This window comes from Somniosus microcephalus, chromosome 27 (genome assembly GCF_052327205.1).
Source record: "Somniosus microcephalus isolate GS21.2 chromosome 27, FLI_Smic_1.0, whole genome shotgun sequence".
NCBI lineage: Eukaryota > Metazoa > Chordata > Chondrichthyes > Squaliformes > Somniosidae > Somniosus > Somniosus microcephalus.
This window is the reverse complement of record NC_141013.1, coordinates 20,979,440-21,123,618: the sequence shown is the minus strand read 5'-3', so window position 1 is coordinate 21,123,618 and position 144,179 is coordinate 20,979,440. Positions and strand designations below refer to the sequence as shown.

Genomic DNA, 144,179 nt, shown 5'->3' with positions numbered 1-144,179 from the left:
TAGCTGAAGTGTAACTGCAAACTTCTTTAAATTTTCACTTCATAATTTTCAGTAACCACAGCAACTTTTTGTAACTTATGTTCTTATGTTATAGCTAAGGAAAGAATTGCAGGGCTATGGGGAAAGAGCAGGGACGTGGAACTAATTAGAGAGTACTTTCAAAGAGCACGATGAGCCGGATGGCCTTCTGTGCTGTATGATTCCACGCGATCTGTCACTTTATCAAAATCGCTCATTTTATATTGAGTCGTGTTGGTTTATATATTTGTTTCATGCTGATAGTTGCCTATATTTATGCCTCCATAAGCTTGAGGTCATCCAAAACTCCGCTGCCCATGTCCTAACTCGCACCAAGACCCGCTCCCCCATCTCCTCTGTGCTTGCTGACCTTCATTGGCTGCCAGTTAAGCAATGCCTCAATTTTAAGAACCTAAGAAATAGGAGCAGGAGTCGGCCATTTGGCCCCTCGAGCCTGCTCTGCCATTCAATAAGATCATGGCTGATCTTCTACCTCATCGCCACTTTCCTGCACTATCCCCATATACCTTGATTCCCTTAATATTCAAAAATCTATCGATCTCTGTCTTGAATATACTCACCTACTGAGCCTCCACAGCCCTCTGGGGTAGAGAATTCCAAAGATTCACCACCCTCTGAGTGAAGAAATTTCTCCTCATCTCAGTCCTAAATGGTTGGCCCCTTATTCTGAGACTGTGACCCCTGGTTCTAGACTCCCCAGCCAGGGGAAACATCCTCCCTGCATCTACCCTGTGATGTCCTGTAAGAATTTTGTATGTTTCAATGAGATCACCTCTCATTCTTCTAAACTCTAGAGAATATAGGCCTAGTCTACTCAATCTCTCCTCATAGGACAATCCCCCCATCCCAGGAATCAGTCTGGTGAACCTTCGTTGCACTCCCTCTTTGGCAAGTATATCCTCCCTTAGGTAAGGAGACCAAAACTGTACACAATATTCCAGGTGTGGTCTCACCAGGGCCCTATATAATTGCAGTAAGACATCTTTACTCTTATACTCAAATCCTCTTGTAATTTTTACATTTTAAAATTCTTATCCTTGTTTTCAAATCCCCCCTCCCCCATGGCCTCGCCCCTCCTATCTCTGTAATCTCCTCCAGCCCTATAATCCCCCTAGACATCTGCGCTCCGCCTATTCAGTCCTTTTTGACACCCCCGATTTTAATTTTTTCACCATTGGCGGCCGTGCCTTCAGCTGCCAAGGTCCTAAGCTCTGGAATTCCCTCCCTAAACCTCTCCGCCTCTCTCTCCTCTTAAAACATTCCGCAAAACGTTCCGCAAAACCTACTTCTTTGACCAAGCTTTTGGTCATCTGCCCTAACGTCTCCTAACATGGCTCAATGTCAAATTCTGTTTTATTTGTATAACACTCCTGTGAAGCGCCTTGGAACGTTTTATTACGTTAAAGGCACTATATAAATTTTTGTTGTTGTTATAAGCTGTGGGGGGGTCAGCAAAGTCATTGTATTTCTGTCCACTGTTATAAACCTATTGAAAATGCATTTCTTATACAGTACCAGCCAGAGATACCATTTGCTGTGAGCACAGCATCTCAACAATTCTCTCTTCTATATTTCTTTTTCTGTACTACTTGATCTGCCATGGCATTGCCCACAAGTAGTGAAGACCAAGTGTAGTATTCGGGTGAGTGGGGTTCGCAGGGTGGGGTATAATGGCACCCGGGTGCGCAAATGTAATTCAAGGCCCATTTTAAAGTCTTCCATTCTGCCCTTATTTTTATAGAACCGTTTCACAAAACCTACAGAAATTTGGGAAGCGGACAAAGAGTTGGATCCAACGATGGAATTTTTTTGTAGCACAGGTTGTGGAGCTGGGAGAAGTAAAACTGAACCCTGACAGTTTTTACATAGGATATACAGCCCAGAAACAGGCCATTTGGTCCAACCAGCCCATGCAGGCGTTTATGCTCCACTCGAGCCTCCTCCCCGTCTTTCCTCATCTAAATCTATCAGCATAACCCTCTATTCCCTTCTCCCTCATATGTTTGTCCAGCCTCCCCTTAAATGCATCGATACTATTTGCTTCAACCACTCCTTGTGGTAGCGAGTTCCACATTCTCACCACTCTCTGGGTAAAGAAGTTTCTTCTGAATTCCCTATTGGATTTCTTGGTGACGATCTTATATTGATGGCCTCTAGTTATGCTCTTCCCCACAAGTGGAAACATTCTCTCTGTATCCACTCTATCAAAACCTTTCATAATTTTAAAGACCTCTATTAGATCACCCCTCAGCATAGGAAGTGTTCATGGACGTAAGATTTTTAGTATAATGTATCTTTGTTGACCATATTAGCCTGTTGTTTCTGTTGCTGTATACTAACGTTTTCATCATTACAGTACTGTTTTGCTTTAATAATCGCTGACAGTCTTTTGTAAGTTAGGGCAACAGTCCCAACTTATATGTCAATATTTGAAGAGGGTCCCCAAGGGTGTGTTAATATCTGCAGGGCGTTCTCAACACACAAAAGTTTGAAAACCACTGCTATAAACCTATTGAAAATGCATTTCTTATACAGTACCAGCCACTGATTGCCTTTAATTGTAATATTAGCTGTAACCACAAGATGGCAGCCACGACTTGAAAAAATAAATTCTTAAATGGAGAAACAAAATCCCTTAATTGTTCAAAATTCATCAACGTCAATATAAAATCTTAAGTGAACTGAATATTTGCTCTTTAACATGGTAAATAGGTTTCAACATCTTCATTTTTTTTTAATAAGTTCACTTCTGAAGTGACTTATTATGGTAAAAGTGTTGAGTGAAACCTGGGGACTTGACTCAGGCTCACTCGTGAAGGACTATTTCCAGTGGTGGGTGAATGGGGAACAAGGAAAACATCCCAAGGCGCTTCACAGGAGTATTATAAGACCAAAAAAAAATCAGAGGCTTATAGAATTACTACTGGGTACAGGATATCTGGATGTCACACCTATTACTGCTACCAGACTATCAATGAGTTATTGTATTACTCTTAGTTCAGAGAAGGTTCACTAGGTTGGTTCCTGAGTTGAAAGGGTTGTCTTATGAGCAAAGGTTGAACAGGTTGGGCCTATATTCACTGGAGTTTAGAAGAATGAGAAGTGATCTTATTGATTCCCACTGGAAGAGAAGGAAGGTTTTTGCACTGAGGACTATTGGACCATAGGTTGCTTCCCCACTTTTGAGCCTGAGAATAGAACATAATTTTAAAGGGAATGGTATAAGTATTTGAAAAAGAGGAATATTAAAGGATCTGCAGGGAATGGAGTTACAGGAGAGAGCACCGGCTCCTGGGGCCGAGTGGCCTCCTCCTGTGCTATCATTTCTATCATTCTGTAAAAACTCTCCTTTTATTGAGTCCGAGCCCAGGGAATGGTTTAGGTGCTGAGCTGAGTTTAGGACGATGTACCCTGTGAGACGTGCCCCAAACACCAAGCCTGCTGGTCTTTGTGCAATACCTCGTTTTGGTTCGGGTTGGTCTGTGCCGGCCTTTTTTTGACGTGTGAAGTCCAAATACTGAAGGCCTCTGATTGAGGTCTCCCAATTCAGAGTTGTCACCTTCACACAGAACCAAGGCGATAGGGAGAGAGAGGTGGCCTATTAAAAGTGGCATTAATTGGGGAGCCTTGAGCTTGTGCAGTTGAGGGGAATTCTGGCTGTCATTACAGGATGGCTACAACAACAACTACTTGTATTTATATAGTGCCTTTAACATAGTAAAACATCCCAAGGCGCTTCACAGGAGTATTATAAGAGCAAAAAAAAAATCAGAGGCTTATAGAATTACTACTGGGTACAGGATATCTGGATGTCACACCTATTACTGCTACCAGACTATCAATGAGTTATTGTATTACTCTTAGTTCAGAGAAGGTTCACTAGGTTGGCTCCTGAGTTGAAAGGGTTGTCTTATGAGCAAAGGTTGAACAGGTTGGGCCTATATTCACTGGAGTTTAGAAGAATGAGAAGTGATCTTATTGAAACATATAAGATTCTGAGGGGGCTTGACAGGGTAGATGCAGGGAGGATGTTTCCCCTCGTGGGGGAATCTAGAACAAGGGGGCATAGTTCCAGAATAAGGGGTCACCCATTTAAAACGGAGATGAGGAGGAATTTCTTCTCTCAGAGGGTTGTGAATCTTTGGAATTCTCTACCCCAGAGAACTGTGGAGGCGGAGTCATTGAATATATTCAAGGTGGAGATTGACAGATATTTGAACTACAGGGGAGTCGAGGGTTATGGGGAGCGGGCAGGAAAGTGGAGTTGAGGCCAAGATCAGATCAGCCATGATCTTATTGAATGGCGGAGCAGGCTCGAGGGGCTGACTGGCCGACTCCTGCTCCTATTTCTTATGTTCTTATGTTAGTTATGAGGGGAATCTGAGTGTTACCATTATTACTTGGTTATCAGTGCAATTTCAGTGAGTTACTAGTAGTAAGGTGGAATCAAAGTTCCTCCCAACTCTAGGTTTCCCACCCCCCCCCCCCCCCCCCGCAAATCGCTCCCTCACCCTCTCTTTCCCCACTTCCTCGGTCTCCGTTTCCCTTCTTCGTCTGTTTACGGGCGGCCTCCTGGTTCTCGAACTTCCTCACTACAGCTGCTGGCACACAAACCATGAGCAAAGATACTGAACTACAGGGGAGCCAACATTAGCAGACCCCATGTGATCAGATGGCACATGATCAAACCTCCACGAATACCTCCAGCCAGAGCTGGCATAGCTAATCTGTGAAGATGTTTCTTCTACCATTTAATTTTAAACTCGCCTTTCACTGATTTGTACCCATATCCCCTTCTCCTGTTGTTGTAGTTTAAATCAAAATAGTGTTCAAAATTAACCTTTTCGCTTCCACTTAATATCTTATTCAGCTCTAAGGTCCCCTCTCATGTATATGGATATGGCAAATGATAGGCTGCTGTAGTAGACCAAGGGGAAACAATATTAATTGTATTTCGTGTTCACACTGTATACTCGGGACAGATAAGAGTTTAAAAAGCATGACTGCAAAAATACCATTCCTCAGGGAGCTTTGCATCTGTTTGAACTTCTGTATTGCATGCAGATACATTCCATTAGATCACGGGCCAGAACCTGCTGTAGCAGGGCATCTAACACCGGCTGCGCCTGCACCCTTCAGCTCCAAACGTTTTTGCCTGCTAAGTTGCTGAAAGTGCGAGCTGATCATGGCGCAGCAAGGGAAACCGAGCATCTGGGACCTGAGTGAACAGGGCGACCAGTAGGATATCTCCTTAACCAATCAGAATTTGGGACTGGGAAATAAGCACAGGAAGGTCTGAAGGTGGGTGAATTCAATGTCAAATCAGGTATGGCAAGAGAAATGGAGAGGGAAAGCAAGATTGGCTTAAGAGCGAGGGGAGAAAAAGACAGTAAGGAAAAGTAATTAGAAAAAGTTAAAATTTAAAAATTGACATTTTTAACATCGTCCCAAAAAATTCAAGGTATGAGACTCAACACTTGTAATAGTTAATTTTTGGTGCCAGAGATGCTGATTGGCAGCCATTAACACTTAAAAGGGTACTTGCGTTAGTGATGACAAGACTTAACTTTCTGTGGCAAGTTTGATGGGCAAATATACCATCCAGGCCCAAGAACTTTGAGGCCAAATTTGTCTCATTCAGATCCTGCTGAAGTTGTTTGTATTTCCAATATTTTCTGAGTTTTTTTTAATTTCAGATTTACAGCCTTTGCAGTTTTTTTTCTTTTAATCTCAGTGTATTTGATGGTTGGTACTGTATTGTTAATTTTGGTTCTTGAGCCATCTTTCCAGTGTTTCCACAGCTCTTTCATCAAACAAACCCAGCGGGCAAACCCCACGGAAATTCACCCCCATGGTATAAATCAGCAAGATTAGCGTTTAAAAATGATCATTCTGTAATTATAAAAATATTAAATGTAATTTTTTTGGTATGAATGCCATGCACCATATAGATGAGTATGTAGGCTGTGGAAAGTATCAGTAAACCCTAATGATACATATTTTTGTCTGGTTTAAAGAGAATCCGAAACTGCTTCTACTGGGAATTAATGGGAGACAGTTAATGGGTGAATTCAACACAAGATGTCCAGTGCTAAGACAGGGCTCTGCATCCGTTGAGGCAGCTCAGAAACCAGTACAATTGATACGATCAAGATCAACGGTTTTATTTTCCTCTAATTGCAATTTTACTATCAACTGAAAGCTGAGCAAGAGGAGTGAGCGAGCGGAGAGCAGAGGCTGAGAAACAGCTGGCTGAGGCTCAGGAAGCAGGTGAGATGGTGAGCTGCCTTGCGGTCAACCACGTGTGACATCGTGATCGCGTCTGTGTCCCGCTGATTGTAATGTTGGCAGAGAGTTTTTATCAAGAATAATGGCGTGTGTATAGAATCATAAAATGATACAGTGCAGAAGGAGGCAATTCTGCCCATCGTGCCCCTGCCAGCTCTTTGAAAGAGCTATGCGATTAGTCCCACTCCCCCCTGCTCTTTCCCCATGGCTCTGTTCCCTTCAAGTATTTATCCAATTTGCTTTTGAAAGTTACTATTGAATCTGCTTCCAGCATGGCGAGAATGAGGAGTTCTTTACCTGGAATCCACTGCGGCAGAGAAACCGCTCTATCCCTGGGACGGAGCCGTGGAAGCATTCGATCCCAGAGAGAGCGCGGTTTCCCTGCCTCTACGCACCTTTCACAAAAACCCGCCGCCGCCTCGCTCCTGACCTGCGTGCCCCGTGTTTTTTAAGTTGTAAAATGGTCTTCAAGATATTGAACGAGTTTGATCGGGTAGAGGAGCAAAGGGATCTGGGAGTACAGATACACAAATCACAAAGTAGTGAGGCAGGTTAATAGGACCATTTAAAAAAACAAAAAACAAAGGACTGGGGTTCATTTCTACAGGGATAGAATTGAAAAGCAGAGAAGTTGTTAAACTTGTATAAAGAACCTTGGTTAGACCACACTTGCAGCACTGTGAACAGTTCTGGTCTCCATATTATAAAAAGGATATCGAGACACTGGAGAAAGTGCCAAAAAGATTCACAAGGGTGATTCCAGAACTGAGAGGTTGTACCCATCAGGAAAGACTGAACAAGCTGGGGTTCTTTTCTCTAGAAAAGAGAAGACTGAGGGGTGACCTGATCGAGGTCTTCAAGCTCGTGAAAGGGTTTGATAGGGCAGATGTTCCCACTTGCGGGTGAGGCCAGAACTAGGGGCCATAAATAGTCACTAATAAATCCAATAGGGAATTCAGGAGAAACACCTTTACCCAGGGAGTGGTGAGAATGTGGAACTGGCTACCACAGGGAGTGGTTGAGGGAAGCTAGATAAACACATGAGGGAGAAAGCAATAAAAGGATATGTTGACGAGGTTAGATGAAGAGGGGTGGGAGGAGGCATAAACACTGGCATGGACTTGTTGGGGCGAATGGTCTGCTTCTGTCCTGTGCCCTCCATGTAACTCGCTGTCGCAGGCTGTCCGTAGTATGCAATTTTGTGAGCATCCTGGATCTCAGCCATAGAGGGAGTGCAACGAAGGTTCACGAGATTGATTCCTGGGATGGCGGGACTGTCGTATGAGAAGAGATTGAGTAAACTAGGCCTGTATTCTCTTGAATTCAGAAGAATGAGAGGGGATCTCATTGAAGCATACAAAATTATTACAGGGCTTGATAGGATGGATGCTGGGAGAATGTTTCCCTTGGCTGTGGAGTCTAGAACCAGGGGCCACAGCCTCAGGATAAAGAGATGAGAAGAAATTTCTTCAGAGTGGTGAATCTTTGGAATCCTCTACCCCAGAGGGCTGTGGAGGCTCAGTCGTTGAGTATATTCAAGACAGAGATCGATAGATTTCTGACTAGTAAAGGCATCAAGGGATATGGCGATAAGGCCGGTGAATGGAGTTGAGGCAGAAGATCAGCCATGATCTCATTGAATGGCGGAGCAGGCTCGAAAGGCCGAATGGCCTGCTCCTGCTCCTATTTCTTATGTTCTTATACTCTTAGGACTGAGATGAGGAGAAATTTCCACTCAGAGAGGCTGGTGAGCCTATGGAATTCTCTACCACAGAAGGCTGTGGAGGCCAAGTCATTGAATATATTTAAGAAGGAGATAGATAGATTTCTAGACGCAAAAGGCATCAAGGGGTATGGGGAGAGAGCAGGAATATGGTATTGAGATAGAGGATCAGCCATAATCACATTGAATGGCGGAGCAGGCTCAAAGGGCCGAATGGCCTACTCCTCCTATTTTTCAACGTTTCTATGTTTCTCGAGTGCCTGTTGTATGTTTTACCATTTGAGTCTCTCGATAAGTGTCTTTTTTTGGGGAGGAGTCGCTGAGCCAGATTTCACTGTGTATACCTGCTGGTTTGGCTGTTACCTCAGCCAGTCTGAGGCTGCGGCCTGCGACAGTCCCGAGCTGGGGTAGTGAGTCCCTCCTCGTGGTCTGCTTTGTGTAGAGGGCTCGTTCTGGTCCGAAATGTGGGGGAAAGAAAGAAAGGGCTTGCGTTTATACAACGCCTTTCACGACCTCAGGACGTCCCAAAGCGCTTTACAGCCAATGAAGTACTTTGTGAAGTGTAGTCACTGTTGTAATGTAGGAAACACGGCAGCCAATTTGTGCACAGCAAGATCCCACAAACAGCAATGTGATGAAGACCAGATAATCTGTTTTAGTGCTTAGTTGAGGACAGACAGGACCAGAGTGAGAGAAAGAGAGAGGGAACAGCAACAACAACTTGTATTTATATAGCGCCTCTAACGTAGGAAAACGTCCCAAGGCGCTGCACAGGAGGCGTTAAAAGGAAGACTTGCATTTATACAGCGCCTTTCACGAGGTCCCAAAGCGCTTTACTGCCTTCTTTCTTTCTTAACCCACAATTCAGACTTTTGGAGTGTAGTCACTGTTGTAATGTAGGAAACACGGCAGCCACTTTGCGCACAGCAAGCTCCCACAAGCAGCAACGTAATGGTGACCACATAATCTGTCTTCAGTGATGTTGAAGGAAAAAAATTTGCAAGGCTGTGAGGAAAGGGCGGGGGAGTGGGACGAGCTGGAGTGCTCTTGCAGAGAGCCGGCACGGGCTCGACGGGCCAAATGGCCTCCTTCTGTGCTGTAACCATTCTGAGTTCCCAAACAGGAGTTTATCTGGGCAAAGGAGCTTGCATCATGTGAACATATTTGTGCCCAACTGCACTATAACACAAAATTTGGAGCTGCTAAATTAAGAGGTAGAACATTTATACAGCACCGTTCATGTCCTTGGGACATTCAAAGCACATCACAGCCAATGAATGACCTTTTTAAAATGTAGTCATTGTTGTGTCAACAAACACAGCAGCCATTTTGCGTACTGCAAAGCCCTACACATAGCAATGAGATCAATGCTCACCTCATCTGTTTTACATTTTGAACATTCATAGTTCCTACAGAATATAATAAGCAATTGGGGTACGGTACCATAGTGGTTATGTTACTGGACTAATAATCCAGAGACCTGCACGAATGATCTGGAGATTGAGTTCAAATTCCACCACGGCAGCTGGGGAATTTAAATTCAGTTAATTAAATAAATCTGGAATAAAAAGCTAGTATGCACCATAGTGTGAAAAACCATCTAGTTCACTCCATTAGTGAATCTGCCATCCTTATCCAGTCTGGCCTATATGTGACTCCAGACCCACAGCAATGTGGTTGACTCTTAACTGCCCTCTGAAATGGCCGAGCAAGTGACTCAGTTGTAACAAACTGCTACACTGACTGAAGTATCACGACTGCAGCGGTTCAAGAAGGCGGCTCATCACCACCTTCTCAAGGGCAATTAGGCCTGGGCAATAAATGCTGGCCTTGCCAGCGACGCCCACATCCTGTGAACGAATAAAAAAAAATCTCTTAATATTTTGTTCTCTGGAAAATCCCACCACGAGTAATATCGTTTATATCATTTGTTTTAGCTGACAAATTGAGTAAATCATCAACACGATGCACTGCAACAACTCGCCAAGGCTTCTTCAGCAGCACCTCCCAAATCTGCGACCTCTTCCACCTAGAAGGACAAGGGCAGCAGGCGCATGGGAACACCACCACCTCCAAGTTACACACCATCTTGACTTGGACATATATCGCCGTTCCTTCATCGTCACTGGATCAAAATCCTGGAACTCCCTCCCTAACAGCACTGTGGGAGCACCTTCACCACACGGACTGCAGCGGTTCAAGAAGGCGGCTCACCACCACCTTCTCGAGGGCAATTGGGGATGGGCAATAAATGCTGGCCTTGCCAGCGATGCCCACATCCCATGAACGAATAAACAAAAATGTACAAAGGCTGTTTTGTGACTCTGCAGAATAGACATAAACACAAGTTTAATTCCACTATACCCGTCAGCCTCAATCTGCTTCACAATTGCAGACACACCCTTGCACTCTCTGGGGAGCAGCTGCTACTATTAAACCAGGAGCAGTGTTCTGTTCCTGCAGTTCTGAGGACTCTGTGCTTCCCCACAACATATGGAAAAAGTGTTTAATTGAACAAATTGCCTGTGGAATACAAAAGCTAATTTTAAGCACTCCTGTGACTTTTTTAACCACTTTTTGCCTGCTTCAAGCTGCAGGAGGAATAGCACGGGATGGGCATCAGGAAAAGAAGGAGCCAGACGTGGCCAAGTAATTAATTCAAGTGGCCGGAACACTGAAGGAAGCCATTCGTGCAATCTGGATGAAGAGGGAAGCTGTTGCAATTGGCCTGTGTCAGGGAGAGGAAGATGCAGCAAGGGAGAGGAAATTGCTGCTAGGCGACAAACCAATTAAGGGGCCTGGATATGGAGGGCAGCTGCTGTGAGAGATCTGATTGAGGAGGGACACTGCTGCAACGGAGCGGGTTGTAAAAAGGAATCGGCACGGCCAAAGGTGAGAAGCAAACAAGAAAAAGCACTGGCTAAAAAGGGAGGCGCAAACTGTAAGGGCCTCAAGCAACGGAGAAACTCCCGAGCGGTTTCAGCAATGGAAGAAGGAAACTGAAAGGCCCCCAAAACTACAAGGGATCTGAGTCATAAAAGGCAACCGCTGGGAGGCTCTGAGGCAGAGTTACTAAGATAACCACAAGGGGAAAAAGTCACCTTGATGCTGAACGAATATCTGTATTTTTGGTACTGGAACCTGGCTTGAGCTTTTTTAAATGATAAAACGTTCAGTTTCTATTAACCAGTAGTTTTATTTACAGATGAATTGTACAGGCCGAGGCAGGACAACAAAAGCAGCTGAGGTAGAAAAGTGATGTGCTAACGGAAGCATGCAGGACTGTATAAGCATACCGAGAGCAGAAATAAACACAACAGCTTGCATTTATATAGTGCCTTTAACATAGTAAAATGTCCCAAGGCGCTTCACAGGAGCGTTGTCCCGAGCCACATAAGGACATATTAGGATAGGTGAAAGAGGCAGGTTTTAAGGAGCATCTTAAAGAAGGAGAGAGAGATAGAGAGGCGGAGAGGTTTAAGGAGGGAATTCTAGAGCTTAAGGCCAAGACAGTGGAAGGCACGGCCGCCAATGGTGCAGCATTGAAATTCGGGGATGTGCAAGAGGCCAGAATTGGAGGAGTGCAAAGATCTGAGGCTTGTAGGGCTGGAGGAGTCAACCTGCTAATGAACTAAACATCTACAGAAGGGAGCAACAGACAGATTTAAGGGGAAAAAAAACTAGGCTTACTAGAGGATATAACACAATATGGAACCTCAGTGAGCAGGTGAAGGATGCAGGAGACACTGAGAAAGAGAAAACTGGTTATCCCATGAAGCTACAACGCCAAGAAATTCAATTCAGTACTCCTATTCTTGACAGTGAGACACACAGTTCCTGTGTGCTTTTCAGCACTCTCTACTGTTCTTGCTTATCTGTTCGTAGCTCTTTAGATCGTACCCTTTTAAAGTCACTTTGTTTCTGATTCCAGATTTAAACTACAAGGCCTGAAAATACATGCGCCAATCCCAAAGAAAGCAATCCCCAATAGGAACAATACTCTCTGGCTGCCTGCCTCTCTTCCACGATCTTATCCGCGCCCGGGTGGCCCTGGAGAAGGAGCATGCGGTGGCCATCAGTACACTTGAGGCCTTCTGCAACTGGTGGCCACCACAGTGACTGGAGGGCGTGGTGGACACTGAAAATTAATATTATTAAAGTTAAGAAGCTTCCCTTTTTATGGTTAAGTTACTTATTAGTTTTGACCCTTTTAAAAGGGGGGCAGTTTTGTTTGGCTTTTGGTTGATGACACTGGGACAACCCGGTGTCTCCTTATTGGTTATTTTAGAAAAGGCATCGTCCACCCTAGCTCTACCAGTAACAAACTTTAAGACCCCCGCCCCCAGCCCACCTGTTGCCTGCACTTGCAGGTTAGCCATGCTGAACTAATTCCAGGTAGCATTGCAATGTAGACCCGGATTTTGCATTAAGAGTAACGGCGAGGCTATCGGTGCTCACCGTTATTATGGAGTAAATCGGACAGCAACTTCTAACGTCCACACATTCGCAGTTAAATGCGGAAATCAGGAAGTTGCTGTGCGATTTGCCCTGCTCCTCCACAAGCTTCACTCTTAAAAGTACCTCACCGAGAGAGTCTGCATTCACATACATGGAGGGCGTGAACTTGAGATTCTTACCCACAAGATACCCAGTAAACATGCCAGAAAAAGTTAGGGCTTGTTCATTCAAGTGTAAGTGAATTTTTAATGGTTTGATAAGTCTTAATTACTGCCAAACAACCCCTCTGGCACTGAAAATTAACTTTTACAAGAGTGGAGTCTCATTCCTTCAGATTTTAATTATTGTTGGAGATTTTTTTTAATGTAAAAATTAAAATAAAACTTTTTTTTACTTTTTCTTTCTGTCTCTTTTTATCTCTCTCTCTCTTAAGCCTATCTTTTTTTCCCTCTTTCTTTATTTTACATTCCGTACATGATTTTGCATTGAATTAAATATTCTAACTTGCACTCCCTGGTGTAGACTCAGTAAGGATTCTTCAATCTAATTGGTTGAAGAGACATGCCATTGCTTGCCTTCTCACACAGGTCCCAGATCCCCTGTAGAGGGCTCTGCGTTGCTTTGACTGTCTGAACACCGCAAATCGCTGTGTGAAAGCCCAGAGACATTCTGTGGGCAAGTGTAAGTGCAATGAATGGCCGTTCGTTCGCCACTGACTGCAAAATCCGGGCCAAAGACATTTGCTCAATACAAACCTGTGTGAAACATTGTAAATGTTCTGCATGGTGTTGAACTGTTGCCTGAGCTCTCCTTTTATTGTTTGCTGTAATCAGAACGAACACAGTGACCGTGACTCTGCTCATGCAAGTAGCTGTCCCAGGGTCATAAATCTCTATTCTGAATAACCATCACTGTTAGTTTGTGAATGTTAAATGTACTAAAACTTACTGGAGGTCATTTTTTTTTTTTAAAAAGCAAACAAAGCTAGCTATTGTTTTGTGATCAGATGTGTGATGTGGACCTTAATGCTTAATAACAGATGTAGTTCATGGGATGCCTTTACCTGTTTCCACTGTGCTAATAGGCGGTATTGAAGAGGTTTGCTTACAAAAGGTAGGCCTATTTTGAAATAAATGTGTGTTTGGGGAGTGAGGAGAAACTGGACTACAAAATTGTCCTTTCACCACTGGGACTCGAGAGCAAATCCAGCCTGGATGGTTGGATGAAAATTCCCTCTCACAGTTGCAAGATTCCTATGTAAAATCAACATGTGGGAGTTTCAAACCAATTCATAGTCGGCACAGGGCCACAACATAAAACTCCCCCGAAACTGGCAACTCAATCAATAGTCATAATTCTGCTAGTGTGTCAAATGCAAAATCTCGTACTGTTGAGTAAAGGGTGAATCTGGTATAACAGTATTTATTGCGCTTCTTACTGTAATAGAAGCGCTTTTTATCTCATTGGCAATTTAAGGACAAGAGAAGTGATTTCACTGCAATGTTGAGCATTGTCTATGCCTTGCCAACAGCCTTTTGATCCTGAGCTGGCACTGCTTAATGCTGATACTCTTTGCTAAAAGTGATAGAGTTCCAGTCCCCAAAGCTGCACCCCTCTGCTTGACGAGCACTAAACCTCAACAAAGGAATAAACTAATTTTTGAAAATATGTGGCACCTGGGTAAGTATTTTGCAATGGAAATAGACTTTCCCCCATTTAGTTGTCAGCTAAACCATAAACACAAGTAAATATCTAAACAATAAGAATCAGATTTTGTGTTGCATTTTCTGGCAATGGTACGTGGTAATGTTTGACCCAGTAAAGGAATTGGAGGAATTATTCTTGCAGCAGAGCTCCCAATTACAGAGGGAGGGAGACACACGTATATTGTAGACTTTTTGATAAATGATGAAATGCAGGATGATGTATAACGTTAAATAAAGTTTGCCCTGCTGTGCCTGGCTAGATAACACTATAGACTGATAAACAGAGAAGAAGATTTCTAACAAATCCATTATTTTATTAATAGCTATTTAAAAAATAAGCGTAAGGTACAAAGGCTGCACACTGCAGATATGCAGTTTTGTACTCAGTTGAGTTTCAGGTCTTTTGACACCAATCTATTTTCCCCATCCTCCCTTGAATCCATTGACTCATTGCAGAGGTACAGTTTCACAGGTGGCACCTAAGTAACCATTCTTCATGTGAATGTAGATAGTGGCCCAGAAATTTGGGTCTCCACGGGTGAGTACACACGGGGTACTCACCCTTAAGCCCAATGGAAGTGCCGGTTTCCTGCATGCACTGCGCATGCGCGGAAAACCGGCACTTCCGTTCCCCTGAAAGAAGGGGTTCAGAGTTCGAACGCGTGCGCAGGAGAGGCAGCGCGTGCGCATCGAACTTACGTTTTTTTTGCAGGTTTTCCCGGGAAGGTAAGTCTCCAGAAGTTACACATTTAAAAAGCAGTCGTAAGGCCTGCTTGTTACAAGGTAAGTGGTGAATTAATTAAAGTTAAAACATTTTTTCCACAGGTTTATTATTTTTAAATACTTTAAAGAAAGGTAAGTTTATTTTTAGCCCCGTTAGAAAATAAAAAAAATGTTTTCAAAAATTTAAATTGTTTAAAATAGTTATTCAATGTAATTTATAGTTTATTTTAAAAATGTGATTTAAAAAAAAAAAAATTATTTGAAGATTTAGTGATGTTTTGGGGCCCGTAGTATTTATAAGTTTTGACAGCTCTTCCTGTCAAACTTATGAATGGGCATTCCCTGGTCCGATTGGCTCCCCATGGCCCACATGATGCCAGGGGACGCATCAAACTAACTGCGCCCCTGGGATATGCAAGCACTGCGCGCCGGCAGTTGGAGCAGGCCCTGGATTGGAATTCCATGGGGGCCCACAACACAACGGCCGGCGCGCAAGGTAAGTGCAGGTCGGGGGCTTGCACCCGCGGGAAGCCCCCGACCCAAATTTCTGGGCCATTAAGTATGGGCAGGCTATTTCCTCTGTGCTGGCATCACAGACAAGCCTGATCAGGTGCAGGTTGAGTCATCTTCCCCCTTTCCCTAGTCCCTGCAGCCCTGGAATGCTAATGCTAATTGTACTGTCCCAGTTAACCTGCTGGCTAACGCCGCACAGACCAAAATTGAACCTGGGAACCTTTGGATTTGCATTGTTCAGTTGCACGGCACCATTACTGAACTTTTGGGTAAGCTCAGCACTGGTGCTTAATGCTTTGTTATTGTAGAAAGGCCAGGAACCAAGCAATGCATAGGGGATGAGCTATGAGGTAAGATCAGAGAAATTCAATCTCAACAATCTAGAAAGAAGGTGGTTAAGCAGAAACTATCTCTGAATATTACATGGTACAAGTAAGGACAGCCCAAATTAAACCAGGAAAGAAAGATTTGAAAGCATAAATATAAATTCAAAAATGATATTAGGAAGAGCTTTTTACTCTGTGATAAATGTTTCCAGCAATCTGCCAGGCGTGCAACAGAAGCAAAATATTAGGGACATTCAAAATGCAGCTATAACAGATTTTGTGTTCTAGAGGGATGGGCCGAATTGCCTTTTTTGTGGTTGACTTTTCTTGTGTTCTATGTTATGTTAATTCATTTACTTTTTCAAATGCTGCAACAGCATTCACGTGTTACAATCCTCCAGGTTCATTCTGATAGCACTGAGTAGACAGGCTTGGTAGTGACATGGCAATGGCATTGTGCTGGCATTTGGAGAAGTGGAGAAAGGTGTGTGCTTGTCTCCAAGGTAGTTATGCAATTTCTATTCAGTTTTTGAACAGGTGTGTACAGACATCATCCTTGATTTACCAGCACCATGTACAGCTGCACTCCTGATGTAAGTGGTGTGTGTGGTAAGTCAATTTAAATTAATATTCCAATATTCAAATGGTGAGCACATCACTGGGTATCCATTTTCTGCCCTGGAGCATAGAAATGTTACTAGCAATATATCTAACAGCAGTGATTACTTAATCCTTTATCTTAACAATTTTGTTAATATTTATTTTTTTCCAGTCCAAGTCAAATCGGAGTGCTAATCTTTTTTAATGTTGCCCAGACTCCTGGAAATCTCATCTATTGGCTCTTAACCCAGCCTAACCCAGTTCATAGGACTTGGATCATCACCAGACAGATTTTCTTGTCGTCTTCTTCATCTTCTTGTAATTCTTTCTATTTTTCTAAACAGTGATATTTATTGTTTTAATATGGTGACAAAATAATTTAACAGTGTACTAGATCTGTAACTGGGAACAAATAGACTAATTGAACAGGCTATCAAAGGGTTACTTTAAACTCATGCCAAGTCTAAACTAGCAAAAATACATTTAAACTTGGTGTGAGTGTGATGGATATTATTTTCTTGAATCTTTCTTTATTTGTTCCTGGGATGTGGGCATCGCTGGCAAGGCCAGCATTTATTGCCCTTCCCTAATTGCCCTTGAGAAGGTGGTGGTGAGCCTCCTTCTTGAACCGCTGCAGTCCATGTGGTGAAGGTATTCCCACAGTGCTGTTAGGGAGGGAGTTCCAGGATTTTGATCCAGCGACTATGAAGGAACGGCGATATGTTTCCAAGTCAGGATGGTGTGTGACTTGGAGGTGAACTTGGAGGTGATGGTGTTCTCATGTGCCAGCTGCCCTTGTCCTTCTAGGTGGTAGGTATGTAATGGGCCAGTAATTCCTGTCCCAACGCGTGAGTACGGTCGGGGTACTCACGCGTCTGGCCGGAGGAAATGCCGGTTTTCAGCATACACAGCGCATGCGGGGAAAACCGGCATTTCCTGCCCTCTGAACGAAGGGGGTTCAGAGGCAGAACGCGCGCGACTGCACAGGCAGCGCGTGCGCAGTAAAATTCCTTTTTTTTTCACAAAGTTGCGCGCGTGTAAAAACAAGACGTAAGTATTTAGTTTTTCAGGTAAGTGGGCTTTTAGTACAATGTAGAATTTTTTTTTCCACAGGTTTGTTATTTTTAAAGAATTTACAGGATGGTAAGTTTAGTTTTAGACCCTATTTTTAAAAAAAATTATTTTTTTCAAAAAATTGATTAATTGTTTAAAACATTTTTAAAAACTTATTTATAGTTATTATAATCAGTGGGATGTTTTTTAAAATTTTATTTAAAGTTAAAGTAGTGTTTTGGCAGCCCATACTTTTCATGAGTTTGACAGCTCTTACTGTCAAACTCATGAATGAGTTTCCCCTCCCCTGATTGGCTGGATCAGGTTAGCACAGCGCGCCGACAGCTGAACCGGGCCTGTGACAGGAAATGCAAGCAGGCCCGGGCTTCAGATGTCGGCGCGCAGGGTGAGTGCAGATCGGGGGCTTGCACGCGCGGCAAGCCCCCGATCTAATTTCAGGGCCATTACAAGGGAATGGTAGCATAGTGGTAATGTCACTTGTCTAAAAATCCTAGACTAATGATTCAGACATGAGTTCAAATCCCACCATGGCAGCTGGGGAATTTAAATTCAGTTAATTAAATAAATCTGGAATAATTACTAGTATCAGTAATGGTAACCATGAAACTATCGGATTGTCATAAAAACCCATCTGGTTCACTAATATGTGACTCCAGACCCACAGCAATGTGGTTCACTCTTAACTGCCCTCTGAAATGGCCTAGCAAGCCGCTACGAAACACAATAGTAAGAATGAAATTGGACAGACACGGCCCAGTTGACCCTGCAAAATCCTCCTTGCCAACATCTGGGGACTTGTGCCAAAATTGGAAGAGCTGTCCCACAGACTAGTCTAGTCATACTCACAGAAACATACCTTTTAGCCAATGTCCCAAACTCCTCCATCACCATCCCACTGGCAGGACAGACCCACCAGGGGTGGGTGTACAGTCAGGAAGGAATGGAAGTCCTTAACATTGACTCCGGACCCCATGAAGTCTCATGGCTCCAGGTCAAGCATGGGCAAGGAAACCTCCTGCTGATTACCACCTACCACCCTCCCTCAGCCGATGAATCAGCACTCTACTTGGAAGAAGCACTGAGAGTAGCAAAGGCACAGAATGTAGGTGGGACTCCAGACCCACAAGATCCCCAGATGTTGGACTGCAATGTCCATCACCAAGAGTAGCACCACTACTGACAGAGATGGAAAAGTCCTGTAGGACATAACTGCCAGTCTGGGCCTGCGACAGGTGGTGAGAACCAACACGAGGGGAAAAACCTACTTGAACTCGTCCTCGCCAATCTACCTGTCGCAGATGCATCTGTCCATGACAGTGTTGGTAGCAGTGACCACCGCACAGTCATTGAGTCGAAGTCCCGCCTTCACACTGAGGATGCCCTCCATCGTGTTGTGTGGCACTACCACCGTGCTAAATGAGAGAGATTCAGAACACATCTAGCAGCTCAAAGCTGGACATCCATGAGGCGCTGTTGGGCAGCAGCAGAATTGTATTCCACCACAATCTGTCACCTCATGGTCTGGCATATCCCTCACTCTACCATTACCATCAAGCCAGGGGACCAACCCTGGTTCAATAAGGAGTGTAGAAGAGCAGCACCAGGCGTACCTAAAAATGAGGTGCCAACCTGGGGATGCTGCAACACAAGACTACATGCATGCTAAAAAGCGGAAGCAGCATGCTGTAGACCGGGCTAAGCGATCCCATGATCAACAGATCAAAGTTCTGCAGTCCTGCCACATCCAGTCGTGAATGGTGGTGGACCATTAAACAACTAACGGGGGGAGGAGGAGGCTCCATGAAAATCCCCATCCTCAATGATGGTGGAGCCCAGCACGTGATTGCAAAAGACAATGCTGAAGCGTTTGCAACCATCTTCAACCAGAAGTGCCGAGTCGATGATCCATATCGGCCTCCTCCCAAGGTCCCCACCATCACAGAAGCCAGTCTTCAGCCAATTCGATTCACTCCACATGATATCAGGAAATGGCTGAGCGCAATGGATACAGCAAAGGCTATGGGCCCCGACAACATCCCGGCTATTGTGCTGAAGACTTGTGCTCCAGAACTAGCCGCGCCTCCAGCCAAGTTGTTCCATTCCAGCTACAACACTGGCATCTATCCGACAATGTGGAAAACTGCCCAGGTATGTCCTGTGCACAAAAAGCAGGACAAATCCAACCTGGCCAATTACTGCCAGAACAGTCTACTCTCAATCATCAGCAACGTGGTGGAAGGTGTCACCAACAGTGCTATCAAGCGGCACTTACCAATAACCTGCTCACTGATGCCCAGTTTGGGTTCCGCCAAGACCACTCAGCTCCTGACCTCATTACAGCCTTGGTCCAAACATGGACAAAGGAGCTGAATTCCAGAGGTGAGGTGAGAGAAACATAGAAGATAGGAGCAGGAGTAGGCCATTCGGCCCCTCGAGCCTGCTCCGCCATTCAATGAGATCATGGCTGATCATCCAAATTCAGTACCCTGTTCCTGCCTTCTCTCCATATCCCTTGATCCCTTTAGCCTTAAGAAATATATCCAACTCCTTCTTGAATATATTTAATGAATTGGCCTCTACTGCCTTCTTTGGTAGAGAATTCCACAGGTTCACCACTCTCTGGGTGAAGAAATTCCTCCTCATCTCTGTCCTAAATGGCTTACCCCTTATCCTTAGACTGTGACCCCTGGTTCTGGACTCCCCGACCATCGGGAACATCCTTCCAGCATCTAGTCTGTCTAGTCCTGTTAGAATTTTATAAGTTTCAATGAGATCCCCTCTCGTTCTTCTAAACTCCAGCGAGTACAAGCCCAATCGACCCAATCTCTCCTCGTATGTCATTCCTGCCATCCCAGGTATCAGTCTGGTGAATCTTCGCTGCACTCCTTCCATGGCAAGAACATCCTTCCTCAGATAAGGCGGCCAAAACTGCACACAATACTCAAGATGTGGCCTCACCAAGGCCCTGTACAACTGCAGCAAGACATCCTTGTTCCTGTACTCAAACCCTCTTGCTACAAAGGCCAACATACCATTTGCCTTCTTAACCGCCTGCTGCACCTGCATGCTTACTTTCAGCGACTGATGCACAAGGACACCCAGGTCTCGTTGCACTTCCCCTTTTCCCAATCTATTGCCATTCAGATAATAATCTGCCTTCCTGTTTTTGACACCAAAGTGGATAACCTCGCATTTATCCACGTTATATTGCATCTGCCGTGCTTCTGCCCAATCACCCAACCTGTCCAAATCATACTGGAGTTTCTCGGCATCCTCCTCACAGCACACACGCCCACCTAGCTTTGTGTCGTCTGCAAACTTGGAGATATTACACCTAGTTCCCTCGTCCAGATCATTAATATATATTGTGAATAGCTGGGGTCCAAGGACCGATCCCTGCGGTACCCCACTAGTCACTGCCTGCCACTCGGAAAAAGAGCCGTTTATTCCAACTCTTTGCTTTCTGTCTGCCAACCAGTTCTCTATCCAAGTCAATACCTTGCCCCCAATCCCATGTGCTTTAATTTTACACGCTAATCTCTTACGTGGGACCTTATCGAAAGCCTTTTGAAAATCCAAATACACCACATCCACTGGTTCTCCCTTATCTATTTTACAAGTTACATCCTCAAAAAATTCCAGTAGATTAGTCAAGCACGATTTACCTTTTTGTAAAGCCATGTTGACTTTGTCCGATCCGGTCACTTTTTTCCAAGTGCTCTGCTATTACACAGGAAATCACAGGAACCCCACAGTGCACTCTAGCATTTTCCCCACTACCGATGTCAGGCTCACCGGTCTGTAATTCCCTGTTTTCTCTCTACCACCCTTTTTGAACAGTGGGGTAATATTAGCTATCCGGCAATCCATGGGTACTGTTCCAGAATCTATCTAATTTTGGAAGATGCCCAGCAATGCATCTACTATTTCTAGGGCCACTTCCTTAAGTACCCTAGCATGTAGATTATCAGGCCCTGGGGATTTATCAGCCCTCAATCCCATCAATTTCCCTAACACCATTTCCCTACAAATACTGATTTCTATCAGTTCCTCCCTTTCATTAGACCCTATGTTCCCTGACATCTTTGGGAGGTTATTTGTGTCCTCCTTTGTGAAGACAAAACCAAAGTATGTATTTAATTGGTCAGCCATTTCTTTGTTCTCCATTATAAATTCCCCTGATTCTGACTGCAAGGGGCCTATGCTTGACTTCACCAATCTTTTTCTCTTCACATATCTATAAAAGCTTTTACAGTCAGTTTTTATGTTCACTGCAAGCTTACTCTCATACTCTATTTTCCCCCTCTTAATTAATCCCTTTGTCCTCCTTTGTTGGATCCTAAACTGCTCCCAATCCTCAGGTTTACTGCTTTTTCTGGCCTATTTATATGTCCTCTCCTTGGATCTTATGCTATCCCTAATTTCCCTTGTTAGCCACGGTTGAGTCGCCTTTTTTGTTTTATTTTTATGCCAAACTGGGATGAACAAATTCTGTAGTTCATCCATGCGATCTTTGAATGTTTGCCATTGCCCATCCACCGTCAACCCTTTGAGTGACATTCCCCAATCAATCCTACCCAACTCGCACCTCATACCATCGTAGTCTCCTTTATTTAAATTCAGGACCCTAGTCTCTGAGTCAACTATTTCACTCTCCATCTTAATAAAGAATTCGATCATAATATAATCGCTCCGACCCAAGGGGCCTCGCACAACAAGATTGCTAATTAATCCTTTCTCATTACATAATACCCAGTCTAAGATGGCCTGATCTCTAGTTGGTTCCTCGACATATTGGTCCAGGAAACCATCCCGTGTTCACTCCAGGAATTCCTCCTCCACAGTATTGTTACTAATTTGGTTAGCCCAATCTATATGTAGATTAAAGTCACCCATGATAACTGCTGTGCCCTTATTGCATGCTTCTCTAATTTCCCGTTTAATGCTATCCCCGACCTCCGCATTACTGTTAGAGTGACTGCCCTTGACATCAAGGCAGCATTTGACCGACTGAAGCATGAGGGAGCCCTAATAAAACTGAAGTCAATGGGAATCGGGGGGGGGAAACTCTCCACTGGCTGGAGTCATACCTAGCACAAAAGAAGATGGTTGTGGTGATTGAAGGTCAATCATCACAGCCCCAGGACATTTCTGGAGGAGTTCCTCAGGGCAGTGTCCTAGGCCCAACCATCTTCAGCTGCTTCATCAATGACCTTCCCTCCAACATAAGGTCAGAAATGGGGATGTTCGCTGATGACTGAACAGTGTTCAGTGCCATTCACAGCTCCTCAGATATGAAGCAGTCCATGCCCGCATGCAACAAGACCTCAACGATGTTCAGGCTTGGGCTGATAGGTGGCAGGTGACATTCGTGCCACAGAAGTGACAGGCAATGACTATCTCCAACAAATGAGAGTCTAAATACTGCCCCTTGACATTCAATGGCATTCCCATCGCCGAATCCCCCACCATCAACATCCTGGGGGGTCACCATTGACCAAAAACTTAACTGGACCAGCCGTATAAATACTGTGGCAACAAGAGCAGGTCAGAGGCTAGGTATTCTGCGGCGAGTGTCTCGCCTCCTGACTCCCCAAAGCCTTTCTACCATCTCCAAGGCACAAGTAAGGAGCGTGATGGAATACTCTCCACTTGCCTGGATGAGTGCAGCTCCAACAACACTCGAAGCTCAGCACCATCCAGGACAAAGCAGCCCGCTTGATTGGCACCCCATCTACCACCTTAAACATTCACTCCCTCCACCACCAGCGTACCGTGGCTGCAGTGTGTACCATTTACAAGATGCACTGCAGCAACTTGCCAAGGCTTCTTCGGCAGCACCTCCCAAACCCGCGACCTCTTCCACCTAGAAGAACAAGGGCAGCAGGCGCATGGGAACACCATCACCTCCAAGTTCCCCTCCAAGTCACACACCATCCTGACTTAGAAGTAAATTGCCGATCCTTCATCGTCGCTGGGTCAAAATCCTGGAACTCCCTTCCTAACAGCACTGTGGGAGTACCCTCACCACACGGACTGCAGCGGTTCAAGAAGGCGGCTCACCACCACCTTCTCAAGGGCAATTAGGGATGGACAATAAATGCTGGCCTTGCCAGCGATGCCCACATCCCATAAACAAATTTTTAAAAATGTTCTCTTGTATGACACTTTGTGGTTGAAAAACATGTGTGGTGTTAAACAGGAAGTAGTCTAAACTTTGGGGGAAAAATTCAGTTGGTTTGCGCCTCCCATTAGCGCCTTAAGAGGGCGCTAATGGGGCGCAAAGCAACTAGCGCCCGGGCACGGCACTGTTTGTGCCGCTCGCGAAATTAACTAGACATTTTGCGGCGGCGCTAAACACTACCGCCATGATCTCCTATGCCGGCAGATTGTGACGTCAGTCGAGTGTGCAACGCCCCGTTAGCGCCCTGGACCGGAAATTGAGTGGCGCCCCCTGCCTTACCGGCTGCCGCTAGCAACGACGGGTTGAGGGGAGCGTTTTGCTGTCAGAAAGGGACTAGGGGAGCGCTATTTAAAGGCGACCGCTTCCTGCCTTTTTTTGTCGGTGACATTTTTGCACCACGCATTCTGAGAGAGAGAGAGAGACTTCTGGAGAGATTCGACGCTGTGTGAAGGAGTTTTGGGTACTGAGCTGCACTTTGCAGGTTTATTTTGATTTGCCCTTCCTTGCTTCGCCAGCGCTCTGAGGTAGCGCCTCGCTCCTCGGTCTTTGCGCCTTAAGACAGGTGTGAAGCGCCTGATTTAGCGCTCCAATCACCTCCAGGGGCGATAAAAGCCAAGTTTGCTGTTGGACGCGATACGCACGGCCGATAATGGCGCCCCAAATGGGGCGATACCGAATTTTCCCCCCCCAGAGTCTAACTATTGAGGGAAGAAAGCTGTGTGGATATCTACTGTGTGTGCGCATGTGCATAGATATATACACTGGGGAACCTTGACCACTGGCAGCACATGCAGAAAGTTACTTGAGCACTGCGTAATCGGGAAAATTACCCTTCTAGTGCAATGCAGCACAGCTCAATGCATCTGACCCATTTCTAACCCTTTCCCTTTCAATCATTTTTTCTGTTTCTTTATAGATACAGCAGTCTCCAGCCTACTGTCCGTATGGTATTTATGTCTCCTTGGGAAAAATGAAACTGTGAAGTAACTAGTTTGTTACATTTGTATTCATTATGTGACTCTTGTACAGTATTTTCTCAAAAAAAACTTTTTTGTTTTAGAATCTTGACTTGTAATGTGACTTCATTTTGTTTGTAATGGAGACGGACATTTTATCATTGGTGTCTTTTATATGTAAAACAATTAACTTCTGTTTAAACATCAGTGTAAAGACTCTCTTGATCCTTGTACTCTGGGCATTGTGCCACTTTTATTTGTGGTGTTCTTTGTAAACAATTCCTATGGTAAAAAAATAAAGCCATTTCTTTGCGATATCTATCTATGTTTTTTCAGTGAGGTGTGGGTGCAGATAGCCATTGTCCTTTTGGGAGAATAGGAATAAGTTTAACTAGTTTTACATCAGCCTTTTCCTTTGCACTGTGGTTGTACGTAAACATGATACTTGTTGGTATTAACCCTTAACAAAATAATTGTGCATGATGGTGACATCACACACATTCCTGGCTGCCATGTTACTTTGTTCTCTTCCCTCTGCTTCTCGTCCTGGTCGTACCAAGCAAGACTGCAAAAAGCCGTAAGTGTACTTGTGTGGAAAATGGAAAAATTCACAGGTGCAACAACAGTTGGGATGAGGAACGACATTGGCAGAATAAAGGGAGCTGTAATCTGATTTTACTATTTTGGTGACAGATTATTGCCAGTTTTGTTGTCTACTTAATGGGCAGGATTTTCATTGGGCCGTGGAGGCGGGATTGGAGGTGTGTGGGGGGTTAAAATCTCGCAATCGGGGGGGCACGAACCCAACCCGCCTCCATGCCAGTTTCAAAGGAGGCAGATACCCGACCTGTGCTGGGACCCGTCTCCCCGAGGCGGGAAGGGGATTAGTGCCAATTAACTGCCTGTTAACAGGTAGTTAACAGGCAGTTTTTAGCCTAATCCCTATTTTTATCCCTGAAGTGTGGGATTCCCAACAGCTCCAAACCACGCCAAGTTAGCGAGGCGGACTGTCGGGCTGAAGGGCTTGGAGGGTTCGAGATGTCCGGTGTTCAGGTGAGTGATGTGTGCATGAGTGCAGAGGTAAGTGTGTTTGGAGTGTGTAAAGTGTTTAAATAAGTTTTACTTACCTTTACAGCCTTCCTTCCTTCAGGTCTCGGGAGTCCCTCATCTCACCGGCACAGAAAGCAGAATGGCCGCGAGCTGTCAAAAGTTGCAGCATTCAGCTTTCTGTTCTGGAGAGATCTCTAAATCAGCCTGAGAGGAAGGAATTAACTTAGAGTACAGATTGTCAGTGTTTGACAGCTTCAAAGAGCTGTCAAACGCTGATATTTCATCTGTCAAAAGCTCTTGACAGATGAAATGTCAATCTGTGACGTCACCTGTTGCCGGGTGGCCCTTAATTGGCCTGCTGAGCCTGCTGGGCGAGCTCAACAAGGTCAATCAAGTGAAAATCGCATGGGTTGGCCACAGCTCGATGGAGGCAGGACTACAACCCCAAAAGTTGTAGTCCCGCCTCCTACACGCCTCCAGTATCAAAATCCAGCCCATCGTCTCTGGGAACTTGCTCAAATAAGTTTCACTTTATAACACAACGACCATCGCATACACAGAGGAGAAGCTCACTTCAGTCCTCCACCTGTGAGTAACCTGATTTTAGAATCACTGAAAATGACTTTAAAAAAACGGAACCATTTACTAGTTTCATTGGTGTACACCAGTCAGTTTCTTAGTAAATGAAATATTTTGTGATATGAGAAAACTTTTAAAGCGTGCCTACTAGTGCCTGTAGATTATTGTAATTCAAAGAGCCTTCAGTAACCAATGGAATCTTGCAATGTGGACCTGGGGGCGTGGCCAGTTTTGTGGGCGAATTGAATCTTCAACGTAAAAGATTGCAGAAAACACAAACGTTAGTGGTTTGGGGCTTAACACACTTACGTTTACAATTCCCCGATCTTTGGCGTTGGTTTGGCAGGTTTTGCCCAGATTGCACTGATATTACTAGCGTGAACAAGTGGAAACTCTACCCCAATGTCTCTTGCATTTTGCTTGAATCTAATGGCCCCCCTTGGGGAATCCAGTAAAGTATGTCCAAGTTATCAAAACCTTTCTATTTTATGTAAATAATGTTGCTTTATATTTTACAGTCTGAATCCCGATTTAGGAACCATTCGAGCTGTGTTTTTTTTTATACTGCACAAACCAAAGGATGAAATCTTCCACCAATAAAATTAAACCAAAGCCAATCTCTGACTTAAACACTCACCCATCAAATTAGTAAAGTAAGTGAAAGGGATCAATTGTATGACATAATAAAGCAGAAAGTAGAGTCGGCCATACTCTACAACCCACTGGTCTCCATGGCTTTTGACTGTATTGAGTGCAGGAACAAGACACGTGTTTTCTCTGTCAGCTGTGGCTTAGTTGGAAGCACACTCACCTCTGAGTCAGAAGGTTGTGAGTTCATCGTCTCACTCCAGGGACTTGAGCACATAAATTTAGGCTGACAGTCCAGTGCAGTGCTGAGGAAATGCTGCACTGTCGGAGCTGCCGTCTTTCGGACGAGATGTTAAACTGAGGCTCCGTCTGCTCTCTCAGGTGCACGTAAAAGATTCCATGGCACTATTTCGAAGAAGAGCAGGGGAGTTCTCTCTGGTGTCCTGACCAATGTTTATCCCTCAATCAACATAACAAAACAGATTATCTGGTCATTATTACATTGCTGTTTGTGGGAGCTTGCTGTTTGCAAATTGGCTGCCGTGTTTCCCACATTACAACAGTGACTACACTTCAAAAGTGCTTCATTGGCTGTAAAGCGCTTTGAGACATCCAGTGGTCGTGAAAGGTGCTATATAAATGCAAGTCTTTCTCTGCAACTTTGTGGGATCAAGAAGGCTCATAGAATCGCATCTTCCTGAATGTGGTCAGTCAGTCCCTCAGGAGTAAGACAACTGACTGGAGACCAAGATGAGGCAAATTGTACATAATTCACTTTGCAGTTTCACCCTATTTGCAATATAGATTAAAATGAAATGATAGTGAATGTGGTATGAAATTAAACACTTCAGTGGGGCTGTTTACAAAGGTAAAAATGTAGAAGTAAAGGCAGAAGGCAAAATTAACAGAAATGACTAAGACTTTTTTTTTAAAAAGCTTATCAGAACCGGATAAAACGGGATTATTTTCTGGTATGATACGACTCCATAGTCCGAATGACTTGTAACAAAGTCAACATTAAATGGGATCAAATCCGAGGCTGCCCTGATTAATACTGCAGTGTCTCAAACTATGTTTTTAAATTTTCAGATTAAATCTAAAACATCTGATTACCAATTAAATTCTAATATAAGCACAATTCTTTTTGCAGACTTGAAGTTTTATTTTTTTTAAAAGATGTTAAACTAAGGAACCACATATTTTGTATAGAAATGACACTGATCTTTGCTCTTCAACAGTTACTACTAGCTCTGTGACAAGTAGAAACTAAAACAGTATGGAGTCAGTGGCATAACTTAAGCTAAAGACTCATAAGCTTTGTTTACTAATGTCAATGTCCTTTGCTCTAACACCCACTGCCTAGGCTCACATGAAGAATGGCAACTTGTGCAAGGTACAGAGGCGGACTATGGCCATGGAACAAACTCCTGCGAGGAGTTGATGTCTTTGGAGAGAAGAATTGTTGGGAAATAAAGTTAATTGAAGTATCTCGGTCTTAAAATTTAAAATAAAATAAGGTGTGGGCCCATACAACTTTAACACTTGATTAGATACGTGACAATTGTAGCCACTGTGGAACATCTACAGAATAGTTACCCGCATTTCTAGAGAGTCCAACGCTACTCAAGTCTCCGGTACTGGGAAATGAATTCTAAGAAAATGACCAGTCACTCTCTTAAATAACGGATCCTTTATTGAAAGGTTTTGAACATCTTTCATAGTTCCATAGCAAAATACTGCAGATGCTGGAAATCCGAAATAACAACAAAAAATGCTGTAAATCGATATCGAGTTCAACAATTTCAGATCATAACCTCGGCCCCTATTACATTTTTACTTATATTTTTTATCCACCCCTTTGTTTTGGTTTTTCCCTCCCCCCCCACTTTCCTTTTTTTTCTCTCTCCCACATGGCAGCTGTCTCTCATTCTGCCAGAACATTTCACACCTAATCTGAGCCGTCTTTTGTCTCCACTGTCCTATCACCATCTCGTCTCGTTTTGAATACCTCTTAATGTCTCTTCACTTCTTTTGTTCTCTCCCAGCCTGGCCTTTCGATCTATTTCATTTCCTTTCCAGTTTTGAAAAAGGGTTAGACCCGAAACGTCGACTCTAATTTCTCTCCACGGATGTTGCCTGGCCTGCTGAGTTTTTGTTATTTCATAGTTTCATGTTCATTTATTGTTGCTATAAGCAAATGTTGACTTGTGCTGTCCAATATCACTCCGCCGCCATCGCCACTGCCATGGTATAATGGCATATGGAACTTATTCTTACTTTGGCAAATATAGGGTGAATCCCATTCATTATACACTGAGACCTGGGTTGAGTGAGGATTAAACAATGCTGCTTCACATGCAACAACATGGTGACGACATTTACCTGCGTGAATATATATGCAAAACATGACATTGAACATACCTACTGAACCTCAAAACATACCTACTGAACTATGCACAGTGGCACCGATAGCTTGAGGAAACTGGAGCACCCATTGTGTGCAGCCTGCTTTACCTGATTCCATACTTAAATGTCAACCTAGCCGCACGAGGTTGGTTGGAGTTGTGCCAGTAATTGGTAGTCCAATTTGTATGCAAGTCATGAAGTTACAATACGCATCTGTTTTGGGAGTGCTACGCATGAGCTCCGATTGTTTTGCTGGAGTCGGAATAAAGTTATTGCAGCATCAGGTTGTACACTGGAACTGTAGCATTGATTCCTCTGTTTATTGTATGGTCTGGCCTTGGTAGCTGGGGTATGTGCACATTAATCTGATATAAGTGTTGCTTTATCACTAGATAAGATTTAATTTGTTTATGGAAAATGTAGGGAATTGCATGTGTTCATTTTCAAATGGATGTGAGTTTCAGAAATCTGACGGATGTGTTAAATTCTGCAAATTCCTGACTATTTAGAACATTCTAGGACTATTACTATGTTTGAATAAGTTGGTGTATTCTTTTATTTACAAATTATGAAGTAAACATTAAATTCTGTTGTAAAATATATGGTATTAAAATCGCTAAATAAAGTAGATTTCATCAAACAATTTGACAAGATAATATATCGTGAATGTAAGAGTTAATCCCATTTAAATACAGCCTTCTGAAGCAATGTTCCTCTGCTGAGCAAACAGTGGCAACTTTGCAGGAGGAATAAGATTAAGACAAACTAACCCGGGGTGAATTGTGATATGGGACAAGTTACAAGGTCTTTATTCATAATCTTTTGGCATGTAAAATTTGCTTCCCCAACAAATAGCTTAGCTCATTTAACCATATTAACACAATATATTACAGTGTAAAATGACATGATTTACACCTCTGTGATACTTTGCCTTTGTTTGCCCTAGTAGTCAGACAATGTTGGGTTAGTGTTCCATTAAGTTTCAGATATTAGTTTAAAAGTAAACATTATGGCATACTTTGGATACAAATCAAATAATATGTGCAGCTCATGTTTTGCTGTAGTTGAAAGGTCTGTTGTGAATTTAGTTAAATGTCTTTAATCACCATGGTAGATTAAACCTTGGCCCAGCCATCATAATGTCTTGGAAAACAGGAAATGCCTTATTTTAACTTGAATTTCAGAGCCTGAAAACAACAGTGATGTAGTAATGAAGCACTACTCCGTCTGTATTAAAGCAATGGCTTCAGAGGCACCTTTGCATTCCAAGTTAGCTCTGTAAAAGTGAGGTAGTCTGCATAACTCCGGAGGCTAGAAATACCCCCTTGCGAGGTGGCTTTCTTCCTGATTTCCAGAAAGAGTGTGCCACTAGTGGTAAAGGTAAATAGCTGTTGCTGTTTCTCATTGAGGATTTTACATAGAAACATAGAAGATAGGAGCAGGAGTAGGCCATTCGGCCCCTCAAGCCTGTTCTGCCATTTATTGAGATCATGGCTGATCATCCAAACTCAGTACCCTGTCCCTGCTTTCTCCCCATATCCCTTGATCCCTTTAGCCTTAAGAAATATATCTAACTCCTTCTTGAATATATTTAATGAATTGGCCTCAACTGCCGTCTGTGGTAGAGAATTCCACAGGTTCACCACTCGCTGGGTGAAGAAATTCCTCCTCATTTCAGTCCTAAATGGCTTACCCCTTATCTTTAGACTGTGACCCCTGGTTCTGGACTCCCCTGCAATCGGGAACATCCTGCATCTAGTCCTGGCTGTGGGCAGGCTGAGCTATTTTTAATACAAAAAGAAAATACTGCAGATGCACTACCAAACGCATCTTCCACTCACCTCCCCTTTCAGCATTCCGTAGGGACCGCTCCCCCCACGACACCCTAGTCCACTCCTCTACGACACCCAACACCCCTTCCCCTTCACCCGGCACCTTCCCGTGCAAGCGCAGGAGATGCAACACATGCCCCTATACCTCCCCCCTTCCCACTGTCCAGGGCCCCAAACACTCCTTCCAGGTGAAACAGCAATTTACTTGTACTTCTTGCAATTTAGTATACTGTATTCGCTGCTCACGATGTGGTCTCCTCTACATTGGGGAGGCCAAATGCAGATTGGGTGACCGCTTTGCAGAACACCTCCGTTCAGTCCGTAAGGGGGACCCTGAGCTTCCGGTCGCCTGTCATTTTAATTCACCGCTCCATTCCCACTCGGACCTCACCATCCTCGGCCTCTTGCATTGTTCCACGGAAGCTCAGCATAAGCTCGAGGAACAGCACCTCATCTTTCGATTAGGCACTTTACAGTCTTCCGGACTCAACATAGAGTTCAACAATTTCAGATCACACTTTGTCTTTTTTTCTTCTCTCCCACATGGCAGCTGTCTTTCATTCTGCCAGCCCAATTTACACTTCATCTCGAGCCATCCTTTGTTTCTTAACCTGTCCCATTACCATCTCCTTTTGCCTTGAATATCTCTTAATGTCTCTTAATCTCTCCCGCCTTCCATCCTATCCCAGACCTTCCCTTTTGTTCTTTCATCCCCTCCCCATTTCCCAGCCTCTTCACTTGCTTAAAAATCTGTTCCATTTCCTGCTTTTTTCCAGTTCTGACGAAAGATCATCGACCTGAAATGTTAACTCTGTTTCTCTCTTCACAGATGCTGCCTGGCTTGCTGAGTTTCTCCAGCATTTTCTGTTTTTATTTGAGCTATTTTTAACATTGGGGAAGGTATGGAGTTAAAATGGTAAAAAGTACCAACTCTGGTCTACAGTAAATAGAAACATAGAAAAATAGGAGCAGGAGTAGGCCATTCGGCCCTTCGAGCCTGCTCCACCATTCAATATGATCATGGCTGATCCTCTATCTCAATACCATATTCCCACTCTCTCCCCATACCCCTTGACGCTTTTTGCGTCTAGAAATCTATCTCTCTCCTTAAATATATTCAATGACTTGGCCTCCACAGCCTTCTGTGGTAGAGAATGCCACAGGTTCACCACCCTCTGAGTGAAGAAATTTCTCATCTCAGTCCTAAATGTCCTACCCCATATCCTGAGACTGTGACCCCTCGTTCTAGACCCCCCAGCCAGGGGAAACATCCTCCCTGCATCCAGTCTGTCTAGCCCTGTCAGAATTTTATATGTTTCAATATGATCCCCTCTCATTCTTCTAAACTCTAGTGAATACAGGCCTAGTCAACCCAATCTCTCCTCAACCGACAGTCCTGCCATCCCAGGATGCTCATGGGCAAGATTCTGCATGTATATTTGTTCTGGCATTAGTGACTCCACAGTATAAATGGAGAAGCAGAGGGGTGAATTTGGCAGAATGGGAGTGAACTCAAATTGCAGAAATATACATGGGGCAAGACTTTTGCCTCGCCTTCCTTTTGTATGGTCCAATGCTGAAAATGTTGCTGCTGCACTTTTGATGGATTTTGTCAGTTCTCCATGTTGCTGAGCTGAAGCAATAAACTTGTTCGCTGTAAATAAACTTCCGTTGGCTGAGGATCGAGCAGAATTTGGGTAGATTACAGAGAATTCATTGAACATCCAGTCAACTGATGAAGGTTGCATAGAGCCCACGAGTGAGAGAACAGTGGGAAGTTTGGCTGTGTTGTAGCCTGTATATGAAACTAGGACTCGGCCGTGAAATGGAATGGCGGTTTCCCTAGTTCCGAGCCAGATACTTCTGAGAAATATTGAAGCATTTAAATCAGAACTATCTCACTAGCATAGTAGACAGTGGGTTTTCTTCTTAACCCTAGTCTTGCTATGTGGTCTGCTGGTAGGAGGTAGTGAATTGCAACAAAAAGTTCATCTTTTTTTCCTGCTCATTAATAAGACACCCATGCTGTTTGGCGCTGAGCCTGACTTAAGGTCAGCAACTTGTGTATACAGAAATCCACTGGGTATAGTAGTGTAATGTTTATGGTACTGGACTAGGTAGCCCAAGGTTATGAGTTCAATCCCATCAATTCAAAAATCTGGTCGTTGTTGGTGAGCACCATTAAGATTGCTGGATTGTCATAAGAAAAACCCACCTAGTTCATTCATGTTCTTCAGGGCCTAGTCTACAGGTAATTCCAGTCTCGCACTATGATTCTTAATGCCTTCTGTAGTGGTTATTGTTGGGAGCATCATCCCACAAGGGCTGCAGCAGTTCAAGAAGGCAACTCACAACCATTTTCAAGGCAACTGGGGATGTGGCCTCCCAAGAACAAAAAAAATCCCAAAGACTAGTTCCTCCTGTTCAAGGAACTGAATGCTAGGTATTGATCCAGTACGCCACCTCTTAGATGCAATTCTGCAATACCAGCTGAGGTCTCCGCTACTACAGAAGTCACCTTGCTCATATTACAGAGCCATTTCCAGAAGGGCCAGAACATAACTGCGAGTACCGGTGAGTGCAAAACTACTTCACGGGCTGTATGTGCATGGTAAGCTATTCAGCCCGTTGGCGGTGAATAAGCATAGCTGTGTTTGGAGACATTAAAAAAAAACCTGAAAAGAACTTCTTTGGCGATGTACATAACTGCAGGAGGCTGCATTGGCACCTCATTTACTGGTTTCCAGCTGACACTTACGCCACTATTGGCAACAAACTGGTAATGCAAATGATCCATTGCATATTTTTTGTTCACTCCTGAAAGTGTAGGTGCGACTAAGCCTGTGAGTTTCACTTCAGACATGCACACTAGTAATATATAATGTTCTGTGTTTATTACAAACCTGCAATGAATATTCAGTTGACAATGGCCCCTGAGCATCTATGTTGGCATATTTGTGACCATGTATGTGTGAAAATATGACACACATTATCATGAAAAATGCATTGCCACACAATAACTTTTTCAGACAGAGGGGAGAGTACTAAGTATTTATTTCAGATTTCCAGCATCCGCAGTATTTTGCTTTTGTTTTAGTAAAAGTTTAATGGTTTAGAAAAACTTCTTGGCACTATTCATGTGAAAATATTCAATTTTTTATAGTGTATACATCAATTTCAGGAAAGTGTGATTGGTTGATCCCTGCGTGTGATTGGAAGCCAATTTCAGCAATATGTGATTAACAATGTAAAAACTTAAATATCTCCTCATAAGATTAGCAATAGGAGGACATTGTTTTTAAACCTAAAAGCTTGAGCTGAACAAAATGTTTCTAATAACATTTGGAATTTGGACTACAGGAGCAAAATTAGCAAAACAGCACTGAAGTGGCTGGCAATTTATTCATACTTAGTCAATGAAGGAGCATCATTACCTCTGAAAATGTAGCTGGCAAAATTTTCAAACTCATGAAGTAATTCATATCCCAAACCACATTTGTCAAGGGTATTTTATCCCCCCACCCCCCCAGTAAAAACCATTTGGAAAAACAAAACATTTTTCTCATTTTATAAAACGTTGGCCGCTACTTTATCAGCTTTCAATTGTCTACTTTAAATACTTGCATTCATTTGGAATCAGTCTCATTTAGTGTTATCAGAGAGGGATGAGGCACTGTTAGGACTATTGTTTCAGATGAACTCAGTTGATATCAACAATGTAGCACCGTGACACATTAAATTTAGCATCTTGTTTCAACAAAAGTATCAGACTATAGAAGAATTTTAAATAAACACAAATATTTATTGGACACAATACAGGTTTGCTCAGCAGATGCCGCTTTTATACTGACACTTTAGTTCAGATTCTGTGAGCCAGCAGCCTGAATTTCCACCTAATTTAAATCCTGACAACAGAATCTTAGACCCAATTTCTCATGAGTCTGTTAATTTTCTGCTGGGATTTAGGAGATGGATTTGGTAGTGTCAACACGGGAAACTAAACACTGATGTCGATCTCCTGATATCCGAATTAAAAGCTAACACAAAAAGAGAAAATGCTGGAAACGCGCGGCAGGTCAAGCACCATCTGTCAAGAAAACACGACAGTTGACATTTCAGGTATAAAATCTTTCCTCAGAGTTGAAAGATACTACAAATGTACGGCATTTAAGAAGAAACAGAACAAGGGGAAGGGGGCTGGAAGCAAGACAGACACACATAGGAAAAGACAGAATGACCTGTGAAGTGCTCTGGCAGGTGGCGGAGGGTGGGGAGAAGAAATCAAGAAATGGTTAAAGGGAAGAAGTGATATGCACAGGGAACAAAAGGTGTCATAATGTGGGAAATAAAAGACATATACAAAACACAGAGAGTATGAGAAGAGCTAAAAGGTAAGTAGAATGGGGAGAATTAAATTGACAAAGTGGAGGAGGCTCCAGGAGTCTGATAGTTTCATTAATAGATCTTTAAACCAAGCTCTCTCATCATTGTAAAGGCTCATTAATTGTTGAAGGCAAGACACTGCAGACCTATTAAAAGGGTGAATAGTTACCATACTGTACTGCTGAATTGGCAGGTAATGTACTGCTTAAACATAATTTCAGCACTAGTTTCTGAAGTGTTTGATAGAGGACATACTTGCAAATAATTAATACTGTGTGTGATAGGCTAACTTGAGGAGAATGGAGGCTGGCTGTGCCATTGCTGCAGACTTGATAATCAGGTGGGCACAGGAAGTTTGGCAGCACACTTGTAGTCTGAAGACCTGTGCCCCATGAATCACTCCATGGTGCAGCATGTTGGAGCTTTACTGTGGCTTTTGAACAACACACTGCTCAACATTTTTATTCTTGAGAAAATGTTAGAGAAGAACATTAGATTACAGCATTAGAAAGACATTGACTCAACTCTTCATTCACTTCTCTTATCCTATATTTTTGGTTCTAACTACAATATATTAAAAATCTTACCTCTACGTGTACTACAGTACCTGCCAACTTTTTCCATTTCTAATCTGTGTGATGAGTTAGATTTGATGAAGCTGGAGCATTGTGTTCAATTCTGGGCACAACACTTTAGGAAGGATGTCAAGGCCTTAGAGAGGGTGCAGCAGAGATTCACTGGAATAGTAACAGGGATGAGGGACTTCAGTTATGTGGAGAGACTGGAAAAACTGGGGTTGTTTTCCTTAGAGCAGAGAAAGTTAGGAGGAGATTTGATAGAGGTGTTCAACAGTTTTGATAGAGTAAATAAGGAGAAACTGTTTCCAGTGGCAGAAGGGTTGGTAGTCAGAGGACACAGATTTAAGGTGATGGGCAAAAAAAAAAGAGGCAACATGAGGATTTTTTTTTAACGCAGCGAGTTGTTATGATCTGGAGTGCATTGCCTGAAAGGGTAGTGGAAGCAGATTGAATATAACTTTCAAAAGGGAATTGGATTAATACTTGAAGGGAAAAAAAATTACAAGGCTATGGGGACAGAGCAGGGAGTGGGACTAATTGCATAGCTCTTTCAAAGAGCCAGCAGAGGCACGATGGGCCGAATGGCCTCCTTCTGTGCTGTATCATTCTATGATTTAGCAAATTAAAAGCAGATCCAGATTTATAATGGATACTGCTTATGCAAACTTGTTACACTGTAATTACATCCTTCCCCCCCCCTCCGGAGGACGGGTTGCAGTAACTGGCAAGTAACGCGGTAGGGAAATGCAGCAGCCATTTTGTACACGGCAAGGTCCCACAGACAACAATAAAAGAAATGATCAGATCCTCGGTTTCAGGTATTGGTGGAGGGACAAATGTTAGTCAGGTCAGCAGGAGAATTTCCTGCACTTTTGCGTCCACCCGAGAAGCCTCAGATTAACGTCTCATCCGAAAGACAGCACCTCCCACAGTGCAGCACTCCCTCAGTACTGCACTTTAGTGTCGGCCTAGATTTTGTGCTCAACTCTCAGAAGTGGGCTTGAACCCACCACCTTCTGGCTCAGAAGCAAGAGTGCTATCACAGAGTCAAGGCTGACACCTGCAACAACTCGCATTTATATAGTGCTTTTAACATATAAAAAAACATTCCAAGGCACTTCACAGTGGCATAATCAAACAGAAATATACAGAAAAAGGAGCTATTAAGAGGGGTGACCAAGAGTTTGGGCAAAGAGATGGGTTTTAAGGAGAGGGAGGGGGAGAGGCAGAGGGGATTCCAGAGCTTGGGACCTAGAAGGCACTGTGCCACTGATTCAATTATGCCCTGGTCTCTAACCCACTTCACCCAAAGATTATGCTTGGTCTTGACTCCCCAAGTGCAACACCACTGGAGATCAACTGGTGATGAATACTACAGGGATACTTCAATTAATTTATGCTGCAGTCATTTTAATTTTCATACACAGTATTTATTCATAGGGTTGCAAAATTGCAAGTGTACCCAACAAGAGTGAACTGGCTAACTAAAGTAATAAATTGGTTAATCTGTAGTGCTAAACTTATTAATAATTCAATATGAAGTGCATGACAAAGAGCTAAGCAGAGTTGGGCAGCAGTGGGTACCGATGCCAAGTGCAAAACTGAGGGGCGGGGGTGATTAGCCTTGAAATCAACTTCTGCGCATGAAAGAAAGAAAGACTTGCATTTATACAACGTCTTTTCAAGACATCCCAAAGCACTTTACAGCCAACAAGGTACTTTTGAATTGTAATCACTGTTGTAATGTAGGAAACACAGAGGCCAATTTGCACACAGCTTCCACAAACAGCAATGTGAGAATGACCAGATAGTCTGTTTTTGTGATGTTGATTGAGGGATAAATATTGGACAGGACACCGGGGATAACTGCCCTGCTCTTCTTCGAAATAGTGCCGTGGGATCTTTTAACCACCCAAGAGAGCAGACGGGGCCTCGGTTTAATATCTCATCTGAAAGACAGCACCTCTGACAGTGCAGCACTCCCTCAGTACTGCACTGGAGGTTTGTGCTCAAGTCTCTTGGAGTGGGACTTGAACCCGCAACCTTCTAACTCAGAGGCACGAGTACTACCCACTGAGCCACTGCTGACACTGCCAGTGCAGTACTGCGGGAGTGCTGCAGTGCCAGAGGCATGCCTGATTTATATGAAAGACCGTCTGCCCAAAAGGTGAGCCCATGTTTAACCCTCGCACGGTTTCAATAATGTAACAATAATGTTGGGGGGGGGGGTGGGGGGAAGAGGGGAGAACTCACCCTGTCAAAAGTAAACCCCACTTAGTCGAAGGGGGTTTAAATGGGTTTGTGATTCGATCAATCTCACCCGACGGGTCCCTTATCTGCACCCAGGAGTTTATGTGGAACAGAGTAGCAGGATTCCTGTCACATCATATGCAGTCTAGCTGTAATCTGCCAATTTGTGATCATGTGATAATGGCCAGGTAATCTGTTTTTTAGTGATGTTGATTGAGGGACAAATATTGGCCAGGACACCAGGGATAACTCCCCTGATCTTAAAGAAAAGAATGACTTGCATTTTATATAGCGCCTTTCATGACCACCGGACATCCCAAAGCGCTTTACAGCCAATGAAGTACTTTTAAAGTGTAGTCACTGTAATGCTTTTCTTCGAAATAATGCCAGGGGATCTTTTACGTCCACCTGAGGGGGCAGACGGCCACATTTAATGTCTTATCCAAAAGATGGTACCTTCAAAAGAACAGCACTCCCTCAGTACTGCATTGGAGTGTCAGCCTAGATTTGTGTGCTCAAAGGCTCTGGAGTGGAATTTGAACCCACAACCTACTGACTCAGAGGCAAGGGTGTTACCACTGAGCCACAGCTAACACAACCAGTGCACTGAGGGAGTGCTGCAGTGTCGGAGGCATGCCGATTTATATTTAAGACTGTCCGCCCAAAAAGTGAGCCCGTGTTTAACCCTCACACGGTTTCAATAATGTTGGGGGGAATCTCACTCTGTCAAAAATAAACCTCTTAGTCGGAGAGGGTTTGTGATTCTATCAGTCTGACAGGTCCCTGATCTGCACCCAAGAGTTCATGTGGAACAAAGTAGCAGGATGCTGCCAGCACTGTAACAATAGCAGCTTTGGGGGGGGGGGGGGAATAAACTGTTGAAGTCTCTTTTCAACAAAATTAAAAGAAACTTAACAAATTAAATCAAAATTCTATTTTCTGGGGTAATGATGCACTCCAGTCCCTCCGGTCGCAGAAAGCCTCAAGCGTGCCGGTGGATACCGCGTGCACCATCTCCAGGGCTACCCGGGCGCGATCATAGCCGCAGAAGAGAGGCAGTTAGTCATGTCGAACGACCGCCCGCTGCCTGAACCTGTTAATGGCCACCTTGGCCAGGCCCAGGAGCAGTCCCAAGAGGAAGTCTGACGAAAGATCACTGACCTGAAACGTCAACTCTGTTTTTCTCTCTCTCCACAGATGCTGCCTGACCTGCTGAGTATTTCCAGCTCTGAGGAGCGAGTTGGGTAGGATTGATTGGGGAATGTCACTCAAAGGGTTGACGGTGGATAGGCAATGGCAAACATTCAAAGACCGAATGGATGAACTACAGAATTTGTTCATCCCAGTTTGGCATAAAAATAAAACAAAAAAGGTGACTCAACCGTGGCTAACAAGGGAAATTAGGGATAGCATAAGATCCAAGGAGAGGACATATAAATTGGCCAGAAAAAGCAATAATCCTGAGGATTGGGAGCAGTTTAGGATTCAACAAAGGAGGACAAAGGGATTAATTAAGAAGGGGAAAATAGAATATGAGAGTAAGCTTGCAGCGAACATAAAAACTGACTGTAAAAGCTTTTATAGATATGTGAAGAGAAAAAGATTGGTGAAGTCAAGCGTAGGTCCCTTGCAGTCAGAATCAGAGGAATTTATAATGGGGAACAAAGAAATGGCAGACCAACTAAATACATATTTTGGTTCTGTCTTCACAAAGGAGGACACAAATAACCTCCCAGAGATGCCGGGGAACATAGGGTCTGATGAAAGGGTGGAACTTCCCTCCATCATAAGGTCAGAAGTGGGGATGTTTGCTGATGATTGCACACTGTTCAGCAACATTCGAGACTCGTCAGATACTGACGCAGTCCGTGTCCATATGCAGCAAGACCTGGACAACATTCAGACTTGGGCTGACAAGTGGCAAGTAACATTCGCACCACACAAGTGCCAGGCAATGACCATCTCCAACAAGCGAGACTCTAACCATCTCCCCTTGACATTCAATGGCATTACCATCGCTGAATCCCCCACTATCAACATCCTGGGGGTTACCATTGATCAGAAACTGAACTGGACCAGCCATATAAATACAGTGGCTACAAGAGCAGGCCAGAGGCTGGGAATTCTGCAGCGAGTGTCTCACCTCCTGACTCCCCAAAGCCTTTCCACCATCTACAAGGCACAAGTCAGGAGTGTGATGGAATACTCTCCACTTGCCTGGATGAGTGCAGCTCCAACAACACTCAAGAAGCTCGACACCATTCAGGATAAAGCAGCCCGCTTGATTGGCACTCCATCCACCTTCAACATTCACTCCCTCCACCACCGGCGCACTGTGGCTGCAGTGTGTACCATCTACAAGATGCACTGCAGCAACTCGCCAAAGCTCCTTCAACAGCACCTTCCAAACCCGCGACCTCTACCACTTAGAAGGACAAGGGCAGCAGACGCATGGGAACGTCACCACCTACAAGTTCCCCTCCAAGCCACACACTATCCTGACTTGGACCTGTATCGCCGTTCCTTCACTGTCGCTGGGCCAAAATCCTGGAACTCCCTAACAGCATTGTGGGTGTACCTACACCATATGGACTGCAGCGGTTCAAGAAGGCAGCTCACCACCATCTTCTCAAGGGCAATTAGGGATGGGCACTAAATGCAGGCCTAGCCAGCCAGCGACGCCCACATCCCATCAATGAATTTTTAAAAAATCAGTATTTGTAGGGAAATGGTGTTAGGAAAATTGATGGGACTGAAGGCCGATAAATCCCCAGGGCCTGATAATCTACATCCTAGGGTACTTAAGGAAGTGGCCCTAGAAATAGTAGCTGCATTGCTGGTCATCTTCCAGAACTCGATAGACTCTGGAACAGTACCCATGGATTGGAGGGTAACTAATGTTACCCCACTATTCAAAAAAGGTGGTAGAGAAAAAGCGGGGAATTATAGACCGGTAAGTCTGACATCGGTAGTGGGGAAAATGCTAGAGTCCATTATAAAAGATGTAATAGCAGAGCACTTGTAAAGCAGTGACGGGATCGGACAAAGTCAACATGGATTTGCAAAAGGTAAATCGTGCTTGACTAACCTACTGGAATTTTTTGAGGATGTAACTGGTAAAATAGATAAGGGAGAACCAGTGGATGTGGTATATTTGGACTTTCAGAAGGCTTTCGATAAGGTCCCGCATAAGAGATTAGCGTGCAAAATTAAGGCACATGGGATTGGGGGCAAGGTATTGACTTGGATAGAGAACTGGTTGGCGGATAGAAAGCAAAGAGTTGGAATAAACGGGTCGTTTTCCGAGTGGCAGGCAGTGACTATTGGGGTACTGCAAGGATCGGTCCTAGGACCCCAGCTGTTCACAATATATATTAATGATCTGGACGAGGGAATTGGATGTAATATCTCCAAATTTGCAGACGACACAAAGCTGGGTGGTAGGGTATGCTGTGAGGAGGATGTCGTGAAACTCCAGAACGATTTGGACAGGTTGGGTGATTGGGCAGAAACATGGCAAATGCACTATAATGTGGATAAATGTGGCAAAAACAGGAAGGCAGATTATTATTTGAATGGCAATAGATTGGGAGAAGGGGAAGTGCAAAGAGACCTGGGTGTTCTTGTGCACCAGTCGCTGAAGGTAAGCATGCAGGTGCAGCAGGCGGTTAAGAAGGCAAATGGTATGTTGGCCTTCGTAGCAAGAGGGTTCGAGTACAGGAACAAAGATGTCTTGCTGCAGTTGTACAGGGCCTTGGTGAGACCGCACCTTGAGTATTGTATGCAGTTTTGGTCGCCTTATCTGAGGAAGGACGTTCTTGCCATGGAGGGAGTGCAGCGAAGATTCACCAGGCTGATACCTGGGATGGCAGGAATGATGTATGAGGAGAGATTGTGTCGATTGGGCTTATACTCACTGGAGTTTAGAAGATTGAGAGGGGATCTCATCGAAACCTATAAAATTCTGTCAGGCCTGGACAGACTAGATGCAGGAAGGATGTTTCTGATGGCTGGGGAGTCCAGAACCAGGGGTCATAGTCTAAGGATAAGGGGTAAGCCATTTAGGACTGAAATGAGGAGGAATTTCTTCACCCAGAGAGTGGCGAAACTGTGGAATTCTCTGCCACAGAGGGCAGTGGAGGCCAGTTCATTAAATATATTCAAGAAGGAGTTGGATATATTTCTTAAGGCTAAAGGGATGAAGGGATATGGGGAGAAAGCAGGGACAGGGTACTGAATTTGGATGATCAGCCATGACCTCATTGAATGGTGGAGCAGGCTCGAGGGGCCGAATGGCCTACTCCTGCTCCTATCTTCTATGTTTCTATGTTTACTGTTTTTATTGCCAAAGAGGTCTTCCGACTTGCCCACTGCCCACCCACCACCACTGGGTGACCAAAGATCAGGAGCGTGGGACAACCAAAAATTTGAGGTGCAGCTCCCTTCAGTATAGGCTGAGTCAGAAGGTTGTGAGTTCAAGTCCCACTCCCGAGACTTGAGCACAAAAATCTAGGCTGACACTCGAGCGCAGCACTGTCGGAGGTGCCGTCTTTCGGATGAGACATTGAAACGAGGCCCCGTCTGCTCACTCAGGTGCACGTAAAAGATCCCATGGGCACTATTTCGAAGAAGAGCAGGGGTAGTTATCCCCGGGGTCCTGGCTAATATATATATCCCTCAATCAACATAACAAAAACAGATTATCTGGTGATTATAGCATTGCTGTTTGTGGGAGCTTGCTGTGCGCAAATTGGCTGCCACGTTTCCCACAGTGTCTACACTCCAAAAAAAAGTAATTCATGGGCTGGAAAGCACTTTGAGACGTCCGGTGATCGATGAAAGGCGCTATAGAAATGCAAGTCTTTTTCCGAATAGTGGTGGAAGCCCGGGTGAGTGAGGGCGGCTGGTCCTCTCTCAGCCGGCACTAGGCCCGTTGCTATGGTGACGCGGCGAGAATCACTGCGAGGGGAAAGGTGAGGCGTGCTGACGTCAGAAGGGGGCTCGTTACGTGACCGCGCCGAGGGGGTGTGGCCGGGGTTTCGCTGTGAGGGAGGGGGCGGGCAGAGAAAGAGAGAGAGAGTTTGGTGTTTTGACAACATGGAGGCGGCAGAGTGACAGAGACAGTCAGTCAGACAGACAGTCGCGGGGGGGGGACGGGGCTGCCGCTGGAGGCACCCGCGCTGTCACACCGCGAAGAAAAAAAAAACCTTTTTTCTTCACACACTGCTCTTCGCTTCCAACCACCCGGGGGCCTCCCCTCCAGACCCATGACATCTCGGCGGTGAAGCGAGGCGGCGGCGGCGGGCTTGTTTGCCTTGTTGGAGTCGGTTAGGGGGAGGGGGGTGCTTGTCGGTTTACTCCCTCGGCCCCCCTCCGAATCCTTCCTTCCCCGTTAGAGGCGCTGCGGGGAAGATTCCGGGCTCGACAGACAACTCGGGAGGAACGGGGACGACGGCTGAGGGACTGGCTGCCACCGCCGACCATGAAGTCAGACCGAGGTAAATGGGCATTTTCCACAACTCTTGTCGAAATGGTGATCCCCCCACTCCCTCTGATCCGACTGAGAGTTGAGGTGTGAGGTGGGTTTTTATATGTTACGTATATGTTTATAAAAAGGGAATCAAATCCAACTCTGCAACTTTCCCATCTGATGTGCTAAAGTTCTGGGAGGAATTGGATTGAACTGAAAGGAAACTTCTCTGGACATTTGGTAAGCTGTTGGGTCCAGTTTCTTAACACTTTCGAGTTCTTCAGAGGTGGAGGGGGAGACATTTAAAATACTGCGATGTATGGTGGGTACGTGTCAGGCAGTCCAGCGGACTGTCATCAGAAATAGTCGCCTTAACAAGCCGGTGCACAATGCAAATGTAACCAACACTCCTATCGGTGTCTGGACTGTACATGGAAGTAAGTCATATTTTCACCGCTCTTGCATCATGACTGCCATTTAAAGGGAAACTGTTACTGCAGGAAGTATTGCCACTGCAAAGATTTGATCACACTCGTGGCCCACCCAGTTTTTCTTTTTGACCAACTAGATTTGAAGAATCCTTGTTAATTGAAGACTTTGGTTTGAGTGTTCCCTGCAGATGTCAGTAGTTTTAAAATGCAGTGCCAGCTGAGTACACCTCACTGGTGCCATTTGTTGGCAGACCTGCAGCTAACATTAACTGAGTGAATCTGAAACTTGAATGGAACTGCAGGTGAAGGGCTATGATTTTTTAAAATCTAGTAAGTAGGAGAAAAATATAACATTTGCCTTGTCTCTTAACTACATGGAATAATGTTTTGCATTGACAACGCGTGCTCTTCTCTTCCCACCCCCGCAACAATTTATTTAAAAATGATCCCCACTGAACCCAAACCGAGGTACCGGGCACTCTACACAACAATTTTTGCAAAATAATGATTGCCAAAGTGGCGATTGTATATTATGATTTTGATCTGAGTCAGAGTTGAGATGTTTGAGCGTGAGGTGGTTTTATATTTTTTTTTAAAAGTGAATAAAATCCAACCCTACGATTTTACCATCTGATGTACTAAAGTTCTGGGGGGAATTGGATCGAACTGAAAGGCATTTCTCTGTGAATGGGTAAGCTGATGAAAGCTAAGAAGATTGCAGCATTTGGAAGGACTGCTTTAAGCAGAAGAAAATATCTCCTGTTTGATTTGTGAACAGACTGTGTGGTCATCAGTGGTGACTACAAAACTTGCATTGTGAGGATCCACTACCTGATGTCAGTGGACTGCATTCAACTGAAATGCTGGTCTGTGTCTACTGGAAATATGGAGGAGCCTTTCAACTGATGATTATTGACAAATATAGGAGTATGTTTATAAGAAAGATATGATAGAATGGACAAGGAGGCAGAGCAATTACTCCCTCCTACCCCCCCCCCCCCCAATGCATACACTTCTTGCCCTTTAACAGTCATTTTTACCATGTAGTCCACACCACCTGCTGTTGCTTCCCAGGCATTTGAAACAACTAACAGCTGTCTTTATGCAAGACTATTTACATGTATAGAGACAACTGTGTTGTTTGAGGTGTTGGTAGACCGTGAGCCAATGTAGGTCAGCGAGCACAGGGGTGATGGGTGAGTGGGCCTTGGTGCAAGTTAGGATACAGGCAGCAGAGTTTTGGATGAGTTCAAGTTTATGGAGGTTTAATATTCAGAAATATTAGATTAAATTGTGCTTAGGTGGACTAATAAATTAGAGATAGTGTAGAGGGGTTTATTACTCTACTGCAAGTCAGAAAGTAAAGTGACTTTCAGTAGAATAATATGTTCTAATTGTATACTGCTAGCCAGGAAGACAGTCAAAGATGTCTGATAATTCAACAGGCTTTATGAACTTTTGTCCTCAAAGTGCTAATCCAGTGTGCCTAAGGCGTTTTAAGTATGTTTGTGCAAAAATTTGGGCATGGAAGCATAAAACTGAGCTTAAAGAATATGACACGGTAGCTGTAGAATATGATTTCATTGTTTCCTTTAGAAACCATTCATAAATCTTGCTATTAGAAGTGACAAATTGATCATTTTACATATGTGTGTATGTAATATTAATCCTTTGTCCTTAAATCCTCTCTCTTGTGAAAATGAGTATGATTCTAGGTGATCCCTTAGCTTTATTCAGTGATTGCTACCATTGTTTTGCTGGTCATCTCATTACCAATTCTCTACCGCATGTATGAGTGAGAAAGATATTATAACTATGTTCCAATGAACTAACACTGATCCATTCTCAGCTCATAAAATTGAGCATGTGATCATTTGTGTTTGGCAAGTTTTGTGGAACAATCTTACCCAGCTAAATCCATCATTTGGAACCTGTTCTGAGGGCAGCACATTGGCACCTTTCCTGGCCAATGAGCTCAAGCTGTTGGCTGTCCTATCAGTGGAGGTGCTAAGTGAAGGTTAAACATTTCCTCAGGAAGTGATGGCAGGAAGCTTCGCTTTCAGGTTGTTTACCCTTCGAGGAACTGATGGGTGGTTAGAGCGGCGCATGTCTACTTTTTTAGCTATGGAATAGTGCAATTCTATTAGTACTATTAATACGAAGTGTTAATACTATAAATACTATTAGTACTATTAATACTAAAAGTGTGGATACTTTTTAAGTAAGGAGGAAAAATTAAATGAAATATAGGGAAGAATTAAAACTACTCCCCATCTACTTCCAGAGCTCCTATTCCTGGAATAAAATCTAAACACAATCATGTTACAGCATGAATTGTACAAAGTTCCACAAGTTGAATTCAACTAATTTGGTGAACAACAATTTATTGGATAGCATAATAGGTTATATCACTTTTTTAACCTCCAGGTTAATGGAATAATAGTCTCCATTTTGCTAATAGTAAGTGTCCTGTGTGAAATGAGTTTGGCAGTCTCAACCCAGTCCAAGTGGATGTGTGTAATGTTACAAAAACAAATTGGCCCAGATTTTACGGTCAATGGCGAATGAACAGCGCTTGCCATTCATTACACTTACAGCTGCCCACAGACTTTCCATGGGCTTTTGCGCTGCAACTTACGGTAATTAGGGAGCCATTCAGCACGGCGCCCTCTACAGGGGATCTGGGAACCTGTGTGAACAGGGCATACAAAAGCACGTCGCTTCAACCAATCGGATCGAAGAATCCTCACTGAGACACGCAGAGTCTAAACCAGGAAGTATAAATTAGAATATTTTAATTCAATGTAAAATTATGTACAGAAAGTGAAATAGAGAGGGAAAGAAAGATGGGATTAAGAGAGACAAAGAAAAAGTTAAATTTTTAATCATTAAAAAAAAATCTCCAACAATAATTAAAATCTGAAGGAATGAGACTCCACACTTGTAAAAATACATTTTCAATGCCAGAGAGGTTGTTTGGCAGTAATTAAGAGTTACCACACCGTTAAAAATTCACTTGTACTTGAATGCACAAGCCCTAACTTTTTCTGGCGTGTTTAGTGAGTATCTAGTGGGTAAGTACTGCAACTTCACGCCCTCCATGTGTTTTAATGCTGAATCTCTTGGCGAGGTACCGGTGTAGCAAAGCTTGTGGGGGAGCAGGGCAAATCGGACAGCAACTTCCTGATTTCTGTGTTTAACTGCGCATGTGCGGATGCCGGAAGTTGCTGTCTGATTGACTCCATAGCCTCACCATTATTCCTACTGTAAAACCTGGGCCTTTATGTACTTACAGATACTAAACTAACAGTGTCATTCAGAGGCCTCAAAGAAGATTTAATGTGACATTGAAGTCGAGATTCCGTCCTAAGATTGGATACATTGTAAAGGAGATTTTAGTCTGCATCTAGCCCTTTGTATACTTGGGAACATTTGCTGCTGATACTCAGTGCAAAAAGTGGGCCAATCTCCCTAACACTGATATCTTGAACGTTGAAATTGAGCCGGAGAAAAACAGCAAAACAGCCCCACAATTGTAATAGTTTCCCCTTATTTTTAATATTGAAAAAAAGCAGTGGTAGTAACTGGTTGTTTTTCTGCCAGTAGCACCCATAGTGAGAACAAAAGAAAACAACCAACACAACAAATTCTGAATCTCCAAACTGGTCTGGAAATAATGAATTGGCCTAAATTATCAAAACTTGTAGATAACTGAAGTTGGTACTCTAATTATAGAGTGCAGCTGTTTAAAGAAAGACTTGCATTTGTAGAGCGCCTTTCATGACCATCGGATGTCCCAAAGCGCTTTACAGCCAATGAAGTACTTTTGAAGTGTATGCACTGTTATGATTCTATGAAGAGGAAAAGTAAAATTGTACACTGAGAATGGGGAGAGGGAGGAAAATCGAGGCCAAGGTGGGGAGCTGAAGGCATGGAGAGGAGGGTTGTGAGTTTTTTAAATAAAGCAGGAAGGGAGATGACAAGCAGAGGGAACTAAATTGGGAGCTCCAGAGGACAGAGAGAGAAGCATTATATTTTCTTCAGTTTTTTTTAAGAAAGAAAGTTAGGGAGGGGCTTCTTAATGTTCGGTAGAAGCGCCCAAGGTTTGTAGAGTTTCTTTACACAGAATCAACCCAGTTAAGGACTAACCTTCACTCTTTATTTTTAAAGAAAAAATGAATTACCATTTTTTGAAGTAACTATTGGACCTTTGTGTTAAGTCTCACTCCAGCTGAAAAATTACTACTTAAACATGAGTCTGATTGAGATGTTTTTTCAGCTGCTACACTTTGATTCTGTAGGTTTAGCGCTTGTTGCAGTGTGGAATGTAACTCATCAAAAGCAAATGTTTGATATATCCTTTAAATATTTTCAATGGATATATTGTTGTATCTTTATAAAAAGCATCAAGGTTTAAGTTGTATAACTATTCCCTTATTATTTGTGTACAGAGTCTCGAGGGCTGTTTTGCAGGATCCCTGCCATTTGTTTTGGGGGGGGAAAGATGTATTGAAAGGCAGGGGTGTGTAACAGAATGTTGACCCTGTGCAATTGTGCATTGGTCAATAAATCTGGCCCACAGAAGTATTGTCCATGGCAACCCTTTCAGAACAATAATTATTTATGATCAAGTATCCAGTTTACTTCTATACTCACAAGAAATTGGTGAAAATGGAGTCGTGTTGCTTTGAATTTTAAAAGGGAAGCCGCAGAGCTTTAAGTTTGAATGAATAATAAAACTTGGTGCTTGTATTCACCTAGTATTAATCATTCCAGCTGCCTTCAGACATGTATTAACCCAATGTAATAGGATATGGCTTTCACCACCTAGCAACAACTTAGTGTGTGTCTGTCTTCATAACGTCACTTCCTGCAGTTTAGGCAGCTGTGAAGATTATTGTGCTGTGAAGGTCATGTAGATAACAGTATGCTCCTATTTGGGTAGTTTGTTTACAAGTATAGCACTTCTATTAAAGGAAGGGGGGATATGCACCAGTGTGTTTACAAATGGGTGTCTGAAGTCTCGGCTAGAATGCAAAAAAAAATTAGTTACAATAGAATATAGTTCATTTCTTCCCTTCACCCCCAATATTGTTTTAACTGGGAATCAATGGGTGCATGGGAGATTATCCCTTGTAACTGGATTTTTCCCATGAACTTGTCCCAATTACAGTAACTTTAATTCATTGATTTATTAACACTGTTTCATGCTTCATTTGGTTGCCGCAAATATGGGAGCATTACACCTTTACTAATAACCAAGTCTGACAGTAACTACTCTCTAGGAAATTAAAGGGGCGGTGGTACTGAAGTTTTGGCTTGCATGTCAAATTTCCTGCTTGTAATCAAACAGTTTGTTTAGCTGTAGTCCAAGTTGGAGGCAGACCACATCCCCTGAATATTTTTTAATAACCAGCGTGCTGGAGTTGTTTTGAATGGTGTAGCTCGAGGTAACAACATATGTTTAAAGACTGTACTGTTTAAGCACTGGACAAACGCATTATTGAAGACACTGAAAATTTCAAATCTGCTACTACCACTTATAATCCTTCCATGTGAAGTTGTCGATACTGATGAGCTGTTTCCAAAATTTCACTGCTGTTTTCACCGGCAAGACTGCAGACTATTGATAGCGATGCTGCGTAGAAATAATGCATTAATCTCTGCTTAGGGCAGGTGACAGATGAGACAAATTCACTAGAAGTCACCGTATAAAACTAATAAATGTTTAGCAAATTGACATTTTAATTGTTTTATTCCTGTAACCTGATTTGCAATCGCATTGAGCCCAGCGTGTATTCATGTCAGTGTGTATGCAAGGAAAAATGTAGGCAAGTCAACCTGAGCTTCAGAGTTACGAATACAAGAAATGTTCAAAAAGTTACAAGCTTCAAGAGGCCTGTATCATAATGTGTATTCATAGCTGTTTCTTCCAAGAATTAATACTACAGTAATTTGCATAAAAGGACAATGTCACTGTAATTAATTATACTATTAAATCGCAACACGGCAGTTAGTTTTTATTTGTGTTCAGCTGACAATGGTGCTGGAACTGGATTGCTCAAGAGATGATGACACCTAAACCTAATTACAAATCAATCCAAGACCAGTTTAAGACTTAGTGGGTTCAAGCCCCATCCCAGGACTTGAGCACATAATCTACGCTGATACTTCATTTGCGGTATTAAAGTACTGTGTGGTCAGAGATGCTACTTTTTGGATAAGATGTTAAACCAGGGCCCCGTCAGTTGGACGTAAAAGATCCTATGGCATTGTTCAACGTGCAAGGGAATTCTAATTTCCTACATTACAACAGTTACTACACTTCAAAAGTACTTCATTGGCTTTAAAGCGCTTTGGGACGTCCTGAGGTTGTGAATGGCGCTATATAAATTTCTTTAATGGTTTCCTGGCCACTATCTATTCCTCAACCGTCACGACCAAGACAAATTAACTGGTTATTTATCTCATTGCTATTTGTGGGACCTTGCTATGTGCAAATTGACTGGCATATGTTTGTCTACAAAACAACAGTGACTACACTTCAAAGGTTATTCATTGACACTGAAGTGCTTTGGGATATCGTGAGGATGTGAAAGGTACTATATAAATGCAAGTTTGTTCTTCTTAATGGTTGAGTCATTTTTAATTCTTAGCTTGAAATGATAATGCAGGTTGTTCAAAGGTACACACAGGAAAAGAATCATTTGAAATTTTTCAGCCATGAAATGCCCTTCAGATGGGTTTATCCTATAGCTGAACTAAAAATAAAATTTTCATTTACAGGATGCACATAAAAAACATTTTCCTTTGCACCTGCCATGGTGATCTAGTACCCATTTTGCTTTAGATGTGCCTTTTAATTACATTTCCTTGTGCACTTTAAAAATTATAAAGCTTAGCTGCATTCCTTGCAATGTAAACAATTAGGAAGACCCTAAGTTTTTGAAAAGCACAAAATTTGAAGAAACTAAAAAGCCAAACAGTAGCATTTTTTGATTAGTCGCATATGAAATGTTAAAAATATTAGAGCTCAAAAGTATGTGGTTACAAGAACTGATGAGTTCCGTGCAAGAGCTGGCAAGTATGAGGGAGCCCTGTTCTGTTGCACCTTCGATTGGAACACGTACAGTAAGCATTTGTACTGGGAACAGTCAGCCAACACTGCTGGTGCTTTTCTGAGTTCTTTTTTAGTCATGTACAAAGTATGGCAAAGTATTTTTTGTATTAAAATCTTTGGCAGAAGTGGCTGCATTACAGCCTCCTGTCTACCAAAGGATTTGAGAAATCTCAGTGATATAACTTTTTATTCCTTTAAGATGTGGATAACATATCTAAAATACCATTTATGATTGATTTCATAATGTAAAATGTAGTAGAAGGTATGTTTTGTTTGAATTTTAAGCTTTGACTTCATAAAAAGACTGCATCTAGCAAAAGAAGCAAATATTCCCTCCAATGGAGACTTTAGTGGTGTTTTAATTGTTTTGCATGTTTCGGTAGTCAAACAGACTTGCAGTTTCAGCACTTCAGTCGTTTGCCGTCAGCTATACAGCTGTTACTATGGTGCTGCTGATGAATTACAACTTTAGTGTCTTTGCCAGACTGGTACTGCAACTTCTTTGATCTCAAAATTAAATGGCTGATTAAACTGGATTCATCCAGTTATATGTGACTACCATGATTACACTGCTCTTCCACAGTCTCGGAACGATTTTGGCCAATAATCGCAGAGACATCACAGTGGATTCCTGAAAGAGAGAATAATGGATAACCCAGATTTAGTACAAGTCTCATTAAGGGGTTCAGACGATGTCAAGCACTTGAGTAGTTCACTTAAAACAATCAGCAATGAAGACACAAAAATAGAGCACTTTTCCTCGGAGACTTCGCCTTCAAGCACTCCCAGGCCAGGTATAAGTAGTTAATTCAAATAATTTGTCTTAACTATACCCTGTACTGCAACCGTGTGAATTTACCTTTTCCCAAACAGCCACTGCCAATTTGCTAGTCGATTTGTGTTATGGGTATGATTCACTAGGACCTGGGCCCATTTTTAATTTGATCCTTTTTTTCGCTTACCAATCCCCACCCTCTTCTATTGACTCCTTGCTTCAGTATGGTTCCATAGGCACCGAGCGCCATCTGGTACTTTCCTCAAATGGCCATTATTCATATGAGTCTTGATACTTCATTTCATTGTGAAGGCCATCGTAGCCAATCTTGATTCTGACATTCACGCATGCACTTTTCCAGCAGGAAAATCCGGGTTGACTTTTTTTCTTCTTCCCTAACCCAAGGGCACTTTTACAACTGCCTCCAGATGAGGTAAATGAACTCAGCACAGACCTAGAATTGAACCCGAGATTCCTTGCCTGTATGGCTGATCTGTAAAATCAATACATTTGTAGAACCATCAGGGAGGCTCTTAATTAAGATCTTTACAACCAGCAGAAGATTTTTAATCCCTCCAGTGTGCAGTGGCTTTGAACTGAGGTTCTAGATTGAAAGGACAGTGTTGTAAAACACTCTACCATTCAAGACCCTTTCTATTGAGTGGTTTACAGTCATCATATGAACCATGATTACATTACAGCCTTAATCATTCTTGTGTGCCTTACCTCGTTGCCTCTCTTATTGGGGGGAAAAAAGCAGGATTAACTTTAAAGGCTTCAGGATGGAATTTTCTGGGGTCCGTGTGGGAGGTGGTGAGGCGGGAAATTTGAAAAATCTTGCAGCTGGTCAGGAACCTGCCGTCATCTCGCCCCCACACGCCTTTCCCTCGGACGCGTTTGCCGGCGTGGCAGAGACCCAATTGGCAGAGGCGGGCAATCTAATTTAAATCATTATTAGGTACTTGTCAGACCCTTTTTGACCCTACCTTTCAAATTTCACTGGATGACCATGGGAATCACGCAGCTCGGGAACCATGTCTGCCAACCTGAGGCAGAAGTTGAGTGGCCATTGACCCAGCTGATTAGTACACAGCAAGGAAAGTACAATAAAAACTCCCACCTCACAGCTGATCATTTTCCTCAGGCAGAAGCTGTTGCTGACTGCGTTGCCAGCACAGATTTAGCTTTCTACAGGCTGCAAGTGTTTCCAGCAAAGTCACCATCCAGTGTTACCTCATTGTTAGAACCTATCACACCATTGACAGATTGCTTCGGTCATCTCTACTTGACCTGCCATCTATTCCATCAGCCTGGGTGCCGTCTATACTGTCTCACCTTGGTCCTCAGAATTGCACCACGATGAGCCCCAACACCAGCATCACCAGGCACACCAGCACCAACAACAACACCACCAACCTTGTCCTCAACCACCTGATGCTGCACCGCACCGGAGGTGATACCCCCAGCACAGGGTTTACAGGCAGAGGATGAGCTTCCTCAACATGACTGAGCAGCAGTGCCAAAGGAGGCTCAGGCTATCGCGGCAAGTCGTCGCAGACATTTGCGCATTGCTGGAGCAAGACCTGCAGCTCAGAGTAGCGGGTGGACACTGTGGTAAACCACTGTTTGTATTCCACTGTGTACATGCCTGGACATGCCTCGGCTGACTCCTCCCACAAGTCCTAGTATAAAGGTGACTGCTCCCCAGCCCCTTTGTATTCTGGACCGGTCGACCACTCGAGGCAGACCTTCATTCTTTTGTTAATAAAAGCCTTTAGTTACTCTCTTAACTCTCAGTCTTTTATGAGTAATTGATAGCGCATCAATTTTATTAACAACATTTTTATAATGGAGAAGATCCTCACACCAGCATGCCTGGACTTAGATCATCGGGAGGCGGACTCATCCACCAAGTTTACTCACTGGCTTAAGTGTTTCGAAAAATTCCTGACCGCCTCCGCAGCAATCAAATCAGACGAGGACAAACTGGATTTCCTGACCTCCAAAGTGAACCACCGAGTGTACTCGGTCATCCAAGATGCGACCTCGTACGCGGACGCTATCAAGCTCCTCAAGGACCAGTACACGCGCCCAGTGAACGAAGTGTACGCCAGGCACCTTCTGGGGAGTCGTAAACAACAACCTGGGGAATCGACCGTGGAATACCTTCAGGCGCTGTCTGTGCTTGGCCGGGCCTGTGGTTGTAAGGATGTAAAGGCCGCCGTGTACACAGAGGAACTTATCCGGGACGCTTTTGTAGCGGGCCACAGATCCAATTACACCCGACAGCGACTGCTGGAGCAGAGTGACCTCGACCTCAACAAGGCCTCTGAACTCGCACTATCATTGGATGCAGCCTACCGGGGCATGGATGCCTACTCCTCTGCACCGTGGACGCCGCGGGGAATGACAGCCTGGGACACGGTAGGACTGCCTCATAGCGCCGTGCCACCCCAGCCACACCCCAGCAACGGCCCAACTACCGCAGCAGTGTCCCAAGGCCAGACAGCAGTGCCCCAAGGCCAGAAATGCTACTTCTGTGGCCAGGCAAAACACCCCAGAGCGCGCTGCCCGGCGAAAAACGCGATCTGCTTGGGCTGCGGGAAGAAGGGACACTACGCTAGCGTCTGCAGGGCCAAAGCCACCCCGAACCCCAGCAGCGCCGCGTGTGGGCCATGCGGGCCGCCATCTTGGGCCTCCCCGGCCATGTGCGAATCACCGGTACAGCAGCCATTTTGGACGCCTCCAGCCACATGGGGATCATGGACGCCGCCATCTTGGACGACAGCCGGAACGCAGCAGGCCCCCAACACCGCCTCATCTGATACCCGCAGCGACACACCGACCCCTACGCTGGCATCCGTTACACTGGACCAAGCAAGACCGCACCAGCTGGCCAGTTCCACAATGGACATTAAGGTAAATGGTCACGATACAATCTGCCTTTTTGACTCTGGGAGCACGGAGAGCTTCATCCACCCCGACACGGTGCGGCGCTGCTCTCTCCCAGTCCTGCCTGCGCACCAGCGGATTTCTATGGCCTCCGAGTCCCAGTCGGCGGACATCGGCGGCTACTGCGTGGTGACACTCGTAGTAGACGGGACTGTGTACGATCATTTTAAACTTCTGGTCCTGCCCGACCTCTGCGCTGCCGTCCTGCTGGGGTTAGATTTTCAGTGCCACCTTAAAAGTGTTACGATGGCGTACGGTGGACCCCTACCCCCACTCACAGTCCGCAGCCAGCAGCTTCCAAATTGCCCGCCGCGCACCAGGTGCAACCTCTCCACACTCAGAGTCACCCCCCCCCCCACTGTTTGCTAACCTCACCCCCGACTGTAAGCCCATCGCCACAAAGAGCAGACGATACAGTGCCGGGGACAGGGTTTTCATTAAAACCGAAGTGGAGCGGCTCCTGAAGGAAGGGATTATTGAGGGCAGCACCAGCCCCTGGCGAGCCCAGGTTGTGGTCGTTAAGACCGGCGAGAAGCAGCGCCTGGTCATCGACTACAGCCAGACAATAAATCGCTACACCCTGCTGGACGCCTACCCACTCCCCCGCATAGCTGATATGGTCAACCAGATCGCGCAGTACCGCGTCTTCTCGACCATTGACCTGAAATCAGCGTACCACCAGCTCCCTATCCGCCCTGAGGACCGCCAGTATACTGCCTTTGAGGCAAACGGCCGCCTCTATCACTTCCTTAGGGTTCCCTTTGGCGTCACCAACGGGGTCTCCGTCTTCCAAAGGGAGATGGACCGGATGGTAGATCAAAATGCGTTGCAGGCCACTTTCCCATATCTGGACAATGTGACCATCTGCGGCCGTGACTTGCAGGACCATGACGCAAACCTCTCAAAATTCCTCCGCACCGCCCAACTCCTGAACCTGACATATAACAAGGAGAAGTGCATATTCCGCACAAACCGCCTCGCCATCCTTGGCTGTGTTGTGGAACACGGAGTCATCGGCCCCGACCCCGACCGGATGCGTCCCCTTATGGAACTTCCACTGCCCCACTGCCTCAAGGCCCTGAAGAGGTGCCTAGGGTTTTTCTCCTATTATGCCCAGTGGGTCCCCTACTATGCGGACAAGGCCCGTCCGCTGATCAAGTCCACCTCTTTTTTCCCTTGACGGCAGAGGCCCGCTTAGCCTTCCACCGTATCAAGGAGGACATTGCCAAAGCCACCATGCACGCAGTGGACGAATCCATCCCCTTCCAGGTGGAAAGCGACGCGTCCGACTTTGCCCTGGCCGCTACCCTCAATCAGGCGGGGAGACCCGTGGCCTTCTTTTCACGAACCCTCCAAGGCCCGGAGACCAGACACTCCGCTGTTGAGAAGGAGGCCCAGGCGATTGTGGAGGCTGTGCGTCATTGGAGGCACTACCTGGCCGGAAAACGATTTACCCTGCTCACTGACCAGCGTTCAGTTGCTTTTATGTTTAACAACAAGCAGAGGGGCAAAATCAAAAATGACAAGATCTTGAGGTGGAGAATCGAACTTTCCACCTACAACTACGAGATCTTGTACCGGCCCGGGAAGCTAAATGAACCCCCGGATGCGCTATCGCGTGGCACCTGCGCCAGCGCGCAGATCGATAGACTGCGGGCCCTCCACAATGACCTCTGCCACCCGGGGGTCACCAGGTTCTTCCACCTCATCAAGGCCCGCAACCTGCCTTACTCTATTGAGGAGGTCAGGACCATGACCAGGAACTGCCAAGTCTGCGCTGAGTGCAAACCGCACTTTTATAGACCAGACAGGGCCCACCTGATAAAAGCCACTCGCCCCTTCGAGCGCCTGAGCGTCGATTTTAAAGGGCCTCTCCCCTCCTCCGACCGCAATGTGTACTTCCTCAATATTATTGATGAGTATTCCCGTTTCCCGTTCGCCATCCCCTGCCCGGACATGACCAGTGCCACGGTCATTAAATGTCTGAACGACCTCTTCACCCTGTTCGGTTTCCCCAGCTATATCCATAGCGACCGGGGCTCATCGTTTATGAGCGACGAACTCCGTCAGTACCTGCTAACTAGGGGTATTGCCACAAGCAGGACCACCAGTTACAACCCCCGGGGGAACGGACAGGTGGAAAGAGAAAATGCGACAGTTTGGAAGGCCGCCCTGCTAGCCTTAAAGTCTAGGGGCCTTCCAACCTCCCGCTGGCAGGATGTGCTCCCCGATGCGCTCCACTCTATTCGGTCACTGCTCTGCACTGCCACTAACGCCACCCCTCATGAGAAAATGTTTGTCTTCCCAAGGAAGTCCACATCGGGGACATCGCTACCGCCATGGCTGACGTCCCCAGAGCCGGTCCTACTGAGAAGGCACGTGAGGACCCATAAAACGGACCCCCTGGTCGAGAGGGTCGACCTCCTCCACGCCAACCCCCAGTATGCTTACATTGTGTGGTAAACCACGTTCACTATCGTATCACTGTTAGTAGTTAGCACTGTTCACCACTGTTCGTTATAACTGTATCACTGACCACTATTGTATCACGGTACGAGGTCGCCTCTTGCCACACTGCTATACCTGGGATGACCACTGCCGACTCCGCCTTGGCTCCACCCACCAGGCCAGGTATAAAGGTGAGCGACTGGCTGGTATTCCTCCTGCTTGGATCGGATCACCCACGAGAGTGGGCTCTGTTATTTAGTCAATAAAAACCTTTAGTCACCTTCGTAACTCTTCGCCTTTTATTGGAGGAATTGATAGGTATATCAATTTTATTGACTAAATTTAATGATGTCCGACAACGAGTCACAACCGGCGGAGGAGCCACCAGCGCAGCTCCCAGGAGCACAGCCACACCAGCCAGCTTGGCTGCGAGCCCTCAGACCGCCGTACCTGGACCTGAACCCACGAGCAGCAAACTCAGCCGCAGACTTTAAACACTGGCTGGTCTGCTTCGAATCATACCTGAGAGAATCCAGCGTCCCTCAGGCATCCAAACTCAGTGTCCTGCAGGCACAACTGAGCCCGAGAGTATACACTCTCATCGAGGACATGACTACCTACGAGACCGCCATCAACCTGCTGAAACAGAAGTACCGGACCCCGGTAAACTACATGTACGCTAGGCACCTCCTAAGATCACGGCCGCAACAGCCAGGAGAATCAGTAGCCGAATTCTCACAGGCGCTATATGCACTCGCCAGGAACTGTGAGTTTAAATCGGTGTCGGCAGCCGAAAATACTGAAGATAATATCCGCGACGCATTCCTGAAAGGCCTACGGTCCGAGTACTCACGGCAAAGACTGCTGGAAGCTAAAGACCTCAGCATGGAAAAAGCTGAAGCCCTCGCTATCTCCCTGGAAGTGGCCCACCAAGATCAGGAAGCATTCACCAGGTACTGCTCGCGACCCTGGGACTCGGGCCCGACCCCTACCACAGCACCCTTCCCAGCGCCGCCCCCGGGACCTACCTCTGCGTCGGCGTCCCGGACCCGACCGGCCCCGCCACCCCCGGCACCGGCCCCGACATCGGGCATCCGCGATCGGGCCGCCGGCTGTTTTTTTTGTGGCCAGGAGAAGCACCCGAGGTCGCGCTGCCCAGCCAAGAACTCCATATGTAAAACCTGCCTGAAGAAAGGCCACTTCTCCAAGGCCTGCAGGAGCGGATCCTCGGAGGCCAGCAGTGCCGCATGCGAACTATGGGGGCGGCCATCTTTGTTTAGGGCAACTGAGGCCAGCATCCCCACACATGAGTCATGGGGGCGGCCATCTTTGTTTAGGGCAACTGAGGCCAGCATCCCCACACATGAGTCATGGGGGCGGCCATCTTTGATTAAGGCAACCGACCCCAATAGTGCCTCATGGGGCCCTACCTCGTGGGAGACGCCATTTTACTCACCACGCCCGACCGCCTCGCCCGCAGATGACAACGACTCGCTCAGCTACACACTAGCTTCCGTCACCCTGGACCAAGCCCGCCCGCACCATCTGTCCAAGTCAATGATGGACATCAAAGTGAACGGCCACGCCACGACCTGCCTGTTCGACAGCGGAAGCACGGAGAGCTTCATCCACCCAGACACGGTGAGCCACTACTCCCTCTCTGTCCTACCAACGCGCAGCCGAATCTCGATGGCATCGAGGTCCCACGCCACGGACATCAGCGGCTACTGTGTCGTGACCCTGTCGGTTAAGGGCACGGAGTATAAAAACTTTAAACTCCTCGTCCTCCCCCATCTCTGCGCTGCCGTCCTACTAGGGCTGGACTTCCAATCCCACCTCCAAAGCGTAACCCTAGCATACGGTGGACCCCTCCCCCCACTCACAGTCAACAACCAGCAAACGTTAAACCGCCCACCGCGTAACACCTGCAGCCTCTCCACCCTCAAGGTCCCGCCACCCTCTCTGTTTGCTAACCTTACCCCTGACTGCAAACCCGTCGCTACCAAAAGCAGGCGGTATAGCGCCGGGGACAGAGCCTTCATTAGCTCTGAGGTGCGGCGCCTCCTGAAAGAGGGCATTATCGAGGGGAGCAGCAGCCCCTGGCGTGCCCAGGTCGTAGTCGTAAAGACCGGCGATAAAAACCGCCTGGTCATCGACTACAGCCAGACCATAAACAGATATACCCAGCTGGACGCATACCCCCTCCCCCGCATATCTGACATGGTCAATCAGATTGCACAGTATAAAGTATTCTCGACCATCGACCTGAAGTCGGCCTACCACCAACTCCCTATCCACCCTGAGGACCGCCAGTATACCGCCTTCGAGGCGAATGGGCGCCTATACCACTTCCTTAGGGTCCCCTTCGGTGTCACTAATGGGGTCTCGGTCTTCCAAAGGGAGATGGACCAGATGGTTGACCAGAACGAACTGCAGGCTACATTCCCCTACCTAGATAACGTCACTATCTGCGGCCGCGACCGGCAGGAACATGACGCGAATCTGGAGAAATTCCTCCGTACGGCCCAACGGCTGAACCTCACCTACAATAAGGAGAAATGCGTGTTTAACACCACGCGCCTTGCCATCCTCGGCTGCGTAGTGGAGAACGGAATCATCGGCCCCGACCCAGAAAGAATGCGCCCCCTCATGGAGCTACCCCTCCCCCACTGCCCTAAAGCACTTAGGAGAACCCTGGGGCTTTTCGCCTACTATGCCCAATGGGTACCCAATTACGCGGACAAAGCCAGACCCCTCCTGAAAGCCACTTCCTTCCCCCTCACGGAGGAGGCGTGCGCGGCCTTCTCCCTCATTAAGGGAGACATAGCCAAGGCCACGATGCACGCAGTGGACGAGTCCATCCCCTTTCAGGTGGAGAGCGACGCATCCGACTTCGCCTTAGCCGCCACCCTAAACCAGGAGGGGAGGCCAGTGGCCTTCTTCTCAAGGACCCTACAGGGCCCCGAGATCCGACATTCGTCGGTCGAGAAAGAGGCCCAGGCGATCGTGGAGGCAGTACGGCGCTGGAGGCACTACCTGGCAGGCAAACGATTTACCCTCCTCACCGACCAGCGTTCGGTGGCTTTCATGTTTAATAACAAGCTGAAGGGCAAAATCAAGAATGACAAGATTTTGAGATGGAGAATCGAGCTCTCCACCTACGATTATGAGATCTTGTACCGGCCAGGCAAGCTGAACGAATCCCCTGATGCCCTTTCACGAATGACATGCGCCAGCGCGCATATCGATAGGCTTCAGACCCTCCACGACCAGCTCTGCCACCCCGGAGTCACCAGACTCTACCATTTCATTAAGGCCCGCAACCTGACCTACTCCATCGAGGAGGTCAGGACCATGACCAGGAACTGCCAGACCTGTGCGGAGTGCAAACCGCACTTCTATAGGCCGGACCGAGCAAGCCTGATCAAGGCCACCCGCCCCTTCGAGCGCCTGAGCATCGACTTTAAGGGGCCCCTCCTGTCCTCTGACCGTAATGTGTACTTCCTCAACATCGTTGATGAGTACTCCCGTTTCCCCTTTGCCTTCCCCTGCCCCGACATGACCAGTAGCACGGTCATTAAGTGCCTGAATGCCCTCTTCGCCTTGTTCGGGTTCCCGAACTATATACACAGCGACCGGGGCTCCTCCTTCATGAGCGAGGAACTCCGGCAATTCCTCCTAGAGAGAGGTATTGCAGCAAGCAGGACCACCAGCTACAACCCCAGAGGTAACGGTCAGGTGGAAAGAGAGAACGCGACGGTATGGAAGGCCGTCCTCTTAGCCTTAAAGTCTAAGGGCCTCCCAACCTCCCGCTGGCAAGAAGTCCTCCCGACAGCGCTGCACTCCATCCGGTCATTACTTTGCACGGCCACTAACACCACCCCCCATGAACGAATGTTCGTTTTCCCCAGGAAGTCGACTACGGGAACCACTCTACCAACCTGGCTGACCGCCCCGGGGCCGGTCTGGCTGCGGAAACACGTGAGGACCCATAAAACGGACCCCCTGGTCGAGAGGGTGAACTTCCTGCACGCCAACCCCCAGTACGCCTACGTGGCGTACCCAGACGGGCGGGAGGACACTGTCTCCCTACGAGACCTCGCACCCTCAGCCGATCCGGAAACACCGCCACCACCCCCCCCAACCTCAGTCCAGGTAGACGGCATGCCGGAACCCCACGAGCCCTCGCCGACCACGCAAACACCAGCATCAACACCGGATAAGGCACCAGCACCGGATAAGGCAACACCACCGCTGCGGCGATCGGAGAGGCTTACGAAGCCTCCGGACAGACTGACCTACCAGAATTGGTAGTACACTTCACCCCGCCGGACTTAATTCTAAACAAGGGGTGAATGTGGTAAACCACGTTCACTATCGTATCACTGTTAGTAGTTAGCACTGTTCACCACTGTTCGTTATAACTGTATCACTGACCACTATTGTATCACGGTACGAGGTCGCCTCTTGCCACACTGCTATACCTGGGATGACCACTGCCGACTCCGCCTTGGCTCCACCCACCAGGCCAGGTATAAAGGTGAGCGACTGGCTGGTATTCCTCCTGCTTGGATCGGATCACCCACGAGAGTGGGCTCTGTTATTTAGTCAATAAAAACCTTTAGTCACCTTCGTAACTCTTCGCCTTTTATTGGAGGAATTGATAGGTATATCACATTGCATACCCGGACGGGCGGGAGGACACAGTCTCCATAAGAGACCTTGCACCCTCGGGGGCCGCAGTAACCCACTACTCACTACCTTCCCCCCCCCCCCCCCCCCCCCCACGATCCGATATCCAGCCCCAGCAGACGGCAGGCCTGGGCCCAGCAACCCGCTCGACATCTACGAGGACGACACGCCTGTGCCACAGCCTACGTGGGACTCGACGCCGGAAGCTCCACTACCCCTGCCGTCGCCACGCCGATCACAGCGGCAGACAAGACCTCCGGAGAGACTCCAATACACTAACTTTTAATACACTTCACCCCGCCGGACTCAATTTTAAACAAGGGGTGAATGTGGTAAACCACTGTTTGTATTCCACTGTGTACATGCCTGGACATGCCTCGGCTGACTCCTCCCACAAGTCCTAGTATAAAGGTGACTGCTCCCCAGCCCCTTTGTATTCTGGACCGGTCGACCACTCGAGGCAGACCTTCATTCTTTTGTTAATAAAAGCCTTTAGTTACTCTCTTAACTCTCAGTCTTTTATGAGTAATTGATAGCGCATCAGACACGCCTTACCAGTGGCTGTCAAAGTCACCAGCGCCTTCAACTTCTTAGCCTCAGGCTCTTTCCAGGGATCTGCAGCAGACATTTGTGGCATCTCGCAGTCGGCCGCCCACAGATGCATCACAGGTCATCGATGCCCTGTTTGACAAATCAGCCAATTGTATCAACTTTGCCACTGATGAAGCCGGTGTTACTGAGCGGGCGCTCGGCTTTGCCGCTCTGGCTGGCTTCCCACGGGTGCAGGGCGTCATCGACTGCACACGTGGCCATCGGGGCACCCCATCATCCCCCAGGAGTCTTTGAGGGAGTGGAAGCCCTTGCAGTTGACAATGTGTGGCTCGAATTCAACCATAGGACGATCATCATGCATGTGCGCGCCAAATTCCCTGGCAGCTGCCATGACTCTTTCGTCCTGCACCAGTTCACCATTCCTCAGCTCTTCACTCCTCCAAACAGACTTTCTGGCTGCTTGGAGACAAGGGGTGTCCACTGAAGATGTGAATAAGGCTGGGCAGCAACAGGGTTGGGAAGGCAGAATGATGGGGATGTGATGAGAGGCACAACAGGATGACGTTGTGTGGCTTTATACTCACCTTTCCTGATCAAATGAGATCATTGAAACGTTTCCGGCACTGCACCCAGGTCCTCCTGACCACATCCCTGCTGTTTACCTCCTCTGCTATTTGGAGCCAGGCTCTTTTGGTCTCCTTGGGAAGTCACTTCCACCCATTAGAAGGTAATAGGATCTCCCTGCGTGCTCTGACTCCCTCCACAAGCATATGGAGGGAGTCATCGGAGAACCTGGGTGCAGCCCTCTGTCTCGGTGCAGTCATATTTGGCACTCTTTCCAGGAGTGCAATTGTGCATTGTGCTCCCTGCACATTCCTAGATGAACCTTCCACTGCAATGTGACCATGGCTCCTTTAAATATCCTGGCTGAAAACACGTCATTGCTGACGTCATCGGACCCGCACCATTTAATTGGGCTGGATAATGCGCAGGACAGCCTTAATAGGCCCCATTAACGCAAAGTCAATCTGGGGAGCGGCATGGAATCGGGAACGGGGTCGCGCCCCGCCACGGTGTCCGCTCGCGCCCGACCCACCCAGGTACAGAAAAATCCGGCCTCCGTGTTTGTTACTCATTTTCTTTCTGATTTAAAGAAGGTGTTTTCTCAACTTCATCAGTTTCCTTAATTGAGCCTGGCTTTGTTAAGACTAGAGGATGAGGTTATTCTGATGATGGACATTGTCCTCTTAATTGATACTATAGGAGGTTCACGTGTGTGTGTGTGCAGGGAGAAAAATGAATCATCAGTCATTTCTTGCTCCTGACCAGAGTGCTCTGTCATGTAAGACACTCCATCCAGTTGGTAATTGCTCAGCTTTGGGGAACCGATTTAAGCAACTCTCCGCTTGCACCTGTAGGTGGCTGATTAGAGGCCCAAGGAGGGGTGCTGAAGAGAGCTTTTTCTTCATTTAAAAAAATATATATATTTAGCAGGATTTTGTCTCATTTCATGCCCGTTGGAGTTTTCTGTTGATTATTTTTATATTAGGGAAAAATAGTTTCCATGATTTTATTGTGCATTGTAAGAATTTTGTAACATAAAATTGCTTAATAACTGCATAAGTAATAAACCCTGCTGATTGTGTAGAGACTATTAAAGTTTCTGCCAGTATATGTGTCTGTCTTGTATAGTTTTAATGTATACACTGGCTCGACCCTACAATTGCCAGTGTTATAAGCAGGCTGTTGTACTCTGAACTTTCATTTGCCTGACTGCAGCCGCGAGCAGGGAAGTATTGGCTGCTGCTGAACAGACAGGAAACTGTAGTAGAGTTTGACACTGTGGGTTTCACTATCGCTGCCAGCCAATCCGCTTGCACGGCTGTTGCTATGCTTGCTGTAAGTCTGCCTCATTGTAAAAGCAGTGCGTTGCAGAGTGATAGGCTGGAGCTAATATGCACCACAGCAGAACATGTTGTTTTGACCATTGCAGACATCTGGTGCACTCAGATACTGACAGTGCAGCCCAGCATTAGCCAGAGGCAACTTCCTTTACTCAAGGAGTCAAACATTCTTTGTTCAAAAAGGAAAATTATGGCTGCATAGAAAAGGTGTGTACTGTGGAGAGTGTTTTTATGTGTTATATTTTCATTGCTTTCTCTTAGTTTTTTTTCCCTGTAACATGTTTAAGGGGATGAAACACAAGAGCGTACACAGAAATGTTGAGTTTTCCCTAACTTTGTTGTTTTATGTGATTGAGTTCTGCAGATTTATTACATATGACTCACATTATCATCAATTATCCATGGATAGGAAAGGTTCCAGTTGTTTTCATTATGTTTTATTTGTGTTTTGTAGATCAGCTTTCTTTGATTTCTGGCTGCAGGAGTATTTTATCTACAAAAGAATTACCTCCCTCTGAGACCTAGCAAAGCATTATCAATCCTTTGTCATGATTTGTCTGCTTTAGGTGGCACACAGCTTACAATCTATGCAAATGACAGACTAGAACCCTTGGAAAGGTACCTTCCAGGCAGCTCTCTGCATTTACATGGCTCCTGTTCTAAGCTGTGACTTTGATATATTCTCAACCCATCTCTTTGAGACAAATCTATATAAAGGGAACAAACTCGCCACAGCACCTGCTTTTTCCATTATTTAACTAGCAAATTAGTGCTTTACACACTGAGTAGAATTTATTAATCCTTTCCGATGTCTCTCGCAACAGGATTTTTTCTGGTGCTGTTTTTTTTTTGAGCCTACAAACACTACCAAGACAACTTAGTAACTTTTAGACATTTTCACATTTTAAGAAATTTTATAACTGACTTTCTGGCACGAGAAAGGATTTTTTTTTTAAAGGCCCAGACTGATGTGTACACATCTGTCAATGATGCAAGGTACAATTGACCGTTGATGTTTAGGAAGCCACTGTATGACATTTGACAGCAGCAGTGAGGTCAGTCCTTGTGACTGTTTGTCCCCCTTTGCTCACAGTGTGTCATGTTCACTGAAACAGGGTGGTCTTGCTCCCTGCATTCTTGTGTGCTCTCTGCTATAAGTGTAGTGCACATGCTCTCCCTAGGGCTTGGTTTCTCTCCTTTCCACTGGACCACCTCCCATCCACTCCACCCTCCCCCACAAACACACCCCTTCTTCACTTGTGCACGCCCCTCCGCCCACTCTAACTCATCTGCATTTGGCCCTCTTCTCTTCTGTCACAGCCGCCACCACCTCCTCCTCCTCCACCACATGTGCGTTAGCTCCCTGATGTTTCTTGCTTCGCTCCCCTTCCGCCACCCCCCCCCCCCCACCATTCTTATGCGACTTCTCTTCCTGGTCCACCCCCCCCCCCCCCCGTCAGAGCTCACCTCTCTGTGTCCCTTCCCCATATTACTTGTATTTTCTTCCCTCCTTCCCCCTTTGCCACATGCCATGGTAGAAAGCCCCGCCTCTACTGTGCAATACACACACACCCTCACTTCTGTGTTCCTTCCCTTTAGTTCTTCCTTCCCACTGTCACATTGAAGATTGATCTGCAAAATTGGAAGGCACAGCATAGGTGGAACGCTTCTGAAGTGGATTGACAATTGGCTTAAACAGACGAAGCAAAGAATATTTGTATCTGGTGCCGGATCAGCAAGGAAAGAGCGAACTAGTGGACTGCCTTGGAAATTATTACTGTGATCGTTGCTGCTTACATTGTACATACAGTAAATAGCTTGGAAGTCTTGACAGAAATCAAGCTGTCCAAGTTGCAGATCCTACCAAAATGGGAGGCATTGCAAACAACCAGGAACAGGCTGATCAAATACAGCAGGACCTGGATAGATTGGGAGTTGGGCTGAAGTGTTGTGGCCAGTGCCATTTAATGTGGACAAATGCATAGTCATGAAATTGGGGAACGAAAAATGAAGATAGATCGCTGAAGAGTGCGGCAGCAGTAAAGAGAGAAAATAGAACATTGGGCAGTATAGCCAGTGGAATAAGTGCACAGATCTCGGGAGTGCTGGTCCGGCCCTGCCTGAGTGCTTTGTACAGTTCTGGTTACTGTTTTGTGAGAAAGACATCCAGACTTTAAAGAGGTTACAGGGTAACTAAATTGACAGCTGAGATTGGGCACTTGAGTTGGCTGAGAGGCTGCAGAAGCTAAGAATGTTTACACTGAAGAAGAGAAGACTCAGGGATAATCCTATAGAAGTATTCAAAATCCTAAAGAGCATAGACAAGGCCTTGAATGTTGTTTTTTTTTTGGCGCACCTGGGGCATTATTGAGGAGGGTAAGAACATAAATAGGAGCAGGAGTAGGCCAATCGGCCCCTCGAGCCTGCTCCGCCATTCAATAAGATCATGGCTGATCTGATCCTAACCGCCAATCCACTATCACAGAACCATCCCCTGAATCTAACAGAATTAGACACACGAAATAGGAGCAGGATCAGGCTACACGGCCCCTGGGCCTGCTCCGCTACCCACAGGGCCATGACCGATCCGAACCTAGACTCATGTCCAAATTCCTGCCCGCTCCTCATAACCCCTAATTCCCTTTACTTCTAGGAAACTGTCTACTTCTGTTTTAAATTTATGTAATGATGTAGCTTCTACAGCTTTTTGGGGCAGCATATTCCATGGACCTACCACCCTCTGAGTGAAGTAGTTCCTCCTCATCTCAGTTTTGAAAGAGCAGCCCCTTATTCTAAGACTATGCCCCCTAGTTCTAGTTTCACCCATCATCGGGAACATCTTCCCCGCATCCACCCGATCCAACCCCTTCACAATCTTATATGTTTCAATAAGATCGCCCCTCATTCTTCTGAACTCCAATGAGTAGAGTCCCAATCTACTCAACCTCTCCTCATATGTCCATCCCCTCATCCCCGGGATTAACCGAGTGAACCTTCTTTGTACTGACTCGAGAGCAAGTATGTCCTTTCTTAAGTATGGACACCAAAACTGTACGCAGTATTCCAGGTGCGGTCTCACCAATACCTTGTACAACTGAAGCAATACCTCCCTATTTTTATATTCTATCCCCCTAGCAATGAAAGCCAACATTCCATTGGCCTTCTTAATCACTTGCTGCACCTGCATACTAACCTTTTTGAGTTTCGTGCACCAGGACCCCCAGATCCCTTTGTACTTCAGTACTTTCCAGTTTCTTGCCATTAAGATAATTGAGGCGGAAATTGGAGTGGGAATTTGTTAATGCTGGGTCACCGCTCCCTTTTTGATTGCTGGGTGGATGGGCAGTTATTTGCATCTGACATCAGAGAAGGAGGCAGGACAGATGAGATGATACAGTGCAGTGGAATTTCTGCTTCTTGTGCTGCAAGCATATTATAAGCCTGCAAGAAGCAGGCATATCGTACTGCCAGATGACAGAATTGGGGCCCACCAAATTTGCAAAGACCAGTATCCTTACCGCATCTGGTCTTAAAGCTATGGGGTGCCCTAAAGAAAGCAACCTCCTTTCCATTTGAAAGATTCGTTAGCCAGACCTGCCAGAACTCGGGCCCAGCAGCTGGACAATGCCGCCATTTTCTCTTCCTCCACCTAGAAGGTGTCCCAGTTGCATGGATACCAGTGCAGGCGTACTCCACTTTATTCAAGCAGCTTGAAGCTGGGGAATTCCAACAGCGTCAAGCGTGCCACTGGCCAGCACACGGAAGACCCACTCCACCATTATTTAGGTGGTGGAACGGGATGACAAATTTGCATAGTCAATATGTTTAACATGGTCACAGATTCTACAATCGCGCCAAATGTAGAAGAGGAAGAATGGAAAGACTGTTTAGACTTAACGACTTTATGTAGAAGATGGTGTATGTATGGAATGGACTGCAAAGGTAGGCAGCGGACAATGATTGATTCAGCAAATTTAAAAAAGAGTTGGGTAAGTACCTCGTCTAATAAAGCAGTACAACAGGTATGATGGGATGTTTTGTGGACATTGGGACAGAGCAGGTGACACGCAATGGTCTTTTTTGGTTCCACACTTTTGATTTTTTTTCCCACTTTTTTTTCTTTCTTCCCCCCCCCACCTTAATTTTTTTTCTCTCTTTGTCCCCTCTCATTTTCCTTTCTCGCAATAAGGCACTGCAGAGATGAGACAGTCACAGCATCCAGGGCATAGTTGAAAGCAATCCAGTAAAACTGGGTGTTTATGTTTTGTCCTCTCTAACTTACTCCACGTCACCGTGTTCCTTGTAGTTAATCTCCAGTGGCTCTGCGTTCGAGTACCTAGTTTATAATACTCGAATCTATTGAAACATTTAGAAGTCTTGCAACAAAATTTAGTGCCACCAATGGTAATATATATTCTGTTCCAAGATCTGAGTGTTGTGACACAGGTCCAGAAGATTGTGGTTCAATTAATAGTCCTGATGTGGAGATGCCGATGTTGGACTGGGGTGGACAAATGTGAGAAGTCACACAACGCCAGGTTATAGTCCAACAGCTTTATTTGAAATCGCAAGCTTTCGGAGCGCTGCTCCTTCGTCAGGTGAAGTCATCTGACGAAGGAGCAGTGCTCCGAAAGCTTGTGATTTCAAATAAAGCTGTTGGACTATAACCTGGTGTTGTGTGACTTCTCACATTAATAGTCCAGTATTTTTACTTTTGTTATTTTGTGTCTCTCCTCACCTCACACCCCCCCCCCACCCAATGGGGTTACTTGAAATGATGGTTATGATTCTATTATTGAGCAATATAATTTTTACCGATGGATATGGAAAAATGGGTTACAGAATTCTAAAAAAAAATACAGAAAGCTTCAAGACCAGTTGCCATACCTCTTTTCTGCCACTAGACGTCTATTGAGCTTTGGTAAGACTAAGCTGTGGAGCAGGAGTACCCAAGCTTTTTGCCTTTGTGGAGTGTGTGCTTCCCATGGAGCCTCCAAACCATATGTAAAGTTTAAATTCATATCCGCATTAATTTGCATAGCTCAAGTTGCTAATATTAACAGATCTTAGCGTGCTGATTTAGGATTTATCTTCCAATGAGGCAACAGCACAAAGAACAATCTTTTCCAAATCGCCAAGGCCACAAAATTCAAACAGCACACATCCAGTGAGTAAGAAATAAACACAGATGGGATTGAATTACCCCGAATTTGAGGGCTGGATTGCCAGGGCTTGGGGCTGCATGTGGCCTGGGGCTGCAGTTTGGATCTTCCTGTTGTAGAATATTTACAAAGGGTATCTGATGGTAGTAAAAAGGTTTTGGGTGTTTCTAAATGCGACCCATAGTAGCTTCCAATGCTTTCTCAAATTCTTCCTTCCAATTCCTGGTTTTGAATTCAATAAGCTGTAATCATGTGTTGGATTTTTAGCTACAGGTTTATGCATCTGTGGAATTGAATTCTGTAACTGTTGTAGGGCATAGTTTTCCAAAATGAGGCCCCTAGACCCTGTGGGACTGCAAGGGATTCCAGAGGGGCCAGAGGTTGTAGGATTTCTATGTTAACATGCTAAAATGTTATTTCTGTCCACTGATCTAAAAAAAATGTTTTCTGCAATGTTAGCAGTGTTTACCTATGGATAGCTGGTATTGTTTTTCAGAAGTTAAGACAGGGGGTCCCCAGGTATGTATCAACATTTGCAGGGAGTCTCCTGGGGGGCATGTCAGGATTTTCAGGGGATTCCCCAAACAAATTTAAAAACCATCATTGTATAGGATTTGTCTGCAACTACTTTTGTTATCATACCTACGCTTTTTACATGTGATGCTGAAACAGTATCTCACATTGTGACTCAAGGGAATAAATTGTTTTATCATGGAACTTCCTTGTAAAAAGACTTTTGCAACCAGCTTAGGCAGCAACTCTTGATTATAATGTGACCTTTTTGCTGTACTGATGTCATTCCACCACGAGGACATTGAAAGACTGAAGCTTTGTGTTTCTAAATGTGACCCATAGTAGCTTTCTGAAATCTTTGCTTCCAATTACTGGCTCAACTTTTTAAAACAAGTGCATATTAGCTTAGTCAATTACCATATATGCTAAATAATTTTATTGGGATGTTTCAATTTAAAACAAATAGGATATGGAAACCTTTTTGCGCTTTTTCAAAAGCATTCACTCCTGTATTTATTTTATAGAATCATAGAATGGTTACAGTACAGAAGGAGGCCATTCGGCCAGTTGAACCTGTGCCGGCTCTCTGCAAGAACACTTCAGCTAGTCCCACTCCCCCACCCTTTCCCCGTAGCCCTGCAAATTTTTTTCCTTCAGGTACTTATCCAACTCCCTTTTGAAAGCCATGATTGAGTCTGCCTCCACCGCCCTTTCAGGCAGTGCATTCCAGATCCTAACCATTCGCTGCGTAAAAAAGTTTTTCCTCATGTCGCGTTTGGTTCTTTTCCCAATCACCTTAAATCTGTGTCCTCTGGTTCTCGATCCTTCCGTCAATGGGAACAGTTTCTCTCCCGCTACTCTGTCTAGACCCCTCATGATTTTGAACTCCTCTATCAAATCTCCTCTCAACCTTCTCTACTCTAAGAAGAACAACCCCAGCTTCTTCAGTTTTTTTATTCATTCATGGGATCTGGGCGACGCTGGCAAGGCCAGCATTTATTGCCCATCCCTAATTGCCCTTGAGAAGGTGGTGGTGAGTCGCCTTCTTGAACCGCTGCAGTCCATGTGGTGAAGGTACTCCCACAGTGCTGTTAGGGATTGAGTTCCAGGATTTTGACCCAGCGACGATGAAGGATATACTTCTAAGTCAGGATGATTTGTGACTTGGAGGGGAACTTGGAGGTGGTGGTGTTCCCATGCACCTGCTGCCCTTATCCTTTTAGGTGGAAGAGGTCGCGGGTTTGGGAGGTGCTGCCGAAGAAGCCTTGGTGCGTTGCTGCAGTGCATCTTGTAGAGGGTACACACTGCAGGTGGTGGAGGGAGTGAATGTTTAAGGTAGTCTATCCACATAACTGAAGTCCCGCATCCCGGGAATCATTCTCGTAAATCTTTTCTACATCCTTCCTAAAGTGCGGTGCCCAGAATTGGATACAATACTCCAGTTGTGGCCGAACCAGTATTTAATAAAGGTTCATCATAACTTCCTTGCTTTTGTACTCTATGCCTCTATTTATGAAGCCCAGGATCCCGTATGCTTTTTTAACCGCTTTCTCAACCTGCCCTGCCACCTTCAACGATTTGTGCACATATACCCCCAGGTCTCTGTTCATGCACCCCCTTTAGGATTATACCCTTTAGTTTATATTGCCTCTCCTCATTCTTCCTACCAAAATGTATCACTTCACGCTTTTCTGCATTAAATTTCATCTGCCATGTGTCTGCCCATTTCACCAGCCTGTCTATGTCTTCTTGAAGTCTATCACTATCCTCCTCACTGTTCACTATACTTCCAAGTTTTGTGTCATCTGCAAATTTTGAAATTGTGCCCTGTACACCCACGTCCAAGCCATTAATATATATCAAGAAAAGCAGCGGTCCTAGTACCGACCCCTGGGGAACACCACTGTATACCTTCCTCCAGTCTGAAAAACAACCGTTCACCACTACTCTCGGTTTCCTGTCACTTAGCCAATTTTGTATCCATGCTGCCACTGTCCCTTTTATTCCATGGGCTTCAGCTTTGCTGGCAAACTTCTTATGTGGCACTTTATCAAATGCCTTTTGGAAGTCCATATAAACCACATCAACCGCATTGCCCTCATCAACCCTCTCTGTTACCTCATCAAAAAACGCAATCAAGTTAGCTAAACATGATTTGCCTTTAACAAATCCGTGCTGGCTTTCCTTAATTAACCCACACTTGTCCAAGTGACTTAACTTCGTCCTGGATTATTGTTTCCAAAAGCTTCCCCACTACTGAGGTTAAACGGACTGGCCTGTAGTTGCTGGGTTTACCCTTACACCCTTTTTTGAACAATGGTGTAACATTTTCAATTCTCCAGTCCTCTGGCACCACCCCCCTATCAAAGGAGGATGGGAAGATTATGGCGAGTACCTCTGCGATTTCCTCCTTAATCTACCTCCGCATCCTAGGCTGCATTCCGTCTGGTCCTGGTGACTTAGCAACTTTAAGTTCAGACAGCCCTTCTAGTACCTCTATCAATTTTTACATCAATCCAGTATCTCCACTACCTCCTCTTTCACTATGACTATGGCAGCAGCATCTTCCTTGGTGAAGACAGATGCAAAGTACTCATTTAGTATCTCAGCCATGCCCTCTGCCTCCGTGCGTAGGTCTCCTTTTTGGTCCCTAATTGGCCCCACCCCTCCTCTTACTACCCGTTTATTATTTATATGCCTATAGAAGCCTTTTGAATTCCATTTTATGTTAGCTGCCAATCTATTCTCATACTCTCTCTTTGCCCCTCTTATTTTCTTTTTCACTTCCCCACTGAACTTTCTATATTCAGCCTGATTCGCACTTGTATTCTCAACCTGTCATCTGTCATCCGCGCTCTTTTTCTGCTTCATCTTACTCTCTATCTCTTTCGTCATCCAGGGAGCTCTGGCTTTATACGCCCTACCTTTCCCCCTCGTGGGAAAATGAACCTCGACTGTACCCGAACCATCTCCTCTTTAAAGGCAGCCCGTTGTTCGATTACCTTTGATTTTTGTCACCTGCAAGCCTGTTTTTCCTTCTCTAGCTACTAGACAGCTCCTCATCTCTGATCACCAGACAGCCTCCAATCCCCCATCCATAGATTACCAACCCAAAGCTACCTTTCGACCACCATATGCCAGCCAACCTCTGATTAACTTTCCAGCTTCAGACTCTCGTGGCATCTTTCAGTTTTAATCCCCTTTGGCAGCTTCTTGGACTTGTCCCCACTTGTTATTTTCAGGATTTTCACACCACAGAATACACTCTGGTCTCCAATCCTGAAAGTTTCATCTCTTTGACTCTCCCAACAGGCTTTACTTCTTCAGATATCCTGCTAGAAAATTTTCCACAAGATTTTTTTTCTCTCCATTGAACCACTATGTTCCTACTTCCTACCCACTTGTACCCAGTTTCCCTCGCTGTTAATACTGTGCACTTTCATGATATTGCCTTCACCATCCCCACATGGTCATTGCACATGTACCCCAGGGTTGTTCTTCTCTCCTTTTCATTATTTATATGCTAACTATTTGTGACATCATCCAGAAGCACGAGATCAGGTTTCGTATGTATGCACATAGTTTTAATTTTCTGCTGTTTTGGTTCCAAAGCTGTTGCTTGAATCTGCAACTGCTTCTCTGACGAAGTCTTGGATGAGTTGAAATTTCTTCCTGTTAAATATAGGCAAAATTAAAGCCATCTTTTTTGGCTCCTGTTGGCTCATATGTGCCTGTGCCCTTAACTCCATTAGTCTTCCTGACTCCCACCTCAGGCTAAATATGGTGGTGCAGAAACTGGGAGTGCTGCTGAATTTCTTTCCCATATCTGCCCTGTGACCATGACTACGTGATGAGAATGCTACCACTGAGCCAAGGTTTGCATCTAGTACAGAAACCCGTGACTATGGAACTGTTAACAGTTCTACTACATTTGTACAGGGCCTTGGTGAGACCGCACCTTGAGTATTGTGTGCAGTTTTGGTCGCCTTACTTGAGGAAGGACGTTCTTGCCATGGAAGGAGTGCAGCGAAGATTCACCAGACTGATACCTGGGATGGCAGGAATGACTTTATGAGGAGAGATTGTGTCGATTGGGCTTATACTCACTGGAGTTTAGAAGATTGAGAGGGGATCTCATCGAAACCTATAAAATTCTGTCAGGCCTGGACAGACTAGATGCAGGAAGGATGTTTCTGATGGCCCGGGAGTCCAGAACCAGGGGTCATAGTTTAAGGATAAGGGGTAAGCCATTTAGGACTGAAATGAGGAATTTCTTCACCCAGAAAGTGGTGAACCTGTGGAATTCTCTGCCACAGAGGGCGGTGGAGGCCAGTTCATTAAATATATTCAAGAAGGAGTTGGATATATTTCTTAAGGCTAAAGGGATCAAGGGATATGGGGAGAAGGCAGGGACAGAGTACTGAGTTTGGATGATCAGCCATGATCTCATTGAATGGCGGAGCAGGCTTGAAGGGCCGAATGGCCTACTCCTGCTCCTATCTTCTATGTTTCTATTATTGAATTGGTCATGACATACAATTAGTTTGGTTGGAACAATTTAAACCGCTTTGTATTCTGTATTTTTTACTACACATTCCTTAGTTTAAAAATTAAAATAATTAGTAATCTAAATGGCTTCACATGCAACAGAACTCTGTCACCAATGGTCATGTAAACATACAGATTACAGTATTGCATGACCATACATACAAATTATTTCTGCCTATTTCAACAGGAAACTCTCTTTTAACCGGCACCTAAATATCCAGAAATCTCTCTTAACCGGCAAAATTCAGGAGTAGGTTCAGGTAAGTTTTACTATATATTAGTGGCCGTGTAACCGGGGTTCCTGCACCTGTGGCCGTGCAACAGGGACTCCTGGATCTGTGGCCGTGTAACCAGGACTCCTGCACAAGTGCCGGGTAACCGGGGCTCCTGCACCCGTGGCCGTGTACGGGGCTCTCGTACCTTGGTAAGTATACGACAGGTTGAGGGGAGCGTTTTGTAGTCGGGAAGGGACTGGGAGAGTGCTATTTAAAGGTGACCACTTCCTGCCTTTTTTTGTCGGTGACATTTTTGCACCCTGCATTCTGAGAGAGAGAGAGACTTCTGGAGAGATTCAACGCTGTGTTGGAGTTTTGGGTACTGAGCAGCACTTTGCAGGTTCATTTTGATTTGATCTTGTATCAATTTAGAAGAGACTTGGGGGCTGCACTCTGAGTTGTTTCCCTGGGTCTCTCCATTGTTCTTTCCAGCAGATTTGATGTACAGGTCTCTCCAGACCGAGATTCAAGGCTCCAATGAGCAGGATGTGGATGGAGAGCAAGATCAACCCTCCCCTTTAAGAACTGGCCGGCGCCAGTGTGTCTGTGTTCCATTGCTGACTGACATCACATGAGCTTCACCAGCGCTCTGAGGTAGCTCCTCGACGTTAGCGCCTTAAGAGAGGTGCGTAGCGCCTGATTTTGCGCTCCAATCACCTCCAGGGGCGATAGAGGCCAAGTTTGTAGTCGGAGGCGATAATTAGCGCCAGGCGCTAAACTTTGCGCCCGGCCAATAATTGCGCCCCAAATGGGGCGATACTGAATTTCTTCCCCCTTAATCTTTCATTTTGTGGTTCACGATGTTATGTACACTTAAAGATGTTGCACGGCTGTAGCCATCTTGTATTCTCTCCTAATGAAGGGCCCATAGAAGAAAGTATTGCTACAATCTTGTACAGGTATATAATTGTATAAGTATTCAATACATTTTGTATGATGTACACATAACACAATACTCCATACAGAAATTTCAAACAAGCTTGTCCTACTCAATCAAGAGTGGAAGGTTCTATGTACTGTATAGTTCGAAAAATGTTTCCTTTGTGAAACAGTAAATGACAGAGTCGAAACTGTGGAGGAGCAAAGGGATTTGGGTGTCCAGATACACTAAAAGAATGGAATGCTGGCCTTTATCTGAAGAGGGCTGGAATATAAAGGGGAGGAAGCGATGCTTGAACCGAGCCTTGATCAGACCACATCTGGAGTATTGCGTTCAGTTCTGGGCACCACGTCTCAGGAAGGAGGGCAGACGGCACAGATTTACAAAAATAAAGGGTTAAATTATGAGGCCAGGTTGCATCAATTTGGATTGTATTCCCTTAGGTTTAGAAGATTGAGGAGTGATCTAATTGAGGTGTTTAAAATAACAAAAGGATTTGATTCAGTAGATACAGTGAAGCTATTTCCTCTGGTTGGGGAATCCAGAACAAGGGGACGTAATCTTAACATTGGAGCGAGCTCACTCAGAAGTGAAATCAGGAAGCACCTTTTCACCCAAAGTGGAAATGAGGAATTCTCTTCCCCAACAGGCTCTAGATGCTGGGTCAATTGAAATTTTCAAGACTGAGATCGGCCAGTTTTTGTTAGGTAAGGGTATCGAGGGATACGGGTCAAAGGCGGGTAAATGGAGTTGAGGTATAGATCAGCCATGATCTAATTAAATGGCGGAACAATCTTGAGAGGGTGAATGGCTTACTCCTGTTCCGCTCTTCCAACCAAATCAGCAGCATTGCTCTATATTCACTGTCAAAATAACAATTTTGTAAACTTGCAGTGCTGCTTTTTCACAGATGGAATGTGACAAATTGTTTACCTAATTTGAAACTTTTTACGTTAAAATTTTTTTGCATGCAAGAATGCTACCTGTACACTAGTTCATTTTTGATTGATGTGAGTATTATGATAACAGAACTACAGCATTTGATCAGGAGTAATTTTATTTGTTCCTCCTTGTTGAACTAAAATTTTCTATTTGACTGCCCACTAGATTTCCAGACCCTCATTTAGTCTCTCTACTGCTGTTGAGTTCCATGATTATTAACTTTTGTTGCCATAAAATTATTTTTCTTTGACACATCAAGACTTGTATATTGCTTAAGTATGCTGACTGAACTCTAATCCAGCATATTTACAAACTGTATTTACATTAAAGTTGTACAGAGTTTGTTAAATGCATACAACTTGGATTTCTATAGCACTCCTTGCATACAGAGAGTTGTGAGTGTGCTTAACAGGTCGAGGATGATTGGACATGAAGCAGAAGGAAGAGAGGGCTTGGGAGGGGGTAAAAAAATGGTCAAAGAGAAGGGCCTTGAAGGCGGACAGGAGGGGCAGCCACCAATGGTGGAGCAGCGAACAAGAAGTAGCACAGGATCAGCATAGCAGATGGTATGCACAAGTACATGTGGCTGAAGGCGATCATAGAGGTAGGGAGGGGTGAAGCATGGCATGATTTTTGAAGCCTACAAATTATTAGTATAATTGATCTTGTTTAGTGGGATTAAAGTTATTAAAAGCTATATTTAACATCTTGGAACTGGGTAGAAATGTCATTTATTTGAAGATTAATTGATGTACATGTAAAATGTATATGTTCAATACAATTTTAGAACAGCATATTTAAAGAATGAAGCATTAGTTGTTAAAGTATTCCTAAACTGCTTAGTATTACTTGAGAACAATTTGGAGGCATTAATTAAAATCTAATCTTAGTTACATATGGCTTAAGAAAATAAATTGGTACTGATCTAGATAGCATTTCCAGCCTTTACTCAAGTGGAAATATTAATATCCAAATTAAATGTAGAGGAGCAAGAAAATGTAGGAGTTGAAGTAATGTCTTAAAACTAATGTCCAAATTGTAAAATATTATCTCAATCTGCAAATAAGATTGAATTAAAGTGCATGTTTTTCACTTTCCTGTGCTGTTCAATTTCCTATAACTGTTTGAAAGTATAAATTTGACATTGCTAAAGGAAGGTGTAATTTCAGAGCAGTAAATTTGGAGAATGAGCCATTTAATTATAAAACCTTCAGAATCTGCACAGTTTCACTTGAAACCAATTTGGTGGTATTGATTACAAGCCAAGTTAAGATACCCAATCAGCACACACTCACAATAATCATAATTTACCCTCTAAATAAGCAGTTAATTAGGTATTTAACCCCTATAAATCACTGGATGGTAACTACAACAGCAGACCTGATTTGAAAACTCTTGAACATGGCATAAAAAGACCCATTTTATGAATACAGAGGGTGAACTCCTCGTAGAGACAGTGGGCTACATTTTTGGCACAGGACTCCATCCTCTTTCCCCGACCCTTCACAAACCTTGCTCAAGAAAAAGGGGCTTGGAGGAGATAGCTCAGCAGTTGAATGCTGAAAGGCATGGCAAGAGATCTGTGAAAGATTCAACAAAGAGAAATTGCATTCAGCTGCTAGGTACAAAGAGCCACTGGAGAAGAACCACAACCAATCAAGGAACTGACACCATAGAAAAGAAAACATGTCCCAGCTACTTAGCTTTACTAGTGTGCATGGGATCATAGCAGTGGATGGTGACACATAGACTCCAGTAAGATGTATTGTGTTTTTCTCCTTTAAAGAATCTCATTCAATTCGACTGTTGGCATCAACTAATAGAACAACATTATTTATGAATGCTGATGTAAAATATGTAATAGTTTATCTGTCAATATATAGATATGGATATTATGCTGGAGAACAAAATGATGCCGATATATTTGTCCTTTTCACAGATGAACTTGGACCATCTGGAATTTTAACAACAAGCACCACTCACCCATGCAACACCATAGACACTTAAGCTTCTGCACCAATAAAAGGAAAGAGCTTGTTTTATACTGCACTTTTACTGACCTCAGGATATCCCAAAGCGCTTTACAGCCAATTAAGTAGTTATTGTTGTAATGTAAGGAAAACGTGGCAGCCATTTTGTGCACAGCAAGAAGATAAATGGCCAGAGACTCTGTTTTTGGTGGTGTTGGTTGAGGGATAAATATTGAATAATGCTATGGGAACTTTTACATTCACCAGACAGGCCTCAGTTTAACATCTCATCCAAAAGATAGCACCTCTGACAGTGCAGCTCTGCCTCAGTACTACACTGGCGTGTCAGCCTAGATTATGTGCTCAAGTTTTTAGAGTGGCGCTTGAGCCCACGACCTTCTAACTCTGAGGTGAGAGTGCTACCATTGAATCAAGGTTGACCCAATGGATGGTGATTCACAACTTCATTAAAAAAATAATTAGCAGGGCTGACGTAGCATTTGTAGTGAAGGTGAATTGGAGAGGTGGTGGGTTTGTAGGATTTGGGTAACAGAAAGGTAAGGTAGGTAGGTATGAAGATCAATGAGTTAGGTGAGGCGATGGAGGGCACCTAAGACTAAATCTTGAGACACCAGAGTAAGAATGTTATCTCGGGCTAGTGATTTGTCCGTGATGTAGGAGAGCTTGGTCATATACTTGTAGAAGTCTCATTGAACAGGCAAGGAGCTCTTCCTGGCAAATGTTTGATTCATTCTTTCCTAGAATTCACTGGCATCAGCAGTTGCTGATGATCCTTCCACTCAAATTCTACATTTGCAATTGAATCGAATACATTCAACCAGTGGTAATGTTATAAGGAGAACACCAAGGACATAGTCGGATGTAATTAGGTACTGATTGAGGAAGTTTGCGGGTTTTATTATCAAATGAAGTATGCGCATCAGACAGATATTTGCTACTATGCTTGACAATGTTCCTGTCTCCCATATAAGGATTTACTTTTAAGACAGAGCATGGGAAGGGTGGGAGTGGGGGGGGAAGGGAAAAACAAAAGGGAAGGTCTGTGATAGAGTGGAGGGCAGGAGTGATTAAATGACAAAAGGGATGATAGTGCAAGGCAAAAGGGGGTGGTAATGGGACAAGTAAAGAAACAAGAGATGGGTCTAGAGGAGCTGTAAATGGCAACAGCAGAACCACTAACGGCACCTGCTGTCCAAAAAGAATGGGGGTAGTAGTTATGGTCTGAAGTTGTTGAAATCAATGTTGAGTCTGGAAGGTTGTAAAGTGCCTAATCTGAAAGATGAGGCACTATTGTTTGAGCTTCATTGGAACAGTGTAGGAGGCCGAGGACAGAGAGGTCAGAGCAGGAGTGTGACAGAAGTAAAATGGCAAGCGACCGAAAGCCCAGGGTCACACTTGCGGACTGAATAGACGTATTCAGAAGAGCAATCACCCAATTTGTGTTTGTTCTCCCTAATGTAGAAGAGACTGCATCGTGAGCCGCGAATACAGTATACTAAATTGAAAGAAGTACAAGTAAATCGCTGTTTCACCTGGAAGGAGTGTTTGGAGCCCTGGACGGTGGGAAGGGGGGAGGTAAAAGGGCAGGTGTTGTATCGCCTACGCTTGCATGGGAAGGTGCTGTGGGAAGGGGAGTGAGTGTTGGGGGTGATAGAGTGGATCAGGGTGTCGCAGAGGGAACAGTCCATTCAGAATGCTGAAAGGTGAGGGGAAGATGTGTGTGGTGGTGGCATCATGCTGGAAGTGGTGGAAATAGTGTAGGATGATCCATTTAATGTGGAAGCTGGTGGGGTGGAAGGTGAGGACAAGGGGAATCCTATCGTGGTTCTGGGAGGGGAGGGGAAGCAGTGAGTGCAGAAAGTGGGATGGACATGGTCGAGGGCCCTGTCAACCACAGTGGAGGGGAAGGGGAATCATCGGTTGAGGAAAAAGGAAGACATATCAGAAGCACTGATGTGGAAGGAGGCATTGTCCGAACAAATGCGACGGAGGCAGAGAATGGAATAGTGTCCTCAAAGGAAGCGGGTGGGAGGAAGTGTAATCAAGGTAACTAAGAGTCGGCGGGCTTAAAGCAGCTATTGGTGGACAGTCTATCCCCAGAAATGGAGATAGAAAAGTCAGGGAAAGGGAAGAGTTGGAGATGGACCATGTGAAGGCGAGGAATGGGTGGGAATTGGAAGCAAAGTTGATTAAAATTTTCCAGTTCGGGGCAAGAGCAGGAAGCAGCACCAATACAGTCATCAATGTACTGAAAAAAGGGGTGAGGGAGGGGACATTATTCGGACTAGAACAAAATGTTCCATGTATCCCTTGAAAAGGCAGGTATAGTTAGGACCCATACGAGTTCCCATAGCAACACCTTTTATTTGGAAGAAGTGAGTGGAGTCAAAGGAAGCATTGTTCAATGAAAGAACAAGTTCAGCCAGGCGGATGAGGATGGTGGTAGATGGGGATTCGTTGGGCTTCTGTTCAAGGAAGAAGTGGAGGGCCCGCAGGCCGTCCTGATGGCGGATGGAGGTGTAGAGGGACTGGACGTCAATGGTGAAAAGGAGGCGATTAGGTCCAGGAAACTGGAAACTTTTAAAGAGGTGTCGGAAGAGTCGGGATGCAGGGCAGAAGAGACTTGACAAGGTGAGAAAAACAGGAAGAAATAAGTTCTGTGGGGCAAGAACGGGCTGAAACGATGTGTCTACCAGGGCAGTCCTGTTTGTGGATCTTGGGAAGGAGGTAAAAGCAGCTGTGTGGGGTTGGGGGTCTATGTGGTTGTAGGCTGTTGGGGAGAAGATCTCCAGAGGAGATGAGGTCAGTGATGGTCTGGGAAATGATGGCTTGATGTTTGATGGTGGGTCATGGTCCAGGGGGAGGTAGGAGGAGGTGTCAGAAAATTGGCGTTCAGCCTCTGCAAAGTAGAGGTCTGTTCGCCGGCCAAACAGCAGCGCCTTCCTTGTCAGCAGGTTTAATGACAATGTCAGGGTTGGACTTGAGAGAATGAATGCTGCAAGTTCAGAGGGAGATAGGCTGGAGTGAGTGAGGGGAGTAGGGAAATTGAGATTGCCATTATCATGCTGGCAGTTCCCAATGAAAAGATCAAGAGAGAGTAAGAGGACAGAGGGAGGGGTCCAAGTGGAATGCGAATTCTACTATAGGCAGGTGGAGCCTTGTCATCCCCTGTAGCCATGTCACAGGAGTATCTGTCATCGATATTTAAGTAGATGCCCCTTTGGATGTCCACAAAGAATCTGCACACATTTCTTGTGATGTACTGCAAACCCCCCTGCTCCCCCAAAATAATCAAAATTACCAAAACCAGTATTTGCTCGTTTTTTGATTCTCATAATTTTATGTAATCAGCTGTACTTGTCGTCTGCTGATAGTTCTTAATTGTGTAATGGGATCATGAGCCATAGTTTCACACAGCATGGATTCATACCGTAGTTGTGATCACCCAAATGCCTCACTTGACCGGCTACAGATAAATCAACTATGGGAACTGCACATTCGCTTGGTGAATTCTTCTCTGTTCATTTTCATTTTGAGGGAATGGAAGATCTTATGATCAATGTATTTTATCAGATTATCTATAGGCCTGATATCCTCAAGTGGGTACAGCTGCCCACATCCAACTCTCTGCATCTGAATCCCTGCATACACTACTCTTCTCATGGCCTTATGTCATTCAAGTACACTGGATCCACTTAGGAGACACCTGTGACTTCATTTCATTCAGTTCCAGATAATGACTGCTTTAGTACATTTAGCATGCCTTCCTCCTTCAACAACAACTACTTGTATTTATATAGCACCTTTAACATAGTAAAACATCCCAAGGTGCTGCACAGGAGTATTAAAAGACAAAAAATTTGACACCAAGCCACATAAGGAGAAATTAGGGCAGGTGACCAAAAACTTGGTCAAAGAGGTAGGTTTTAAGCAGCGTCTTAAAGGAGGAAAGAGAGGTAGCGAGGCGGAGAGGTTTAGGTAGGGAATTCTAGAGCTTAGGGCCTAGACAACAGAAGGCACAGCCACCAATGACTGGGCGATTATAATCAGGGATGCTCAAGAGGGCAGAATTAGAGGAGCACAGATATCTCCGGGGGGCGCGGAGTTGTGGGGCTGAAGGAGATTACAGAGGTCGGGAGGGGCGAGGCCATGGAGGGATTTGAAAACAAGGATGAGAATTTTGACATCAAGGCGTTGCTTAACCGGGAACCAATGTAGGTCAGTGAGCACAGGGGTGATGGGTGAATGGGACTTGGTGCGAGTTAGGACACGGGCAGCCGAGTTTTGGATCACCTCAAGTTTATGTGGGGTGGAATGTGGTAGGCCAGTCAGGCGTGCGTTGGAATAGTCCAGTCTAGAGGTAACAAAAGCATGGATGACGGTTTCAGCATCCACTCAGTACTTAATATTTTTACTTCACTGGGATAAAAGAATTACTGCTGTATTAAAACGACAACTTTTTTTATAAACAGCGCCCAAGTTTGGCTTAACACTTTGAATGTCATTTGCTGCTTGGAGTTGTCCGTGTTCAAATTATGCACAAGTGTAATATCATCTCCTTGCATCCTAATTGGGCAGGCACTCTTAAATTGAATGCCATTTGCCACTAAATTTTAAAAATACATGTTTTGGTAGGCAGGGAGAAGGAAGTGACCATCTGAACCCCCAATGCGATTTGGGCCAATTTCAATACAAAAGCATGAAAGATGTTAGAAATTTGGGGGGTTTTCGGAACCTCTTTTTCCCATGCATTGAATTGACTGATGTCAACACATAACGAAGTAATTAACTGTGGAACACCTTTCCTCCTGTCTCTCTCTCTTCCTGCAATATATAGGCTTTTAAAACCCATGTTTTGCTTCACCCCAATCACTCTTTCTTGATTTGCCATGTCTTCTCGACTCCTGTTTTCAGCCTGCCCTCTGGGTCTTGACAGTTCACCTAAGTTTTTCAAATCAATCTCAATAATTATTATGCGGTGGACGTCAAGTGCTCTGAACTAAGCCGAGGCATTATATTCGTATCCCAGGTACCAACCGCAAACAATTTGCAAAGTGAACCAGACTGCTGAGTAGCAAATTGCCAGCCACAAAACTACTCTCAGAGCCAGCATCTGTGAAGGTTGGGCAAAAGTCTTTGCAGCACGGAGGAAGTGTACATGAAATTCTAGTTAGCACCAGTCTTTGGTTTGTGCCACTTGACACACCTGTATGACTGATACCTGCTGCTCCTTTGATGATCTTGTTAAGCTGCAAGAGTGAGATTACTAAGGTGACGTTGCATGCAAAAATTAAGTTTGGTCTCGAGCTGGATTTTGTTCTGTTTTTCTGGAATAAAGCTAAATGTAAGTTGTTTTATACTTGATGTCCATTTTCTGAAAACATTTATAAAAACTTTCCAAGACCAATTTCAATGATTTTAACTTTTGTACAATATATTACATGCCATCTACTCTAGACAGTCATAAAGGTTGTCACTAGGCTTATAGCATATTCGTGCCATAAGCAAAATAGAAATAAAAAGGTTCACCATTATGCAGCATTTTAACTTGTATTTTGTACTGCAACTTTAGCATTGCCACAAGCTGTTTCTTCTCAAAATGCTAGAATTGTAGTATAACTCTGAATCCATGCTCTTTCTGGAGAGAGGTAGTCGGAGACTCCTGGGAGAGGTAGTTTTTCACTGCTTGTTGACCCTGCCTGGAATGTACCGTGATCTGAGGCACTACCAGGAGTTGATTTAAATGTTTAGAGTACATACACGCCTACCCACATACACAAAAATATTGAAATTGTAATCACTGGAAGGGAGCTCTGCATATATCTGTAAACACTATTGTGCAGAGCTCTCTCCTGGACAAGAGAAATGCAGTTCTAGCTAGGCAGTAAAAAGAAAAAGACTTGCATTATATAGCGCCTTTAACGACCACAGGACGTCCTAAAGCGCTTTACAGCCAATGAAATACTTTTGAAGTGTAGTCACTGTTGTAATGTAGGAAACTCGGCAGCCAATTTGCATACAGCAGGGTTCCACAAACAGCAATATAATAATGACCAGGTAATCTTTTTTAATGATGTTGGTTGAAGGATAAATATAGGCCAGGACACTGGGGAGTACTCCCCTGCTCTTATTCCAAACATTGCCATGGGATCTTTTACGTCCACCTGAGAGAGCAGACGGGGCCTCGGTTTAACATCTCATCTGAAAGATGGCACCTCCGACAGTGCAGCACTCCCTCAGTACTGCAGTGGGGTGTCAGCCTAGATTTTGTGTGCCAAATCACCTTTAGAGTTGGTTTGAACCCACAACCTTCTGACTTGGGCGAGAGTGCGACCATTGAGTCACGGCTGACACCATAGTACCAAGCACTAATTCTGGTTTTAAAAACTTATCCATGAGTGCTACACAAAAACAGAATACGTAATGAACTTCTAATTTAGAGTGCAATCAAAAAATAATATATGTCTAAAATCAATTTTGAAGTTGTGATTATGCTGAGTTTTGACATAATCTGAAAAATATTTACAATTTTTCATGTTTTCATTCGCAGCAATGAGATGAGCTGTCACTTATTTTTCAAAAATGAAATAAAATATAAGCTTATGATCAAACTTTTGCAAATGCTCAAAATTCCAGTACTTTTAATTTTGAATAAAATTATCGCTATCAGAATGAGTTCTGTTTGTAAGTTTAATTAGCTAATTGTGTCCACTCAGACAAGTTGGGGCGATCCTTAATGGCCAATTTCAGAAAGAAGCTATTGTGTTTGCAACCCTAGAATGATCAAAGTTTAGTGTAATGAGTTGATACTGTGTTCACTACTTACATTCAAAACATTTTAAGCTTTTAAATTATTTTACAGCTTATGTTTTGTGGCAATTTGATAAATTGCACGTATAACATTCACCGTGATAGTGATTTGCAGTGGAGTCCTATTGACCCCATTGTCTTTGCTACCCCCATATCTCATCATTCTATCCTATAATAATTTAAACTTAGTGGAGAATCTCACTGTTGGATTTTAAAATAAATCAGTTGTAGCAAAATTCAATGTTTTACTCTATATGAATCTGTAGATGTAATTGTGGAAACACAAAATCATCTACAACAATTTTGCCTGTGGCATGGTGACCCACAGACTTTCAGGGCTGGATTTTGCCAGTCCTGGGGAGGCAGGTTTGGAGGCGGGACTGCTGGGAAAATGGCAGAATTTGGGGGCGGGTGACCAACCCGCCTCCATGCCATCTTGCCAGGAGGCAGGTAGCCGACCCGCGCCAGGTCCCGCCTCAAGGCGGGAATGGGATTAATGCCAACTAACTGCCTGTTAACAGGTAGTTAACAGGCAGTTTTTTGGCTAATCCCTATTTTGAACCCTGAATTGTGGGGTTCCCGACGGCTCCGAACATCGCCAGGGTCAGCGAGGCGGGCCGTCGGTCTGCGGGGGTCGGAGGGGCCGAGATGTCCGGTGTGCAGGTGAGTAATGGGTGCATGTGTGCAGAGGTAAGTGTGTGAGGTGTGTGTAAAGTGTTTTAATAAGTTTTACTTACCTTTACTTCTTCCTGCAGCCTTTACTTCTTCCTGCAGGCTTCCTCCCTTCAGGTCTCGGGAGTCCCTCAGCTCACCGGCACAGAAAGCAGAATGGCCGTGAGCTGTCAAAAGCTGCAGCCTTCTGCTTAGGAAGGCTTTCTAATTGAGTCTTGAGTAAAGACACAACTTTGAAGACAGATTGTCAGTGATTGACAGCTTCACAGAGCTGTCAAACGATGACATTTCATCTGTCAAAAGCTCTTGACAGATGAAACGACACTCGCTGACGTCACCTGTAACTGGCTTTCCCTTAATTGGCCTGCTAAGCCCGCTGGGCGGGCTTAACAAGGTCAATCAAGGGAAAAGAGCGTGGGTTGGCCACAAGTCGATGGCGGCGGGACTAAAACCCAACAAGTGGGAGTCCCGCCTCCAAAAGCTCCCCATTGACAAAATCCAGCTCTCACTTGTTAAACCAGCAGGAGCTAGATGGATTGGACTTCAGTCTCCACTACTGATGCTGAGTGAGCAAATTCTTGATTAGTCTTCGAAGCCATGTATTGGCGTCTTAGCTGCTCAATTCATTTGACCTCCGTGTCTTGGATTTTGTGTTGTTTGGGATGGGAGAAAAAATCGCATTGTCATTGTAATGTATATACCTTTTAAGGGGGGAACTATCTTTTACAGCTCATGTATACTGCAGTACCGGCAGTGACCACACCTGTATATAGCCCTGAGTAGTAATCTGTACAGATCAGTTCCAGTGTGAGCCACGTTGAGTAAACACCTGTTGTACCGTTCTCCTGCAGTCTGTCTCTTATTCTACACGGACACAACATTGGCGACAAGGCAAGTTCGAACCCACCTGCAACTCTGCATCACCTCCCGGGGATTCGTTCCTGGAGATCAGTGGATTGGAGGTCAAGGCCAGAGACTCGGGCGTCGACCACGGGCAACCGCCCAGTCATCCAGCAGAGACTCGAGAATTGCGGGGGAGGCTGTCGAGAGCCAGGCTTGGCTTTCCAGTCGAAGTGGTCCAGCGAAACGGGCTGGCAACAGGTAGTGCGCAGACCCTTCCCGGACAGCGGCGGGCTAGAGCCCGACCGAGTGGCACAGCAAAGGGCCGAGCAGCGTCGACGGGGGAGAGAGAGAGAGGGCAGAGCGCACAGGGCGCAGCCGGCGTTCAGGGGCCGAGCAGCGTCGAAGAGAGGGAGAGAGAGACGCGCAGAAACCCGCGAGGCGCCGCCATTGCCACGAGGACCGCCGAGAGCGGCGTTGGCAGCAGCGCAGGAGAAGCGCGCGAAACCTACAGGCCGTCGCCATTGCCACGAGAACCGCCGGGAGCGGTGTTGGCAGCAGCGGGGGAGGAAGGAAAGCGCGGGAGACGCCATTGGGAGACGCCCTTTTAAACCACACCCAAAATGCCGAAGAGTGGCAGTATCACCGCATTTGACAATGAAGTCGAAGATTGGACTACATATGTCGAACGAATAGAGGTATACTGCAAGGCAAATGAGGTGTCAGATGACAAGAAAGCGTCGGTATTGTTAAATTTAATGGGTGCAAAGACGTATGGTTTATTACGAAATCTAGTAACCCCAACGAAGCCAATGGAAAAGAGTTTTGAAGACATAGTAACGATACTACAGGAACATTTAAAACCCCACACCGCTGCTGATAGCAGAAAGATTCAAGTTTCACAAACGGAACCAGCATAAGGATGAAAGCAATGCTGATTATTTAACAGAACTGCGCAAACTATCGAAATACTGCCAGTTTGGACTGGGACTGGCAGATACCTTAAGGGACAAGTTTGTGTGTGGGCTTCAAAGTGAAGGAACCCAGAAACAGCTTTTATCTGAAAAGGACCTTACGCTGGAAAAGGCTTTCAGCATTGCGGTATCATATGAAGCAGCAGCACGGGGCGCTGCAGAGCTACAACAGAGACCGCAAGAATATGGCACAAACGAAATGTCATGGAACAGAGAAGTGCTATCGCTGCGGCAGAACAACACACGACCAGAATGATTGCTGGTTCAAAGACAAAGTGTGCAGACAGTGTGGAAAAGTAGGACACATAGCACGAGTCTGCAGGTCGGGAAAGAAAACCAGCAATAAGAAACCTACCAAAGAAAAGTACAAGAAGGTACATAAGATGACGGAGAATAGTTCAGACGAACAAAAGAGTGATAACGACTCTGAAAGCAGGGAACTGAGTTGTCTGAAACTACATAATGTGATCACAACGGAGGATCACCGAACCATTTGGGTCACTCTCAAGATAGCAGGAGTCCAGGTAAAGATGGAATTGGACACAGGATCAGCCCTAACAGTCATAAACCGACGGGACTGCGAGCGGCTATTCTCACACATACCCTTGAGAGACACAAAAATTATTTTGAAGACGTACACTGGGCAAAAAGTCTACCCCAAAGGAAAAATAAGGGTGACCGTTGTATATAACGGTAAGGAAACACCAAAACTAGACCTGTATGTATTGCAAGATGGAGGACCACCATTACTGGGACGTGAATGGATCCGGAAAATACAACTGGATTGGCATTCCATACAGGCACTGACTGTGGCTGACAAAAAGGATGATGACGCCACACCTGGGCGACTGTCAAAGATCCTAACTGACGCGAAAGAAGCGTTCCAGCAAGGACTCGGAACACTAAAAGGCATGACAGCGACGATAAAAATTGAAGAAAACGCAAGCCCAAAATGTTTTAAGGCCAGACCGGTACCTTATGCGATCCGCCCAGCCGTCGAAGCAGAGCTGGAGAGTCTGGAACGTTCAGGTGTACTGTCCAAGGTAGACTGGAGCGAGTGGGCTACACCCATCGTCCCTGTGATGAAAAAGTCGTTGAGCAGCACGCCTGGGGAACCAAGGAAGATTCGCATCTGTGGGGACTTTTAAGGTAACAGTGAACCCGGTCCTTCACACCGTACAATATCCACTTCCGCGGATTGAAGATATTTTCGCCTCGCTATCTGGAGGGAAACGCTTCACTAAGATTGATCTGGCCCAGGCGTATCTGCAAATGGAGGTAGAAGAAGCATCAAAAAAAGACCTCCCAATCAACACCCATAAAGGTCTCCACCAATACAACCGGCTGGTATTCGGGGTAGCATCAGCTCCGGCTATTTGGCAGAGGGCAATGGAACAAGTCCTGCAAGGGATCCCAGGGACCCAGTGTTATTTGGACGACATCCTGGTCACGGGCGAAAATGACAGTGATCACCTTGCCAACCTGGAGCAGGTGCTCACTAGATTGCAGGAATATGGGCTCCGAGCTAACCGCCCCAAATGCGAGTTTTTTAGAAAACAGATCTCGTATTGTGGCCACGTTATCGATAAAGAGGGGTTACATAAGTCCCCAGAGAAGATTGAGGCAGTAGTCAAGGCTCCAGCACCGGAAAATGTGTCGCAACTAAGGTCGTTCCTCGGGCTGGTAAACTACTACCATAAGTTCTTGCCAAATTTGTCTACAATACTACACCCACTGAACACCCTACTGCAAACTGGGGTGCCATGGAAGTGGAGTGACGAACGTAGACGAGCGTTCCAGAAGAGCAAAACACTAATCACATCGAAAGAGGTATTGGCCCATTACAACCTGGCATTACCAATTCGGTTGGCATGTGATGCGCCACCCTACGGCATTGGAGCGGTGCTGTCGCACAAATTCTCGGACGGCTCAGAGAGGCCAATAGCCTTTGCGTCACGATCACTAACCTCAGCCAAGCGTAACTACGCCCAGATTGACAGGGAGGCCCTCAGCCTAGTGTGGGGAGTGAAAAAGTTCAATCACTATCTGCACGGGCAGAAATTCACCTTGCTGACTGATCACCAGCCTCTTGTCTCCATTTTTAATCTGAAGGGCGTTCCGGTGATGACTGCGCAACGACTACAAAGATGGTCACTTTTTCTAGGGGCGCACCACTGAGAGATTGAATATAAGGGCACGAAACAGCATGGAAATGCTGATGGGCTATCATGCCTGCCACTGCCTACTGCGGAGGAAGCACCAGCAGTGGATCCTGTTGAAATATTCCCTTCGACTATAGTTGAATACCTACCGGTAACTAACGCTTGTATCGAAAAGGAAACCCGAAATGACCCGACACTGTCTCAGGTATATGATTTGACGGTGAAGGGATGGCCAGCACATGGCGACTCACTGTTGCCAGCATTCTCGACAAGGAGAGAACAGCTGTCAGTGTGCCGGGGGACCTTGATGTGTGGATCCCAAGTGGTAATTCCACCCAAGTTAAGGGAGAGAGTGCTCAATGAGGGTCATCTGGGAGGGGTAAAAATGAAAAGCCTAGCCAGGGCTTGTGTGGTGGCCGGGAATCGATAAACAAATCGAGGACCTGACCAAGAGCTGCTCAGGATGTCAAAGTCCAAAATGCACCACCACAGGCCCCTCTACACCCATGGGAGTGGCCCTCATCTCCATGGCAACGGGTGCATATTGATTTTGCTGGTCCATTCATGGACTCGATGTTTTTAATAGCCGTGGATGCGCACTCGAAATGGCCTGAGGCCATCAAAATGTCCTCCACCACCACGGAGAAAACTATTGCAGTCCTACGGACCATTTTTGCCAGGAATGGCTTGCCAGAACAGATTTGCTCCGACAACGGACCACAGTTTGCGTCCGAAGAGTTCCGGAGGTTCTTGAAAAAGAATGGGGTAAGGCATTACATATCCGTCCCGTATCATCCAGCCGCAAATGGATTGGCTGAGAGGTTCGTACAAACCTTTAAGAAGGCAATAAAGGCTATGTACAATGACAACATTCCACTGCAGCACAAGGTGGACAATTTCCTGTTCGCCTACCGGAATGCGACACATGCAGTCACCAACCAGGCCCCAGCCATGATGTTCTTTAACCGAAGGTTAAGATCTCGCCTGGATTTGCTCAGACCAAACGTACGAAGAGATGTTGAGAGTAAGCAATTCCAGCACATCCATGAGAAGCCAACAAGGAGCTTCAATGTAGGGCAACCAGTCTTGGCCCGCGACTACCGAACAGAAAAATGGCAGCCAGGAACGATATGCACACGGCAGGGCCCACTAATGTACACAGTGGACGTTGGGGAGAGCATCGTGAGACGCCATGCTGACCAGATCCTAGAGTCACAGGAACAAGTCAACCCCATGCCTCGCCCATACGTACCTGGTGATGAACCCGACGTACAGGTCGCATCTACCCCAGAAACAGTAGCATCGGAAGCTGATGAACCAACCGACGACAGGGGGCCAGAATCGCCTCCGCACCAAGAGCAAGACACTCGGGAAAGGTGCTATCCAGAAAGGATCAGGAAGCCTCCCCAAAGACTGAATATATAAATAGACTATTTTCAGCTAATGTTGCATGTTAAAAGTGTTAATTGTAATTAGTTTGATATTTAATTGTTAAATGAGTGTTATGGTACTGTTAATCTAAAAGGGGAGGAATTGTAATGTATATACCTTTTTAAGGGGGGAACTATGTTTTACAGCTCATGTATACTGCAGTACCGGCAGTGACCACACCTGTATATAGCACTGAGTAGTAATCTGTACAGATCAGTTCCAGTGTGAGCCACGTTGAGTAAACACCTGTTGTACCGTTCTCCTGCAGTCTGTGTCTTATTATACACAGACACAACAGTCATACTGGGCTGAACCTTCCTGATTGTCAATAGTAGAGCATGGAAAGAAAATGCACACTCTGGCACTTCTTGCTGATTAACAGGACAGTTGTGTTAAGTGATAATTATCTATGAATATGCAGACATGGCCCGAATGAGGGAGGAAGGAATACTGTCAAAAATACATTGTTGTAGCTAAATGCAGCATATATTCCATTTAAAATTAAATCAAAAGATATATGCAAATCTTTTAGGCTCAGTAAGTTAAAGCACAGGGAATAAATTAAAAAATGTATTCTCAAAAGTGCAAGAACCCCTTAGCCCAATGAGGTATAATGTATCACTGCATGCGTGCTATAGTAGTATTAATTGTGAATGTATATATATCAGCATGACAGTACATGCACACAGTATATAGTGGACTGGCAAATGGGGTTAACCCCAGTTGTCTTCACAAATTTTCTTGTAGCCAGCAAGATGGGGTAGACAGGCGTATTGACTTTCATGAATTCCGTCACAGTGCTATTATACATTCAGTTCATAAAGGAGATCGTGCTGAAGTAGAATGGGCAGCGGACATTGTTTCTGTTCCTAACATGGTAAGCTGTGGACATGCACTTTAAAAAAAAAAAAAAAAATTATGATTCATTTAAATTAATTTCTTGACGCAATGTAGTTTTTCATCCCATCCTTTGAATTGCAGTCGCTATTTTCTTGTACTTGACTGATACTCTTCATGGTGTTCAGTTGAAATTATTTTGGTTTTAAAGTGTACACGTTAATTGCTGTGATATACATCTACATCATATTAATTGTATGCTGCATTTAATATTGATGAACAATACATGAATTTCATAGAAACACAAAGCAAGTAAAAACAAGAAACTAACAACTTGAATTAATTCCAGTCAATGAAATTCAGTCTACAGTTCACATTATTACTTTCTCCCCCAGCCCCCTCAGCAAAATCAGAACTGCGGTCCATTTTGTGGATATGATATTTACCGAAGGTAAAGCTGCATTGGAAGTTCATTGTGGAGGACCCACCACCACCACCTCCCAGAAAGGTTGTCCCTTGATTCATGATGGCTAAGACTAGTGTAGCCAATCACCAACACTAAATTTGTGGAGTGGAGATGGGGTGTTTGGACTCAAACTCACGCTGAAGTGGAGTAAGGCTGCCTCCTCTTGAGGTTCTACCTCCTCTTTGAGTGCCAGGTCATGGCTCTGGGCTCAGGTTGCATTTACATTGGAACTGCAGCGCGAGTGCCAAGTGAAGCTACTTCACAATGATGTTACCGGGATGGTGTAAAATACAGCCTTAATTTAAGAAGTTTTTCAAAATTAAGTAAAGAAATAAACCTACAGGAAATACCTTAATGCGTGTGCTACCTTACTGAAGCTTTATAGTCAGTACATTTTCCCTTTTTTAGTAATAAAGTCAAACTGTAAACAATTCTTTATAATTTATGCCGCTATTGATGCAACTTGGCTGACTTGAGAATCATATAGCAAAACATCACATTGCTGAGCAATAAAAATGATTGACAGATAATTTGCAGCACAGTATTCTAATTCAGTTCATTGGAGAGAGAATAGCCCCGCCTAAGTCTTTTACATAATGGGCAAAAAATTAGGGCCATTGGTATTTTGCTTCTAGAATTGCATAAAATAGAGCAGAGAATCAAATTTTTCAAATCTACATTTTTAATTACAGTGCCAGTAATATACAACCTGCAAAAATGATTTTTTTTAACCACCATACTCCGAATGAGTAGTTTCTATGTTTGATTTGTAATAAGTTTTATTTATAGTGAAGCGTTTGATAAATTCCCATGATGGCTCTAACTTTTAGAACTTGATTTTTCTACCTCTTGCGTGCAGAATTTGTCAACAGGAAATCTAACTCCTGGTCATTTTCTACCCTGTTCTCATGGGTCATTGTCGTGTGCCCTGAATATTGTAGTTCTGCAGAACCAGGGTTTAAAAACTCCAGCTCTCATGATGCAGCTTTCTTTTTACTGACTCGTACTTAACCACACCAGTAAGAAGTTTCCTCCATATGGGCCTGCAGTGTGATTTAGAAATTTCTCCTGGGCCTTGGACACTAGGGGGGAGAAATTGGGTGAGTAGCGCCACTTGTTAGCGCCGAAAGAGGCAGGCAGTGGCTGTAGCGCCACTGGCTGCGCCTCCCGCGATATTGAGTTGGGGCGCTAATGGTGGCGTTAGCCTTTTGCGCTGCGCTGCCACCGATGACGTCATTAGTGTGCGCAGCGCCCCGTTCACGATATTTGGTAGCGACCGCCGCAGTTGCGCCGTTCGCTACCCACGCCCGGTTCACGGGGCCTTACTGTGCCGGCAGCAGCGCAAATTAAGGTGGAAGTGCGGGGCGGCTGCTTTTTTCGGTGGCCGCTTGCCAGCACCTCCGTCCCTGGACTCCTAACCTCCCCCCCCCCCCCCCCCCCCCCAACGGCATTGCCGGCTGTTTCCCGAGAGCCCGGCACTTCTCCTTGGTGCCGGGCTCTTTTGCCGGCACTCGCGAGCGGGGATCGCGCTGTTGCAGGCCCCTCCCCCTTAACAGGGGGAGGAAGGCCTGCAGTACCGCAGCGTGCTGTACGTTGTGCTGCGACATTCAGTTTCAGCGCCCTAAGAGGGACACGGAGCGCCTCGAGCCTCGCCCCGTGTCCCTCGAGGGGCAATGAAACTGAATATCTGACGATCGCTGAAGCCTTGAACGCTGCGCTAAATCCTGCGCTCAGGCGACTTTTGCGCCACTTTGGCGCCCCAACCCAATTTCTAGGCCTAGGAATTTCCAGCTATGTGGAGAAATTTCTGCGCAGCAACTGGAAATCCCAAGGCTCAGGAGAAATTTCCAAATCAAGCCCCAGGCTCCTGTACAAGGAAATTTTGGAAGGCCCTTCTAACATTACATGGGTAAGTTAGTGATTTTGTTTTTTAGGATTTCATAATTTTTAATGCTTTTACTTTGTTAATATTTTTGGCTATGTACATGGAACTGAGTGAAGAACAAAAATAACTAAAAAGAGTCAGAAGAAATGATTTAATTTGATTGGTTTGTGGTTCTTGTTGGTTTATGAATGATAGTTTTGAAAATGTTGATTTGCCTAGTTTTTGTTACTTTCTGCTACTTTTGATTAATTTGCATTTGGATATCTCCTTGGCAATTTGACAAGTAAGTGATTGTTTGAAGCAGTCAAAATTTTCTGGGCACGTGGCACCTGAGACCACACTTTCTGGTGCGATGCTTTTGAAAGGTGTGATGCTATGGACAATGCTAGATGCAAGACTTTTACTGTAATTAAATAGAGTGAATCAGCAAAATTCTGTTTAATTTCTAAAGATGAAGCCAATAGAAATGAGAGAAATGTATAATTCAGCAGCAACTCATATTGATGATGTGCTTTTCACAAAGAAAAATATTTGAAGGTGTTTCATAGTTAGGAGTCAGACCCAAGTAGGAGGGAGATTAGAGGAGGTGGCCAGAAACACAGTTGAAGAGGCACCTTAGTTACCGTTAGTGAAAGACTTGGGTGAGATGACCAAGAGCATGTTTGAAGAGATTGATTTTGAGGAGTGTTTTAAGAGCAGAGGGGAAAAGTAGCAAGCCAGAGGGGCTTAGGGGGACAGCTCCAGAGAATTGAAGAAAGACAGCTGACGGTTCTGACACTCGTGGTTCAGCTGAGCGAGGGAAGGATGCTCGAATTGGAGGACCAAAGGACACCGGCTTAGACAGGGCTGGATACAGTTACAGAATCGTTGGGGGCAAGGCAATGGAGTGACTTGTAAACAAGGACAAGGATTTTGAAATTATTGCATTGTGGAGGCTGGCAAGGAGGTGTTTGAGAAGAAGAGTCTGGAGGTAATGAAAGTGTGGGTAAATGTTTTGGAGGCGACGGGACTAAGTTAAGGGTGGAGGCTGACAATGCGGCCAAGATGGAGGCGAGTGGTGTTGGCGATGAATGGGTTTAAGACTCGGCTCAGGACAGGGAGTTTGTGGTTCAGGTCTGAGCAAGCAGCCAGAGATGGGATTGAGTCTGGGGCACTGGCAGAAAGATTTTGATGGGAGCTGAGTTTGATGGCTTTGTCCTTCCCACTGTTGAGGCTCATCCACTGCTTGATGTCAGACAAGGAATCTTTCAGCATTGAGGTGGTCATGGGATCGAGGGTGAACATGAATCCAGTGTAAAATGAAATGGTGCACTGGCAGATTATCAAGGTATTAACTTCAAGGTGAACCAAAGACCACTGCAATACAGGCATCAAATTAAAGAATCAAACCCCTCAGTTTGGATTTGGAGTATTAAATTATTATGGGGCACCAAGATGCCAGGCATTGCATTGACCCAGATGTTACCAGCCCTGCATGGAAAATAAATTCTAATCTACTCATTTGATTATCAGCTCTGTGTGTTCACTATGTACTGAAGCAAAAAGGTTCTGCTTACCCTTCTAACTGGACAAGCCAGCTGGACAGCCAAATGGAGTAGAAAAGAAGATCAAAAGCACATGGTTGGAGATAAATATGAGTTGGCCCATGGATCATAACCCTGATGATTTAGGGCACAATGTCTATATTGCATCAAATACAGCAAATCAATGAGTATCTGAAGTGCCAGGATTGTTTGGTGCAGTTTGCACCCTGTCAGTAACTGCTGTAAAAGAGCAGACATCACGTTGTTTTGAGTTTAAATTGGGGTCACTGGGACAATCATTTGAGAAGCTTCGTGTACGTGATTTCTGTCAAACAAAAGCCTATTTTACTGTTACTGCTCACAGTATATCTCACTGGTTTTGTGTGGTGTTTAAAATATAGAGCTTAAATCATGATTATTGTCGTCACAAGTAACTTCACTATCCTATAAATATATTTTTGAAAATCTGACCAGACATTTTTTGAGGGAGCTGATGTGCCATAGGTAGTAAAAATAGAATATGATGGAAGGGCACAGTAAGGCATTCAACAACTGAAAGATTGACCCTTCAACCTCTGTAACAGTGTATTGTGGTTGCCCAGCAGTAGCATGGTTTATTTTAATAATTGTTTAGTTTAAAAGCCCTGTAGCTGTCGTGCTTCCTCTGTCCTTATGGAGAGTGGGTTGAGCTGGAGCTTTCTCTGTAGCTAATACTGATGAGTCTTTGTGATTGGTTAACAGCAAGTGTGTTTTGCATACCAGAACTGGTCCTGCGAGCTTTTCCTTCCCCCCCCCCCTCACCAGGGGGATGGAATGCACTGCCACTGTAAAGTGTTCGACAAAGTGACCTGTCTAACTGCAAATGAAACTCGCCCGCTGAGTAAAGTTGATTGACAACCAAGAACACTTGGTACCAGAATGGGACCTCAAAATCTGCAAAACCAGAAACGTATGTAGTGATCTGCTTTATTAATATTGGCTAGTGTGGGTGTTAGAATACATCGTAACTACTGTACATCAAGGAAGCTGACATTTTCCATTCAGTACTGGGAAATAGACCAAAGTTACATTTAACAACTATTTGTTAACATATAATTGTTGAATGCCTGTCACTTTAATTCACCGCTTCACTCCCGCTCTGATCTCTCTATCTTCGGCCTATTACATTGTTCCAATGAAGCTCAACGTAAGCTCGAGGAACAGCACCTCATCTTTCGATTAGGCACTTTACAGTCTGCCAGACTCAACATAGAGTTCAACAATTTCAGATAATAACCCCTGCCCCCATTTTTCATGCTGTATGATTTTTGCCACTCCCATTTGCAACATTTTATCTTTCCTGCCTCTTACCTAAGCACAGTATGTTCTTCAATTCCTTCCTCCCACCCCCCCCCCCCCTTCTCTGCACCTGCTTAATATGTTACGATAGCAAAATACTGCAGATGTTGGAAATCCGAAATAACAACAGAAAATGCTGGAAAAACTCAGCAGGTCAGGCAACATCCGTGGAGAGAAATTTGAGTTGACGTTTCGGGTCGAACCCTTCTTCAAAACTGGAAAGAAAAGAAACTAGATCGAAGGCAGGGCTGCGATTGGACAAAAGAAGTGAAAGAAACAAAAGAAGTAAAAGATTAGAAGCTAGATGAGATGGTAATAGGCTGAGATTAGGTGTAAAGTGTACTGGCTGGGCAAGAGATAGCTGCCAGGTGTGTGAGAGAAACAAAAGGAAAGGCTGGCGGGGGGGAGTGGAAAAATTACAAGAAAAAATGAAATAGGGGTCGAGGTTATGATCTGAAATTGTTGAACTCGATATTGAGTCCGGAAGGCTGCAGAGTGCCTAATCGGAAGATGAGGTGCTGTTCCTCGAGTTTACGTTGAGCTTCCGTGGAACAATACAAGAGGCCAAGGACAGTGAGGTCCGAGTGGGAATGGAGCGGTGAATTAAAATGACAGGCGACCGGAAGCTCGGGGTCACCCTTACGGACTGAACGGAGGTGTTCCGCAAAGCGGTCACCTAATCTGCGTTTGGTCTCCCCAATGTAGAGGAGACCGCATCATGAGCAGCGAATACAGTATACTAGATTGCGAGAAGTACAAGTAAATCGCTGTTTCACCTGGAAGGGGTGTTTGGGGCCCTGGACAGTGGGAAGGGGGGAGGTATAGGGGCAGGTGTTACATCTCCGCTTGCACGGGAAGGTGCCAGGCGAAGGGGAAGGGCTGTTTGGGGTGATAGAGGAGTGGACTAGGGTGTCTCGGAGGGAGCGGTCCCTGCGGAATGCTGAAAGGGGAGGGGAAGATACGTTTGGTGGTGGGATCACTTTGGAGGTAGCGGAAATGCCGGAGGATGATCCGTTGAATGTGGAGGCTGGTGGGGTGAAAGGTGAGGACAAGGGGAACCCTATCGTGGTTCCGGGAGGGAGGGGCAGGGGTGAGGGCAGAAGTGCGGGAGATAGAACTGACACGGTTGAGGGCAGTGTCAACCATGGTAGAGAGGAATCCTCGATTGCGGAAAAAGGAAGACATGTCTGAAGCACTGGTGTGGAAGGTGGCATCGTCGGAGCAGATACGGTGGAGACGGAGAAACTGGGAGAATGGAATAGAGTCCTTACAGGAAGCGGGGTGGGAGGAAGTGTAGTCCAGGTAGCTGTGGGAGTCAGTGGGCTTGTAGTGAATATTGGTCGATAACCTATCCCCAGAGATGGAGACGGAGAAGTCGAGGAAGGGAAGAGTCAGAGATGGACCATGTGAAGGTGAGGGAAGGGTGGAAATTGGAGGCAAAGTGAATGAAATTGTCAAGTTCGGGGCGAGAGCAGGAAACGGCACCGATACAGTCACCAATGTATCGGAAAAAGAGGTGAGGGAGGTGACCCGAGTAGGACTGGAACAAAGATTGTTCCACATAGCCCACGAAATATGTTACATCTCCAGCTTTTTCCAGTTCTGATGAAGGGTCCCAGACCTGAAACGTTAACTCTGTTTCTCTCTCCACGGATGCTGCCTGGCCTGCTGAGTATTTCCAGCATTTTCTGTTGTTATTTCAATGTAACATTTACTTTGCTAATCTCATAAATTCCCTTTAGCACTGATACTGTATTATTGACTTAACCACTTACAGATGTTGGAGCCTTTAATGATGTTTACTGCATTTTCTAAGTTGCTTTACCTAAAGGAAAAGTAATGGGTATGGATCAAGCTCCAGAATTTCAGCCACCTGGTAACTGAACAAATAGAAAATTTATGTTCTTGCATTTATTTTGTACGTGAAAAAGTGCAGGTTTCGAAGTCTGTAGCTTGGGAAACAGTAGAATTCTAATACTGTATCTACTGACTTTTAAAAGTACATTTTTAATTTTTCAAGCATAAAAGGGGGGAGAGTTAGATATTTGGAATAGACCAGTACTTGTAGCATTTCCTAAATATAATCAAATGGTTATAAATGTAGTGTTCTTAAGTATTGAACAGTTTGCAACTCCAGTTAGGGTCACCGTTAATAATTTATTTACAATTTTAGGCAGTACTGGACTTGCCGATGTTGACCAGTGTCATTACAAAAATAAGCTTCCTAGGAACTCTTAACTATTGTCAGTAACATTATGCTGTAAAATAAACTTGGGAGCTGGCACATGTTTAGCTGTGTGAAATGTTTTTGTTTAGATTTCTTCCATGGTTATTAACAAAGTACATACAGAGCAGTGATCTGTGGACACGGATCCTGTTTGTGCGATTGTTGTAAATGTTTCATCTGCCTAGTTTTCTTCAGGCTTTCTAGATGCTAAATTTATGCATTTTTACAGCTGTAATACAAAACTCTCAAAGTTGCTATTTGAGTTCAATGCTTCCAATGTAAGCCTATGATTTGTGTAAATGAAGGCTGCCTGCTGTACATTTAACTTGTTGACATTGAAAATTACTGTACAATATGTAAAATTGTGGGACTGCTGCCTTTAAATGCACACTTCAAACCCACACTACCCAATAATTAGAATATTTTTATATCCCAGTATTCTAGTGTGATTTGGTGATGAGGTTTTGGGTTTAAAAATAAACCACAAGAACTACAGGAAACTTTGTGATATCCGGCACCAACGGGACCGAGCTGTTGCCGTCCCATCAAAACTGCCGGACAAACCAGCGCTAACGTTGAAACATACGGAGATTTTGAGCTCCGTATCTGGCAACAAACCCTGTTGCTTAGCAACAGCTTCTAAACAGTCGGCCGTACCTTGCAAGCGTCTCTGTAGCTTAGCAACAGCTTCAGCGAGACCTTGCAGAGCCTGACTGGTGGAAAAAAAAAAGCAACGAAAAGGAAAAAAACCTAACGAAACGGCTCCTGATTTTTGCCGGTGGCTCGAGCATGCCGGACAGTTAACCTCCGGATAAACCAAAGTTTCCTGTACAACTACAGTACTGATGATCATAAAACTTGATACATTGCTCTTCCTTTCCTCCATAACGTCCTCGAGCTATACAAACCCCACCCTGACCTGCCCGTTCTGAGTCCAGGCTCTTGTGCAGCTCCTGTCCCTTTTTGCCACCATTGGCGACTATGCCTTCAGCTACCTAGGACCCCCCCCCCCCGGAATTCCTTCCCTAAACCCCCCTGCCTGTCCACTTTTTCCTTTTTTCCCCCCTTTAAGATCATCATTAAAGCCAACTTTTTTGGCTAAGTTTTTTTTTGGGCCACCCCTCTTAATCTCTCCTCTTCCTTTGGTTCGGCGTCCTCACTCTTCTAAATCACTATGCAATGTCTCCTATATTAATGGGGCTTGATAAATGCAACCAGTTGCTGATGTAGAGCGTACAAAGGATTTGTGATACCAGTGTGAACACTAAGTGGGTGAAATTCCCATCGTTGGCGCCTCCGGTGGGAGGCACTAATGGGGCGCAAATGGCTTCCCCCCCCCCCCGAGGCGCAGCGCCTCCTGCAAAATTTCACAGGAGGTTAGTGGTGGCGCTACCAGGTATCGCCCCACTCTTCTGCACCCAGAGATCATGACGTCATCTCCGGGCGCAGCGCCTCGGAAGAAAAATTCCACCTCGCGCCCCGCAGCAGCGCCGGGCGATGTTATTAACTGCTGCAGGGGTCACGAACAGGCCGGCAGCTCGCGGGGCGCCATTTAAAGGCTCGGTGGCTGGTCGACATGAAAAAAATCGCCGATCGGTCAGCCCAGCACTCGGCTTGATCGCATGGCACTCCCGCACCCCGGTGCTCCAGCAGATGCCAAAAGAAAAGGCAGAGCTCGCAGCAGGGAGCCCTTTCTTTTAATTGAGGGAAGATCCCCTACACTCTGGCAGCGCCGCATGTGGCTCTGCTGAGCACATCGCCCCGGATCGGGACATTCCCGCCTCTTGTGCTCCAAGAGGTTTAGCGCTTCACTTCCATCTAGGAGCAAAAAATGGGAGTTTCTCAAATGTTTGAAAAGGTTAGTGCCTGTTGCTAACTTTTCAAACATTTTTGACTTAGTGCCCCAAATGGCCCTTATGGGGAATTTCTCCCCTAACTATCCTATGGCCAACTCATTTCTTCGGTTTGGATGGAGTGCTTGGCTACACAATATGTTTTGGGGCCGAGCAGGAAAACGATTGTTCTTGTAATAAGTTTCACCTGAGACAATAGTAATATCTGGTACTCTACTAACACAGGTACTGTACTAACACAGGTACTGCACTAACAACATTTAGAAGAACCATGTAAATTTAACTGGGTCAATGTCGTGAGATACTGTGAGGACAAGTAATCTTTCTGAATCTAGAAGTTCTGGCATGCGTTTAGATGATGCTCAGTTAATGTTAAAATGATGCTAAAAACAGTAGTGACACACAGGGTGTGTTGTGTTTGAGACTAAGTGTTCCCAGCTGTCTGCGCTCACAATTACATAAGCATGTATCAGCTAGCTGGCTTGTGTGATTTGTTCAGTAAGAAACCCACTCAGTACTAGCCTTGTTTTTCACTGCCTGACAACACAGCTTCTTCCTCTTCTACCGCCAAGACTGACACTGAGGTAACCCTGTATACAGTATTTGGTTGTATTAACCTAGGGTAAAACAGCTGTAAAGTGATGGATTTGTTATATTTGCTTTCTCTTACTGTTCACTGTTCTGTTACATTACATTTGAGGCGATTTCAAGACATTGTGATATAATGGGGCATTTGTTCAAAGACAAAGGATTTTTTTCTGTTTTACATTTTTCCTGTAAAATGATTTCTGATCACAATGTGGATTTTTTTTTTTCCAGTTTCAAAAATGTGTTCAAAATTGTTAGCAGTTTTCAGAGTGCAAACTACTAGTCCAGCACACTTCCAAAAAGTATTATCAAAAAAAACTATTAAGTTTGTTTAAACAGAATCACTGTTGCCTTCTCCCTACTTCAAAAATAGCTTTGTACACTCTTGGTGTGTTGATGATCAATGCCTGGTTAAAAAGTGATGATTTTGTATTATGCCATGAATTGCACTTCAAAAGAAAAACCATTATTGTAGTCCCCTTTAAGAGGTTTGAGTTACCCGTGACTCATATAGGATGAGTTGATTCCTTTGCTAGCTTTCCTACTGTAGATAGTTTCTGGCCCTACAGATTTACTTAAGTAAAGCTATCTCAGGATGCTTGAGGTTAGTCTCTTTTATTTCACCTCTCCTCTACGCTGCCATTATATTTCTGTGTGTCCCTAGAATTGCTTAAAGTTAAATGACTCCTACCTTTTGTAGATGTTGATTATACAGCTATCTACAAAATACATGGTAGGATGTGATGTGTTTAGCACTATACACACTTACTAAGTAAGGTGTGGTGTGTGTATGATACTAATACCTGCCAGAACCTATAAATAGCAGAGCAGTTAATTAAGGCCCCCCCTCAAGGAAACAAAGGCGTTTAAAACACACCCATTCCTAAATTATTGTTGTTTCTTTACACTGTGCACCCTGATTATCCCCAAGACGCAATACTAATTAAATTAAAAATAGAAAATGCTGGAAATACTCAGCCGGTCAGGCAGCATCTGTGGAGAGAGAAACCGAGTCAACGTTTCATGTCAATAACCTTTCATCAGAACTAATTTCATAAGAACACCATACTAATTGGTCAGTTTTGTGCTGGTGTCAATGCTGGAGTCAGAAGATTAGTCTTCTGCATATATATTTAAATTTAAACAAAAAGTGAAGATTCCTAACTCTGGACAGATGAAATCAGCTTAACAGGTAAAGGAAAAAACAGCAAATCAATTGTTGCTCATTGAATTCTTTGTTAGCAAACCTTCCCGTTGCCTACAAGTGTAGTATAATGGGTGTAAACAGAGGAGTTCTGCTGTTACTAATGTTGAATCTGTAAAGTTTTTCATGTCCTAGGCAACAGTATTATTGTAGCAAGTACTGTATCCTGAAGTTATACAGCTTTCGACGTAGACATTTGCAGGCAGTGCAATTGTGTCTCAGTAAATGTCTGCCATCTCGTGCGAAAAAAAAGTTGGCACTGTAAGTAACAATAACGGTGCTGTTAGATTAGCAGTGGTTTGATAACAGAAAAAAAACTTCCTGCATAAATGGTGCTTGTTGCCCTTGCCATGGAAATATAATTCCTATTTGTAAAATACATGGCTAATAAGATGGTGCTCTGTGTTGCTGTTGTTTCAATAAACTTCTTCTGATTATTTTGAAAGGTGTAGTTGCCATGTAAATTTATACACAAATATTACACATTTCACGCTCTCCAAAAATGTTTCATTGTAAAGATCCGTATCAGTTTTGCTCAGTTGGTAGCACTGTTGTTTCTGAATAGGAAGGTTCTGAGTTCAAACCCCACGCCAGGATTTGAACATCTGATTTCAGCTGACATTTCAGTGACGTGTTCAGAGAGGGCTGAATGTTGGATGTGTTCTATTTTGGGTGAGCTGTTAAACCGAGGCCCATTTGCCTCTTCTAGTGATTCAGGTAGATGACGCAGGTCCAAGAAGAGCAGGGAGGCCTCCCAATGTCCTGGCATCCTTCCACCACCACCACTAAAAACTGGTCATTCATCTCATTGGCTATTTGCTGCCACTTTTGTCTATGTAAAAAAACAGTGAATGCACTTGGAAAAGTAATGAATTGGATATTTTGCCTACTTTGCCACAACGAGATTTTGAAAATATGAGTTACTTCAATGTTGGATTTTTTGAAGCAGAGATATAGGGCTGGATTTTGTCAATGGAGACGTGATGGAGGCGGGACACCCACTTTTTGGGCTGTAGTCCCGCCTCCATCGACTTGTGGCCAACCCACGCTATTTTCCCTTGATTGACCTTGTTAAGCCCGCCCAGTGGGCTCAGCAGGCCAATTAAGGGACACCTGGTTACTGGTGACGTCAGCGATTGACATTTCATCTGTGAAGAGCTTTTGACAGATGAAAAATCAGCATTTGACAGCTCTGTGAAACTGTCAAACACTGACAATCTGTCTTCTAACTTGAGTCCTTCTACTCAGACTCAGTTAGAGATCTCTTCAGACCAGAAAGCAGAATGCTGCAGATTTTGACATTTCAGCGGCCATTCTGCTTTCTGCGCCGGTGAGCTGAGGGACTCCCGAGAACTGAAGGAAGGAAGCCTGCAGGAGAAAGTAAAGGTAAGTAAAACTTATTAAAAGACTTTACACTTACCTCACACACTTACTGCTGCACACATGCACCCATCATTCACCTGCACAACGAACATCTCGACCCCTTCAGACCGGCGGTCCGCCTCGCTAACTTGGTGTGGTTCGGAGCCATCGGGAAGCCCACACTTCAGGGCTAAAAATAGGGATTGGGTAAAAAACTGCCTGTTAACGGGCAGTTAATTGGCACTAATCCCCTTCCCGTCCCAGCACAGGTCGGATACCCGATTCCTGGGACATTGGCACGGCGGCGGGTTGGGGGCAGGATGGGTTCGTCCCCCACCCCCCCGATTCTGCAATTTTCCCACCACTCCCGCCTCCAAACCCGCCTCCACGGGGCTTGGAAATTCGAGCCCGTAGTGTCTCAATTTTCAGAAAAGGCTCCCAGACAAAAGATGCTAAATCATAGTTGTTTTCCCAGAGTCTAAACAATAAGCAATTTGTTAGCTTGTCTGGGTAATCGAGAAAAGAACCTCACACTTATTGTGCTGGAAAACCCTTTGATCCCTTTCTATGAAGAGGGAGGGCTCAAAAAAAGCCACAAGACTACACGGAGAAGAGGTTCTGCCCTGGGCTATTCTGTTTAAGTTAAGTAAGGTCAAATTTTTGTCTTATAATACTCCAGTGAAGTGCCTTGGGATGTTTTACTACGTTAACGGTGCTATATAAATATAAGTTGTTGTAAGGTGACCCGTTGAGGTGAGGATGTGTAGTGTGTACGTTTTATGTTCTTACGCAAAGACAAGTTGTATTACTTGAAATAAATGAAATCCATCATACCTGTTGTCCTTTATGTTCACCTTAAAGCAAGTTAACAACTTGTATCAAGTCTTGTGTCACCAAGTGTTCACTCGGTCTGCCTTCAAAGAGATTGAAGAAATATACATGTGAAAGACCATATACCTGGTCACGATCACAAGGGCGATGCTATTGTACTGTCCCTGGGTTATATTATACAAGCAGATATAGGGCAGTATGAACCAACTCCCATCAAAATATGGCACTCAGATAACATATGGGAGTGACTGATGCTACTGAACTCAAGAAGTTATCTACCATGGCAGACCTGAATTTGTAAGAATTGACTACAGACACTTTGGAATGCCTTAAGCTTCTATATAAATGGAGAGGTTCTCTGATGGAGAAGTCAATTAGTGATCCTAAAAAGCTCATTGTGGATCAAATTGAGGAAATGCAATGTGCAAACAGACCATAGTTATACTGCCTCTGCATCCTCCCAGTGGGATGCATGTTTCTTTAATTGGTGCACACAGAGAATGACTTTGCACATATTTGTAAATGTTGTTGTTATAAAGAAATTCACTGCATTGTTACTAACATGATTTGATAAATGGATTTCACCTTTTGCTTAAAGGAAGATTGTTGTGAATACAGCAGCCATGATAAATACAACATATGATTATATTATACACAAGTGATGAAATAACTTTGTTGTGGTGCAGTGGTATTTTCAGTTTCAATGACTTATGTTTACCTTAAAACAGCTTTACCAAGTTTTGTTGATGACATTCCTGTGAAGCGCCTTGGGACGTTTTACTACGTGCGCAAGAGGCCAGAATTGGAGGAGTGCAGATATCTCGGAAGGTTGTGGAGCTGGAGAAAGTTACAGAGATGGGGAGGGGCGAGACCACGGAGGGATTTGAAAACAAGGATGAGAATTTTAAAATCAAGGCGTTGCTCAACCGGGAGCCAATGTAAGGCAGCGAGCACACTGACATTTGCCACTTTACTACACAAAGCACTCGAGGAAATCTTCTCTCCTCGTGTGTTTATTTACATATGGAATAGGTTTTTCTAATAAACTTGGAAGAGCAATAATGGCTCTTTTAAAGAAAATTTAAAATCCAGTTTGTATAATAAGGCAGCATAAGTTGATGTTAAATTTGAAGTCGTCATCTAAGCACTATTGCCATTCATTTTGAAATTGTTACTTAAGCCTTCTAAGTTCAGCGTTGAACCACGCATAACAAAATGTATATCATTTTGCTCAGTGATCTCCACAGTCATTTGTGTGTATTCACAATTTGATACGATTGACTATTCCAGTTTAAGATCAAACTATTACTGATCACACACAATCAAGCTGAACACAACATTGCCATAGACAGTGTTAACTGGCTCTTTGAAAGTTCTGTTTAAAATTAAACCAATGATATTTTTCCTGTGGAATATTTGCTTAACTCTCTACAGAATGCAGTTGAAATCTAATAGTTTAAGCAGCATTCCAATTTTTAAAAATCATTTTCCTGTTTTCATTCATTCCAGTAAGACCAATGAAACTAACTTTACAAAATTAAGACTAACAAAGAAAGAACTTGTGGTGTGGAGATGCCGGAGTTGGACTGGGGTGGACAAATGTAAGAAATCACACAACACCAGGTTATAGTCCAACAGCTTTATTTGAAATCACAAGCTTTCGGAGCGCTGCTCCTTCTTCACCTGAAGAAGGAGCAGCGCTCCGAAAGCTTGTGATTTCAAATAAAGCTGTTGGACTATAACCTGGTGTTGTGTGATTTCTTACAAAGAAAGAACTGACAGTCATATCGTGCCTTACACAATCGCAGGACATCCTGGAGCGCTTCACAGCCAATGAAGTACTTTTGAAGTATAGTCACAGTTGTAACATGGGGAAGTGTGGCCACCGATTTGTGCAGAGCAAGATCCCACAGACAGCAATGAGATAAATGACCAAATAATCTGTTTTTGGTGATGTTGATTGAGGGATAAATGTTGGCCCGGTCTTCCCTACTCTTCTTCAAATAGTGCATGGGATCTTTTACGTCCTTGAGAGGACACACTTGGCTTAACGTCTTTTGACAGAACATAAGAACATAAGAAATAGGAGCAGGAGTAGGCCATACGGCCCCTCGGGCCTGCTCCGCCATTCAATAGGATCATGGCTGATCTGAACCTAGACTCACGTCCACTTCCCTGCCCTCTCCCCGTAACCCCTAATTCCCTTATCTGCTAGGAAAATGTCTATCTCCATTTTAAATTTATTTAATGTTGCAGCTTCCACAGCTCTCTGGGGTAGCAAATTCCATAGATTTACTACCCTCTGAGTGAAGAAGTTTCTCCTCATCGCAGTTTTGAAAGGGCAGCCCCTTATTCTAAGATTATGCCCCCTAGTTCTAATCTCGCCTGCACCTACGATAGGGCAAACCTCCCTCTGTGCTGCACTGACGTGTCAGCCTAGATTATGTGATAAAATCTGTGGAGTAGGGCTTGAACCCACAATTTTCTGGCTCCTAAGCAAGAATGCCACCAGTGAGCCAAGGCTGACACCTACCCGCCAAACTATGGTACAGGAAACTTTGGTTTATCTGGAGGTTGTATGTCCGGAATACTCGATCTAACGGCAAAAATCAGGAGCCGTTTTCTGTACGTTTTTTTTAGATCTCGTTCTTTTTTTTCCCCCAGTCAGTCACTGCAAGGTCTGTAGCTATAGCAACAGCTTCAGCTAGAGACGCTTGCAGCTGCAGACGACTCTTTAGAAGCTGTTGCTAAGCAACAGTGTTTGTTGTCAGATACGGAGATGAAAACCTCCGTATGCTTCAACATTAACTTTGTATGTCTGGCAGTTTTGATAGATCGGCAACACGCCGGTCCCGTCGGTGCCGGATATCACAAAGTTTCCTGTATAACCCAATTTATTACCACAATTCCTGGATCCTGCTGATAATTAATAATGGTGGTACACAGGTTAGATATGCTCGCTTTACATCCTTCCTCCCGATCGACCAAAAGCTTTATTGGCAGTGGCTGAGAATAAACTGACCATGCTTTCTCAGTTGTGGGAGGCATATTGCTCAGGTGACCAAGTGACAAGGAAATCCCAGCTTTCAGAAGGCTGCACGCTCTCAGTTACTTTTCAACAACAATTTGTATTTATATTGCACCTTTAACGTAGTAAAACATCCCAAGGCGCTTCACAGGAGTATTATAAGACAAAAATTTGACACCGAGCCACATTAGGGCAAGTGACAGAGGTAGGTTTTAAGGAGCGTCTTAAAGGAGGAAAGAGAGGCGGAGAGGTTTAGGCAGGGAATTCCAGAGCTTAGGGCCTAGGCAACAGAAGACACGGCCAGCAATTGTTGAGCGATTATAATCAGGGATACTCGGGCAGAATGAGAGGAGCACAGATATCTCAAGGGGTTGAGGGGCTGAAGGAGATTACAGAGCTAGGGAGGGGCGAGGCCATGGAGGGATTTGTAAACAAGGAAAGGATGTGAATTTTGAAATCAAGGCATTGCTTAACCGGGAGCCAATGTAGGTCAGCGAGCACAGGGGAGATGGGCGAATGGGACTTGGTACGAGTTAGAACGCAGGCAGCCAAGTTTTGGATCGCCACAAGTTTACGTAGGGTAGAACGTGGGAGGCCAGCCAGGAGTGCGTTGGAATAGTCAAGTCTAGAGGTAACAAAGGCATGGATGAGGGTTTCAGCAGCAGATGAGCTGAGGCAAGGGTGGAGACGGGCAATGTTAGAGGTGGAAATAGGCGGTCTTAGTTATGCTGCGGATATGTGGTCGGAAGCTCATTTCAGGGTCAAATATGACACCAAGGTTGTAAACAGTGTGGTTCAGCCTCAGACAGATGTCAGGGAGAGGGGTGGAGTCAGTGGCTAGTGAATGGAGTTTGTGGTGGGGACCGAAAATAATGGCTTCAGTCTTCCCAATATTTAATTGGTGAAAATTTCTGCTCATCCAGAACTTGATGTCGGACAAGCAGTCTGACAATTTAGAGACCGGAGAGGGGTTGAGAGAAGTGGTCGTGTGGTAGAGCTGGGTGTCGTCAGCGTACACCTTTAATGTTTGAGAAAATATTTTATCTATATAGTCCTTGGTACTTCTGTTTTTGAAAAACAGTATATACAGTTTGTGAGATTTTGTCTATGGGTGAGAATTTTGCACCCAGTTAGTGATAATGAGAAATCATGTCCTATGATAATTGAATGCCACTGTGCTGTGTCAACCCTTAGGTTAGTAGAGTTTGAACTTCATGAGATGCCATGGACATTGTCTGGACAGACCAAAACACAACAGCTCAGATGTAAACTGAGCATATATACTGTGGCAACACATTTAATTAGTACCGAGAAGATATGAACAGGCAAATACCTCTGAAGAATTGCTGGACTGTATTCCCTATTGCATTATTTAATTTTTACAAACTGAACTGGAAAGCTACTTCAGGGTGATGCCTTATCCCCCCAAAAATTGTCCACATTATGTATTTTTTTTAAATAACTGTTACTATCTCCTGAAATATTTCTCTTGCTCAACATAATTGTGGCTGTAGACTGAGATATTGCTGCGGTTCTGTTGGCATCGCAGAATTTACAGTAAAAAGCAGAAAGGACTCCGCGACTTGCACGCTGACAGCTGCAGTTATAATCTTCATGAATTGCTGAATTTTAATTCCTGCTGCTAATTATTGGCTGGCTTTAATATCAGCTGGTAACAAAGGACCTACTGTATATTCATCATGAATCCTTGCCTGTGTGTGATGGGATGTAGGCATTATGACATTCAAAGAAGGAACAAGGGCTTTCACAATTAGTAAATGAATGCTTTGACTTCTTTCCATCCTGACTGAAGGTAATTAAGTTCCTAAGTGGTACCTGAAATAAAATATGCTAAAGGTATACAATAGGCAAACTTGTATTTGATTTAAAGGAGCTTCTGGAAGAAAGCATTGGCTGTTTTAGTTGTCACAAACAGCTGGAATGGACATGAATAATCCATGTCAGTTTATATATATATATATATATTTTTGCTCTGTGCCAACTGTTTATGGTTAACCCAGATTATGGGTTGGGATTTGTTATTTACTGTGCTTCAAGAATTTGCTGAACCATCTCCCACAGTGATTAGTATTGTTTAGTATTTTCAGCTTGTTCATGCAAGCATATGTGTGCACTAAAACAGTGATGGCTAATAATAGGATTTAGCAGGAATCCTGTGTCGTTAAGTAGACTCTCTTCTTTCTTGTAGATACAATAGATGAGTACTTTGAATATGATGCAGAGGAGTTTTTGCTTTCCCTGACCTTGCTGATCACCGAGGGTCGTACCCCAGAATGCTCGGCGAAAGGTCGCACAGAAGGGTTTCATTGCCCTCCAGCACAGCTTGGACAGTCCTTAAGCACAAAACACGAATGCATTGAAAAAGTGCCACAGGTATGTACATAATTAAACTTTTGGCAATATATTAAAATTTTACCAATTTTTCTAACAACGGAAAAGGATTTTACTAAAACGAAACACATTGGATACTTGTCCAAAATTGTAAGCTGTGTAATCTTGGATGTTGATTCTGAAAAGTTTAGTTTCTCAAATTTGTACATAATTTCCTTTCCCCCCACCCCTGTATTTTGACAGTGTTGTCAGGCCAGAAGAACCAGGTCTCAGGTTTTGCTTCTGTGGAGGAATAATATTTCCATCATGGTTGAAGTGATGTTGCTTCCCGACTGTTGCTATAGTGACGCTGATGGTCCATCCACAGAGGGGAGTGATATAAACGACCCTGCTATCAAACAGGATGCTTTGCTGCTGGAACGGTGGTCTTTACAGCCAGTGCCCAAACAGTAAGTCTTTGTTCTTCTTCACCATAGTGAAATACTAAAAAAAAAAATTGGTTAACCAAATTAGCAGACATCAAATTTTTTCCTCCTTTTGTCTTGTGAAAAGAATGAATAATGCCATCCAGTTGAAGCAAAGAATATAAACACAGAAACCATTGTATGACTTTAAAAATCAACTTACTGGCAATATATTTTGTTGGAATTTGTTTAGGTACAACATACTACAGCTATTGGGTTTAATCATTCTGTTTCACAGTAAGTAAAAGATTTAGCATCTTTTATAGATACAAAGTAGATATCTTGGCACAACTATCAGTGGGATAAATTGTTCTCTAGTCTGTATGTTATAAGACAATCTGTGCGAAGTATTAAAGAACCTCATTATGACTAAATTTGGTATTGTAAGTATCTCGAACAGCAGTTTCCCCTGGCAGCTTCCATTGTATTTTTCATTTGTTAGACTCTGCTCTTCTACCTGCTCTGGAGTGAAATCTGTACTGGGTTGCTGAGTAAATGGTAAAAATATTGCAGTATATGCCAATGTACAGTTACCTGTATGACTGACTGAAATAGCCTAATGTTGAAATTGTGGGTGTATTAGCATTTAAATGTGTTTTTTTTCAAGACTTTACACTAGTTTATGTATTGGAATTGTGTACTTTTGCTTATAGAGTATTTGTAAAGAAAGAAAGACTTACATTTATACAGCGCCTTTCACGACCACTGGACGTCCCAAAGCGCTTTACAGCCAGTGAAGAATTTTTTGAAGTGTAGTCACTGTTGTGATGTAGTAGGAGCAGACATTGCTGGACTGAGGTCATTGCCGAAGCTCTGTGTACACACTTGAGGATCAGGAAGTCTAGACTACGGGGGTAGTTTGGTTGGGGTGTTCAGGTGCTGCGTACCTTACGTTGGGCTGGAGTTCATCTGAGTAATGGTTCGAGGACTATCTCGCAAGGGTGCTGGAAACAAAATAAACATTGGTAGAGCAGACTATCCTGAAATTGGATTCACCTGTTTTATGCGTGTCTTTACTATTTGCCCTGAGAGCCGGAGCACACCAGTAACACACAGACTGGTGAAGTCTTGGTTTGGTGCAGTCCCAACATTATTGTTGGTACAAATGTCCTACTAGGGCTACCACTTCTGGTGCAGGAGTTGCTGCTCTCATATCGACTTTTATCCCTTCCTCTATTTGGGTTGTGTTATGCTGTTTCTGAAGGGAGTTCTTGTTATAGGCCTCCAGGAAGGGCCACAGACTTGAATTACCAACTTCAAATGGCTAATAGATGCATTGCCCACATGTTTGTGGTGGGAAGCAGAGTGGGGTTTTGCCGCAGCAGAGAAACACACCTTACTGAGAGCAGCAAAAATTGTGCTTTTCTGGGAGTTTGCGATCTCATGAGGGTAGGAACATCCTGCACACAGAGGAATGGATCTGAGGGGATCACAAAGTTAATCATAAATCTTGTGGCATCACAGACCACATTTCAGAATTGTTGGACTTGGGAGTGAGACCTGAAAGTGTTTGGAAGTGAGTCAATCTAACTGTCACTTTTTCAACACTTACCTGTCACCGAGGTAGAACATTTTTGTTTGGGGAGCAACACATTGAATTGACCCTCCCACATCACAGTCTGATTTGTGAAGGTTTATCTCCATTTCCCTCTAGACTTCCTTTGTTATCTGATGGTCTGGGATTTTGCTGAGCTTCCATTTTAGGCTTTCAGCATGCTCTGTTGAAATGAGGTGTTCAGGGTAGAGGTCTGTTTGTAGATGTTCTTTGTGTGGAGGCCATGTTCTATCCCACAATTTCTGGAAGGTGGGCTGTCCACTGCTGCGGTTTGAGATTTGGGAGACTGAGTCTAGTCTTTAATTTGGGGAGCTGCAAGAGGGGTGTCTGTGGTTGTTTGTCAATTGAAAGTTTAAACTTCCCCTGGTTGACCACTCCATCCTTCTCCAACGCATCTCCACCGTCGTCCAGCTGGGTGGGACTGCACTTGCCTGGTTCCATTCTTATCTATCTAATCGTAGCCAGAGAATCCCAAATCTGTGCCCATCTTTCCCACAATTCCATGTTTGAATCCCTCCAATCTGGTTTCCGCCCCTGCCACAGTGCCGAAACGGCTCTCAAAGTCACAGATGACATCCTTTGTGACTGTGACAAAGGTAAACTATCCCTCCTTGTCCTTCTTGACTTGTCTGCAGCGTTTGACACAGTTGACCACTCCATCCTTCTCCAATACCTCTCCACCGTCGTCCAGCTGGGTGGGACGGCACTCGCCTCGTTCCATTCTTATCTATCTAATCGTAACCAGAGAATCACTTGCAACGGCTTCTCTTCCCGCTCCCGCATCGTTACCTCTGGTGTCCCCCAAGGATCTATCCTTGGCCCCCTCCTATTTCTCATCTACATGCTGCCCCTTGGTGACATCATCTAAAAACACAGCATCAGTTTCCACATGTACACTGATGATACCCAGCTCTACCTCACTACCTCTTCTCTCGACCCCTCCACGGTGTCTAAATTGTCAGACTGCTTGTCCGACATACAGTTCTGGATGAGCAAAAATTTTCTCCAATGAAATATTGGGAAGACCGAAGCCATTGTTTTCGGTCCCCGCCACAAACTCCGTTCACTAGCCACTGACTCCATCCCTCTCCCTAACATCTGTCTGAGGCTGAACCACACTGTTCGCAACTTTGGTGTCATATTTGACCCTGAAATGAGCTTCCGACCACATATCCGCAGCATAACAAAGACCGCCTACTTCCACCTCCGTAACATCGCCCGTCTCCACCCTTGCTTCAGCTCATCCGCTGCTAAAACCCTCATCCATGCCTTTGTTACCTCGAGACTTGACTATTCCAACGCACTCCTGGCTGGCCTCCCACATTCCACCCTATGTAAACTTGAGGTGATCCAAAACTCGGCCACCCGTGTCCTAACTCGCACCAAGTCCCATTTGCCCATTACCCTTGTGCTCACTGACCTACATTGGCTCCCAGTTAAGCAGCGCCTCGATTTCAAAATTCTCATCCTTGTTTTCAAATCCCTCCATGGCCTCGCCCCTTCCTAACTCTGTAATCTCCTCCAGCTCCACAACCTCCCGAGATATCTGCGCTCCTCTAATTCTGCCCTCTTGAGCATCCCTGATTATAATCACTCAACCATTGGTTGCCGTGCCTTCTGTTGTCTAGGTCCTAAGCTCTGGAATTCCCTGCCTAAACCTGCCCACCTCGCTACCTCTCTTTCCTCCTTTAAGACACCCCTTAAAACCTATCTCTTTGACCAAGCTTTTGGTCACCTGCCCTAATTTATCCTTAAGTGGATCAGTGTCAAATTTTTTGTCTTAAAATACAGCTAAATACAAGTTGTTGTTGTTATTGTCAATTACAGGATTGTTGTGTTGAGACTCAGCCTGGTAGCATTTGGAATAAGTAAAAGAGACAGGACAGAACGCTCATCATTATTGCCCTTGTCCACCCAGGAGTAATAGGAGACTAGATCAGCATGTACATTTGCAGAGGGATGGAAGAAGACTTTCTTTTTTTAAAAACTGTGTCAAGAGAATAGCATCTCTGAAAGGAACTGAGGTGGTGGTCAAGTATAAGAATCCGTATGTAATATTTTATGTTCCCCCCCTTTCATTTTAGGCTGTTCTCAATGGATGGTCAGGTTTGTTATTACTAGCATTACCAGTGGCTTTGCGGCAAGGGGAAAGAGGCAGTCCTGCCTCTCTCTTTTGTTCAAGGAGTTGTGATGTGCATTATCGATGTGTTGTGTAAGTAGAGGGCTACATTCCAGTATTTCAATGTGTTTGTGAGCATCTTTTTCTTGAGAAAGGCAAGCAAGAATTGCCATTCCTCCCACCCCCAATCGAATGCGTTCCCAGTGCCCAATAAGAGTATCGGAGATTTGGTACTATTTCAGTGCTATCCGTGTTTAACAGACACCTGTTAAATGTGCTTTGTTATAACTATATTATTGATGTTTGCCATCTTTTAATCTTCAGAACTGGAGATCGCTTTATTGAAGAGAAAAGCCTTCTGCAGGCTGTCCGTTCCTATGTCTTTTTTTCTCAGCTGAGTGCTTGGCTGAGTGCGTCACAAGGTGCTGTTCCACGCAATATCCTGTATCGGTGAGTGTTGTATAGGTCCATCAGTGTATTCATTTCATGTTTTGGAATGGCGATTGCAATGCATTAAAAAAAAAAATAGTTATTGCTCACTCCTTGCCATCGATGTAATCTACGACAATTTAGTTTGAAAATAATGCGATCAAACTTGATGCACTGTATTTTTATTATTCACATTTAGTTTGGTCTGGGAGAACTATCCTGCTGTAGTTATGAGACTGTTAACAGAAATGAAAGCGCATGGAATTGGAGGCAACCTATTGGCTTGGCTAGGGAATTGTTTAGGAGGTAGGAGACGGAAAGTAAGGATAATGGGTGTGTACTCAAATTCGCAGGATGTGACAAGTGGTGACCTGCCAGGGATCTGTCCTGGGGCCACAGCTTTTCACTGTATTTATAAATGACTTGGATGAAGGAATAGAGAGCCGTGTGTCTAAGTATGCTGATGACACCCAAGTAAGTTGGCACAGTGAACAGTGTAGCTGGGAGCAGAAAGTTTCAACGGGACATTGATAGACGAAGTGAGTGGGCAAAACTGTGGCAGGTAGAGTTCAATGTGGGGAAGTGTGAGGTCATCCTCTTTGGACCTAAGAAAGATAGATGAGAGTACTTTCTAAATGGTGAGAAGCTAGGAACTGTGGAGGAGCAGAGAGCTTTAAGGGTCCAAGTACAGAAATCACTAAAAGCTAGTGGACAGGTACAACAAATAATTAAAAAGGCGAATGGAATGTTGGCCTTTATCGCAAGAGGGCTGGAATACCAAGGAGTGGAAGTGATGTTCCAGCTGTACAGAACTCTGGTTAGACCCCATCGGGAGCACTGCATTCAGTTCTGGGCACCGTACCTCAGGAAGGATATATTGGCCTTGGAGAAGGTGCAGCGGAGATTCACCAGAATGATACCGGGGCTAAATGGGTTAAGTTATGAGGACAGATTGCATAAACCAGGCTTGTATTCCCTTGAATATAGAAGATTAAGGAGTGATCTAATTGAAGTGTTTAGGATGATTGTAGGATTTGATAGGTAGATAAGTGAGAAACTATTTTCTCTGGTGGGAAAGTCCAGAACAGGGGACGCATAACCTTAAAATTCAAGCTAGGCTGTTCAGGTGTGATGTCAGAAAGAAGTTCTTCACACAAAGGGTAATGGAAATCTGGAACACACTCCCCCAATAAGCTGTTGATGCTAGGTCAATTGAAAATTTTAAAACTAAGATTGATAGATTTTTGTTAGGCAAGGGTGTTGAGGGTTACAGAACAAAGCAGGAAGATGGAGTTAAGATACAGATCAGCCATGATATAATTGAATGGCGGAACAGGCTCGATGGGCTGAATGGCCTACTCCTGCTCCTATGTTCCCCGCTTGCCTTTTTACCCCTCTGCTGCTGAAGACAGTGAGTTACCCTGTGGTAGCGTTCCATAGATGCCAACAGCCTTCCAGTACCACACTCAAATAACCATGCCTCATGTGAGAGGCTGGAGAGTGAATGCTGCAGATAATTTGATTATGGGAACCATAGCAGCCAAGTCTGACCCTGACAGCCATACATGCCCTTTCAGGAAGAGACCAGAAGCAGGATAGCGGGTTGATAATCCTCTACCCCAGAGCAGCGATACTAAGCCCATTTTAGTGTCCTAATTTCTGTTGCCCCAGCCAAGATCAACTAGTTCCGTGTAGACCACAGTGCTTGTATGGCTTAATGACACATTACATAATACATTTTCTCGCTGATCATATTTTTGTTTGTGACTTTTTAAACTTGTTTTGCTTAATCTTTAGAATAAGTGCGACAGATGAAGATATGTTGCTAAATTTTACCCAGCCACCAGTTGAACATGTCTTTCCAGTTCCTAATATTTCCCACAGCCTGGCATTGCGAGTGAGTGTCCTATCCCTGCCTAGGCAGCCTAGTTACCCATTGTTGACGTGCAGTATTCACACCACACTCAGTTTCTATGGGAAAAATATCCCCAGTCAAGAGAAGGATGCTTATCAACCTACCAATGCAAAAGAGCAAGACTACTGCAGCATGCCAGGGGCACAACAGAAGTACAATAAGCAAACATTGACATCTGTCAGAAATCATGCATTGCTGCCAACAAGTACAGTAAATACAAGAAAATGTCCTTCTCCAGAGATCTTGGAACCAAGCAAACCAACAACATTAAGTGATGCTGACAAAATATCTGAAATCAGAAATTCACAGACAAAGACTCAGTGCTGTAATTGGGCAAATACTGCTGAAATAACTAAAGTACAGCCTTATGAGACCCATACAATGAAGACATTAAAGTCACTTTCTGTGACAGATTCCAATGAAACCAGCAGTTCATCATCTCATATTCCTTCAAGTGAGATGAACCCTTTGATAGGAAGCTTGCTTCAGGAAAGGGAAGAAGTGATCGTGCGAATTGCCCAACAACTGAGTTATTGTGATCAAAATCCTCCACATATTGCTGGAAGCCATTTTAGTACAGTGCAAGAGCCAAGTTCAACAAGTGCAAAGCTATTTCAGAGCTCTTATGAAGAAGAAAGCCTAAAAAACAGAGGAAAAGAGGCCCCTTGCAGTTCTGCTACCTGCACTGAAAGCAATTTCTTGGAAAACAGACTTGTGGAGAAGAGCAGGACCTCTTCCCAAGACACCCCAGTCACGTTGTGTAGGAAGGCAAAAGTTGACATTGATAAAACAGCTTGCCCAAAGCCACAGACACGAAGAAAACTATTTCCAGTAGACTCTTTTACGGATACCAATGACACATCTGAAACAAAGCATCCTACTGAAAGAACTATAAATAAACATAGTAAATCAGAACTGTCACAAACCAATTACACAGGTAAAGTGAACTGTAAGTGCCCAGTATCTGGCAACACTGTAATAGACAAAAAAACTAAAGTCGAGTCATCGTGTACTGGTTCCTTCCATAAGGACATTGTGAACTGTACAGATAATTCCGAATTACATCTGCATACCCCTCCTGTACACAATGATATTTCAGAACTTGATAATGCAAGTACATTTAATCGAGAAAAATCAGACTGTTCCTATACTAATAACTTGGACTCAGGCGTTTGTACTGACAATAACGTCAACAATGCAAAAAATAAACCAGCTAGTACAGAATGCTCACGTACCGGGCATTCAGACTTTACAAACTGCAGAGAGTTTGGCTATTCTAGATCTAAAAGTGAATGGAATAAATTGGATGTTTCCAGTGATACGTATTTTGGCACAATAAAACCTGTAGCTAAAGAAGCTGTCAGTTCAAAAAAGAAAGGAGACCAGGATAAAATTGACCTGCAGATCCAGAGCTGTGATTTATCACACTGCGCACATAATTCAACTACGCCAAGAAGACTTAACGGAGACTGTAAAGAAAAGCCTGGAGAATCTCAAATGCAAAGCGTAAGAAATGTTTTACTTTCTACTACATTGGGTAGTTATTTTTATTGGACTAAAATGAAAGCAATTTAATTTGACTTGGCATGAAACAGTTTGTTAATATGAAGGAAACATACCCATCATGTTCCCGCTCCGTGTAACAACTTCATTGTAGATGACACTCCAGTCTGCATACAATGAGTTCTATCAGTTCTCCAAATACTGCTGGTACCATCCTTGGCTCTAATAAAACGAATGAAAACCTGTCATTCTGTGCTTGGGTGGGAACTCGAGCAGATTTTTATTCCAGTGCTGAATCCAATATTAGTTGATTCAAACATTCCGTTTCTGCATTAGCAGTTACTCGAGGATACCATAACTCTTGTTACTGTGATCAGTTCTTATTTGATTTGATGAAAGTTGCTAAAGTTTCTCTTAAGTTAACTTATTTTTCCAGTTTCTAGTTAAATATACCCATTTATCTATTTATAGACTGTTTTTGCCTGCATAAAAATGTATGCCTGCCTCTGCCTTGAGGAAGTCTTTTCCTCAGGGAGTAGATGGCTACAATGGCTTGGTTGACACCGCATAGACCACAGCATATAGAGCACATCTCCTTTATGAGAAGAGGTACTGATTAACCCAGACCACATTACAGACAGGCACATCTCCCACATAGTCAAAAGCATAAGTCAGCTTTTGTTGTCAGACTGTAGATGAAACTACTTGGGCTGCTCGCGAGTGGTGATTCAGAGTGGTATGGAATCAAAATAATGTAACCATTTACAAGTTAGGATGAGTGAATTGACTTGCATATTCAGTGGTATAATTTGATAGAATTTTTTTTATATACTTGCAACTCTATTTTCAATAAAAGAGTGCTACCTTCCGGTATTTTGGCACATTTAATTCATTGTGCTATATTAATTCTTGGTCATCCTTACTGTATTAAACTGTTTGCATGTGGTTTACACAGCATTACAGTGGCGGTTGCTTGGCACATTTCATTTTTATGAACACTGTAATTGTATAATGATTGGACTGCAGGTTAGGTAATGAGTTCCTCTCTCATTCAGAACTCATAACTGTTTCAAATTAGGTTGAAAATAACCTGAAACATCTGGATAGTTCAGGAAAGTGGCTCGTGGCAATTGGAGCTATGGAAGACAATTACCTTGCTACCACAGTATTTCTCGGCAGTCTCATGGGAGCTTCCTGCCCATCCATATTCTCGGGCACTTTAAGTGGTGGAGTGTGAAACACATTTTCCAGTTTTTGAAACACAGTGCCAGCATAAAGCATATCCAATTGCCAAGTAGAAACAATGGCCCTGATATAAACTTGGAGGCTGGGAGGGAGCGGGGAGGCTGTTTTGTGGTCAGGAAACCCAGAAGAGTGGGTTTCCCCTCTGGTCCTGCCAAATTTAACGGCAGGGCCTGATTAACATTTTTTGTCTCCGTTTCCTGGCTGCAGCTGCGGAGAGGAGGAGGCGGGAGACAGAGATCGTGGGTCGGAGATGCGGGTGCTGGAGGGGAGATAGGCGGCGTTTGGGTGGGCGGGAGGGCATGGTGGGGGGGAGTGGCGGGGGGGGGGTTCGACCACGGTGGGGCAGAGGTAAGCTGGATCTAGCAGGCAAGTGGAAAGGCACTTGAAAGATCCAGGAGTCCTTGCCTCCCTTTAACTGCCGGGTTTCCTGAGGCCCTAGAAATCGGCCAGGGTGAAATTTAAAATGGAGATTAAATGTGAGGTACGCAGCCTCATTATAATATTTAAATGAGCAACCCGCCTCCTGGGAGCGGGTTGGGATCAGGTTTAATATTTTTTAACATTTTCACATCCCACCTGACCCCAACCCACCATTTTTGGGGGTTAAAATTCTCCCCAATGGTTTTTGCATTCAGCCTCAGAAGAGCGCCCTCTACTGCTCCAGCATGAATTTTTCTGCTCCTGACACCAATCACTTTTGTGGACTCTTCAAGAGATTGCCGTCTTGTGGGCAGTTTTAGTGCTGTGCACTCCTGCCAATCATAGAGGCAATTGAGGCTGCCTAAACTCATTTCATGTGGGTCCCTTATAGCCAGCAGAGAGGAGATAGGAGCCATCCTATCATTTGGAGATGGATTCAAACAAAGAGCAATGACATATATTAACACTGCAACATCCCACCATAAAAACCTTTCCCTACTTAAAAGATGATTTTTTTTTAATTATTAGTCCGTTACCACCAATCAGAGTTCCCAGAAATTTCCAAAGATTGGTCCACTACTTTCTGTTTAGTTCAAGAGCAACCTAATAAAATATATTTTACTACAAAATTTGAATTTAAGCCAGTAATGATGGACATTTTTCTTGCAGAAGAATTTTTCAAAATCTCCTCTGAAACCTTCTGGTAACTTTTGGAAGAAGCAAAATCGACGTTCGTTAGATGGGATTTCAACAAAAGTTTTCCACCCATGTACTGGATTACCCTTACTTTCGAGTCCTGTAAGTTGTTAATATTGATGATTTGATTTTTTTAACCGACTAAAAATATTCTACCTCCAAATTCTAATATTTTAATGTAAGTAATATAATTTACAACTATAGGATGTTTTTAAAAGCTTTTGCATCATTAAAGTATTATAATTAAAATTATAAATGTATTTGTTTGCAAGTTATCTATGACAACATTAAAATTAGGTAGTCTGTGTCCCAGGTTTCCAATGAAGCATAGTAACTAATCCTGGCCTCTTCAGTTCCAAGTTTATAAAAGTTTATGCACATTTTTCCATATTGCTTTGTTTTGGAAAAAGAAGCTTAAAATATTTAGACCTCATGTTCCAAAATCTTGTGAAATCTGTTTATTTAAGTACAGTACTTCATTTGAGTCACTAAAGTAAGATTTGAACGACTACTATCAATTAATTTGTATTCGCCTTGATCAGATGTACATCCTAGTAAAATGGCCCTTTTTTTTCTTCAGATAACTCTGTTACCACATATTTCAGCAGTATTTTACTGTGACTGTGTGCAGCAAAAGATTCTGAATATCAGCACTAAATGTAGCGTTCTTGTAGTTTTCAAAGTTTGTTTCTCATCACTTTGCCAGTAGATACAAAAACCGTACTTTTATGAGTCATATGGGCATGGTAGTTTATTTAACATTGAAGTCTGAAAATTACTCACACTTCACATCCACTTTGTTTGGCTAGAAAACAGGACATAATGTTGCGACTTCCTTTCCTTATTTAAGGGTCTTTTTTGTTCTGTGCAAACTGGTGCTCACTAGTACTCTTATAAATGGAGGTTTTCACACTTTTAAGCAGATCTTTCCATACAGGGCTTGAGGATGCCCCCACTTCCAGGCTCCAAGAATAATTGAAAGAGCCTCTTTAGTACTTGCAGTACTGAATTACTGTCATTGCAGTTGATACTGTTAGCACTCCACTCATTGCTTGTGACATCTGGTGGTAGAAACAGCTTATTGTAAAAGGTTGATGCAATATTCAGCTTCCTCAGTCAGTCATGGTACAATTGAATCAATGGTCTTGATCTACACCCAGAAATAGTTCCAAGAGCTCCGATCTCCTGATACTAGTTAGGTAGCGTGGGATGGGGGGAAGGAAATGGATAAATATGGAGATCAGGGAAGCATGTAACAGAAACAACATAATTATGTTGGGAAAGTTTTATTTTTACATACATTGAGAGAAATAGAACAACCTAAGTAGTAAAGGCAATGAATTTCTAGAATGTATTCAGGAGAGCTTTATAGAATGCACTGTTTTAGAACTGATAAGAGTACAGACCAAACTAAATCTAATGGTGACTAACGAACAAGAATTAGTTAACAATCTGACTGTAAGGGACCATCTTACAAATAGTGATCTTACTATGATTGAATTTGATATTATGTTTGAGAGGAAGAAGGAAGAATCCCAAACCAAGGTTTTAAACTTAAGTAAGGCAATCCATTTGAAGGGATGAGAAATGAACTGACCACAGTAAACTGGATTGAACTGTTAATCAAAGAAAATAATAAGAAATGCAAAAAGGAATGTGAAAACACTTGCAAGGGATAGCAAATATAACAGCAAAGTTTTTATAAATATATTACGAGAAAGAGAGCGGTAAAGGCAAATGTGGGCCCACTAAAGACAGATGCAGGCAAGACACTAATGGACAATTAAGAAATGGCAGACTTGTTAAATGAGTACAGGAAACTTTGTGCTATCCGGAGGTGAGCTATCCGGCAATCTGGAGCCACCGGCAAAAATCAGCAGCCGTTTTTTATTCTCTTTGTTTTTTTTGCTTTGTTTGAACAGTCAAGCTGTGCAAGGTCTGTAGCTATAGCAACAGCTTCAGCTACAGCGCTTTAGGGCCACACCCGAGTGTTTAGAAGCTGTTGCTAAGCAACAGTGTTTGTTGTCAAATACGGAGATAAGAATCTCCGTATCTCTCAACATTAACTCTGGAGAGTACGGCACTTTTTAGGCAATGGCAGCAGCTCGGTCCCGTGGGTGCCGGATAGCACAAAGTTTCCTGTACTTTGTATCTGTTCTCACAGTGGAGGAAGAGGACAAAATAACAGCGGTACAAGGGAACCAAAAAATAAATCAAGGGGAGGAACTTAGTGGATTTAATATCAGTAAAAAATGGTAATGGAGAAAATAATGGGACTTAAAGTAGACAAATCTCCAGGACCTGATGGTTTCCACCCCAGAGTATTAAAAGAAATAGGTGAGGAAATTGCAGATGCATTAGTCCTAATTTTCCAAAACACTCTAGATACAGGAATTGTGCTTTTAGATTGGAAAATTGCAAATGTCACTCTATTATTTAAGGAGGAAGTGAGGGAAAACTTACTGCAATCTATCATAGAGCAAGAACTCAGTCAGGTATGAGCTGTGAAAGAAAGTCGGCATGGATTTATGATGGGTAGGTCATGTCCAATTAATCCTGTTGAATGTTTTGAGGAGGTCACTAACATGGTGGATAGGGGAGTGTCTATAGATGTTGCCTATATATGGACTTCCAGAAGGCATCTGATTAGGTTCCACACAAGAGATTATCAGCAAAAATGAAAACACACAGAATTGGAGGTAACTTTGTGACATAGGTTGATAATTGGTTGGGAAGTAAGAGATGGAGAGTAAGGATAAAGCGAATGTTCCCTGATTGGCGGGATGTAATGAGTGATGTTTCCCAGGAAACAGTACTGGGGCATCAGCTTTTCACCATGTATATATAAATGATGTGGATGAAGGACTAAAAAGTTGTATATCCAAGTTTGCAGATAACACTAAGTTAGGTATCACAGCAAGTTGTGTAAATGGGAATATGAACATGGACTAAGTGAGTGGGCAAAACTATGACAGATGAAGTTAAATGTGAGGTCATCCACTTTGAATCTGAGAAAGACAAATTGGAATATGTTAATAGTGAGAGACTAATTGCTGTGAAGGAGCAAAGGAATTTGGGTGTCCATATGTCCGGATCGCTAAAAGCTAGTGCACAGGAATAAAATGTAATCAAAAAGGCTAATGAAATGGTGGCCTTTATCTCAAGGGAGTTGGAATACAAAAGTGAGGAAGTGATGCTTCAGTTATACAGAGCCTTCGTCAGACACCATCTGGAGTACTGCATTCAGTTTTGTGCATCAAACCTCAGGAAAGATGTATTAACCTTTTGAGCTGGTACAGTGCAGATTCACCAGAATTATTGTTGGGCTTAAAGGGCTAAATTATGATGACGGATTGATTGCATAAACTTTGTATTCCCTTGAGTTTAGAAGGTTGAGGGATAGTCTAAACAAAGTCTTTAAAACTGTAAAGGGTTTCGATAAGGTAGATACAGAGAAACTATTTCCTCTGGTGGGGGAATCCAGAACAAGGGGAAAAATCTTAAAATTAGGCCATTTCGGCATGAAATCAGGAAGTGGTTTTTCATACTAAGGATAGTGGAAATCTAAAACTTTCTCTCCAAGAGGCTGTGAATGCTGGATCAGTTGAAATTTTTAAGATTGAGATTCATAGATTTGTGTTAGATTTGGATAGACTGGAGAAGCTGGGGTTGTTCGCCTTAGGGCAGAGACGGTTGAGAGGAGATTTGATAGAGGTGTTCAGAATCATAAAGGGTTTAGACAGAGTAGAGAGAGAGAAACTGTTCCCATTGGCAGAAGGGTCGAGGACCAGAGGACACAGATTTAAGACGATTGACAAAGGAACGAAAGGCGACATGAGGGAAAAAAAATTTACGCAGCGAGTGGTTAGGATCTGGAATGCACTGTCTGAAAGGGTGGTGGAGGCAGACTCAATCATGGCTTTCAAAAGGGAATTGGATAAGTAGCTCAAGGAAAAAAATTTGCAGGGCTACAGGGAAAGGGCAGGGGAGTGGGACTAGCTGAGGTGCTGTTGCAGAGAGCCGGCACGGGCTTGACTGACCGAATGGCCTCCTTCTGTGCTGTAATCAATCTATGATTCTATGCTAAGGGTATTAAGGGGTGCAGATTATTCATGATCTAATTGAATGGCAGAACAGGCTTGAGGAGCTGAGTGGCCTACTCCTGTTCATATGTTCCTATAACTGTGGCATTTTAATGCACTAAAAGCTTTATTCCCCCTTATAAGTTTCAAACACAACTAAGTATGGTCATACTCATCCTATTGTGTGTCTGGGAACAGATTTTGTTTTCAGTAGCAGGTGGGCTTCATGTTTGGTTGAAATTTTTGAGGTACCAGAATATAATCTTTGTGGATATTTCTTAAGAATTACTGTTGAAGACTGTTGTATTACAATCATGGGTGTGGTTTAGTGTCAGAGTCTGTAAATCAGCGTAACTTAATTGTTAATAGAATTTATCTTGTTGTACACCAAGGTTCCACCAAGAAAAAAACATTCGGGATACTTTGACCTGGACACTTCATTGCAAAGACTAAAAGGGGTACCTTGCAAAAGGTATTTCTGTGTCTTTTTCTACAGTTTAAAAAAAAACAAAGTGGCATTCTTCAGGATTCAAGTGAAAGTGTTTTGATACAGGATGCATACTAAATTCAATAGGCAATTCACTCATCCACTCTAATGAATTGCATTTGAGGATTGTGCATTGTATTAAAGTTAAATGCTGATTACATAAATTGGCTATGTTCTGTTTTTAAACAATTCCAATGTTTTCATTGAGATCATTTTGCTCCATTGAATTCTTCCCTTTCCCTAAATTCCCTAAAGCAAATTGTGACTTGCAATTTCTCAGTCAAGAAACGAGGCTTTAAGCAGAATGGTAATTTTAGGATGACTTATCCGGAGAGTTATATATGCTGTAGGTCTAATCATCTTAAAACTTATTACTGTAACTCTTTAACTCATTCAAATTGGAGCACCTTGATGCCACTTTTCTCATTGTGATATATTTAATCTATTTGTGCCCAAATTAAAATTTAATAATTAATATATATCAGCCCTCTTAACACTTGGATATACCAAATACTCTGGTATAACACATGTAACCTACAACTCTCTCTTTAATAAAAAAGTCCATGTCAGACCTTTCCCTGCCCTATAGCACACCCTTTGCTATGAGATATATTTTATGTAGCTTCCAAAGACAGTGTTATAGAGAAAACTTGGTGTTCTGCAATTTTAGTGTGTTATATGGTGCCTTAAAGTACTGCCAATAAAGCTGAACGCCATCTGCTGGCAGGTCAGTGGTTTATTTAATTAATATTCATTTTGTAAATTTTATGTTTATGGTGGCATTTTCTTTTTGACCCAGTAATATTGTGCAAAAAGATGCTTGTTAAAGCTGTTGTTTAAATCAGTACTGGTTACCAACCTAAGTACCTCCAGCAAAAAGTTAGAAGTACAGAAATGGAAAGAACTGCAAGCTGAAGGAGGGGAATCTGAGCAAAATTCTGAATACAGATGGCGCATTCTAAACTTGGATTGTCATTTCCATTGTAATCATGACATGGTTATGGGCAACTTCCAATGAGAAAGGAAGGTGCTGTTGAAACCTATTATTTAGAAATATTTTTACCTATTTATTTGAACTAATTAAGGGTTAATGTTTAAATTTTCATTTTTAATTGATTTTTAACAATATATTTTGCATTTACACAGCTTTTGCATAATTTATTGTATAGAGAGGACAATGTTTGGTTTCTTCTAATATTGAATCCACCTACCGAAGGGTAAAGATACTTGCTTTTATGTCATGTTCTCTTTTTCTTTATAGCCAGAGACAGTATTTAAGACCAGAGAATGATGCTGACCAAGGGAAGCAACTCCTGAGTGTCAGTGCTCCACCAGCAACTAGTCTTAGCCTGCTTGGAAACTTTGAGGTACAAATCAGAAATGCATATCTGTCGCGCAGAAAGAAATCGGCTAGACAATTGATTCAGTATTTAGCTTATTTGAAGGAGATTTTTTCGTGTGGAAGTGCGGTTATTTGTTTTTGAGATTCCTGTGAATGGGTTTTTTTTGCAGACCTTTTTAGGTTTATTCATATCTACATTTGCAGCACCATTTCTCGGATCTGCTAGCAGGACAGTTCAGAGTTTAGTCCGGTGAAATTTCCAGGTTACACATTTGGGTAGGATCACAAATATTTCAAGTTTTCTACTTGTTTGTGTAGCTGTTTCAAAAGCTACTCGGCAATGCTCAGCAGTTACTGACGGGTTGTTTGTTGTTCAATAGGGATTGTGTTTTTACTGGAGAGTGTGGTAGCTTGGGGAAGCAGCTTCAGAGCGAATAATGGAAGACACCTTCTTCACGTTAGAATTTAGGCTATACATCACATATGATATCAAGAATAATATAACTCTACGATGATTTGTGTCCCCAAATCTGTATTGCAGTTCTAAATAGCCCCAGTGCTTTTGAAATATTTGTAAATATTGCAAAGGAATTAAAATACGTTAGCAAAATTGCTATTTTGAATTTGAATAGTCAGGCCTGTTTCAGCCAGTTAGGACACCTCTATGCTCCTGATACACATAAGTCAGGATTTTCTGATTATATATTAAGATTGTTAGGAGCTCTCCATTTTAAAGTGGCCGGTCATATGGGCATAACAACAACAAAAGAAACTGGAGCTATCTTTCCTTCGCCACCTCTCAGTTTCAAAGTGATTTGCCATATGGGTCTAAGCAAAGATGTTTATTCTTCTCGAAAGGAAAAAGTGAATCTTTGAAAAATAAAGAAGGTACTTTTAAGCGCAACAAATATGGAATTTAGCTCAAGAGGCATTGTTGTATAACTTGCAGAAGCTATATATGTGTAATACGTAATGTTGATAGATAATATGAAGAATATTGACAGGTTGGAATATAATTATAAATTTTATACCTAAAAATCTCAGCTTCCAAGCAGTGGTTCACTATTTGCAATCTCAAGTCTGTATATTTTTCTGAGTATTAGGATTGGAGAACTGGAGGAATTATCTTGTGTAAAATGTGCAAGGGTATTATCTTTTGATCAATTATGATTTTTTTTTCTCGAATTGATAATCGCTTGTTGTCTTTTAACGACAGATACTGTGTGCTGTTTGGGAGACGAGCATTTTGTGCATTATAGTGCCATATATAGTATAACTGAGGCCCTTTTAATTACTGTTAAGGTGCCTGCTGCGTATTAATATGGCATCAACAATTCTCACTAACGCAATGTAAACTATGATGTATTTGTGGCTAGCACTGGGATTGAGATTTGAGAAATTATCCAAGATTAAGATTGGGATTCAAGAAAATAGAATCATTAGGTATTTACAACATAGGAGGAGGCCATTCAGCCCAATATGCTTATGTCAGCTCTCTGAAAGAACTGTTCAATTAGTTCCATTCCCCTGCCCTTTCCGGATACCCTTGTACAGGAAACTTTTTTTTATACGGGACCGACGTGGTGCCGGTTCATCAAAAATTCCGGATAACCGAGAGCTATAGTAAAAGATACGGAGAGCTGAGAGCTCCGTATAAAGCAACAAACCCTGTTGCTTAGCAACAGGTGCAGAACAATGGCCACAAGTTCCAAGCGTCTCTGTAGCTTAGCAACAGCTGCAGCCACACCCAATTGCACAGCAACAGATCGAGGAAGGCAAGTAATATGAAGTAAAACTTACCTGAACCTACTCCTGAATTTTGCCGGTTAACCGAGATTTCCGGTTATTTAGGTGCCGGTAAATCGAAAGTTTCCTGTAAATGTTTCTTTTTCAGATATTTCTCCACTTCAATTTTAAACGTTATAGGTTCTGCTTTCACCACTGTTTATGGGAGGGCGTCCACGCGTAAACGTATTCTCCTAACCTCGCCCTTTGTTCTTTTAGTGAAGGTCTTAAATTCATGCCATCTGGTTACCAACTTACCAACCAATGGAAATAGTTTTTCCTTATTTGCTTCATCAAAACTTTTAACACCTCTATTAGATCTTCTCTTGACCTTCTTTGTTCTAACGGGAAGAGCCCAGTTTCTCAAAGCCCCAGTTCCTGTAGTCTCTCTTTATAACTAAAGCCTGTCAACCTAGGTGAAGGTAAATGGACCTCTTCTGCACCCTGTCCATGGCCTTGATATCCTTAAGGCATCCAAAATTGGACACTCTGTTCTAGATTGCGGCCTGAACAAAAAAGGTGACATTGAGAACTAGGATTGAAACTGCTGAAATAATTTCTAATTCCATATTCAATGGTAGCATGAGATTTAAAGTTTGAGGAAGGAGTTGCCAATGACAACAATCTCAACAGCATTGAGAATCCAAGAAAGCATTCACATTGTATTTTAGATGTCCAATAAATCTGGAAATGATATATTGAGGAAACCTAGTTTATGGAAAATAAGCAACTAAGTCGAGCTGCATGACAAATGTGTGCCTCAAATCAAATTAGCCACAACACAAGTTGTTTATATTTTCCTTAAATCACTGATTTTCGGCATACAGTCTGTTTATACAGGAAACTTTGTTATATCCGGCACCGACGGGACCGAGCTGTTGCCGATCTATCAAAACTGCTGGACATACAAAGTTAATGTTGAAGCATACGGAGGTTTTCATCTCCGTATCTGACAACAAACACTGTTGCTTAGCAACAGCTTGTAAACAGTCGGCCCGTACCTTGGAAGCGTCTGTCGCTTAGCAACAGCTTCAGAGAGACTTTCCAGAGCCCGACTGTTGAAAACAAAGCGACGAGAAGAAAAAAAACCTAACAAAATGGCTCCTGATTTCTGCCGGTAGATCGAGGTTTCCGGACGTACAGCCTCCGGATAAACCAAAGTTTCCTGTATGTGTTGTAGTGATGTGTGTATTAATATACATTAAAACACATTATTTTTAGTTATTTTGCTAATTTTGGGCAAACCCACCAGTGATGATGCATGTGGAGGCTGCAGAGTGGTACATATATTGATGTTGACTGACATGAGCCTGCCTGGCTATTGCACTTCCGGTTGAAGTCTGGAAGTTACAAGAAGATATATTAATGGTGCATTGCCATTTGCAGCAATGGTTTGCCAAATAATTACTGTTGCCAAATAATGAACAGGAATGGAGGCATGTACATTCTTTTGTTAATTTCATACACAGTAAGTTGTTATATTGCTACAGTGGAGATTTGTTTGTACCTATCCTTAATACTGATCTAAATCACACCTCCCATTTTTAGAAACCAAGACTTTTTGGGGGGATGTTTTCTGCTTTTAGAAACCAGAGTGCTAAGCTTGCCATTTAATTTTTTTTTTTAACAGTGATGAATGGAAACGTTAATTACTTCTGTTTTCCACTTGGTGAATTGGTTCAATAAGATTTGTTAAATGCTAGGCCTTTCCTTTTTGTTAGCCTTGCCAGCAGAAACATGGCCAGTCAGGACTTGCCTGCAATAATAATCATTGCACACCTCTCTACAGCCACTTAACTAGTCAAGTAACAGTCAATGATGTTCATCCAGCTCCAAAGATTGGGAACTAGGAAATTAAATGGAGCAGAAAATGTATATAGCCTGACACTTACACGTTTCAAAAGACTAGATGTTAAGAGCCAAGATGTGTTTCAGCGTATAACTAATCTGAGCCAGAAACTAAAGAAAAAGATTAAACTACAATTGGAAGTTTTAAAAATTATGTGCATCAGTTCTTGCATGGTTAGTTTCTTGGTTAGTTCTGGCTTTTTTTATACTTGTAATAACTTATTCCAACAGTAAAACTTTGAAATGTTGATTTCTCTTGAGAGCAAATGGAATATAGAGCTGAGCAGTGTATCAGGGCTTTTAAATAGTTCACTGCTCGGCCATTTAAAGTGCTCATGGGCAAATGATCCTCAGTTGATTAAAGTGCTGGTAAAGCAGCGCAGTAAACTTTAAACTGTGGTTGAGACAGGTACTTAGTCTTCTGGAAATCCTGTGCTCCAGAGTAGTCCACTCCTACCTAACAACAGACGGTGAATTTGTTAATAGAACAATTGCAGTGAAATCCTTTTTAAACAGATACTGCACCGAAGAATTTAGCTGCACATTGTTACATATAGAAACATAGAAGATAGGAGCAGGAGTAGGCCATTCGGCCCCTCGAGCCTGCTCCGCCATTTAATGAGATCATGGCTGATCATCCAAATTCAGTACCCTGTCCCTGCTTTCTCCCCATATCCCTTGATCCCTTTAGCCTTAAGAAATATATCTAACTCCTTGAATATAGTTAATGAATTGGCCTCAACTGCCTTTTGTGGTAGAGAATTCCACAGGTTCACCACTCTCTGGGTGATGAAATTCCTCCTCATCTCAGTCCTAAATGGCTTACTCCTTATCTTTAGACTGTGACCCCTGGTTCTGGACTCCCCCGCCATCGGGAACATCCTTCCTGCATCTAGTCTGTCTAGTCCTGTTAGAATTTTATAAGTTTCAATGAGATCCCCTCTCATTCTTCTAAACTCCAGCTTAAAGTGCTGGTAAGGCAGCTCCAATCGGGCCAATCTCTCCTCGTACGTCATTCCTGCCATCCCAGGTATCAGCCTGGTGAATCTTCGCTGCACTCCCTCCATGGCAAGAACATCCTTCCTCAGATAAGGCGACCAAAACTGCACACAATACTCAAGGTGTGGTCTCACCAAGGCCCTGTACAACTGCAGCAAGACATCCTTGCTCCTGTACTTGAATCCTCTCGCTATGAAGGCCAACATACCATTTGCCTTCTTAACCGCCTGCTGCACCTGTATGCTTACCTTCAGCGACTGGTGCACAAGGACACCCAGTTCTCATTGTGCTTTCCCTTCTCCCAATCTATTGCAGTTCAGATAATAATCTGCCTTCCTGTTTTTGTCACCAAAGTGGATAACCTCACATTTATCCACATTATACTGCATCTGCCCAATCATCCAACCTGTCCAAATCATACTGGAGTTTCTCGGCATCCTCCTCACGACACACATGCCCACTCAGCTTTGTGTCGTCTGCAAACTTGGAGATATTACACCTAGTTCCCTCGTCTAGATCATTAATATATATTGTGAATAGCTGGGGTCCTAGCACCGATCCCTGCGGTACCCCACTAGTCACTGCCTGCCCCTCGGAAAAAGACCCGTTTATTCCAACTCTTTGCTTTCTGCCTACCAACCAGTTCTCTATCCAAGTCAATACCTTACCCCCAATCCCATGTGCTTTAACTTTACATGCTAATCTCTTATGCGGGACCTTATCGAAAGCCTTCTGAAAGTCCAAATACACCACATCCACTGGTTCTCCCTTATCTATTCTACCAGTTACATCCTCAAAAAATTCCAGTAGATTAGTCAAGCACGATTTACCTTTTGTAAATCCATGTTGACTTTGTCCGATCCTGTCACTGTTTTCCGTGCATCTTTTATAATGGACTCTAGCATTTTCCCCACTACCGACGTCAGGCTTACCAGTTTATAATTCCCCGTTTTCTCTCTACCACCTTTTTTAAATAGTGGGGTTACATTAGCTACCCTCCAATCCATGGGAACTATTCCAGAGTCTATAGAATTTTGGAAGATGACCAGCAATGCATCTACTATTTCTAGGAGCCACTTCCTTAAGTACCCTAGGATGTAGATTATCAGGCCCTGAGGATTTATCGGCCTTCAATCCCATCAATTTCCCTAACACCATTTCCCTACAAATACAGATTTCATTCAGTTCCTCCCTCTCATTAGACCCTATGTTTCCCGTCATCTCTGGGAGGTTATTTGTGTCCTCCTTTGTGAAGACAGAACCAAAGTATGTATTTAATTGGTCAGCCATTTTTTTGTTCACCATTATAAATTCCCCTGATTCTGACTGCAAGGGACCTACGCTTGACTTCACCAATCATTATCTCTTCACATATTTATAGAAGTATTTACAGTCAGTTTTTATGTTCCCTGCAAGCTTACTCTCATACTCTATTTCCCCCCTCTTAATTAATCCCTTTATCCTCCTTTGCTGAATCCTAAACTGCTCCCAATCCTCAGGTTTGCCGCTTTTTCTGGCAAATTTATATGTCCTCTCCTTGGATCTTCTGCTATCCCTAATTTCCCTTGTTAGCCACGGTTGCGCCACCTTTTTTGTTTTATTTTTATGCCAGACAGGGATGAACAAATTCTGTAGTTCATCCGTGCGATCTTTAAATGTTTGCCATTGCCTGTCCACCATCACCCCTTTAAGTAACGTTCCCCAATCCATCCTAGCCAACTCGCGCCTCATACCATCGTAGTTTCCTTTATTTAAATTCAGAAATTTGTTGCTTTAACTCAGGCTCTGCGGTGAGTAAATTAATACTCCGTTGTTTTAATTTCTCTCAGTGGAAATCGGCCACATTTTCCCCTGAATGCTGAACAAGGTCTTAACAAATAATAGCAGATTTAAAAAAATATATATTTTTCACTAACTTCATTTTCTTTTTTTGATCAGAAAAAGGGGAGTAGCACACCTAAGGAAAAAACTGGTGGCTTCAGCTAATCTCCCAGTCTTCCTGCAATATTGGCACTTGTGTCCAGCATTAGTACCGCTAAATAGCACTAGAAAACGGTCTCGTTCTGTTTAGTCCACTTCAGAATGTACCTCCGTTCCAATTGAAACATTAAAAGTTATATTTATCCTGGGATAATTAAAAGTTGCCATGAACAGGTCCTGCTTTTAGTAGAGTAGAATTTTGTATATATTATACTAAAGTCTTTTGTAAACCCTTTTTTGAGATTTTTGCCCAAGCATAAAATGATTACATTAAATAATTAAGGAGGCAGAAGGTGCAAAATAACATGTATAATCCTACTTTTAGGACCATGTAATTATTATTATGTAGCTATAAGATAATTGAGATGAGGGAGTTACATGGCTGTAAGTAAACTGAACAGTTCTGATGATATCGTAAACTGTAAATGCAGTTTAAGCATTTTATGAATATCCTTAGAACTTTAAGATTGGACTACAGCTTTTAGCCTTCTACCTAGCATCATTTATTTCCTAGAATAATATATAGAAACATAAAACAATGGAAAACATTATTTGGTGGATCACTGTAGTGATGGTTAAACAGATTTTTTACAATAGGATTTCATTAACTACTGGGACAGTATAATGTTTGCATGATTAATAAAAGAACTTGATCAGATATTTTTTGAAGTTAATTGCTGAGACGTATTATGTATAGAATCAGAATAAAATTGTGATTTGATCCAAGCTGCCTAGTAACTCTAACCTTAATGTATTTTAATGTTCTCAGGAGTCCGTCCTGAATTTCCGATTGGAACCTTTAGGAGCAGTTGATGGTTTCACAGCCGAGGTGGGAGCAAGTGGAACGTTCTGTCCCAGTCACATGACTCTTCCAGTTGAAGTGTCATTCTACAGTGTGTCTGACGATAATGCACCATCACCCTACATGGTATGTGTTATCACACATTCCTGTAGTTAAAGACTTGTGATCAAGGTCATGGTGTAGCAGTAATTGGTTAGGACCCATATCTCTCAGACTGGTAAATCACTCATTTATTCATTTGTTAATTTTTGCTCTTTATGGGTATGTTACAATTGATTCTTCATCAGTAAACAAGTTAATTGATTTTTTTTTGATAACTGAAACTTCCTGTTCGAAGCAATCTGTTCTGAATTGAGGATTGTTTGTTTGTAGGGTGTGATTAATTTGGAAACCTTGGGAAAACGAGGCTATCGAGTACCTCCATCAGGAACCATACAAGTGGTAAGTTAGATTAGAGCTTTATCTGTATTGCTGATTACTCTTCAGACCCACAGAGCATTTGATATACAGGCTGTGATAATGTGAAGAACCACCTTCAGAAGCACTAATATCAGTGATACTTCTCAGTTGTTTCTAGGCTCACTAAGGTCTCCCTTCTTGTGGATAGAAATGACAGCTGTGTTGGTGCCAAATTTTTCATCAATTTCAACAAATTAATTAACTGACAGCATTACTGTAATTGAAATATGATGAAATTACTGGAATCTTCAGCTAGGAGATGCTCAATAAAGTTGTCTGATATTTGAAAAATCAACTGTTTCTCCCACCCAGTTGTGCAGTAGGTTACTGTTAGAAAACAAAGTACTAGCAATGTGTTACCACATTAATCACACTTCTTCATCAGTGTCACTATCCAGATGCCTATAAACTGATCCACAACTGTGTGAATAATGGCACACTGTACTAAAAACAATATGTTTGCAAGTCTGTTAAAGAAGGAACTTGTTAATTTAGTTTGCGCCTAATCATGACCTCGGAGAATCCCAAAGTGCAATGCATTACTTTTGAAATGCAGTTACTGTTAACACGTAGGCAGACACAGAAACCAGTTTGCGTACAGGAAATGAGAGCAATGACCAGTTAATCTGTTTTTTGATGGTCTTGGTTGAGGGAGTAATGTTGACCAGGACAATGGGAGAACTCCATGCTCTTCTTCGAATTGCTCTGTGGGATCTTCAACAACCACCTGAGGGCAGACGTGGCTTCGGCTTGAAGTCTCACCTGTGACAATACAACACTTCCTCAGTACTGGCCTTGAATTTGACAACCTTCTGGCTCAGACGTGAGAGTGCCCTCAACCAAGCCAAGCTGACACATTATTAAATTAGGCAGCCCTCTGAGAAATGCGTTCCAATAGTTCATTTCGTTTGTTGCGACATAAATTTTTTTCAGCAGACATATGGTAGCTGTAAAATGGAACTGCAGGGGAGGCTGACCCCATGTGTTCCAGGAGCTGAACCAGCATGGGAACTCGCTATTCCCTTTAAAATATAGATTTAAAACACACAGGCCCCCTTATTGGGTATGTATATATGATGCTGGAAAATCTTATCACTTGTATTGAATAAGTTAGCTTAATAACTTAAATGTAATATTTATCACAGTTTAAAAAAATATTAGTTTAACATTTGTTTTAAGAGCAGTGCTGTCACATTATTGCAGTCCATTGTAAGACTTTGAGAACGGGTATTAGTGATGAGACTTGTACCTCTGCCTTATCATGACACAAGAAAGGAAAAAAATATAGTTAATGTCATTGCTTAAATATTTATATGACATTTTTAAATAGGAAATACTCAGTGGTTTAATATGGTCTTTCGTTGCAATCCTCAAGTGACCTGGGTAACTCGTGCTCATGTATTGAGGTTATTTTCACATTGTAAATACAGGCGTTTTACAGAATGACCAATATGTATTCCTATATTTTAGTACTCTTTTGTCCTTTAGAATAAGTTCATTTTGTGTGACAGTAGGGCAGAATGGTGATACTGCACACTGGAGGACTAGCACAAGACACCCACAGTAGTGGGATGCAAGTGGGATTTTTCTCCCATTTTGCTGAGAGTTGCCAATCTTCACCACATTGTTGTAAGGAGGCATCAAATACAGGGAAGCCCTCTCCATCACGTTTCTGGGGGTGCTGGAAAAATCAGGACAGTTATCACTGCTGTTCTTTCATATCTTGTACTTGCCCGCTTAAATGGCATTGGCAAAGGGGCAGAGATTTTTCCCATGCATGCTCAGCCTCAGTTGGCACATGGCCTCAAGTGACCATGATGTACCGGGAGAAAATAGAAATCAGACTTGTAAAAGCATTTTAAAGTGTTGTCATTCTACTGCCATTAGTGATCAGTATTAGAATTATTAGATCCTTGTGCAGTGTGGACAGATATTAAAACCATTATGTCTTGATTCCCTAAGTGTACTGTTACATTTTGTGTACATTAATTCTGCTTTTGATCAAATTTGCTGATGACCCATACAATCTTTTGTCACTTTGTGAGCTACATTATGCAGCCCTTCTATCTGTTTTTAGAGCTGATAAATGTAAATTATCTTTCAGACCTTATTCAACCCAAACAAGACAGTGGTTAAGATGTTTGTAGTGATTTATGACTTGAGAGAAATGCCAGCCAATCACCAGACATTCCTACGACAGAGGACATTTTCTGTTCCTGTGAAACGTGAAACTGTTGGACATGCCAATAAGGAAAATGTAATCCAGACTGAAGAAAGGATACTTCGCTACCTCGTACACTTGAGGTAACCATAAAAATACAATGTTTGTACAGTATATGGCAATCGGCATTAGCAGTGATAAGGTATTTGTAGTAGTCTCTGTAGCCATGCATTATTCATAATTCTCTTGGTTTCCACACAAAACAACACACTGTACTTTAACTAGCTTGTAGCGGACAAAGCATTTTAAACATTATGAATTTATTCAGCTAATTTTTCATGAAATAAATTATTAAAATCCTTGTTTTTTTTTATTGCTTCGTCGTATTGACACCATTAGAAATGAATGGCTTTGCCTTTGTTCCTTTTAGCCTGAGACCTGATTAAAACAGGATAACAACACAGCAAGACGAGTGTTTCCTTAGCCTGGGATAGAACTGGAGCAGTAATTTTTCAATGAACTCCATGGTTGTGCAGTCAGCATTAAATGGATCCTGTTCAGCACAGAACAAAGCCAAATGAATCCCTATTGGGAGATGGGAACTAACATAGTGTGGTTCAAGCCTTCTGCTGATAAAGATGGCCTCTCTTTCTTATGCATAGTGAACTAATACATGTTGCATGCAATATTCTACCTGTAATATTGTGTTAACTTGAGTGTGTGAAAGTGCCATGTTGGGGGTGGGGGCAGGGTGCGGTGGAAAGATTACTGTAGTAGTTTTTTCCCCCCTTTTTAACCACATGTCTGCATTAAGCATTCCAAGGTCAGGTAAAGCACTAATCAGTTGTAATGCCTCCTACACTGACCTAACAACCTGCCTAAAGCCTAGCCTAAAATAAAATAAAGCTTGCCATACTACATCTACATGACATTTCCATCTCCCATCTACATGAATATTGTCAGTTAGATTGATAAATTATGGACTGTTCTGCTGCAACTGAGATCTAGGAACTGGATTGAGACTGGCCACACAGAGGGCAGGCATTCAATTTGTGCCTGAGTTTCAATTCAGTCCTTGATTAAACAGGTGACAAAACAGAACTACCATCGAGTGATTTATTGTTTTTTTAACTAAATGCAGACTTTGTTTTGCTTTGTATGCTTGCTAGATTTACCTGGCAGTAAGATCTCAAATATTTTTTGTCATCAGTATTATTCTGTTATTAGGATTAATTCTTCAATGGTTTGAGTACTAATACAACATTTTAGTTAGCAACACCAAAGGAATTTGTTTATAAATGGAATTGGCTTTGGATTGCTGCAACAAAGAGTGACCACAGACACGACGAACCAAATTACCGATTTATGTGCTGTAAACTTCTAAGTTTCTAAGAGACCATTTTATACAGAAATTGGTGTCCAATGACAAAAAATAAAAATCGATTGAATGAGAAGTTACTTAAAACCTTTCCCCCTTTCTCAGTTGCTTCTTGCATTGACGGAAAGTATTTTCCATCACACCTTTGTTCTCAATGCCAAGCATCTAGTATCTGATATTCTCCTACTGGAGTTTGCATTTTTCCACCTAAATCTTAAAAAGTTATGGAAAGGCGGCTGCTACATTCAGCAGCATTGCATTTCCCTCACTACGGCAGTTGTATCTCAAGATAAAAGGGAACTTGTGATGACAAAAAATATGCTCAAATGATAGCAATAGATATAAAACTGGAAATCTAACAATGCATCCTCAATTTATCAGCTGTAGAGGGACCATACCCACGTAAAACAGCAATAGTCATGACTTTGCTGAGTGGTGATCCACTGTCAATGTTGTGAATAGTTATGGCAGCTCCAATTTGGTGGTGTGAGGAAGAGAGGGTGAAAGGATTATTACTAGTCCTAGCCCCTTTAGGGCTACCCCGGATCAGGCGTATTCCCCAGACGTTCACCTTCAACTAAAGTTAGAGGTAGCCGAATCCTAAAGATGCTTAATTGGGTTTAAAGGTCCAGACTATCTCTCCCTAAAGGAAAGGAACGACCTGAAGATGTTACCGTCTTCCAGATAGTACGTTTAATAAGTTTAGCTAGACTGTAACCTTCCGGATTTATGAGGGTCTGGAAAATTCCCCCAGAATTCTGCAACTCCTCACCAGAGTATACAGAGATTGAGTTCGCAAGTTTGATGCAGAAGTACTATGTGAGACAATTCTAAAAATATATAGATTTATTAAAGAACCGACATGTAATTACAGTTGGTGATTCAGTCGCAACATTAACAGTTCCAAATACAAAAGCTTACAATTCTTATTATCAGAGATCCTTATTCTCAAATCTTAACTTCGTTACATTTTTTACAGTTCTTAGTTTATTCCAGGATATCCACCAAAATCAAATACCTTTGATACCCGAGACTCAGAGTTGAAAACTTAGAGCCTGCCTCTGAAGCCTGAGAATCACTTTGCCCCTTTCAGTGAATCTGTCTTCCCATTTGAAAGTCCAATTTTTATACCCTTTCTCAGTGGTATATCCTTTGAAGTTTTCTGCTGACCCCTGCTATTCTTAGTTAGTTCAGCTTGTAGCTTGCAGAATTATGTCTGCTGTGTAGGTGTCTCAAGCTTATCATAAAAAACGGTTGTAACAGGTGCATCTATTTGATGTCATTCTTATCAAAGTCCCCTGTTTGTATCTTTTGCATTTAGAACACCTCAATTGGTTGCACCATTGTCTTCTTAGCTACGTCAGTTGGTTGCAACACATAATCGTGTCTCCGTGTTCCATTTGACGTCAGGTGTTTCTTTTACTTGATGTCATTTTTACATAGGCACGTGTTTCTTTAATGTTCTGTGTTTCTTTCCAAAGTGTTGGTTTATAACACTTAAACTGGGTATGGCTATTGTGTTCTTTCCAATGCTGCAGACTTTTAGGAACCTCCAACCTTCTACTTCAATAAGACTATTGATTCAGTGTCAACAACTTATCTTATCTCAAAAGCCTGTATGCTGTTTACAGCTTTAGATTGTTGAGGCTTCCAGACTTCCAGACCCAGTATGTCATGCTTAATAAGGCTAGAATTCTTTTATCGAATGGTGTATTTTTCTGAATATGGCTATTCCTTCACAAGGGGAGACGAGTACTGTGGGGTGAATTTATCTGGTATAATGCCATATGTATATTTCAGTCAGATCCTACCAGAGCAACATTTTAGTTCTGCAATTTGCTTTCTACCGACACTAAATGGCCACTTGCTTAACCATAGAGCGCAGCTGTTCAGGCTTGCTGAAAAACGGGCTAAAGACGCAAACACTTCTGAAGTCAAAAAAGAAACAACTCCTCAAAACAAGATACAAAATGGAAAACACGTGATTCTTTCCATACTGCGCATCTTGTGGACATTCCCTTTTAAAAAAAAATCTGATACAGCCCTTCCATCAGAGCAGTTTCAGTAGCAATCAGAGATTGAGTTCTAGTAGAGGAAGACTAACCTCATTCTCAAGACCTAGTACAAGCCCGTAAGGGAATCAATTTTCTCCCATCGCTAATGTTACAATTATACTCCACTTTGACCTGAGTTTAGTCCCAGGGCTTTTTATCAAACTGCTGGTAGTGGTTGCATTGAACCATCATAGAACAATTCCACATTCACTCGAACTTGATAACTTACTGGTGTGGGCCGGGATCACAGAAAAGTGCAGGATGGTGGAAGGAGAAATTGGTACACAGAACTGTCGATCAGCAGTGGAATTTTTATTTAACAAAAGAAAGATTTGCATTTATAGAGCACCTTTCACAACCACACGACATCCCAAAGTGCTTTACAGACAATTAAGTACTTCTTGAAGTGTAGTCACTGTTGAAATATAGGAAACGTAGCAGCTAATTTGCGCACAGCAAGGCCCCACAAACTGCAATGAAATAATGAGGAAAAATTTCAAAAAGCATCAAAAGGCACAGTATTTTACAATTATATCAGTTTAAAAAGAGAACTGTTAAAAGCAAAGTGGGACCCCTGTGAGGAGAGGATTGTTAATTTGTAGATGATGTTCAAAAAATGGCAAGTTATTTGGTAAGTACTTTGCATTGGTCTTTACTAAAGAAAAGGATATCCAAGAGAAGGTGAATTCTGAAGTGGTTGAGAAGAGAGAAAACTGAGTAGGAGTTGAGGCAGTTTTTCAGAGTGATCAGGTTGATAAAGGCATAAAAAAGTAATAGAATTCTAGGTTTTATCACAAGAGATAAATAGTATAAAAGCCAAGAGTGGACTCTCCATATGGGCAAAGAAGAATGGCTGTAAGGTCTGCCTATCGGAGTACATCTGCTTTTTACTCACTTTTTGCAGATGAAAGCTCCAAATTGAATTCATTGCTCAATGGGTTAAATTTACTCCCACAGTTTGTTTTTTGCTTAAAGCTTATCTAGACCAGATTTGTGATAGTTACTGCAACATTTGGATTCATTGTTGGTAAAAACATCTAATTAACTGTTCTTTGTAGGATTGTAGACCTGGCCCCACCAAAACTCCACTTTTGGGAGCCATACAGAAAATTATGTTCTAACGGGCATATTTATCTCTGTTTTCTAGCAGGTGGGCAGCCAAATCAGACATTTACTCTATTTGTGATAATATAAGATCAGATGAATGAATAATGAGATTATTTTGTATGTTCTAGGTTCCAGAGTTCAAAATCTGGAAAGATCTACCTCCATAGAGATGTCAGACTCCTTTTTTCTCGAAAGTCAATGGAAGTTGACAGCGGTGCCGCGTATGAATTAAAATCTTACACAGAAGTTCCAACAAATCCTCATTTTTCAGCACGATGTTAGCAACCTTTGTATTCTTTAGGATGTTTTTTTTCTGTTTTATTTTCTGGAGAATGGCACATGTTCAGCTAATTAATGGAAATAAAATAATGCACAATACATAATTGTGAGAAATTATTGGTACTAGTCTTTTAGAGCCCCAGCACCTATTAGACAGTGGACCAGTCTTGTGTAAGTGTTTTGAATAAACTCCCTTGTACTTAAAGCGAGCAGTAGACTGGAATGAAACCATGATGTCCTAATATTATCTGTACTATTACAATGGAAGTCACAAACCACTTTATTGGATGTGTTGCAATAGTAAAAACCAGAAGTAGTTTAGTGTTTAAACATTTTATTTTATTTGTCTTTTTATTTAATATTTAAATTAATGTTTCACTTATTGCACAGGTAATTTTTGTCCTGTTTAGTGTTATTATGTAGCATAAAGTTCTCTGTAAAATCATACTCTGTATTTTTTTTGACATGGATAATACCTGTACACAAATATACAAAATATATGTAAACCTCTGTGTCTGTCTGTCCATGACTGTGTGTGCTTAGGAACATTGTGTTTTCATCACTATGTAAGATTCCAGTCTTCGCACGCTGTCCCACGATTGTACTGGCCCAACAAGAAAACAATGTATTAGAGCAGTTTAAACAGTTGTTCTTTCCCTTGTCCCTTGAAGGCACTGACTCTTGCTGGTGTACAGTTCCAGGGCATTAGCAAACCTCCAGTACCTTCATACATGAACCTAGACAATGAGTTATCAGGCTATTTGATTGTGGAGGGCAACACAGCTGAACATCACATTTTTCCCACCAATTGTTCATACACGCCACTTTCCAACAAGCGTGACTTGATAACAATCGGGAGTAGTTAACTTTCCCCTCTACAGCACAAGGGCACTGAAGAAAATTGTAGTGCCCAAATGAAATCATTCTTTAAATGTCTTTGTACACCCATCCAGACATCCTTGCAACAGGTGAGTCACTACCAGTCATCATCATCATAACTTTCTCCTGCAGCTACTACTTTGTATTGATATAATACCTCTAACATAGTAAATGACCCAATACATTTTACCGAAGCAGTACTGAGCAGTGGGAGAAGAATTGGGGCAGATAATGGGTCATGGTCCAAGAGGTAGGCTTTGAGGAAACTTTTGACAGTGGAAAGGAGTTAACAAGCCAGAGGAGTTTAGGGAGAGAGCTCCAAATAAAAGGCACGGAGGGACTTATTATGGAATAGGATGCAGATGGCAAAGTTTTTGGACAGGTTGATGTTTATGTAGAGTGGAGCAAGGACGTCTATGAGGAAAGTGTTGAAGTCAAGCCTGAAGGTGACAATGACATAGACAAGAATTTCAGTGGTAGTGGTAGTGGAGGATCTCTGTTCGGATGTCTCTGGGGCTTTTGGCTTGAGGGAGGAGTCGAACCACATAATTTAAACAAAAATACATTGTGTCATTTGTTCCGTTTAATGCACGGCTGGCAGCTCCTCTTGAATTTAGCTGATAGTTATTCAATTCCATAAGCTCTGGTAGCTGTTTGGAAAATATTTATAAGCCTAAGTTCAGCAGTCTCCGAGTCGGTCTGGAACTTCATGGCGACTGGTCAGACCAGTTAATTAGAAGAGTAACTAAATATATATATATATGTTAATTCTATAATAGTTTAGCAATAAGATTAAGAACCATTTATCGTTTCCTCTTTGATAAGTTAGAATAGTCTAACATCTATGTATATGTATTATTACAATGGCCCGTACTTAGCCCTACGAACTTTACCTCG

The 144,179-nt window shown here is 43.6% G+C and overlaps 1 protein-coding gene and 1 long non-coding RNA gene across 6 annotated transcripts; both read left to right on the top strand.

Annotated features, from left to right (window-relative positions):
* The first annotated feature begins 14,872 nt into the window (after window positions 1–14,872).
* On the top strand, window positions 14,873–24,905 carry LOC147100051 (uncharacterized). 2 transcript variants are annotated; one of them, XR_015073860.1, is made up of 3 exons: window positions 15,167–16,385; window positions 16,549–16,694; window positions 24,551–24,905. It is a non-coding gene; the product is annotated as an uncharacterized LOC147100051 (long non-coding RNA). The 2 variants fall into 2 exon arrangements; XR_015073859.1 differs by having other exon boundaries at window positions 14,873–16,694.
* Window positions 24,906–43,349: 18,444 nt separating this feature from the next.
* Window positions 43,350–142,913, top strand: atosa (atos homolog A). 4 transcript variants are annotated; one of them, XM_085968667.1, is made up of 12 exons: window positions 43,350–43,754; window positions 111,152–111,336; window positions 111,538–111,743; window positions 115,757–115,882; window positions 117,659–119,282; window positions 121,614–121,742; window positions 126,115–126,194; window positions 127,471–127,576; window positions 134,933–135,091; window positions 135,338–135,406; window positions 137,529–137,728; window positions 142,253–142,913. In XM_085968667.1, exons 1-12 carry the CDS (start codon window positions 43,739–43,741, stop codon window positions 142,404–142,406), a joined length of 3,054 nt encoding a protein of 1,017 aa, XP_085824793.1. In that variant the 5' UTR covers window positions 43,350–43,738; the 3' UTR covers window positions 142,407–142,913. The 4 variants fall into 4 exon arrangements, 3 of the variants coding, with proteins under 3 accessions (XP_085824793.1, XP_085824795.1, XP_085824794.1); XM_085968669.1 differs by lacking the exon at window positions 43,350–43,754 and adding an exon at window positions 64,717–64,807; XR_015073822.1 differs by lacking the exons at window positions 43,350–43,754; window positions 142,253–142,913 and adding an exon at window positions 97,380–97,460 and having other exon boundaries at window positions 134,933–135,182; window positions 137,529–137,592.
* The last annotated feature ends 1,266 nt before the right edge of the window (window positions 142,914–144,179 follow it).

Coding starts and splice junctions, on each gene's coding strand:
- atosa (XM_085968667.1), top strand. Junction 111,337..111,537: donor GCATTGAAAAAGTGCCACAG/GTATGTACATAA, acceptor GTATTTTGACAG/TGTTGTCAGGCCAGAAGAAC. Junction 137,729..142,252: donor CGCTACCTCGTACACTTGAG/GTAACCATAAAA, acceptor TGTATGTTCTAG/GTTCCAGAGTTCAAAATCTG.